Source organism: Condylostylus longicornis, unplaced genomic scaffold, assembly GCF_029603195.1.
Source record: "Condylostylus longicornis isolate FDR11 unplaced genomic scaffold, ASM2960319v2 ptg000004l, whole genome shotgun sequence".
Classification (NCBI taxonomy): domain Eukaryota; kingdom Metazoa; phylum Arthropoda; class Insecta; order Diptera; family Dolichopodidae; genus Condylostylus; species Condylostylus longicornis.
Window position 1 is genome coordinate 7,661,007 of NW_026577973.1, and position 144,179 is coordinate 7,805,185.

General features: G+C 24.4%; 1 protein-coding gene and 1 long non-coding RNA gene across 2 annotated transcripts; both read left to right on the forward strand.

Moving 5' to 3' along the window:
* Positions 1-36,225: 36,225 nt before the first annotated feature.
* On the forward strand, positions 36,226-104,110 carry LOC129612766 (protein timeless homolog). The gene is made up of 12 exons (XM_055526529.1): positions 36,226-36,446; positions 36,533-36,859; positions 52,142-52,399; positions 57,328-57,647; positions 58,932-59,117; positions 59,930-60,053; positions 63,078-63,241; positions 71,873-72,056; positions 80,757-80,899; positions 82,058-82,138; positions 103,916-104,016; positions 104,094-104,110. Exons 1-12 carry the CDS (start codon positions 36,345-36,347, stop codon positions 104,108-104,110), a joined length of 2,007 nt encoding a protein of 668 aa, XP_055382504.1. The 5' UTR covers positions 36,226-36,344.
* LOC129611461 (uncharacterized) lies at positions 88,461-89,518 on the forward strand. The gene is made up of 3 exons (XR_008697165.1): positions 88,461-88,716; positions 89,206-89,334; positions 89,395-89,518. It is a non-coding gene; the product is annotated as an uncharacterized LOC129611461 (long non-coding RNA).
* Positions 104,111-144,179: the final 40,069 nt, after the last annotated feature.

Here is a 144,179-nt window from a genome sequence, read left to right on the forward strand (position 1 = left end):
TTAAAATTCACATAAATTAATTTCAAATGCCTTCTTAAATAATAGTAAACTGTAATACATCAAAACTCTATAAACCGGTTCCAGTATCAATTAATATTTTTGTAGTTATGAAAGTTTAAATTGATCTAAGCATCCTCTATTAATTTTGTATAAAGAAAAATAATTTTGAAAGTGAAATATAATCGAAACTGAAAAATAAATAAAAGTAATAAATAAAAATAATAATCGAAAACTGGCAGAAAATAACCTAACCTCAAAAACCGAATTATTGACTTTTATAACAAAATTTTTTTTTATGTTTTTTCACTAAAAATCCTTTTTGCTATTTTTGATTTATTTTTGCTTCATTACATATTTTTTTTTTTCTTCCAGTTCTGTTACTTGTTTTTTTATATACCGTCAATACACAATCTTATTACAATTTTATAGACTGGATGTCGCATTGATTATTATTATTGTTATTATTCTATTCATTGTGTACTATAAATACTTACATGATGTTGTACAAACACACACATTATCTGAACATATGTATAGGGGAAATACGAGTGTATTAGGCCATTCTTTTTAAAATTAATGAATTAGTATTTTAGGTTGGGCGGTAGACTCGTCACCTGTCTAGTAAAACTGAATGATATACAAGAAATTAGTTCATGGTTGTCTCCTAGGAGCGAAGTAGGATAAAAAAATTTTGAAAATGTTTTCAAAATTTAAGCTTGAACATAAATGCAGCTTTTGCAATATTAGTATGATGTCAGTGATGTAGAACTTAGTAAAAAGATGAATACTCTAACATTTTGGAAGAATTAAATATTTTGGATTTATTTAAAATATATTTTTGGCCGTCAGTGGTTGTAAGCAACAACTGCCTGTAAGTCGAATCCAATAATCTTTGTTTTACCACAGATTGGAATTCTCACAAACACGTTTTTTATATTGTCAAAATTTTGCGGTTCGTTAAACCGAATTTGACAATTTTTTTAAATCGAATTTAATTCAAATTTTTAGAGATTCATCTTTATTTTAAAAAAACTTGATGAAGATCTTCTTCGATTTAAGCAGTTTTTGCCCAATGTATTGAAAACTATATCACGGAAAATAATTTGAAAATTCCACTTTCGTAAAAACAATTCCCTTACATTCAGATTGGAATTTTTTTTTTTTTAAAATATATATATTTATATATATGTATGTACATATATATAAAACATGAAGGTTTATAACAAATTTATTGATATGTGATATTTTCATTCGGTCTCCATTTCGGTTTAAATTTGTATATATTGCCTTATATATAAAATAAATATGTAGGTGAATGTAATTGGTAAAATATTCTATGTCCTGTTTTTTCTAAACAGTTTTCATGTACATCACATACTTGTTAAAATACTTACATATATATATGTATATGCCAAAGTCATAAACACATTATTAGTTTTTGCTTTTGAAGTGGACGGTTTTCGCTATTCACCGCTTATTTTTGTAATATTTTTCTTCCAAAATAAATTCAAAGCAGTATAAAAATCTTTTCAATCCTGCTACATAAGTTTACTTACATTATTAGTTTATTCAACGACTGCATAAAATATGAAAGTATCCGGATTTATTATTTTTTTTTTACATTCGAATGCCTGGAAGTAAAACGAAATTTAGAAAGAAGAAAGAATCAAAAAAACATAGAATTATATAAATAAGGATATAAAAAAAGAAAAAAAAGGATAAATCTGGATCAAGAGTATTTTTATAAAATATAAAACAAGTTGATAAATAAATAAAGTTTTCCGATCACGTAAAAGCATTTATGTAAAATTTATGCTTAAATATGGCATATCTATATCATAAGGGTTGCCATCTGTTAACAATTAGATTTTCGTTCCGGGACCAAAGTTATAGTCACCTTGCCGCCGTTATTAATATCTAGACCGTAAAAATACCATTTTTTTAATGCTGTAAATGCAGAAAAATAGCGATATGCTTCTTCTATATGGTAAACACGTATAGTCAAACATTAAAAAGTGGCTGTTGAAAAAATAACTGTTAACTTAAGCCCGTACTATTAGCTAATTTTTAGAATCTTATTTTCTTAGACGGAAAGTTGTAGATATGTAAAATTTAAATGGTTTGTTTATAAATTAGCAAATTTCAAATTCCATATGGCCAAAAAAAATTCTTTTTTTCTCGGTTTCCGTCTTCTCGTAAATTCTTGCCTTTCAAAAGTATTAAAATTTTAATTGTTGTGAGCTCGTTCAACCGTGGAACCCGACAGTGGGTTTTACCGTGGAACCTGACCACTATGTTATCCACAAAGTATGCAATAAATTTTTTTATGCGTAAATGAAAACTTGTTTTTAAGATATGTAGAGTTAGCTTTCATGGCAGTATAACAGTTACTCGAACCTGTCAGACCATTCCGTAAAAATTTCACAGATATGTCTGAACTATAGGTGAACTATATGACTTCCAAGTTTTCTGAATTTAACTTTATTATTCTTTTAATTACTCGAACCCTATAAAATTTAATGGCAGCTACTCGAACCTTAAAATTTAATGGCAGCTACTCGAACTTGTTCTTGGCAGAAAAGAAACAATTTATGAATATTTAGTGGTGCTTGCTTTATTATTTTTGAGTTATCGGGGAATCGTATTTTGCTTGATGAAATTTTTTTTTTAAAAATGTTCAGAAGTAAGCTCTTTAAACTATTTGTATGTAGTCATTATATAAAAGCGTTGTATCGAACTAAATGCAAACTTATGAGAAAAAAAATGGTGATAGAATATAACCCCTAACAGAAAGTTTGGGAAAAGTTCAATTTCAATTAAAAACCGATAGTATTGAATTTTCTCAATAAAATTAGATATCAAATAAGTCTACGGACACATCAAATACAAATCAAACAAAATCCATAAGCTATGTTTTGATCTGTTAACTCTTTTTTTAAAGAATGTTCTCAGTTTTTTAAATGCGCATTAAAGTGTTGGCTTGTTAAGAAATGTCCATGAATACAGTCAAATCCAATTAAAATCATCTAAAATTAATCAGTTTGGTCATGTGTATAAAAAGGTTTAAAAGTCTTTTATTGCTTATACACGTTAAGAAGAAGGGTTTTATTCTTTTTAAATCTGAATTTTCCAAATTTAATTAAGTTTAAATTGTTTTTTTCGAAACTTTTCATTATAGAATTATTATTGCTGAATTTCTGTACGCAATTTTTTTTTTCTGTGCGGATGCAATGTTTTTTACTCCGCCTAACATAAATTTTATAGGAGTAAACATAAAAATTTACTCACAGTTCCTTTCTTCATGAATGGGGGTTTGAAGACAGGAATACGCGGTGTAATTAATTTTCCAAAAATTAAATTTATTCAAAATATTGTATTCGCACAATTGATAGTTAAACTCAATATGAAATTCCAATATCATTTGTGGTAATTAAGGTCATGGAACACCGTACTTGTACATTTAATGAAGCAAACCTGATAAAAAGCTAATTAAAAATTATTTTTTCATTGTGATTCCATTCAACTTAATATCGAGTTGAAAATGAATTTAACCTAATTTTCTTAGCCCCAAAAAATCATACCTATAATGTACCTGTAATATGTAGAATGATACCTATAAGGTATAATGTGAAAAACTATGAAATTTCAATGAGATTTTTAAAAATACATTTTGGTAAAATTATTTTACATTAATAACTAATTTAATTGGGATTCCAAAAAAAAAACTTTGTTTTTGCTTCTCATTTTTTTTTAATCTGGTATTGTATGGGTAATTTTGATAAAATTTTATACAATTTATTTATAGGCACAATATGGAATATAAAATTTTATATTAAAAAAAAATTTTAATAATTATTTCGAAACTTTTTTTTATAACTTTACACATCGACCGCATCGAATACCATAAGGTAGATTATGTGATGATATCAAATTTTTAATACCAAGTTCTCGGTGAAAACATACCTCTACATGGCAATGTAGTGTTCATATATCATATTCAAAAAGATGCTAGTCCATCGATTTGTGCGTAGACGTGAGTATGTCATAGTCTGTTGACCCGAATTTAATAAAATTTTATAAGTCTATTTTGGTTATTTCTCGGGTTGATCAACTTTTGAGATATATCAGAACATGGAAAATGAACATTTTACTTTTTTCACAATTTTTAAGAAAATATTCCACAGAAATAAAAAGAAATCACTTTTTGGAAGAAATCAGGTCCCAGCAACTGGACTTTTACTACGGTAAAAATTGCGAATATAAAGAGAAATAGCCAACCAATGTATTTGTAATTTAACATTTGAATTCATGGTGTTTAAACCATGTACTTGAAAAAATGATTGGGAATATCAGGGCTAGAAAATCGAACTAGCGCCTGAATTTACATATTTTTATCATATTTGATGAAACAATCAACCAAGCATTCTTGAAATGTAATATTTGAGCTCTGTTTGCTACCTAGCTCGGATGGCATAAAGTAAAATTTTTATTTTTCAAAGATATTTTTATAGTCTTGCGCCACATTTTTGCCAAACTAGACATACACTTTTGGTCGACTATTTGCTGATCGCATCCAATTTTTTTTGGTGCGTTTGATAAAGATATTATTAAAATTTAATATTGAAATTTCCAAAAATTGAATATCTAATCTATAGATACACATATTATAATATATTTAATCTTTGGAATCGATTAAGTTTTTCAAATATGTATAAAATGAATTTAATTTAAATATATTTTAAATTAAAATTATTAAAAGTTGACTAAATTTCTAAATTTAAATATGGTAACCTTATTAAGTACATTTATTTATATATATAAAGACTAGGTGTCCCATGGAAAAATTGTTATTTTTGAAGCACAGTATTAGAAATAATTAAAAAGTCAAGAGGGAAATTTAATGAAATTCGAAATGTAGTCCTTTAAATTAATTCAATATGCTTAATTTATGGAGTATTAAGGGCAAATATAAAAACGAATTTCAGAAATAATTGCTCCGTTTTCTTACCGTTTAATTGATCCGTTTAAAATCATTCAATTGAAGGAATAGTTTCCGAAATACCGCTACACTCTTAGACACCTTATATATAATATAGTTTAGCTGGCTATTCTTTCATTTTACAATGATGGTGTTATTATGTATATGTATATGTTCAATAGATTATTAAAATTGTATATGAGTTCAAAAAATATACGTATATGCAAAAAGTCAAAGGATTTTAAATTTATATATATGATATATATATATATATGTACCTATGTGTTATTAAGTAGTAGTGTGTATGTATGAGATGGTTTAACCGTAATATAAAAAGGTGAATTTCTCTTATAAAACTACATATGCACACGTTTTACCCATAGTATATCCGTATTACAAATTTTTAATAGACATATAAAACTTGTATATTTTGTTATATATGTTTACAAGTAGATATTATAAATTATGTATGTATACTATTTGTTTGTAATTTTTATATACAATATAATCGAACATTTCAAAGAGGATTTTATTTTAACTTAAATGTAAATTTAAGGATGGGATTTTGTGTTAAAGTGCTAACGTTTTTAAAAATAAAATAAATACGTATTTATATATGTATATATAGATATAAACTAATTCCTTGAAAACATTACCAAAAATAGCTTGGAGAAATTACATTTTGCGGATATTTAATTTTTGATTTTTCTTTTGTTTTTGCGTATTTTTTTTTTTTTTATTATTTTTTATATAATGTAAATTTTAATTCTTTTTGATTTTCAATGTCTTTAAATAAACATAATATGTTTATGTAAATTTTACACATATATATATATATATATATATATAAATTTATAGACGAAATATGTACAGGTACATACAATATATTGGGATTATATGACATACGTATTAAGGAAATGAAACCCATCTCATTATTTAAATTTTGGAATCAATTTATTTTATTTAAAGAAAACAAAAAAATAAAAAATATTCTTAAATATTTCAAATATATACAATTAATGTATGATGTACAATACATACTTATATTTATATCCTTGAATATATATGTACATATATTAACCTACATATATATGAAATTTTAGATTATTTAAGTGTATATGTTTTTTGAAAATTAGATTCCTTCCGTTTAAATATTTACTTACCTTTAATTTTTGCTTGTTTTGTTCTCTTATTTAAAAATATATTGTGAATTTGGTTTTTATGGCAACAAATAAAATTCCAATTATAATAATATATACATCACATGTAATAAATAATATTGTGGTAAACTTATATACATATATAAAGATATTTATTGTACTAACATATTTTTAATGTATTTACATAAATTAATTTAAAAAATATTATAAATATTAAACTAATTAGGATTTTTTGTTTTGAAATTTATGTTTGATAAAGTTTCGTCAAACCAATGGTTTAAGTAGTATATTATAGCACTTTTCGGTTTAACAAGTGAAAATACTGCTTGTAAGTATAGTCTATGTATACCTACCACACTATTAAAATTACTTTCATTCATATAGAAATATATTTAAAAAATTGCATATATTTAGGATCAACGATTTATGCAGTCTTTGAAATAAAGCAAAAATAAAATGTTTAAAGAGGTTTTAACATATTGCTTGATTTTAAAGATTAATTGCGTGAGTTAAGAAAAATAATTATATTTTTTAATGAAATGGAGTTTACCGTTACCTTTCTGCGTTTATAGAAATTTTAAAAAGCTTGGGGTTTCGGAAATATAAGGTGCCAAAAATTGAAATTTTACAAATTTTGCGAGGCGATAACTTGAGAGGGGATGGAGGTGTTTTTTTCTAACAAAATGAAGAGCTATTTATTAATGTCTAAAAGCTGTAAAAATTTCAGACTCCAACAAAGTATGATGTAGTACGAAAAAATAGACTTTAGATAACGGTACATTTTAGAAGCCATTTTGTTTTTTTTAAAGTTCACATATGGTATGATGTGGTAGAAGAAGTCACCTACAATATTTTTGCGTTTGTAAAATTTGAAGAATGCTTATGACTTCACTGCAATAAATATTTAAAAAATGGCGGTTTTACTGTTTCAAAGGGTATAACTTTTAGAGGGAGGGAGATAGGTAAAAATTTTCTTTTACAGAAATAAGTTTCTAGTAAAGATCTATGCACACACAAAATTGCAGCTTTCTATCTTCAAGGGTTTAAAAGTTTTGTAAACATGTCCACGGACGGAAAGACAGAGTGAAAATAACAAGCACTTTTTTTAAATGTTTTTTTGGAAAAGTGCTTAAAAATTAATATTAAAGATTAAGATAGTTTTCATATGATTCTGTAGGTACATCTATCATATCACATATGCATATACATATATAATATACATCACATTAAATATGTATCAATAATTTCTTACAAAAAGGCTTAGTATATACTCAATATAATAAAATGGATTAAATCTATTGAGGCATTTGAAATATTATTAAAAATATAAATATAGAAGTTCAGCTTATTATTAATATTGATTATGGTGCAGTTTAAGGAAATTCGTTTGAGCGTACTTTAGTTTTTATGATGCCTTGCTAACGAATTAGCACATATGCAAATACGAGACGAAATATTTATGTAATCGGATGATTTGGCTATTGTTTACTTTGAGAATGATTATAAAAGTATATAACGGTATGTTAACATTGACAATGATATAATTTTAAAAATGATTAGAAAATATAGATTGACAATAAACACAGCGAAGTCAAAATTTATATTAATAAAAGAAACAGATCACATAAACCTAACCCTCAAATTTTATAAGGTTAAGGTTAAATTTTATAAGAAGAGGTTAATAGCTACAAGTATTACTGTCGCCTAAAGGTTTGTGATGAATCACCAATCACAGTAAAACGATCTGTTTACTTTATCATGTTCTATAGCAATATAAAGTGCCGTGCGACTTATATCTTAGCATAAATAAAATATAGCTTCCAAATTGAACAATATTCTTAAATAACTTTATATTAACTTATATATAAGCTCTCAGATACTACCTAGAAAAGTGGAAGAGTGTTCATATGAAAAGTCTCGATAGTACTTTCATGTTTTTTTGTTACCTTTTCTCCCTTAATACCGTATCCATGTAGGAAGCGTGTCGAAAATGTATAATATTTTTTTAGAAACGGAACTTTTATATACTTAGTTTGTTCTTCATTTAAAAAATATTTCGGCAAATTATAAAATCGGAAAATTCCCAATAATAATTTTGTAATTTTTTTTTCTTAAATAGTTAGACTGTAAGGAATATTGTTTTACTCACAAGATTTTCAAACAATCGTTTCCTTATTTTGATAAACAGAATTTAAATTTGATTAAGGTTGAATGAAACTTGAAACGTACGAGTATATATTAGCTGTTCATCCCAATAAATAGTGAAGTAAATATTTTAAACGGTCACACATACTTCAACAAATGGAGTGCAATGTTGAAAAGCAAGGAGCCTCCTGTTTATATTTGATCAACTAAAAATATATTTTAAATTTTATTGTTAAAAATAAATTAAAAAAATTTTAGAGAATTTTCAAATTTTCACATTTTATTTAGATTTATTCTTTTTATAATAAATTTAATATTTTCCCTTGCGACATTGAGTTTTTCATCTTTCCATTATTCATTCTTGTTTTATAGTTGTTATTCCAAATTTTTCTAATACTTTTTAAGGCAATAATTCATAGAAAGAAAAAAAAACTTCAATAAAATTCTTTTTTTTTTATCATAAAAATTTAAAGTGAAGTTAAAGTCATTTATTTATGGGAAAAAGGATGAAAACAAATAAAATTTTTAAAATAGAAAAAAACTTTTATTATTTTCTTATATTTAATAATTATTTTAAAAAAGCACCTTCATAACTACCTTGATATCAACGAGTTCACTAATAATAAGAAAAGTTATGAGAAAGAGTGAAAAAGGAATGAAAATAAGAATTTTTTTTTATATAAAAATTATGTTGTCTGGAATGGAAAAACCCGGAAATGCCTTAGAAATCCAATAAATTTTCTGTCATAATTTTTTCATTTTATTTTTTTTTCTCTTTTTTAAAATTTTCGATGTAATTTTTAAAGCATTAACGAACTTATCTATTTTTGGTTAATTCACAATTTAGTTTTTTGTTCGTCTATCTCCCTAGTTCAGTAAAACGTTGAAATATTTAAATTATAATCTCGGGCCGATGTCATTAATCGAGAGTTATTGTACCATGACAAGCTATTTTGTTTAATTCGTAAGATGTACAAAAGGAAAACAAAAATTTTGAAGCCTTGCTACTTTAAAAGGTTTTTTTTAAGTTCAAAAACTCTTCTGTAATTTTTCTTGTAGTTTATAGTTCCCAGTAGTTACGACTGTAAACTATTCATTAGTTTTCTAATAAATTCTATTTTTTTTTCCTTCTTCACTCTTAGGAGGGGCATAGGGCTAGTGCATGATATAATGTACTAGTTTCATAGCGTCATAGACTTTACTTGGTGACTAGCCTGCCGTGATAAATTCCATTGATACGTTAAAAATATTATTAAAATTATTAAAAAAAATACTATGATTCCTCCAATGATAGAAAATTTGCTTTGATTCTTCCCTTATAAAATGGTTCTTCCATTATACATTACAATATTTTTATTTTATTTTTTTTTTTGGTTTTTTAATTTTCTATACATGAAACATCATCATTGTCGCCATTTTTATTATTATACAATGACGATGATAATCATAATCAATAGTAATATATTTTATATGTATAATTGCATAACCGTATAATAAGACTAATAAAATTATCCATGAGTCAAGCCGGTAATAATAAACGTGTTCAGCTCTAGCAGTAATATAAAAATAAAAATGAAAAAAAAAAGTTATAATGGAAACGTGAATGCTTCCTTTATAAAAATAATAAGTGTTTCAAAAATTAATGGTTTACAAAGAAGCACAAATTCTTTGGAATTGCACAGTAAAATTTTAAATTTTATTGTATTTTAAGAAAGGATATACTTCTTTCAGTAATATATTTAATTTGATGACGCGGAGTTATGACGAAAGTCAAAATACATTGAACAAAAGTCAAAATAAAACGAAAAAAATCGCAACATAGTTCGTAAGGCGTCCGGAACACAGTTTATAAACGCGTCCGTTTATAAATTGACAGACTTGCTCAAATTCATTTGGAGTAGAAAAATTTTATTGAATTTTGATTTTCTGATTTCTGATTTTATTAGTGTGGCTACTTTATTTAACTTTTACATAATTTTGCCTAATTTTAGGGGCTATTATACTTTTGATGAAAGAAATATAGTGAAGAAAATATTTTGAGGTGGCTGTAAATCTATTAGTATTCAAAATTTCAGCTCTCTGTCATTTTAACGAGGGCATATTATACGATTTATTGAAAATTAACGAACGGGCGAATTGAAAATGTTTTCTTGTTGAAATTAATAAGAATATAATACGTTTTTTTTTTCTTTTGATTGTTTGTAGTACAGGGGAAAAACAATAAGGGAAACAAAAAAAATTTTAGCCAAAAGCCTTAAAGCTCTTTAGAATAAATGCCATTATTAACAATAATGGGTTTATATGTTTTGTTGATTTCACCTTTGATACTATATATGTATACAATATGTGTTTGAGTGTAGAATACAGTAGAATACAAAAAGGTGGAAATAAAAATATAAACAAATAATATACGTATATATAGCGAATAAATGAAAACAATAAACTGTTTTCTCATTAGTTCCACATTTTGTGGTGTACAGAAATACATTGATATATGTTGATGTATGTATATACATATATAGATACAGATTAATGCTATTATATAATATTATTAATTTTCATTTATTTCCTTTAGGTGACATATTATACATTTTATGTTTTTAGTTTTTTTTTTTTTTGTTATTTTTAATATATAAGCGATTTTATGCTTGAATTATACTTTCGACCTTTTCATATATGCCATCATATTTGTGTAATAAAAAATTTAATAATATACATTTTATATAATGAAATCTGTTTATTGTTCTTTAATCCTTATTTCATTATTTGTATATTTTTTTTTAAATGATATTATAAATGCGTACATTAATGTACTATATATTTTTCTGGGTGTGGGCATATTTAAGAAAATTTTAATGAAAAACATATATAAAATATTTATTGATTAAAAATAATGCCGGAAGGATTAATTTTCCAAGTATAATTAGTAATGAGTGTATTGAGTATTAGTTAATAATGAAAATGGCATACAATTATATGCCATCTTAATTTCACATATAATGTATAAGTGAATATGTTATGTTACATATGCGCTTTATTACAATTAATAACACATATTAGAATTGTGACTAATATTACCTGTGTTATAAATTTCATTATACTTTATTATTATTATTATTATTATATAATAAAAGTTCTTTGTATAATTTGTAAAATTAGGTTTTTAAAAAGTTTAATGTTTAAAATTAAAATTTAGCAGAAAATATAGAATTGACTTGGTCAGCTCTTGTCGTACACATACGTTAGATAATTGGTATAATGATTGACAAAAAATTTATATTCCCTATAAATGATTCTAGTTTTCTGAAATTTGTTCTTGTAAAATTCAAGTCATATCTGTAAGTTGGAATTGATTTTGGGTTGGTGCTACATCTATAATTTATATACATATAAATATACTACTAATGCAATATAGAAAGGTAATAAATTTTAAAATTTTTTTTAAAATTATAAGGTAGTAGGTATTGTATAAGAACTGAATTGAAAAAACTTGTCACCGCTAAAATTAAACTCGCTTTTAAAAAAATTGAACATACGTTTGAGTTCATACAAGTAGTTTCTAAATATGAAATTATTTTTTTATACTCGTAAGCTTATAACGGCAAGTTCTCACAGAAAACTGAAACTAAATTTGATTTTAATAGTAATGCTATTATACGAGACTTGGTAATATAAAATTTGAGCACTCTATATTTTAATGGTTTCAAAATATTATTAAAAATAGCTTTTAAAATTATTTGGTGAATTGCAGCTACTGTACGAAATCATACCAAATTTAATTGAATAATGGCTCCACTATACCTACAACTTATTCTTGATCTTCTTGCTTAAAACTGTACGTTTCAGAGTTTCTAAGGTATGAGAAAATTACTTTTAGAATTGTATGGTCGATAATTAGTTTCGATCGAACATAATTAAATTACCATAAATATTCGTATACAAAATTTCATTGTTATAATTCTAAGGAAATTTTTACAAATTTGAAGAATTTGAACTTCATAGTTTGTACAGTTTTTTGTCATTGGCGATGAAGGAGTTAAAATTGTAGAATATAATTGAACTTTTGATAGTACAATTAGAGATACAATCCAAGCTCTAAATTTTATCACAAATTATTGCACTAAGATTTCATCTCAAAATTATGCAAAATTATATTGCAATCGCTTTTATTATCCAAAATTAACCAAGCTCAAATTTCAAGTAGTTAAAGGCAAATGTGCCATTTTACAAACCATAGGTTGATTTAATAACATTTTTGTATTTTAAGTCATAATCTTATACGAAAATAAAAGCTTAAGGATAATAATTAAAACAATTGCATTAATTTTCAAAATAAAATTATTTCGTATTAAATGATTAATTAATTTGATTGATCGTTTATTTTCTTAAATGTGAATGGATAAACGAAATGAAGTAATTAATTATGTTAATTATTATAATAAAACTTATATTGTAATCAATTATAAAAAAGTTTAATTCATAATAGAATACGAAAAACAGTATAAGTGCCACATTTGAAGTTTTATGCAAAATAAAATTAAATAAAATTTCTTAAATATTATTCAACATTAATATTTCATATGATTCACATTTACTTTCATAGTTGTCATAATTGGAGTTGGTTTAATCAACTCAATTTGCAAAAATTTTTTTCTATTTCGTCAATCGAAAGTATAAGAAATTTTAAAATTTTATCCATAGCCGTATTGAATGAACTCATACATAAAAATTTTTTATATGCCATTTTGCAAACACTACTCTGTGATCAGTAGACTCTTTTCAATTATTCGATTGTAGGTCGCCTGACTAAGAAATTCGGTTTGCCGGATTCTACGTAAATGCAGTTTTAATAGTGTTGATGGAAACGAAAGCTCATTGTGTTTGGAAATCTCTACATATAACCAACTTATCCCGTTATTTTTTGTTGACCTACAAAAGTGTTTGCTATGTAATTCTTCCGCTGTTGTTTTCACTTAAAGTTAGGGACACTTCCAAAGATCGTAAGTTATCATTGTAGTGATTTGGTGATTAGGCACCTTGAATGTATTAGACAAATCTTTACTACTGGTCCATTCCCATTGTAAGCCCATAAAGAATGTATTGCTTTAGAAACTTTGTTTTCTAAAAGTGTAAAATATTTGTACGTGAACACGTTGTTTAAACGAAAATGAAAAAGGTCTTTCAAAATAATTATGTAAAGATAATTTATGTATATATACATTGATTTCGACCTTCAACAAAAAAAAAAAAAACAAATAAATTATATATAACATTAATTTTTTATAAAATTCAATTGTAAACGATATTTTCGTCCTTCATATTATTCAAGTCAACCATTGAGAAAATAATTACAGAGCATTCATAAATTTTCACATTTAATAATAACCGTAATATTTCATTGTGCATGATTTTAAAAATTATAACAAAAGAAAAGAAACCTTTATGTCTGAGCTTTTTATTTTTCTAAAAGGCATTTATGATCATTTATCCTTCAATATTTTCACTTAAATAAACCAGATGCTCAAATCAAATAAACCTTTAATAAAAATGTAAAATAAAATTGCGAATTTTATAATTTAAAAAACGATTTTTAAATTGAAATTTTTTATTATTTTTTTTTTTTTATTTTTATTGATTATTATTGTGCGTGTTTTATATTCTTTCAATTTTACAACCCTTAAAAAAATGTTAGCGCTCAAAAACATAATAAAAAAAAAAATGTTATGTAAAAATAAAAAAAAGCGGATGAAGAAAAATGTTAAATTTTTTAAAGAATTTATGTTGCATGTAGAAATTAAAAATAAAATTTTATTTGAATGCTTTAAATTTTTTATGAGAATGCCATATACGGTGTAAAAAACAGTGTGTTAAAGATTTTATTTTGTATTTAGAATATTTTGTACAAATAATATGTGTTTGAGGTTTTGGAATAAATTTTTCATTCTTTTATTCATAGATTTTGTCAACTAAATTGTTAGTACTCGTATAGACTTGTTTTAAATAACTATCAGAAAACATGGTTGCAAACTGAGGTTATTTTATCAAATTAATTGGACAGTTGAGTATACTTAGGCAACCTGAACAAGATTACCAAAATGTACCTATATTAATCAATATCCATACAATATACATACATTAAATCGTACACAAATCAAATGTGAATAATAAAAGAGTTAGGTGATTAAATTTACGATGTTTTTACAACATTTGTATATCAGATTAATTTTATACCATGGGGTAAAATCTTTGAGAAGCACATTGTGTATTTGTTTATGACAATATGAAATCCGAAAATAAAAACAAAAAACAACTTACTGATCACTACAAAATTTTTTAAAAAATTTGTTTTGCACTAAATATTCCTAAATCTGATAAAAATTTTGGATAATAATCAGGTAGGTTTCTTATTTTTCCATCAGATTTAATCTGAATCCAGATTTCGATTACATATCAGATTTCCATAAGATTCAGATTTAATCTAGTATCTAATAAAATTTGCAACGCACACTTTAAATTAGAAAGTAAATAGCATATTAGACATTTAAATCACTACTATATGCAGTAAGTCACATATGTAAAGCTCGAACCTTATTATTATTATTCATGGTTGTAAGGGAAGATTCACAATAACAAGAATATTGTTAACAATAGTGTGTTGTTTTAAAGATCCTTTCTTTATTAAGTAATTTTGAATTAAATTATTATTTAGGAATTCTAGGATATTATTTCGAATTTTTTCATTAAATTTTGTTTTACATTATATAAAAGGGTTGCGAAAACATAATATGCATTACCGCAGTCATATGGAAAATAATATGGGAAATTAAAAATTTTTACAAACTGGTATTGGAATTATTTTAAAATTTCTTAAAATAATGCAGTTTCAAAATCTTTTAACCATTATTAATTTAATACTGTTATCGTAAAATAAAAATGTTTTGAAGGCGAAATTTCTTAGATTTAATTGCTTAAATGAACTCTAATTTAATTTTTTAAGCAGTTAGTTTATTTAATTAAGCAAAATACCGTTATAACAATACAGAGTCAGTTTATCTAAGAAATTCTAAAGTTGCTTTTGGTGTTTCAAATCAGTTTTTGATCTTACCAACGTCATTCCTTATTTCTTTTTTATCTGGAAAAAGGCCTTTCTTACTAGTTTAATTACAAAATATTTGAAGTTGGCATAATTGGGATTGACTCATGTACTTACGGAAATTAATATTAAATTTCAATAATATATTTTTATTACCAGCAGATTGATATTAATTGCGTTATTACGTAGGATAAAGAAAAACTAATTATGTAAATTTTGTTACAAAATATTTTAGATATTAGATGAGTTGTAGTAAACAGAATTTAATTTAAAATTTTGATACTTTATCTAGATTCCTTTTCTATAAAAATTTCTTGACCGAGCTTTTTGGTTATAATATTTCTTTAGTTCTGCTTAAATTTCGAATTATTTTTCAGGATTTTACGAGTATTCCTTGAAATCTCCAATTTCCAAACCAGTATAAGTACAGCAGAACCTCAGAATTTATTCTTGTATTAAATTTTTTTATTTCTTGAATACTATCATGAAAATTATTTAAATGGTTCAAATATTACATACATACATACATATGTTTAAATTTAAATTTTCTTTAAAATTCTCTAAAATTATTTTGAATTGAATTATTTTAATTGTAAAAGGTTTACAAATCTTATATGATAACAATTATTGTCTTCTAAAAAAAGAAATTAAATATTTTTTCAAAAAAAATTTTATAATTTCAAAAAATTTACTTAAATTTCATGATATCCTAAAGTTTTCCCGTCTAGTTTAAATGAATTTCCCCCGTTCTATTCATTCTTATATTTTTTTCCCACAAATATTAAATTGAAAACCATCTATATAAACATTTATTTATTTTCCCTGGGTATTTTGAAATTTTTTTATTACCAGTCCTGAATTTTCCTTTTTTTTTTGTTGTTCTTATGTTTTGTTATATTTTAAGAGAAAAAACAAGCTTAATATATACAAGCAATTCAATGTTCTTGGAACAAGTGCAAAACATCAGCGATAAAAAATAAAAACAGAATAAAAATAAATAAAAAGAATGCTCATAAATGAATATCCTTTCAAGCATTTAACTTTAATAAATATTATGCAAATAAAAATAAAACATTCACGTCGTGATAAAAAAGATTTTCACGACTTTGTTTTTCATTTCTAAAAAAAAAACAAATTTTTCCTGAATTTTCAATTTTGTATAGTTTTCTTGTTTTCATTTTTATTTCGCTCGATATTTTTTTTCTTGCCAAAATTCTACGAATTTTTGAAAATTTATACGAAATTCGCCAAAAAAAAGTGATTAAATCAAAAAAGAATTTTAAGTTTATTTTAATAGATAGGGCGGTGAACTTATGTGTGTCCCAATTCAAATTTCATATATGAAAAAAAGCATCGAACTTCTTCCTTATAAATTCACATTATTTTATTAAAGTATGCATTTAAAATAAAATTTTTATAGTGGACAACTTATTTATTAAATTAAACGGAACCTAAAAAAAATGTTATTCGTTAATTTAAGAAAATCAGTAAAATTTTAGATTTCTTCAATACTTATCTAATTTAAATGTTAATTAATTAATTTACAAGTGGTAAATTTAAGACTCCTAAATCAAGAACCTTATTATATTATTAAAAATTTCAAAAAACCAATAACGCAATACAAATTTTTTGCAGTTACTAGATTTAAATAAGCGCATCACAGTAATTTAGCTTCATTGAAATTAAAAATAATAGTTTTTACACCCTCATTAATATTAAGAAAAAATTTAAGAGGTGTACTGAGGGACTCGTGGGTCTCTATACATAATTTAAATCCTCGTTTCCTTTTTCTATCTATTATTATTTAAAATTAAATTTAAATAAAGTGGTGAAATATTATAATGCTGTAATTTACCGTAGTCGTACACATACTTTCAATGTAGAAATGAAAAGATAGTGTATATTCATCCGATTTGAAATGCATGATATTACGTTCTTTATACTAAATTCAACCTAATGCGGGTAATAACAAATCTGTACTTATTAATTTAACTAATTATTGAAATCATTTTAATTAAAGTAAATTATTTAGGAGACAAAAAAGGGTAACATACTGGAAAAAAAATAATGAAATTTATTAATATTTCTGGTCTTCTTGACATACAATTCAATTCGAAAAATCATCCATTTATCAGCTATTATTTTGCTTATACTCCTATATTTAGACGTGTTTATAATTCATGAAAATTCTTAAATATGGTTGTGGAGATTTGATAATTTTTCACATTTGCAAGTAGAAAATTTTTACTCTTTATGAAATACACGAACCTAAGACATTAGGAAAATGTTAAAATTATTTTAGTTGTAATTTCGAATTCCTTTTTTTTTATTAGTTTTAAATGTTAAAAGAAATGACAGAAAATACAAAACATATTAAGGAAGATGTTCTTAACTTGTTTTTCAAGTAACATCATGTGCCAATATTTAAAAAAAATATTATTTTAGTTCGCCATCACGGCATGTTTTATATTAATTGAGTACAAGCTCAATTTGTAAATTGAAATTTAACTAATTTTTGGATTGATTTTTATTGAAAGGAAACAGAAGAGAAGATTTTAGAAATCAACAAAGTGTAAAGAGAAAGTCCGAATTGGTCAGCAAAGTCTCCCAAATTTTTAGATAACGAAATTAAAATATTATTTTATTTTAAATACAATTTGAAATACAAATTAAAGTACTTTGGAAAATGATTCCACTATCGTCCCTGGTATAGTTTTAAAATATGAAGACAATATAAGTAAATCTAAACAGGACGAAATTAAATAGATTAATGGTTTGTGGAGTAGCACATTTCCCATAAGCAATTCTGTATTTTGTATTTTTTTTTGTCAAAGAGAAAAATTGTATAATTTACGAGATTTTCCCTTAATTATATTGTCTTTTGATTGCACAGCTCTGGGTTAATGCATTGAATAATTTGAAAATGCATTGACATAACGACTGTACTTGACTATAATTGTTGAAGGGATTAACAATTTTTTTTTATTATTGTTAGTTTTAAAAAACCTACGTGCATTAATTTTGAGTGAATATTTTTTGGAAGAGGAATGAAGTGTAATAAACTTTTTTCGATATTCTGCAGACTCTTAAAAATTTAAATATGTAAAGTTACTGCCGTGCATTTTAATTTTAGTGGAATTTCAAAATTTTTTGAGGATTATTGGAAATTTGTGTGTGTCGATAAAGTTGCTGCATATAAAAGAATGTAGAAGTTTGCAAACAGATACGTTGAAATAGATGAACCGACAGACGAACGAACAGATTATAAAAATAATGGAATCGTTTTTCAATTTTTGTTAAAAACATGCTAAATAGAAAAAAAAAATATAATCGAACAGCAAATTCAACGAAATGAAACGAATTGAGAAGAACGTATTGCTCAATTCCTGATAGCGCCATCCAAAATAAAAAAAAAAAAAACAAAAATTTATTTTTTTTATGGTGTATGAACTTTGGATACCAACGATACCGTATCATCGTTTGGAGCACCTGGTTTGCATAATTTATATGAATTTTTTGTTTTTTTTCTAAAAAAAAAAAAAACTGGATTATTTTTTATTTAGTCAACGATACTTATGTCGTGAAGAAAAACAAAAAACAAAAAAATTGTTTTCTCTTTGTTGGTTCCGATTACCTACCATTTTTATTTTAACTTACAACAATATACCAACTGCTAAATTTGGCACTGTCAGATAAAAAATATAAAAAATATTTACTAAATGTTTAGTATTTATCTTTTATAGAGATAAAAATATTCGATAGAGCGAAAAATGTAAAAGGTGCAGAGAGAGAGAGAGAGAGAGAGAGATAGAAAAAGAAGTATAATAATGGCGCAAAGGTAAAATGAAAAGCCTGCAAGGGATCGACACGCGAAAAATATCGCGAGTTAAATTTATATTTTTCTTGTGTTTTGTTTTTTTTAATGTTTGTTTTATTATTTGTGTTTTGTTTTAACTTGTAATAATACCATGGTGGAATTTCCAGGATATTTTTCTGAATTTGTTTATATGTGCTTTATTTATTTTTACCGTGTAGTTTTTAGTCGTCTTTTTTCTTTTTTATCTTTTCTCTTATATAATTTTATTGATTTTTGATTTTAAAGGTACTCTTATGATTGTGTGTAATTGTAGTATTATATATCCAAATTATAAATGTATTGTATATAATATTAAGGATTTATGTTACATAATTAATTTCGATAATAATAAATTTTCCAGAAAAAAAAAAAACAAAAAAAATCGAACGTCTTTTTAATTTTATTACCCTTCAAAAGTTTCTTTTCGAATTCTCTGCACGAAAAATATTGAAATCTCTCTTTATTTTGTTTAAGGGACAGATTTTTTTTTTAAGGAGAATGCATTAATCCAAAATGTTTTTAGGCTATAATGGTAACATTTTATAATACTGAAATTCAATTTGTTGTTGTAATATTTTTTATTGTTGAGTTCACTCAGACGGTTTTACAAAATTGCCTTATAACTTTCGATTAAGGTATTGGTTTCGATTTCACTTGCCTTAACATTCTGCAGTAATCATACTTTTCTACTGATCTCATTATAAATCTGGAATTGTCTAACTTTATAAGATTCTCTAAATAAAGAACTGATTATTTTATTTCTTACGAGATAATTTAATTTTTTTGTGGTAATTTCTATTCGATTCTTTTTTATATTGGTACATGTAAATTATCAAGACTCTTACTACTGACTTACTATTTTTAATATATAACCAATAGATTGAATATAAAATAGGTAAGATTACTTTACAATGGCTCAAAAGTCGCTAGAATGGAGATGCTTTGTTAATACTATTACATTTCTCAAGTGTATTTTGAAAAAATGAATGAATACCCTAAAAATATGCAATTTTAAATAAATTCTTGTTTTGCAGTTATTTGTAGGTATTTACAATAATTATATAGCCACTTTAAATCTTCAAAATTTATTTTATAGCCATACTTTAAGTCTTCAAAATATTGTTTTTTATACATTGATATACTTTTCTTTTTAAAGTAACAAAAACCTCCTATCCAATAGTCAAAAAAGAACATTTTATTTACTTTTGTAAAATTCCTGTTTTTGATATTTCAAATCGGGGTCTGGTAAAATAAGAAAAGTATATGTAAAATTAAGTTTTCCCTATTGTTCCATAAAATTTAATATCCAATCATATTATGAGTTGTCATAGTGGTAAGCCATGGGCTATGACATTTTTGATATTTAATAAAATTTTAAATCAATTTTATTTTTAATGAATTTATTTTATATTTTATAGAAATTTGAAATAAATTAGAAATGAAAATTGGCATTTGTTGTAATAATAATTTTTACGATCAAGGATACTTTATTGTTTCAGACACTAAAATTTACTTTTCGAAAGCATAGCTCAATAATGACATCGTAATAAACTATAATAATCTTAGGAAACTGTAGATTTCAGTAGGAATTTTAATAAGATCAAACTCAATATCGTAGAGATATCGCCATTAATGTATATTTTAACAATAACTTAATTTTTTGGCATTTATATAAAAAAAGAGAACGAATAGCTATGGGTTTATTAGAAATTTCAAATTTTCTACCTTTAAAGGGAAATGGCTATATCTTTTAGGTGCTGTAATACCGTATAATAAGCCAAATTGTGATATCGGCGTAAGAAATACGTCACGTCCGTAATTGAACATAATTTTTTCGAAAAATTTTTACCGTGACTAAATTTTCATCTGATTTTAATAAGTTTAATTTGGAAGACTTTTGTTGCGTTTATTAAAAAAATTGGTATTTTTGTATGTTTGACTTTATATTCAATTTTAACCTTATATTAAATCACGTATCTTAAAAACTGGTTTCTGTATATGAGATTTTTGTAACAACAAGTCACCAAATAGGCTTTTCTAAAAAAAAGTTAAATATTCTATAAATTGTTTCAAGTTGTCCAATTACAAAATTTTTTACGTACTTTTGACAGGTTCATTTAATCGTTATGTTCTATATGGTGGAAGGAAAAAATGTGGTAAAATTTATGTGATATTAGTGATAGTGTGGTTTTTTTTTACCTCTATAATTAAAAGTTAAATATTCAGTTGGATGTATTAATCATTTCAAATGAATTACAAAATATCTTGTTGTTTTTGAAATGATCTTCATTGCACACTCCTTATTAATAACATAAAAAATATCTCATTCTAGATTCTACATAAAATGTGAATTAGATTTGTTCAAATTTGGATATTTGCTCATATACATATGTATATGAATATGTATATGTATACATATGTATATACGGTGTATACATACTGTATTTATATAAAATTCTTTTTCTCATCATTCATCAAAAAATAAACACAATGAACAAAAAAGTAACAAAACACAAAAAAAAAAAAATGAAAATAATGGGTAATTGCCTTTCTAGACACACACATCAATCTTCAATACCCAGGACTTATTATTTCAAAATTTGTGACATCCTTCTATATTATTATTAATATTGCTATTATTATTATTATTGTTGTTTTTATTATTATTATTTTCTTTATGATTTCATTCTTTCCTTGTTTTGATTTCTCTGTTTTTTTTCTCGTATGTAATTTTCCAGATCCTCGAGCAATTCGTATATATGAAATCTGTATAAGGGTATATTTGTTTTTATATATTATGTATAACACACGTTTATATGATTGTATATATTGAGGTATTTTGATAGTGGTTAATCGATATTATACTGACGTTTTGTTTATTGCATAAATATAGGCTTTTCTTTTCATTTTTATCAAAACCGCCAACAGGCAATAACATTTTATACTACCATCGTACATAATAATGAAAAAAAAAACAGAAGAAATGGGCACAACAAAATCAAAAAAAAGAAAAAAACGAAAAACAGAAAATTTTTCCTTTTTTCAGTTCTCAATATTTTTTTTTTTCATTTTGATTGGCATTATTTTATTTTCATTGTACATATATCCTTTTTTAATATCTATTCTAAGATATCCTTTTAAAATTTATATATTATTATGATGCGGTTTTGAGTTAAAAAAACTAATAAATTTGTATGTACATTGAAATGTGACTGAGTTTGTGTTACATATATAAATGTCATTAATATTGTCAATATTAAATTTTAAGAGTTTTGAAGATACTTTAGTATTTTAATTTTGATTTACTTTCAAAATATTATTTGAAGTTGGTATTATATATCTTTGTAATATTCAACGTTAATTCTTTAAGTTGTGACTCTAATCGTTTATTATTATGGGTTAGTATTGCACAGTTTCTTGGAATGGTATCATTAAATTTTAAGTAATTTCATTGTTTTCTTGAAAATATTTCAATGATATTATTTATTTAGAGATTCATACCTATTATATGATATTTATCATTGCTAATTCTTAGTATTGGCGTTGTGCATTTTAGTTCCAAAATCTATAGCAATTTTGAACATGTTTAAAGTTTTTCAAAAAAATCAATTTATAATCACATATTAATTACCCAAATCTATTTTTCTATATGCACACACACACATTCGCCTATATTGTAGTGTACAATAATCGTGCGAATCGATTATAATTTTTCTAATATTTTTTTAAATTTTTGACCTTATTTTTAAATTTAAAGATTTTCGAAAATTCAAACCATATTTTTTGTTTTTTTTATTGTTCTCCTAAAATGATTTTTGTTAAAACATATTTTGTCAAATAAATGTTCAAGTACCTATATATTGATGTGTATGTACTATAAACATTTTATTTTATATTACTTGATCCTGTTATAGGGATCCCAACTTTAAATGCCTGAAGAATATAAAAATTTTTGTTTTATTTTTAGTTTTGTTTTTTCTTTTACTTTATTTTTAAAGATGCTTTCTCAATTTATGTACCGGATGAGTGTATTATTAATAGCTACTGGCAATTCTTTTGCCTTTTCCTACTTCTTTCTTTTTTTTTATACATTTGTGCTGTTGTTCCGTTTCTCACTTAAATTCATCTTAAACGTGGAAAGCATAAAAAATAAAAAGAGAAAAGGAGGAAGAAAAATGGACTTGAAAAAATCATATTTAAGGAATATTTTTAGTATTATATTCGAGGACATTTTTTTTTGTAAGAGTCAGAAATATATGAACATTATATTGAGATATTAAGAAATTAATTGAACAATTTTGGGTATACAAAATTGGAAGGGAAAATAATAAATTTTTTGGTAGATTATTTGAAAAGATTTTAACAATGAAAAATACTACAAAAAAATGAAAAAAAAATTAAAAAGATGAGATGAAGAAAAAAATTAAGACATTTTCTTTGTAATTTGGAAATTTCTCCTTCAATGAATTTTAACCGCACATGTACATTATATGTATTTTACATACATATATACATATACATTAACTATGTGAAATATTAAGGTACTTATACGGTTACAAAACTTATGAAATATTGATTCTGATGACTTTAGAAAATTAAAACTTTCAAGTTAGGTCACAATTTATTTTATTATATATATATATAGGTGATTAATCATAAAATATTTATTTTAGAAGAAAGTTATTAAAGTCGCCTATAAATTATAATTAAGTTAATTGAAGTTTGAATTTTTTAAAAATAATTTGAAATCATTAAAAATTTTTTAATTGGAAATTTATGCTTATTTATTTCTTAGATTCAATTTAACTAATTGAATAACGATAACAATAAACCAATTACTTATAAGGGCATTAGTAAAAATGCTAACACACATGGACCAAATTTGAAGTTGATATATGTACGTACATATACATTTATAATATTCATGATGTGTGTTTGTATTTAAGGTGATTTAGTATAATCAGTGACATAACATATACCATCATTTAGGGCATCAAAAATGAGTAAATTCGTCGCGTTTCCAAGTTACAGAGGGATTTTAAAGAATTTTCACGAAATTTCTACGTGAACAAGTTGTTTCGCTTTTAACTACCCTTCCAAAAGAGATTAAAGCTTCAAGCAAACAGTTTCTGAAAATGCTACTAAAGAACTTTAAAGCAACATAGAATACCAAGTATTCGAACTTTTAAAAAAACTCAATTTTTCCTTTTTTGTTATTTTTTTAAGTTTCTTTAACCCGATAATTTTGTACGAAATTTTTTGAAATTTTTGTCCAGTTGCCGTAGCTTTAGCTTTAATTTAAGTCATTGAGCGTATATTATTCTACAGGATATATAACACAAAAACCGTTTCTACGTCAAGATTTTAAAGGCATTAAAAAAATGTAGGAACTCCAAAAATTGTAACTATTTTTAATTTTTATCACTTTTAAGATCTATAAGTGTTAATTAATATTAATTTTAACTTCAAAATTTTGATGTACATATATATATATATATATGCATATATCCTTTCACCATACATATACACATTTATGAATTTCATTATTTATAGCACAGTACAAAGCTTATTTGTAAACTTATAAAAATAAAATGTTTAGATTTTGAATGCAGAGCCTTGTGCATTTACTACCTCTAAGTATTACAATCCGTTATGATTTAATATACATATAGAATTACATGCATATACAAGGTACTTCAGAAAGCTATACAACAACATATACCATTGATTAGAAAATCGAAAATGGGTAAAACTTTTGTTCCGGACCGGGTGCCAAATCTCAAGGGTTTCCGAGTTCCAGGGGCTTTAACGAATTTTCACGAAATTTTTTACTTATTTTAACTTCACTTAAGTTCCCATATACTTCGTATTGATCGTCTTAAGTTGCTTCGTATAGATCATTCAAAATGTAGTCGTGGCTAATATTTTCATAACATTATATTTCAAAAGCAAATACTCGTAACAACAATTAATTTTTTTGGATGAAATAAAAACACGTGATGATATTTGTGTGTTTTTTATTAATTTTAAATTTAAAAGCTTAAAAAACCACCATTTATTTTCATTTCTATATATACCGTCCCATTTTGAAAGTGGCGAAGTAGTCTTGAGCTCCATAATTTTCACATATGCTGATATTAAATTCAATTAAAAAACTTGAACTATTCAAAATTAATTCAACTCCTCGTGTACACTTAAGCTAAATCGGGTTTTAGGATTGTACTTATTACAATATGGAATTATCGTCTACTTTCAATTGTACTTTTTATATAAATTTCTTCATGTACAAAACACAGGCTTCACTGGGCCAATACTTTTTATTTTGTTTTCTATAACTGATTCCGGGTTTAGTTCTTGATTATATTTACAATAATTCAAAAATCCACTGCATTTAACATTTTAATTTTACCCTTTACAAATTACTTTGAAAGTGGCGGGGGGGAGGGGGGGTGCAAAGATTTAAAACAGGGCATTATAGTTAGTTGCCTTGTTACACTTTAATATTTAACAATTTTTTAACAAAATTCTAATGAGTTTTTCATATACCTTATTATAAAATCCTTTTTTTTTGTATAATTTTCAACATTTTTCTTTTTTATTTTATTTATTTTTAATATTCATAATTAATATTAATTATAATTGATATCGTTCAACTATAAATGAAAATTGAAATAATAAAGAACATAAATTTTAATTCTTTTATGGAAAAAAAAACTAAACGAAATAAGAAAAACCCTCCCAAAAATTTTATGGTTTTATGATTTCAATAAAAGATTATGGTAGTGCGTAAACATACAGACGCACACATACACAAGTTTTAATAATAAAATTATGAAAAAAACTATACTATGAAATTTTATTGTGATAAAGAGAAAAAACTTAGTGAAAATTTATTGAAAAAGATAAAAAACAAAATGCCGGAAGAGAATTTTTTTTTTATTTTTTTTTCTTGTTCCTGTAAAATAAAATTAATTTATTTTCATTTCGTCATGATTTTCGTTTTTTTTTTTTTAATTTTTCAATTAATTTTTGTTCGTCTTCTGTTTTGTCTGAAATTCCCACTTTCTTTAATTGTTTTGTTCTTTTCTTTGTTTTTCTTGTCTTTTTTTTTACTCATTTCTTTGATTTTTTTGTTAGCCTGAATCTTGATGATAATTTCTGATATTTAAAATGATAAAATTTTCAAAAAAAAAAAACAAAAAATGATTATTCATTTTTGTCATCTTTAAAAAATTATCCTTTATCCTTTATTATACTCGTATAATATAATTTTTAGCACCTCACACAAAAAAAGAAACATAAAATAAGAAACAGAAAAATTTATCTGTTCTTACAAAAAGTACGTGATTAAAAATAAAATTTCATTTATGTTGAAAAATATAAGAGTTTTTAGAATGAAGAGGTAAGAAGTAATTCACGCGACAACATTGTATACAAACACTACTGTTATTATTGTTATTGGCCCATAAAGAAAAACGAAGGATATTACCAATACATGTTTGTATATATGTATATATTAAAGACAATAGAATTAAACAATAATTCATTAAACTTTCAACTCATACTTTTCGTCATATTTTTTGATTTGCAATTCATTGTGATGTCGTCGTTGTTGTAGTCGTCGTCGTCGCTGTTGTCATCATTATTGTTTTCACTGATAAAGAAACTCTCATATATATACCCTCTTTTTTTGGTGTTATTTTTTTGGTGTTTTTAAAACAGAAGGACAAAAATGAAATGAAAATAAAATTTATGGTTTATCCTGGCGAATTATTAAATCATTTCATACATTTTATTGTTTTCTTTTTCTTGTATTATTCTTTTCACCCCCATACCTCCATATTTTCATATTTTCATACACTACTTGTATATACTGTGTTTTTTTTTGTTAAACGTATTGTTTGTGAAAAAAAAAATTAATTTTTTTTTTTCAATTATAATTCATCATTATAAAGAAGTTATTCTTTTGTTTTTGTGTTTTCAAATAACTATACATTAAAATGTATATATACATAATATATAAAAGGTCATATACACACTGTACTATAGCTATACACCTCAATATGCTGATAAGCGAGTATTTTAGAAGAAATTCGAAAATATCTCAAATTAAAAAAGCAAGAACAGTTTTTAGTTAAAGAACTTAACAATCGTAAGTTCAATTGCCTATAAAAGCAATTTATTAAATTGATGTTTTATGTTCACAGAGTATTACCGAAAGCTATATATTTGTATAAGTAATTTAATCTAAACTGATCTGTAATAGTTCCTCATAAGAATAATCGCCTAATAAGAGATTTTGCAGTACTCATCACGCAAGAAAAGGATATGAGTCCTTGCAAAGTACTTCATTGCAATTAAATTATAAGTGCGGGTTAGAATTTTTTTTTATTTTGTTTTTAAATCGCAATCAGCATATCAGCCTCCACAACTATAAAGTTTTATATAACTAAAATCAATAGAACTTTCAAAATTTATGAGCAATTTTTATGATTAAATTTTCCAAATTAACGCAGCATTAGTAAATTATGTTTCTGGTAAATACAAAAAATTTAACCTATTGTTAAAATTAATAAAGAAGAAAAATGTAAAAACTATTGTAAGGTTAATCATACTCCCGCATTCAATTTGTTTGATCTAATACATAGGAACAAATGCATGAAAACAATAATGATCTTTTGTTACAATTAACTTGATTGAACTGTTTTAAAAACTATGATAATCTTTTTAAATCAATATTTAATAACACACAATTATTTAATATGAAATGAGCCTATTTGCTTAAACCGCAATTTCATTGTAAAAAAAGTGGAGTCTAGTATGTAATTATCCCGAAAATTTCCATGAAACATCTTTTTATACTGTATAAAACGGGTTGTCGTACTGAAGTGACTTAAAAATTAATTGCACAATTCAATTTGAAACTTATATATTTTACCAATATTACTTAGATTAAATAATTTTATAACAACGCGAACATTTTGTGTCAGACATTTAATTATACGAAATTCACACCAAAAACCATTTTTTTCAATAAATCTTGCGCATTATTCAAATTTTTTAACAAAAAACAATGCATTTGGAATGAAAAATGTATGCAAATACTTTTGAAAACTGTGGGTAAACTAAACATAAAACACCAAGGTACACCGTATAACATAATTTAATTAAAATATTCGTTGTTTTCAAAGTGTCTTTATAACAAAATATTGTATAAGGAAATTTACAATTACAAAAGGATAAGAAATTGTATTAAAAGGATTATAAATGTATAAAAAGAAAAAGAAAAACAAAAACTAAAAACAAGGATAAATGAAAAAAGAAAAAGAACTAGATTGTATAAGCATGATAAAAAAATTTTGTACCAGACAAAAAGTTACACAAAAACTGTTATACACGATACCATTATATATATTAAATTGAGAGATATGATGAGAAACGATTCATCAAGGTTCAGGATTTTTAATATAAAAGACAAGAAGAACAAAGATAAAAAATAATTGAATAAAAGAATGACAACACTTTTTTTTTTCACTTTTACTTATAGAAATTTTGGGTTCATTTTTTTACTTTTAGACTAGGCTAGACACTCTTTAGTAAAATTAAAAATTTATTTATAAAATAAAAGGGATAAGATAATTTGGTTGGTAATAAAAAAAAAAGAAGTTAAAATGTGTAACTAAATTTTTGAAATTCTGATAAAGTTTTTTTTTTTAATTATTTTGGATTCTGAGAAAAAAAAGATGATTAAAATATTGGTAGGAATACGAGCTCATTAAGAATTTTTATTTTTTTATTCGGTTCCATAACAAGAAACTTGTTAATTATCTAGTCATTTTTTTTTTATTTTTCTCTAAATTCAAATTAACTGATCAGTCCTGAGGTTACGACCTATATACCACTTAATTAATAAAAATTTTCAACTTACCAGTTTACTTTTAATTTATAGAGTCTTTTAATATAAATTTAATATTAAATTCGTCGCGTTCAAAATCACAAACCACAAAAATTGATTAAAAAAATTAAAATTGATCAACTTAAAATAAATTAATTATTATAATTAGTATGGCTATTTGTCATTTTTTCTTATTTAATTTAATAAGAATACGCCAAATTTTTTAAGGAGTATGGAAAATTTGCGGTCACATAATTAGGACAAAACAAAAGATGAAATTTAATTAATATGGTGGCTTTGACTGGTTAAATTTTTTTTAATATGTATGTATGGTTTAATATGTATATTATGTTGCGTATGTATAAATGAGAAGAGGGAGTACAAAAAGAAAAACGAAATTAAATTAATAATATATTTTCTTATAAAAAAATTTTTATAAAGATTTTCGAATAAAAATAAAATATTGGCAACTCTATATCATTTCTTTATCTGAATTTTATTTGACACAAAATATAACTATAATATTCGTATAGTGGCCTAATAGATTTGAAATATTTTCAAATTCGATTCATTTAATTTAATGAATTTGATATACATGGAGAATCAAAAGTAAAATATTCCACTTTTCGCTAAAGATAAAGAAGCTATAATATAGTAACGTTTAAGAACTTTCAATCATAGTATACATAGACTCTCCACTTTATAGTAAATTATTTTGATTTTTTTTTTTCCATAACAAAACTAATTTAAATTGCAAACAAAAATATCCCCTTAAATATTTTAAAAAGGAAAAGTATTCTAAATGCTGAAATCAAAATGCAGACCAAACTAATTATTAGTAATTTAATTTTTTGTTATACCAGGTTTTCACATATTAGTTTGATTAGTACATTATGAACAGGGTTACCACTGTCAAGAATGGTTTTTATGCTTCTCCGAGATTAAAATATCGCCAAATCAAAAAGAAAAGAACCAAAATAAGAGCTGTAAATTTCCGGTTTGCTAGCTTCAATATACGTTTATTATGTTATACTCCTATAAACGTACATATGTCCAGTGGTTCCAAAAGTTGATCAATCCGTGCCGTGGTCGAAATACTCGTAAACTTACATATAAAATTTCATCAAAAACGGTTCAGCCGAACTTGAGATACACGCGTGCACACACAGACCGACAGACAGACAGACCGACAGATCGACAGACCGACAGACCGACAGGTTGCTAAAAATAGTTCACTTACACTTTCCTACTATGGAAAAGTGAATTCCCACCGAAAACTCGATATGCAAAATTTGTTGCCATCACATAACCTACCTCGATTAGTAATTATTGTATACACAATACGGTCGGTAAAAAACAAAAAGTTGTACTTAAAATAAAACTCTTAAAATACAACTCTTAAAATAATTGATTCGTGTGAGGATCCATCAATTTTCGAACAAAAAAGACAGTAACAAATTTTCGTGCGAAGTCACCAAAAGTGCTAACTTTGGTTATGAGTGCTCTTACTATTTTAATTCTCAATAAAATTTAATTCGCGACTAAAGTAAAATTGCAATCGATTAAAATTAGTAATTATTTACTTGATATACACTTGTTGTTATTTCGAAGTTAATATCTTTCCTGAACAATACTGCATATAATTAACATTTTTTATGTTAAATTTCTTATAAACTAATCTTTGTAAATTATAAAATTTTTAAGAGAACAGAATATGGCACTAAAGAATTCTTCCAAGTCCTGAAATACTAAACCATCTACAATTGAGTGATACAATTACTTATATGTAATTACATCTTTGTAATTGAATCACTCCAATATAAAATAATTCTAAACCTGATTCCATTATATTATGGAATGCATATAATTCATTTAATTTCCTGAACATTACAAGTCGTTCATTAACAGGTGAACAAAATTAGATTTTCTTTATAAAAGTTTCAAAAAAAATTTTATATTAATATAGGTGCTCATAGAAACCCACAAAGAAATATCATCTTCATCTTCATATGTATATAATCTAATTATGGGAAAAAATTCAATTGGATTTAAATTCCAGAGGAGTTAATTTAATTGAATTAAATACTATATTTACATATGTAACTACTGAGAAATTAAAATATTTTATTGTGATGGTCAAAATGTTAAAAAATCAAATTTCAAAAATTCTTTTTTAAATATGTATACAAAGTGTTAAAATTTAGTTACTATGTTTTATAAATTGATTTCAAGAATTTAGTTTTAAATTAATAAAATATAATTTTCAATTAATAATATTGAATTATATAATATGTATATATGTATATGTAGATAGGTAAAATAGAATTCATTTTCTCCTCATATAAAAAATTTTGTAACATTTCTTTTGTTTCGTAAATAGCAATAATATAATATACATAAATTATTCATACACACATATACATATATATATATTAAAATTGATAATGATAATGATGATGACGATGATGATTTTTTAATGATAATGATTATAAGGATGATGAAAGCATTCAATATTCAATTTAAAATAATTAAAATAAATTAAAGTTCAAATATATAAATTTCAATTTAGAATATAAAATGTCAACCCTAAATATATATAGATTATGTATATGTACATATATGTACATATTTTGATATTATCCTTGTTCGTATGTAAACATGTATATGTTACTTTAGAAGCATATTATCACATATATTAGATTACTTTAACATAAATGTAAATAAACCTAATATATACACACATATATTTATAATATGTATCTATATGTACATAAATTAAATTGATATATGTGATAATAATATATATAAAAATGAAAAAGAATCCCTCTATTCTGGTATAAATGAATATCTAAGCTCGTAAATCAATTCAATTCATATAATATGGTAGCAGTTGGTAGTTTTATGGTGTTTTAAACCCAAAGGAATATTTTCCTAATGTATCCTTATAAAATATAAGAAAATACATATATGTATATTCATAATATGTATGTATATACATTTACACATTCATATATACTTACATATTTTGGTTATATAATCTTGCGTATAGGTAGAAAAATAAAAGTAAATTTTTTGTTTTTTGTTTCTTGATATCCTTGAGAATAATATTTTAAAAGTTTCTTATGTATTTTTCCATTTATAATTTAATTGATTTCATCAATTTCTTGAATAATGTATACACATGTATATGTGTTTATATATATAGTATACAAAATTACGTAAACAAATCATGAAAAATATTTGAAACGATTGTAGTAATAATGAATCAATTAAAAGCTATTATTTTCAATTTTAATTCAATTTCTTAATTTATAAAAAATAAATATTTTCAATTTTAATATTTAATAGAAAAAGAAAAATAATTTCATTTTTTAATAATTTCGTTTTTAGTTCATAAAAAAGTAAATAAAGAATAATTTGAATTGAATTTGGCAAATGAAAAAAATTTTTCAGTTATTGTTGTTTTCCATTTATGAATAACATACATATGTAAAAATATATATACACGGAAAGTAAGGACAAAATCTTTTTTAGAGAAATTGATAATCTTTTGTATTTATTTTCTAATTTTTGTTCTTCTTAACTGTTATTTAACAGTTTGCCCAAGAAATTAACTTGGTTCAAGCAGATTTTTAACTTTTTATACCTAAGCCTAAGAGTGTCATTTAAAGTAATTATGTAGGTTCTTGAATTTAAACATTAGACAACATTAGTAATTAAAAACAAGTTTTAAATGTAAATGTTTTATTTGTTACTTCTTACTGCTTCTTATGTTTAAATTAATGAAAATATTGGATATAGATATAATTTGATATTTTGGGCAATTCACAATTTAATGAATGTATGTCCCATGCATGTCCCATTACATATTGTGTATTGCACTAGCATGCTGTTTTATTGCACTAGCTGGGCTATAGTTTAATTAGCTAAAATTTCGGAGTTAATTTTAATCATTATAAATAATTATAATAAATAATAATTTTTCGAATTTTCATTATAAAATATATGAGTTTTTTACAACTCTAACATATTTGCTCTTATATAGGAGGTTCTTTCAATTAGTTGCAAATATATTCATAATCGTTAAGAGGTGCTCCAACTTTTACATTCGTAGGACGCATCAAATCAAACTTAAATTTATAATAAAATAAAATTTAATCAGGTATAGCGTAAAGTTAAAAAAAGATAAGTCACTAGATTACCTGATTATGTATGCTAACTTGTTTTAAAATTGTTTTTCGTTTTCTGCTCCCATTTGTTTGTTTTAAATAAGTTCTTCAATAATTTTCAAATTAAAATTTCATAATTTTTTAAACTAAATACTAAAATTCCCTCTTTATACCATCAAAATACTCATTTGCATTTTGATTATCATAGTGTGTGACACAGTCAAAATGTACATGGAATTTCAGAATAATTTTTTCTTCTACTATGGTACAATTAATGGCATATAATATTAATAACGGTTTTAAACTATTTTTGTTATGTTTAAGGCAATGAAAAAATTGGAGAACTCAATTTTTTTTTCTTATAATGGAAACTGTATAAATTTGCAATTTTATCACTTATTCTTATTTTCATTTCCCAAATTGAATTTGCATGACCGTATCTAGCCATTCTACTTTTTATATCTTTTGAATTTTTTTTTTTTTTGGTTGAAAGAAATATGAATATTAAAATGTTAATAAAAATAAGTAGGAATTTTCCTTAAAATATGCAAGAGATAATGTAGAATATAAAATGAATTATGTTTTTAATTTGGAATTTTTAATTTTATGTACAAGGATGTATTAAACTATGTTAGATTAATACAAACTTTAAAAATTTGGTTTAACGTTTGGCTTAAACACTAATTGTTCCCTTTAATCTTATCTTTAAAAGTTTCTTCCGTAAATGCTGTAATAATTTTTATTTTTATATGTTTAAAAATATTTTTTAAATGAAATTGAATTACCTGTAACTGAAATACCAAAAATTTATAAGAGCTATATTAATTGTATTTAAAATAAGTAATTAGACACACGACTGGCAAGTTTCATGAATCTGACTTTATTATTTTTCCGAATATAAAAAATTTGCCTTTGGAGTTGTATGGCAGTCACCCGAACAGGTGCAGCTATCCCATTAAAATTTTTAGAGAATATGTAGAATATAATTAGACACATGTATACAAAATTTTATATTTATAGCTTTATTAGTTTTTGAAATATTTAAAATAAACTCTTTGAGTTGTCTGGCAGCTACCCGAACCCGTTGTCCGAATTAATCCAATTACAATAAGGTTCGTTCTGGGCACAAAAGAAAAAACTTTTGAAAGTTTGATGCCGATTGTATTATTCGTTTTTGAATTATCGTGCAATCGGACGGACGGACATGTCTAAATCGACGCAGAATTTGACGCTGAGTAAGAATATATATATATGTCCATACTGGAGACGACTCCTTCAAGTAGTTACAAACTCCATACCAAAGTTAATATACCCTTCAAGAAGTACAGGGTGTAATAAAGCATTTACTATTGAAATTCTGTAATATAAGTTGGCAGAAACGTTACAAATATTTATTGATATATTCATATTCAATCCAATAATTTGGCTTATCGAACAGGAGCTATTGATGTTCATCAAACATCTTTATTGCCCAAAAAATTTTGTATTTTAGAAATTTATAAGAATTTATAAGCAACAACGTTATAATGTACATTCACATATGCATATACATATACAATAAATAATCTTTTTACCATGAGTTTAATTATTTTGCATTTGAATCAAAAATTTTTATATATAAATCTAAATTTAAATAAGAAAATAAAAAATTTTTTATTCAATATCATTTTAACAAGGTTAACCTAAATACAAATATCAAGAGTTTCTTTGAATTCTAATTAAAATCCAATTTTATTTTTTAAATTTATTTCCAATATACCTTACATTGTATATATGCATATAATTTTAATAGATCTTAAGTAAAACGATTTGTATAAAAAATTTTACTTTTTTGAAAGGAGTTTTCGATTATTTTATATTATCCTTTTTATCCTTTCTATCTACTTTAAAAGTTAAGATGATGGAAAAAAAAATTGTTGAGTATTATGCAGATATTTCCCTTATAACCTTGATCTAAAGGGAATTGATTTCAAGAAGATGAAAAAGAATCTACGACATGATGCAGTTCCTGTTTCATTTTTCCTATAATCTAAATAGTTTCTTGAAGAGAAGAAAATTTCATAAACAAGGTAAAAACAACAGAAAAATAAAATATTATTTTATTTTAAAATGTATGCATGTTAAACTGAAGACATTATGGAATCATTTTTTTTTATGTAACATTAAGATTGTCCATAATCCTATATTTTTGCTCTTATTATTTTTCCATAAAATTATGCTCAAATAAAATACTTTCTATAAAAATTTTTTAAAAAGCAAATCATAATATTCTTGAATAGATACATGTACATATGTGTGTACATATGGACCATATAGCTCTATTATAAACATACACTAAGCCATATAAGATTATATCAGCTGCACACATTCAAGTACATACATACATATTTTATAGTATCATAGGACGTCAATTAAATATAAATAAAGAAATTCGAATCTTGTTGAAAGAATAATAACATTTACGTAGAATTTATGTATACTTACATACATGAATTAAAAATGCTAGTCAAACTAATTAAACACGTTAATTTTTTGTTGAAATCACTGAATAAATCCTCTACTTTACTATTTTAATTAATCTTCTCGAAATTCTTTTTCCATATTGTTTGATCAATTAACGATAATTTCAATTCATTTCAAAGTTTCACTAAAAAAAAAAGTTTTGAGCGCCATTTTTTCAAACGCGGCAAGTACCAAAACTAAACAAATATTTTTATACAAAATGTCAATAAAATAAAACATTTTCAGCCGGAACATATGCATGTATTAAAAAAATGATCGTTTGAAAATGAAACATTAACATCAATGGCAACTCATTAATTTTTTTTTTGGCGCAAACATACAGCTGTTTAGCAACAGATGATTGAATACATTTTGAATAAAACAAAAACAAATCTCAGTTTTTATTTAGAGATCGAGCGGTTCGTGTTGTTTTTATTCAATTTTTGATATTTTTTAAAATAATTCGTATTGTCATATAAAAAAGTTTTTATAAATTTAATTGAAAATTTGTTTGCTGCACAAAATTATACGTAAAGATATTTGGATATGTCAATTCTTTTGGCTGATATTGATGCAACTTGTGCTGCACTTGGTTATAATGATGGTGAGAAATATCATGCAGAACCTGATGCAATACAAGGATTAAAAGTAAACAGAAAGAAATTTTCTTTTTAATAGATACATACGTATATGTAGGTAAATTTTGTAATTTGTTAATAATTTATTATTTTTAGCATTTAATTTGGATATTGCGCCGTGATTTAGATAATCATGAATATCGTCGGCATTTGGGCCGTGCTAATGTTTTACTAACTGATTTAGTACCAATGTTACCCGATTACATTGATGATGATGAATATGCTGATGTCTTAATTCGTTTATTGGTTATTTTAACAAATCCAACATTATTATTGTATCGAGAAGGTGGTATACCAAAAGATAATCACGGTCGTAAAGTTTATATGGAACTGATAGATATTTTACAAGGATATAAAGAAGGATTTACAAAACATACCGTATGGGCAGCATTAGCTTTAAAATTGCATAAGACTTTAGATGTGGTAAGTTAAAAAGTTTTTATATTGGCTTTCAATGATAAGTTTATTGTGTACGTATATTTTTCTACATTCAATGTTTAATATCGTTTTCAAAACCTTCAATTAATTTATAGCGTCTGTATGTATAAGTTATTTCAGTTGTCTTATAAGTAATTAAACATTCATATTGGAATTAGAAAAACAGTTTAATAGTTACAAAAAACTGAATTAAAGTGAGAATACCTATTGAAAAATAAAATTCAAGTAACACTTAATGCCGCAAATTCGGAAAATTTTACATTATAATTTTCAAATAAATTCATTTACATGTACATATGTATACACATTTTATATTTTTAGCCAAAGCAAATTTGAAGTAAATTTCATTTGATGGGTTTTCAAATAAATATGAACAAGAATAGATATTTAATAATATAAGGGTACACCTGCCTATCTATTCGAGTTTCTTTAACTGGAGCAAAGAATAAATTACAGAATTCTGGTTGTATTTAAAATATTATGAATTACAAATGGACACACAAGTCTAAAAAATTGGTTAGGCCGTCATATGCTTATTCCTGTCTACGCACTAACACCACTTTGTCAAAAATTTATTAATTTTAATTATAATATGAGCACCTACATATATTTATTTAATTTTCTCAGAACAAAATACTAGATCATGTTAGAATGAAAAATCGTTTCCTGTTATAAATGAAAATTATAAATGAAAATACATTTTCAGTTATGAATATGATTTTGAAATAAATATTTTTGGAAATTGCTTGCGTTATATAAAATTGCAAATTATACACAAACTCATAACATTATCTCGACTAAATCTTTCACGACTTCTCATACATATTTTTCTGAATATGTCCTTCCTATAAAGTTTTTATAAAATAAATTTGTTATCTGTTAAGTTTATTACATGTATTTTGTTTATTAAGACACTAATGAATGTTAATTTTTTACTGGAATGGCCTATTTGTGGAATGGGCTATTTGTGACTAAATGTAGATTATCTTATTTCTATATAAATAATAAAATAAGAGATATTAAAAAGTGAATGAAACTTTCGATAAAAATTTTGCTATTATAGAAAAACATTTTTTTCTTGACAAAGTAGGAAATGATAAAAAACTTAAATTCACGCTGTTCAGGTCCCTGGAAATTTGAATAGAGTGGTTAATACACTTTTTTTTTTATTTCTCTTTTAAAATTAATCTATATTAGATCGTTGATATACAATATATCGACAAAGTAATATTAAATTATTTTTATCATTGAAGTTTTAAGAGAATACAAAAGAATGAAAGTTTTATTTCGGTCTACTGATTATTAATTATTATTTCTTTTTATCTAGGAATACAGAAATACTTAGTGTATATGTATACCGCCTGGTATATTAAAATTTTATTTTTTCTTCTATTGAAGTTTACACTAATAGGATTACTTTAATTATTTTAATATTATCAATATTTTACGGAAACTAAAAAATCCTATGGAAAAATGTGAGTTTTAAATTGAAAATACTTACAATTAGAATTTTTTTTTAAATTCAAAACTTTTTATGTGTAAAAGAAAAATTTTGTTTTTAAATAGTTAAATATAGATTTAGAGCAAGAATTAAAACCAATAAAAATAAGAAAATTATTTTTAATGGTTGGCATACCTCCAATTTCCAATATCATTTTGAAATTGAAGGAAACTGATGGTATGCCAAAGTAGTATCGTAAATATGCGTCTTAGATTGTTCATTACTGTAACATCATTCTTGAACGTGTTACATTTTTGTAAGTATGTTATGAAAATATAAAGCTACACGCTTCCATGCTACATTTCTATTCAGTAGTTCATTTCAGTAGATGTGTGAAAATTAATATTATTAAACACTCATATATTTGCATTAAGTAGGTCAAATTGAATCATTCCTTATGCACAATATAGATTAATACTATTAAAATCAGTTTAAAATATTATAAGAAAAAAAAAATGAAATACAATTTTCAATCGAAAATTACAAAATCAGACAAAAATCATGAAATTGAGATTATAAATTGTGATTTGTTGTAATATTTTAAAAGAGTGTTTAAAAGTTTCTCTTAAATTTAAAAGATTTTAACCAAAAATTAAAAATCAGTTGCAATGTTTTCATTATAAGTTTGTAAATTATACAATAACGATATAACGTTTAAGGAAAAGGACATTTGGTCGAAATATGTATGATCTGTTCGGCTAAATAAATTGCATTTTAACACTGGATTTGAATAATAAAACCTTTTACTAAAGTAAATTTTCCTGTAGGCTTAGAAAAAATTAAATGTAGTTGTGAGAATGAATGTATGAAATAAAAACTTTGAACTCTCTTTGAATTCAGATAAATTTTTAACCACTGATTAGCTTTGGATTTTAGGCACATATACATAAATACATACATATATTCCAAAAAAGGTAGTTTTGAAAATAATTTTAATGAATGATATCAGCATTATTTATTTTATAGCCATTAAAATATTCAAGAGTTTCAAATTGTGGCAAAAATATAAAATTTAATTTTTTTTTTTTTACAATTTATTCAAACATTATTGGAATTAAAACTTTAAATTGCGGACGTTACCATTCTATTTTGTGTTATTTTTCGTTTTTGTTGCCCCAAATTGCCTTAGTTATATACACTTAAGAAATCAGAAAATTATCTAGCTTCCGCGTTTAATTATAAGGAATTAAATACTTAACTGGACTTTAACTTATTTTGCTTCTTCCATTTTTTTTTCTTTCAAAGGGGAAAAATAAAAACCAAAATTATCTTTTGAAAACTTTTTCACGCAATTTTCTTTTTAAATTTTCTCAACATATGCAAAGAACATTGTAATGCAAATAAAAGTAAGGAGAGAATGTCATAAAAAAAATAGAGAATTCTTTTATTTTTTTTCAAAAACCATTAGAATTAAAATGAAAGAATTCGTTAATTTTATTTTACTTTAAATAGCACCATTGTTGGTCGCATCCTTGAGGCCTATTAAAGTATTTTGATCGCGTTAATTTTTCTGAATATGAGAAAGAGAAAAGAAAACCCGTTCTTTAAAAATTTAAGTAGACCATCAGGCGTTACATATACTTAGGTCTTTAGTGTTAATTTCTGTTTTTCCTTTGTGCTGATTTTTATTTTTTATCTTTTTGGTTTTGACTTGTTCATGTCCTGCATTAAGAAAGACGAGGGAAATTTTCTTATCAGAAAAGTTGAAAATAGCAATTAGTGGTATTAAAAAAGGATTTTTTACTACCCTTATTGTAAAAACAAAAAATAATGAAAAGAAAATATAAAAATTAAAAGGAAAAAAAAGTTTAAGTGACTATAAAAAAGAGAAAGTTTTTCAATGAGTTTGTATTTTACCTCATTTATAGTGGTTTTTTGTTCTCAAAAAATCCAAAAATAAATAAGGGGAATCTAGAATTTTGCTGTAGTAAAGCTACTGTATTGCTCTTCTTAATTTCACGATAATTGTAAAACTAAATAATAAGATGATTGGTTGAATTGGTTTTTTAAATGAGCACAAAAATTATGTTGTCCAAAATGTTAATAATTTGTTTTGCAATTGATATTTTGAGGTTATAGACTTTAAAATAAAAAGCAAATGATTAAAGTTTTTCAATACATCATTGGTTGTCTATTCAAAGTCCCTATGGAAAATTATAAATATTAGATTAGACTTCTTTATATCGTGTTCATAAAATTTTTGTGAGTCATTGTTCTTGTTTCAAATTTTTTATAATCACAATTAAAAACAAAATATTTTTTAGTAATTTTCACATCAATTGAGGTCAATAATTTTAATTGAGCTTTAACATTCAAGGTAATTACAAATAATTAATTTTTATGTTAATTAAATCGAAGAATTTTCACTTAAAGGCGACTTTCTTTTAAAATTTTGGTCTCAGTTTAACACACTTACAACAGTTAAATAAATTATAACTATAATACCTTACATTGCAACAATTGTAAGTATTACAATTGTAAAATTCTAAAAATTTGTAGTGGAGATTTCGGGTTATTATTCAACTGTTAACTGCGGCAATTCAAATAAAATTAATCAAAGAAAATATGGTACCATTTCGTTACTGATGAGAATATATTCCTATTGATTCGAAATTTTTAAAATCGTTCACAAATTTAAAATAATTTATCGATATATAAAAATGGATATTAGTAAATGAAATATAAATTTAATTGTAATTTAAACCGAAATCAAACAAAATCAGGTGCAACAATCTGAAAGTTTCCAATTAACTTTTTTTTTTCTTTGTGTCCATTTAAATATACAATTATGTTGTGCTTTTGTTCAACACAAAACTATACGTAACTGATGTTAAGGGAAAAGAAAAACGTATCAGTACGTGCTCAAACTTTAAGGTATTTCGGTTAAAATTGTAGAATAAAATTATTTAAGGAAAAATAAGGGTTAGTTAAACATGTTTCATTTATCGTTAAATAACCAATTGAATACGAAAAAAAAAAACAAGAAAAACAAAAAACAAAACAAAAAATTGTTTTATTTCTTCCTCTTTGTAACTTCTTCTTAGAATTTAGGACAAAGTGCTTGAAATTTTTTTCTTAACTTAAATATCAAGGACGATTCATTGTCATTTAAATTTTTATTTCTTTGTAATTTTCTATAAAGAGATGTTCAAAAGAGAAGAATATGAGTTTAAATTAGAATAGAAATTGTGCTTGTTCAACGTAAAGTTGAATGGATCCAAAAATGTATATAACAATAAAAGCATAAAAAAGTAAGGGGGAAAAATCGAAAAAAAAATGAAAAAAAAAAAAATTCAGAACGAATAAAGGAAAAGGATGTGAAAAACAAATGAAAAAGGACATAACTTTTGTTAGTATTCCTAATTTAAATTTCTTTTCATTTAAATTTTTAAGGATCTTTTACGATTAGGAACCAAGGAAATTTTAACTATGTGATGTAACTAGACATGAAATCATGAAATGAATCAATTCCACACCATTATCTTTATAGTTTTGTACGTTTATTTTATTTTGTTTGGCATTTGTATTTTTTTTTTTTTTTTTTTGAAATTGGGCATCTTTAGAAGAACTGAAAGGAAATATAATACAAAATTTTAATATAAAAGGATATTAAAAAGAGCATTTTTACAATTCTGCTGTTTTTGAAATAAAAATTTTAGATTGAAATTTTATGCGAAATTGTAATCTTTTGTTCTATCAAAAGAATTTCGTGAATCAATAAAAATGATACTTATTTTTTTTTTCTGGAATCGAGGAAAAGTGTAAATAAATTCACATTTACAAGTTGAAGTTGTATTGTTGTATATATGTATATAAGATTGAAATAAAAAAGATAATTGCAAATTATTGTGAACCAATAAAGTTTATTTATTCATTTTTATGTTTCTTTTTGTTATAATTACTCACTTTTTGATTGATTTCCTATAAAAATCAGTTTAAAGGTTTTTGGTCCTCTTATTAAACTGTAATATTTTTTAAGAAAAGAGCCTTGTGTTAATATATATGTCCCATTTCGCTTCATTTAAATTAGTATATAACATTGGTTATTTACAGGAATCATTGTTAAAAATTAGTTCATTTTGAATAAATTACAATTTTTTTTAATATAAATTATTAATAAGTGGAAATTTTGTAAAATGACTTATAAAATTAATGTTTTTTTAATAAAAAATAAAAAAATAGGCAGAAGTTTTGCACACAAATTCGCTTAATTCTTTTATTACTTATAAGTTACAAAACGAAAATTAATTTGTTTCGCAAAGCTTGCATGACAACCATTTTTAAGTGTAGGAAGTTTAAAGAAGTCCTTTTAAACAGAAAAAAAATAAAAAAATTTGAAAGAAACTGTTTGAAAAGAATGCTTTAATATTTTTATAAGCATAATGTTAATGAACACTATTTTAATACATGCCCTAATAAACAGTGTTAATAATTATGAAAAAATCCAATCAGTTGCTAGTGTATAGGTACTGAATTTATACCGTTAAAGGATAATAGAAGAATTATAAGCAGAATTTTCACAAGCAATGTTTGAAACCAAGCCCAATATGCGAAATAAAAGTTTTATGATAACAGGTTTTTCATTTAAGACTAAAATGTATTATAAATCAATATATGTATGGGTTAGAGGCGTCATTTTTTCCACGTTTGTTATTATTAATAGAATCAAAAATTTAATTTTGATTCTATTAATAATTCGGATTTCAATTTCTAATTCAAATTCTAATATTAGTTTGGATTAAACAAATTCTGTACTATTTATTAGAATTTTTCTATTCACTACTATTTCTTACTCCATTATTTACAATTATTTTCAACAAATTAAGAAAACAGCAAAATTTTCAGTGGTAATCATATTTTTATAATCAATATAAAAAATCAGAATTTTGGAAAGTAGAGAATAAAAATCAAATTATTTTCTATTTTTAAAATTTTAAGAATCTTAATAGAAATTTGTAGGAAATAGACCTACTTCAAATATTTCTTATAATATTATATTTGTTAATGTTATTTGCGAAAAGACACGACATATTTTTGTTAGATGTTAATTATAAATTTATATAATTTAAAAGATGACAAATTTTAATGAATTTATAGTTCATGTTTTAAGACACATTTGTTATAGAATAATAATAGAATAGAATAGAATAGGGTTAATAGGATAATAAAAATAGACAATCTAGTATTTTATTGCGAAAATTTATGTATTTCAAGAATTTAGTTTTAGAAGTTCAAAAAAAAGCATCTATAAAATATCTAATTAATAAAATTTTGTGTATTCTAGGAATGAATTTTTAAGTTGCAAATTTAGTTTTATTTTATAGCTTTATTTTGTTCATATAATTGCAATATAAAATTGCACTATATGAAGTAATGTTTGTGATATATTAAGATAAAATTTATTTCTACTCTTCGTAAAAATATTACGAGTTATCAAATATTTTATTAACAAAGTAGAAATATGGTCTTCGGAACAACTTATGACCGCTTTAAATATGCGTTTTTTTTCAGTGTATAAACCGAGAGTATATTTGAATTTAATTTAGTACTACTCATTGAAATTACTCATATTGTGATCTTTTCAAAAAAAAAATATAAAATATTTACTGATGGTTTAATTTAAAAAATAATTTTAAGGAAAAATTTCCATTTCTTTTCTTTTTTTTTGTCTAAATTTAAGTTCAGACCGTAAAACCGAGTTTAAATAAGATTTTTAAATAAAAACAAATTTTTTTCTATACTTATTATTTTATTATATACATTTATATATATATGTACATAATATGCATTTATATATTAAATAAAATGTGAATAAAAAGTTTTTGAAACAAAATAATCCGGAAGAATATTAAATAAAAACTGTGTATAGAATAAAAACTATTTAAAAAAAAAGAAGAAAGGACTTTTCTTTTCCATTGTCTAGCTTTTTTTTTCTTTTTTATTTTTACCCTTTATTTTTGTTATTTTCATTATTTTTTTTTTTGTAGAAAACTTAACCAAAGAAATTTTGTTATTTTGTTCCACAAAAAATTATTTAAAATTTTATTTTTCTTTTGTTGTTTTAGTGTATTCTTGGTTTTTTTCTGTTTATTCTGAAAAGTTTCGTCAAAAACGGTGGTCGAATTATAAAGAAGAAGAAATAAAATTGAAAAAAAAGACCATTTCAAAGCGAGTGGTTTTGGTTATTTGTGTTTTGGTTTATGTTTTAATTTAATTTTTTTTTTATTATTATTTTAGAAAATTGACAAAAATTTCATATGATTTAAATAATTTGATAAGTTTTGACAAATAAACCACAATTTCTAAGTACATTAAGAATTAAAAGATTCATTATATAAAATCAGACAACATTTTGCTGTTTCACGATGTTTGTTATAAGTATGAAAGAAAATCGAAAAGGAGAGATGTTAAATTATGGTCGTCGAAAACTTATCGGTTCGTGAGGGCATTATAAAAAAAAATATGTACATATTATGTACTATGAAAATTCATTTAAAAAGGATTAATATATAATATGGCGTACAGTTTTTTTATTGTCGCAATCAGTTCGGTTCTTTCAAATTGAAACTAAGTTAAAATTTAAAATAATCCATCTCATATCGGTCCATCTAAAATTATAAGCTAATAAATCATTTTTCATTCTACTAAGTTCAAGTATTCACACTTAACTTATAAGCAAGTAGTTTAATATTTTAAATTCCATATCGCAATTTTCCAAATGAATATTATAAAGAAAATAACCTCCTTGGATTTTAATATAAAATATTTCTTTAAATTTTTATTAAGTAAAAAATCGAAAAAGAAAACTAGTTTTCATTTCTTATTATTTACCAATTCTCTATAAGTAATATTTAAGAATACACCAAAATATATAAAAAAAAAAGCAAAATACTAATGCAAAGAAAAAGTTGAAGAAAAACCCAATAAAATTGCCCACAAAATTTTCTTTAGCAATTTTCCATCTTAAAAGAACCCAAAAAAACAAAAAAAAAATTAAAAAACTAAGAAAATAAAAAAATAAATGAAAAATAGTTGAAAATTTTTCATTTAAAAAAATAAAATATAAAAAATAAAATAGAGATTTTAAATTCGGATAGTGGGAATGAAAAAAAGTTTAAAATAGAAAAATAAAGATGTGAAGTTTCTTGTATCCTTTTAAAGGACATAGTGGTACTGTTTATACAAGGTGATTTAGCAACAAAAGTTAAAAGCCGTATGCTACCGGATAGGCGGTCAAAAATGAGTAAAATTTCTGTTTAAAATATATTGTCAGATTGGAACTGTTTCGGCAAACTATGCGGATTTTAAGAAAATTTAACGAAATTTTAAAATAAGAACGTAATTTTTTTTTGCTTATAATTTCCGTTACAGAAGTTTTTGAAAGGCCTATTTCAGGTTTTAAAATAAAGAATATCGTATATTTTTGTTTTATAAGTTTTTTTTTTCGGAAATACAAGCGTTTGAATTTTTGTAAAATTCCAATTTCCAAAATGCTCCTTACAGAATTTTTATATTATAATTTAAGTCATTAAACATTAAAAAATCTTTTATGGTATATGAGCAATAGTAAAATGGTTTCCATTTGACACTAAATTTTAAATAAAAATTTTTCTCATTTTCAACCGTCTACCCGATGGTATATGACCACTAACTTTTTGCTAACTTACCCTGTATACTTACTAGGACTCAATATATAAATGAAAAATAAATTTTTATTTTTATTTTTCTCTTATGATACAGAAAAATCTTTTAAATAAATATTTTTTCTTTAAATTATTTGCAACAGTACTATAGAAAATTTTTTTTTTTTAATATAAAATATTTGGTTTATCGAATGAATTTTTGTAAAACTTTAAATTTCTTCAATATATTCTAAAATTTTGTATCTTAATATAAGCACAAGATACATTAAAGATATGCTTACTTATATGTATATAGTTGATCCTAGCAAAAGTAAACATATTCTTGTAGAAAAAATTATTAGATAATCGGGAAAATTTGGATGATTTCAATATACTTGCTTAGGGTGTTCTATTCTATTTTAAAAACTGAAAGCAGACCAAAAGAATAACTCCGATTGATGTAACTATATTAAATACCATTATAACAAAATATTATGTAAACCGATATTTTATTCGAAGTCAATTTTATGGAGGTTCTAAAAAAATTAAACAAAAATCTAATATAAATCAAAACTCTTACTCAAAACAATTATTCCAAAATGCTGTAACATATCACATAGCATGGAATTTTTAATTATTTTTCCGTATGCATTATATTTCGTGTCGAAATTCTCGAGAACTGTTAAGATAGGAAGATAAGAAACTTATTCTACTTTAATAGAACTTTTCCGGGTAAATTTTTTAACAACAACGAACTCAAAATAAAAACAGACTATGACTGAAAAACTTTAACATTATTCATTTATATAAGTTGAATAATAACACTTAATGTTAAATGTTGTGCACCATTTAACTTAAAAACATATAGCTCCGTTAGGTTGATAAATTGACGTAATAATTCTATGAATTTCTCATCCAAGAGTCCTTAATTTAGCATTTAAATTTAATTTTATATAATTTTATTTACAAGAACTGAACTAAAATATTATTAAGTTGTAAATATAAAATTTTTACTTCATGTTACAATATTTTTATATAAGAAGTTTTTATAATAAATTAATAATTATATATATGTACATACATATGCATATATGTAAATGTATATATTCTTGACTTAGTTCAGTAGCATTACTGTGCCATAAAATTGTGTTTATATAGAGTTTTTTCTTTTTGTTAAAGCAACAGATTGGATTTTTATGCACTTCAATTTGTTGTTTCCCGATTTCTTATTTTAAAATTTATTTTTTTTTTTTGTTCGATTCTTATTATATAACAACATCTATAATTTTAAATAGAAAGTTCTATATCCTTGTATTGTAAAGTATATTTTCGGTAGTTTATAGTGTTTTGAAAACTGAGTATATACAATATTATATATAAAAATAAGAAATACAATATCTGATCTAATTTTTTGTTCTATTTTACATTACAACATTGCATTACGTAAGTTATATGCAATTTATAAATATAATTGTGTACATTTTATACATACATGAACTTTATTATAATTTTTGTATAGTTGTGGGATCAATAATTCTATATATGTATATATAAAAAGAAAAAATTTAATAACAAAAATATTGAATTCTTGTATAGCTTGGTATTCGTTTTCTTCCCAGCCTTTTTTCATTATATGAAGAAATGCTTCTCTTTTCTATAAATACACAGACAAAAAAATTATATATGTAGGTGCAATCCGATATACATATGTACATACTATATATTTGTTAAGGACAACATAATATTATTTTCTTTATTAGAGAATTATATGAGATTTTACAAGATAGGAAAAAGAAAATCTAATAAAAAAAAGATGTAATATAGTGCAGCAGTTTTCTTCTTAGTGCAATATTTTTCTCTATTATTGAACACAACATTCTATATATATTAAATTATTAAACCTTTTAATATTATCAATTGAAATCTCTCGGTAATAGGGTAAGTTTACTAATTTGCTTCTTTAATATTATAAACATTTTTATTATGTTGGTATAGGTTGTTTTTTTTAAGTTTCTGTGCTATTAAATTATGGAAAAAAGAGGGTTTTTTTTTTCAAAGTTTAACAACAATTTAAATCAGATTTATAAAAAAACTTAATGGTTAAGGGTTATTTTAGCCGTAATGCAAAACAGTATTTCAAATTCATAATGTTCTTAGCAATTTTCTGATTTATAGAAATTTTTTTAATCGCTAAATTCCTGTTTGAGCACACTCACGCTTCTTTGATCGTCGGTTTCAATAATAATTTAAAGGTTTTACATTCTATTTTTTATTATAAAAATAAAACCATTATTTTATTTGAACCCAGCTGAACCAACGTAATTTTTGTATTTCGAGCGTTTGTACATTAATTTTGTAAGATTCGAGCGGCTAACTTTTAATTTTAACAAAAAGTTCATATTATATATAGTAAGCTATTTAATCATAATCAATTTTTTAATTATTTTTTAAATTTTCAGTAAACGAAAGTAGCAGAATAGTTGTTGATTTTAGCCAAATTATTAGTTTTTATTTTTACCGACCGTATTGTGTAAACAATAGGTAGGTTATGTGATGGCAACAAATTTTGCATATCGAGTTTTCGATGGAAACGTACTTCTCCATAGTAGGGAAGTGTAAATAAACTATTTTTAGCAACCTGTCGGTCTGTGTGTGCACGCGTGTATCTCAAGTTCGGCTGAACCGATTTTAATGAAATTTTATATGTAAGTTTATTTCCACCATGGCACGGATTGATCAGGCCTCGGGAACTTTTGGTATAAATCAGGCCTCGGGAACTGCACTTTTTAGCGGGCCTGTTTTACATTTTTGAACATTTTGAAAAAAAATATTCAACCGATTTACTTGAAATTTTATATATATGTTTTGGAAGAAATCAGGCATCGGCAACTAGACGTTTACTACCGGTCAAATATACATTTTTGTGTATATAAAGAGAAATAATCAACCCATTTCATTTAAATTTAGTATTTGAATTCCTCGTATTAAAACAATAAGATAGATAGTCGTATAATAAACATATGTCACATTCCATTAAGTTATAATTTGTTCTTCACGAGTATCTGAAATATAAAAGAAGAATTTGTAGTGCGATAGCCGAATAAGTAAATTTTTCAAATATATAATTAAAAATTTCTGTTCCTCACGATAAAAAAAAATTGGTTTCCCTATAAAATTTGTTTTCCAGCCTTTTAAAACTTATGTAGAAAAATATTTATAATATGTTGAATTAACAAAATTTTTCAAAAATTTGCAATAAATTTTTTAAATTTAAAAAAAAAATTATGAAATTTCCCAGAACAGACAAAAAAATATTGATAATCGGATAAAATATCCTTTGACATACAAATTAAAAAATTAATAATATAATGAATAAAACCAAACCGTAAAATTTTATAATTAACAAGAGCTTAAAAGTGTTTAAGTTACTGAGGAGATAAAGTCGTTTATTTGCCAATTAATTTAATTTGATTCCTTTTGAGAGAGGCTTTTGAATATTTAACAAATTACATTTGTAAATTTATTAATTCTTAAAATTTATATTTGCAAATAAATAAATAAGAAAGTATATTAATAAGTAAATAATTTAAGAAAAATAAACTTTGTTAACGACTCGTGAGCCTTTGCTTTCTTGAATTTGTGTAGTTGCATATAATGACGCCATAATACTTGGTATTGCTTGCTTATGTAATGTATTGCATACTTTAACAGAAATGTATATTGTAAATTTTAAGATAATTTTAAACTCGAAACATTATGCAACATTGATCAACTTTCAATACTTGTGAGTATGAATATTTCCGGGTCTTTGTTTAGAATCATTTTAACAATTTTTGATATTTAAATTGCATTTTTGCAAGCTTTGCTTGAATAACGAAGTAATAGACCTCTTAAGAAAATTTTTAAGTGAAGTTTCAAATTATAGGTCAGACATATCCGTGTGAAGTTTTTTGGGAAATGTCTGACAGATTCGAGTAACTGACATAAAACCATGATAGTATAATTCTAACTATTTCAAAAACAAATGTTTCTATACTCGGATTGACAAGGAGCATGGTATATATAATTCAGTTGGTTTAAATCGACTGAAACGTTTTTACTTGTTTCATATATAGACTTAGTTGCAAATTTATATATGTCGATGCAAGTACTTGCATAGTTCATCTAGAATACTATACGCTTTCCGTATTAATCATGCTCTTATTTTAAAATGTCGGTAGTAAAGATTATTTTTTTTTGAGCATTCTTTTATCTAAAGATCTTAAGAAGACAAAAGAAAAAAATTTAGAAAAATTAAAAAAAGAAAATGAAAAAAATATTTTGTTCATAATTATTTTATTTTTCTGCTTAAGTATTTAGAAAAAAAATTAAAAGAACAAAAAAAGGATGACAACTTAAAAAATAAAAATTTGGACAAATTTTTCGTTTTAAAGATAATAATGAAAAAAATTTGAAACGAGCAAAATGTACACCTAACTCATTTGCGGAAATTTCTCGATTTTTACAAAAAATGCGTGAGAGGGAAATTTAGTTTTGCATGCAATCTACATGTTTTGAAAACACCAACGTTCTGTTACAAAAATTCTACATTGAAACTGATTTCAATATTTTCGAATGTCCAGAAATTCAGGAATAATATTTTATAACTGTGCTATGTCAGAAAATTTTAAATAAAATAGATTTACATTGGGTTAAAACTTAAAACTTTGACTTTAAAATTAATAATCTGTCATGCCGAACAAAAATGTATTGGAAAATTCATTTACTTTTTACTTCAAACGGGAAAGACAAATTAAGCTGCTCTTCAAGAAGCAAAAAAGAAACAAAAAAAAAGGACGCTCGTTTTTAAGAGATTCTATTTTAAGTGTAATTGCATACATTAGTGAATGCATCAATTATCAAAATAAAAATGAAAAGAAAGCAATAAAGGATTTTTGCTATGAAAAGAATTGTGCTTTAAATATGGGATGACTTAAGTGCTTTTAGAAGAACTAGATTTTAATGAAGTTAAAATTATTGTGAAGCGTTCTACGGGTATGTGAACTTCATGTTGGTATGATTTTTAGAATTTTATTTTAAGAGTCCTTTAAAAAATTTTCTTTTTTAGTTTTTATATTTTTATGTTATTTTTAAAAATAAAGTTGCTTATCTCATTAAAATTTTTTTATATTTTTTTTGTTTTTTAGCTTTGTAAAGCATTTTGTTAAAATTAAAAACATTTTGTTTAGAGTCTTATGTCTTTTAACATTATGAAAATCTTAAGTAAGTTAAAATAAAATAACAATTTTTGATTTGCTCTTTATGTGTGTTGTTTTATGTATTAAGCCTGAGTTTGTAACATTTAGTTGAAGTACATGAATATGAATTTTATAAAATGTTGTTTTTTACAAATAAAGCTCAAACGAAATTGTTAACTCTAACGCTTAATATTTTATAATACTTTGATAGCTGCATATATGATTTCAAAATTATTGTGATATTTGCAATTTTAATGTGATAATCAATGCTAGTATTTTCAACATTAATCCAAATAAACAAGGAAAATAAAATGATCTATGAGACCTAAATTGGCACAATGTATTGCTGGTCAACCAAAAACAGATCCAAAACTTTAACAAGCATTCTTTATTATTGCTTGGTAAATATTAGTGCTTGAACAATGTGGATATCATATAAGAATGTGGTAACATTGTTCAAGCACTAAATTTTCCAATGTCAATAAATAGAACCTCGTGCGAGGTGTGAATGAAAAATTATACAAAACAAAAAAGTTACTTGTTATTTTTATATTTCAGAACACACTGACTGATTGTAATTTTAAGTTTTTTTTTTTTGCAATTACCTTAATATATTAATTAAAATAATTACCTTAATATACTAATTGAATACTACCTCAATATTAATTAAATATAATTGTCAACTTTAAAAATTAAAAAAAAAATCGGTACAAATTTTCTGTATTCTGGCAACTATAACAAATCGTCAAATAGAGAGAAAAACTGTTCGTGAAAATCTGTAATTTTACTTTGAATATTATTTGATATTTACAAAATTTGCTATATATTATAATATATCCTGTATATTATTATTATAAAATACATTAGTAATAAATTATATAATATACTTTCATTTTTATACTTTTAGGATTGGTCTTTACGTAGTGAAGAACAAGGATTACTAATAGAACGTATACTAGTGTTAGTTCGTAATGTATTACAAATTCCAGCAAATCCAGAAATTGAATGTCGTGCTGATAATGATGCAAGTCTACATGATCAAGTTATATGGGCATTACATCAGTCCGGATTACTTGATCTTATATTATATGTATTAAGTTCACCAGATGAAAATCAATATCATTTACATGCATTAGAAATTCTATGTTTACTCTATAGAGAACAGGTAAAGAATATACATATTTAGGTAGAATATAAATATGATATAAATGTAATTATTAATTTCACTGTGAATTTACAAATAAATTTGTATATAATGTAAATTTTCACATAATAATAGGATGTTTAGGTATATAGGTATTATCAAACAGAAAATATATCAATTTTTTCGATATTGTACATGTAAATGGAGTAAAATATTCACCATAATCAAAAAAATTTAAATATGTAATTATGTCAAGAAGGAAATAAAGAAAGTGATTCAAATGAAAAAAAAAAAAGAAAATATATACATATAATATCAAATAAGACGATGTCAATATTTGTAAATAAGTAGATATAAGTGTAAAAATGTATGTTTTCATTTTTATTATGTAATATCCTTTTTATCATTTAAATGAAAGAAATTGAATTACTTATATAATAATAAAAAGGAAAGTTAAATACATTTTTTTGTGCCATTGTATATAATTTTTAACCTTGATATTTGTACGTGATTTTTTTGTATTAATGATATTATTATTACGTCTCTTCTTTTTTGTGTAAAAGTAAACTCAAATTTCGATTTTACATATTCAAAATATATTTTTGGTTTCTAAGAAATTCAATCACATTTACTTAAAAAGTATAATGAATTCGAAGAATTTTTTCTCTCGCAGCTTTTATTTTAAGTCACAAACTCTTATAAGTCCATGATTTTATTTCTATTTACTGTTTTGTTACTTTTCATTTAATTATTACCAAGGATACATATTTTGTTGTATATATTTTTAATAAATATTAAGATTAGAATCTTATATGTATAATTTTTATGAAACATGTACAATTTTTGAAATATTTTAGTAACATAATTTGCATTTTCAACTGATTTATATACTCTATTTTATGTATGTGTAAAAACAAAAAAAAAAATTCAATTTTTTTTTTATTTTATTAGAATTTTAATTAAAATTTATTTTATAAAAAGAATATTAAAATTTTTAGATCGAACTCGAGAGATTATTTTATTGAAAATTGTTTAGTGAACAATGTATTTGAAATTATTCAAGTAAATTTAGGTTAAATGAGATTAGAATATCGTTTTTTTTGTTATAAAGCTTTTAATACAAGATAGTAGGAATAGGTCTAAATGAAAGTATATAATCATACATTAAAATATTAAAATATTATAGCTTTTGAACGATATAGAAATGTTCATACTTATTCATAATGTATAATTTTCTAGGTTGAATATGTAAATAAAATTAGTATTTTATTATATTAAAATATTGCATTGTAAGGCTGTCAGATTCAACATACACAAAAGTTCTCTTTACAATGAAAATTGGCTTAAAAATTTTGGACTATAGAGGTTGAATTGAAATAGTTTAAAAAACAACGATTTTTGATACTATTAATTACTGACGTCATAAAAGCTACTTCCTTTTTTTAATTGTTTGAAATTCGAAGGTTCAAATTGTTAAAATATTGTTCAAAAATTTCTTAAAATATAATCCTTAATTGCATCTCGTAATATTTTGTTTCAAAATAGTAATAAAAATTGAATCGCTTAAAATGCTTGATCAAAGTCCAGAATTTTTTTATGACTCTATATATAAAAAAAACAATATATTTGCATTAATGCTGTTAAAACTATGATAAAATTGAAGTTTGAAGCAAATTCTTAAAAATTATTAATTGCCATGATAAAATGATAAAAATCAATTATAAATGTCTTAAAGTTAAAAAAAATTATAAATATTTCTAATATTAAAATTGAAATACAGGAATCCCTCGATATACGTCGGCCCTATATACGTCGTTTTGATATACGTCGGTGAGATTTTTGTTCCGCGTTCTTAATATACGTTGTTTCAGATTTGATATACGTCGTTGAGAAATTTTTTTTCATAAATTTTGATACATTTTTGCTTAAAATAAAAAATTTTGGTACAATTTTTCTTGAAATAATAAATTTTTAGTACATTTGCACAAAAATAAACAATTTTGGTACATTAATACAATTTTTTTGAATGAGAACTAAATTGAATTACCTGTTCATATTTACACATACAATGTCTATTATAGCTTATGGTTTAGTGTTAATTTTTTTTGTGATAAAAAGTACAAATTTTGTTTAAAATTTTATGCATAATGATGAATTTTGGAATTTTGCATAATATATGTACAAAGTACATAGATATATATTTATATTTTTTTTTGTTAATTTCGTTTTGTTTATGCTTTAGTTTTATGTTTTGTTGCATTTGTTACTATGTTGTATGTATCTAAATAAAAACATACATGTTTACATTTTGCGAACTTAAAGACTTATTATTACATAAAAACGAACATATTATATGTATAATTAATTACGAAGGTATGATGTATTAGATGTACGAATTTTTAAATAAATATGCAAACGTACAACTATGTATTTATCAGTATTTTTCTAGTAAAAAAACATACTTTTTCTATATGGGTTTTCGATATACGTTGTTTTGATATACGTCGTGTTTGGCCGGAACCAAAAACGACGTATATCGAGGGATTCCTGTATATCAATAAAATCCTTAAAGTTTTCGTAATTTAAAACTTGTTGCAAATTTAGGTAATACATATTTACTTTTGTAATATTGGCCTAAAATTTCATTTTCTTTTATAAAATTGATTGAAATATATGTATCAGAACAACTTGTTTATGTTCTCGTATATGAAAAAGATAATCCAAAAAAGCTATTAAATCTATAATTATTACCAGTTTAGAATTTGTATATAACATTTTCTATGTGAAAATAAATGAATTAGGTCAAATATTTCCATAACAAAAATACTTGCATGTAAATTGTGCATATTTATATTAGAGCATCATACGAACTGATGAAAGTTTAAAAATATTTATTCTGAATAAATATTTCGTTCATGTATATGTATAAGTAAGAGAGTAATTTCTCTTTGGATACGGTTTTCAGAATCTAACAGCTTGTAAATATTGACTTTAAATTCTGTTTCACATTCTTTTAGTCACATTTACGAAGAATCTTTTCAATTTGAATAGGTAGTTGCAACTCTTGTGACTATCATTTTATTATGAATTAAAATTACTATTTTGAAACAATAAATTTTTAATTTCTCATATTCCTGATATTGAGTGGAACAAAATATGAAATAAATTTTATAAAGCTATTGAAATTTTTAAATGCTCTTAAAAATTAAGTAATACTTTTCAAATAGTAATTTTTTTAGTAATCTTTTATTCTCTGAAAATTATTACAAGTTGCAGAGAATAAAGGATTAAGAGAATTATAAAATTTTTTGAGGGGGTTTTTCATATTACTACACTTTACAATAGTCCAAACTAAATAGAATTTTTCTCGAATGTTAATTCTAATAGAAAGATCTAAGATTTTAATAATTATCGTTGCATCTAGATTTAGTGTCTAGTCTTTTGCTACTTGTTTAAATAACTATTCCTATACTTATTTATTGATTGTTTTATAATTATGTACCTTTATGTACTTAAAATAAGTTAGTTCAAGGAAATATTATTATATAGGATTTTGATAAAATTCAAATTGCTTTTATGTCTATATGGATATTTTTAGGTTCAACACTTACGACTCAACACTTATTTCTACTACAAATTCATTAATTTTCAAGAGAATTTTTATCATAAACTAAATTAATAATGATTAAAATTTTTTATTTAGATTAGATATTCAGCGATAATTAAAATAAATAAATTTTTTATTTTTATCATGAATTTTATAAATCAAGGATATGATTTTCCATGGAAAAATTTCTATATTGTAAATTTGATTTTTAATCCAGAAAATTAATCAATAAAAAAGATTTTTATTGAACCCTTAAATAACTCATAAATTGTGAATTTCTTTAATTTATTTTTTTGTTGAAATTTTGCATTTGAATTATAATTTTTTTAATGCATTCTAACAATTTTTTATATTAAAACTCATTCGAATGGAAAAAATTCTTTTCTTTCAATAGGAAGTCCAACTGAGAGGCAAATACTTAGGGAAATTGAAAATGGAAGAAAATGATGCTTTTTTATCATATATATTTTTTTTTATTTTTGAAGACAAAAACTAATAGAAAAACTATATTTCAAAATCTTTCGTACATGTATTTTCTTTAATAAAAGTATTTGTGTATATGTTTATTGTATTTTTGGAGGATAAGAAAATTGTTTGGCATATTAAAAATTTATTGTTATACAACCATGTAGAAAACATAATACTTAACATTTGTTTTCATCACAAAATATATGCTTTTTCCTTTATCCTTTTTTTCGAAACTGTCAAATATGTAACTTTAACATAACAAATTCCTTTATACGCTAGTAACACACTTTCTCAATTTGAATCAAGCATTATACAAATTGAAAAATGGTTTCGAAGCCTTTGTCGTAACACAAAACTGTAATATTTCTTGTTCATGTTGTTTCACAAAAATAACTATTAAAAATAGTTCGGTTCCTCAACTAAGGTTTTAGTTCCTAAAAAAAATCTGATTTTACGATGTTACTCTTTGAAAAATAGCACTGTAAATTGCTGCTTTTAAAAAATTTCGATTACCCGAAAGTTGCGTCACTTGAAACTGCTGATTTTATTTTAATTTTTTTACTCTTCTTTCAAAAAAGGAATTTCAATATGTGGATGTATATGTTTGTGACAAAAATTTAATTTAACATATATTTTTCGATATGTATTTCAACAATACTAGTATTTATTTATTATAGTTATATATAAGATGAAGAAAATTATTGCCGTATCCTCCATCGCTATAATATATCTTCGAGATTATATTGAAAGTTTTTGTTTTCTTAGTATATTTTCCTAATATTATATAATACTTTTATATTTGTTTAAATGTTCACATAATTTATAATATGCATTCTTGTTCTTTTTTTAAATATTTTCTTTTTATTACTTTTAGACTGCTGCATCACTTGCAGATGCTTCATTGCAACGTAGTAATGAAGAAAAACAAAAAGATGAACAGGAATTAATCGCAGCTAGAAGACGTGAAAAGCAAAAAATAATTGCACATCCACCACCCGGTCGTCATTCACGTTTCGGTGGAACTTATGTATTGCAGAATATAAAATCTATATCGGATCGAGATATTATATGCCATCAATCTTTAGAACGTGCCTCAGCTATTGACTTAGATCGAGAAAAAAGAAAACAAAAGCGTTCACATCGTATTGTCAATGAAGAAAATGTGTCAGAAAGACGTAGTGCATTTTCAGTTCGGTGGGTTATGTGTTTAAATTTGTATTTAGTTTAAGTAATAGAGTAATGTATATTATTTTCAAGATGGATATATATTGTTACATAATTGATATTTTAGTAATTTATTCTTATGAAATTTTTTTTTTCAATTTTTTTAGTTTCTTATTTTTGTTTTCAATATAAAATTCTGTGAATAAAATATTTTATGTAGCAATCACTAATTTTTGATAGCTAAAACATTTTTAAGATGTAAATAAAATTTACTAAAATTAAGATAAGATAAATTATGATTTACGTACATAGATGATTTTACTTTAAGATATAAAAGTTAATTAATATGTTGTACTCGTATAAGTTAATAATGGTACGCTCAGCAGTTTAAAGTTATACGTAGATGATTGCTTTTTGCTCTGTAATGAAGGCATTTCAACATTGCAATATGATTGCCACTAAATTTTTGGACTTTTTTTTTTTTTTTAAGTTTTCTATATTTTAATCTGTATTTTTTAAGTTTTATTCTTAAAAACTTTTTGTATGTTAACACTTTTTTCAAACAAAAATTATAATTCTATTTTCTAGAGTTTTTCTTTTTGGAAATTTGTCAGTGCTTGCTGTTATTTATGTATAAATTACTTATTCCCAATATGTTTTATTTGATGAGATTTTTATTTATTTGTTCATACATATGTACTTATATTGATTTTACCAAAATTTTTAAAAAGGAGTTTTTAATATTATATAAACTCCTTTCTAACTCTAAATCCTTTCAATATTTGAAGTAATGTCAAATTCTCAATTTTCGTTCTATTTTTCTTTAAAAAAACTACAAGTTTTATGTTTTCTGGTTGAAATTAAAAAAAAACAAAACCAATTTTGAATATTACCTCTTACTATAATATTATAATAGTAGCGTAATGTTTTGATTCAACTGGTATTTCTTTTTATGGTTTCAAAAGTTTCGTTGTCATCATTTTCATTTTTAGTCTTTGATATTATCATATTATCATCCTTACGAATGATATGTTTGGTTAGATGTAGAATGTTGTAATAGTATAAAAATTTTGAAAAAGATCTAGGCTTAAGATTCTTTCCTTTAAGATTTTTTTGACTTGTATTATTGTCAGTGGCTGCTATAAATTAAATTTATTTGAAAACTAAGTTAATATTCAATAATAGTTAATTTCCGCATAGTATTTTAATTTAAAATAAAATTATTTATTTTAATATAAATAATTTATTATTTTGCAAAATATATTTAAGAATCCTATTTAATTTCATTCATATTTCATTTTTTCTTAATTGCAGGCTTTGTCTTCGAGAATTTTGTATTGAAATCCTTCAATCAGCATACAACACATTAGTTCGTCAAGTTAGACGTGTTTTAGAACGTAATGTTGGTTCCAATAACAACGATGATTCATATTTGTTATGGGCAATACGTTTTTTTATGGAATTCAATAGATTAACTGGACTTCAATTACATTTAGTAAGGTAAGAATTTATTATAAATATTTGCGAAGAAATAAGAAATTCATTTAAAATTGCAATACAAGTTTTCTTTTATTTTAAATTTGTAGAGCAGATAGTTTCAATGAATGCGAATTGAAATATGTATTAAAAATTGATACCATAAAAAAAAAAATAGAACAAAGAAATTACAAAATCTGATTTAATAAAAGTTCATTGAATTGTAAAAGTGATTTTCTTTTTTTCTATAAAATGTAAAATTGTATTTGTTGCGGCTTATGTCCTACAATTTAATATCAATTTTGATTTTTTTTTTGTTTGTTCTATCTGAAAAATTGAGAAATACATAACGCATCTATTCGGATTTTCTATAGTTTTTGTTCATCAAAGCGATAAATTGGTTTATTGTTGAAACTATAAATGAAATTTCTAGTCTTTTTATATTGATTTTTCTTTCATCCAGGATATTCATAAATTTATTATTTCCATTTCCATATACATATATGTATATACATATGATTTTATCAAATTTTGTTTTTATTAAATATCATGTTCTCAGATATTTTCTTTTTTCATTCAATCGTTATGTTGTATCAACAAAACTGTAAAAAAATACAAAAAAAAAAAGGTTTGATTTTTATAAATTTTTCAACTCTAATGCAATTTTGTAATAGAATTACATATATAGAATTTCATTTTTACTTCATAAAATTCACAATCATCACAAAATAGTGAAGATATGAATAAGCCTTCGTATTTATTCATCCATGTTATAAAAAAAAGTAGTTTTGTAAAAAAAAAAGTTGTAATGATTGCTTTTTTATTTCATTTTTTAGTGAATCGCTAAGTGTTCAGTGCTTTCATTGGGTTCTTACCAGAATGCAACATGATTTAGATATGATAATATCTGATAAAAAACAAGCCAGATTATGGGCTAGAAGATTACATGTAGCTGTACAGGTAAGATTATAAGAACTTAAACGGAATTAAATTACAGAGAAAACCGGGAAAGGAAATTTCTATTACTCGTATTTGTTGTAATTGAACTTGCTATTTAATTTATACATATGTATAATATTTTTTAAATCATAAAAATTATTTTCTATTATTGAAAAATTATTATATTTGATAAAACTGAAATTCATTATTATAATTAAAAATTTAATTATTTTTAATATTTTAAACGAATTTAAGTTTTAGTAAAGTGCCTTCATATTTGGCATACCTTATAAATATAAAAATATAGATTAGGCATGAGTAAGTCTTAAAATACTTATAAATACAAAATTATTTTTTAATAACATAAAAAACAAAGGTTATTTACAATATAAAACTCAGTTTCACAAAAATTTGAAATTTTGGAAAAAATTTTAGTTTATTTCGTTTTCTTTTTGTTTGTTTTTTTTTACAATGAAAACCTGTAATGGTAGCAACTCAAAGGAAATTAGTTTTTTGGATTAATAAATAAACTATCAGATTATCTGTGAATGGGGTTGTAAATAGGGTAAAAAGAATATTTACAGGGCATATAATTGCTTTCATTTTGTAGACCTTTTTCAAATTTTTATAGTTTTATTTTATAATCCTTTATGAAAAGTCCTTTTTTCTTTAGGGATAAATTAATATTTAAATTTTGTTAAACATACAGAGTTTACTTTTAAAAGATTCTTGTAGAATTAATTACGGTGAGCACGTGTTGGGTTCATTTTATGTGATTTATTTGCTCAAAGAAGATTATGTTTTTTATTTAAATAAACTCAGATCATACCATTTTTTTTGTAGACTTGCTATATTTCTTTTGAGCAAATGAAAATATTTCTTTTTCAAAAATAATACATAAATATTTTTCGTTAATGCACAGAAACCTTGCTAATTAGTAAATAATATTGTTGCTTAACATACTTTCCGGATAGCGTAAAAGTTTCGACAAAATTTTTAGTGGCCATGCTTTCTTAAAAAATCCAGTTGTTTATATAATTTCATCTTTTAATCCTTTCAAGTTCTTTGAGAGAGCAAATGGGTGCTCAGTACTATTATTTGTTACCCAAATAATTGAAGACTTTCCATTTTCTTTTATTCTGTACGGTTTATTCAAAGTAAAATAGTGAAAAATTTTAAATTTAAAGTTAATTATTTTAAAAATATTTTCTTATCAAAAAAAAAAACTTATTTTTCCCATTTTCCCATTTATAAGTTGAAGAAATAAAAACAAAAATTACATTTTCTAATCTTCCCACAAAAATCAGTCTGGTATAACAATAATATAAGCAAATGTACATCCTTTTTTCTTAATCTTTTAATCAAAATTCTCTATTTCAGTTAAAATTATCCTTTAAAACTAACAAGACTTTTCGTTTTAATGTAGGTACACACACACAGACTTCATAAAATATAAAATTTTGTTTTGTACTTAGAATATAATGATGTTTGAACAGTAAAATTAAAAAAAACGTCCATTGTTTAGAGTAAATAAAATAATTAAAAGAAAGAAAGAAAGGAAAACATAAATTAGCATGATGAGATTTTTATCTTAAGGTTCTTAAAGTAATTTTAAAAGTGTTTTTTTTTTTCTTTATTCTCTTTCATTTCTATCCTTTGAAATTTGTTGCATTTGGCACATTGTTTTTGCTTTATGTTTAAGAGTTATGTTTAACGGTCACCAAGTCCATTGACATCTTGCAAAGTGTAAAATTTAAACTGTTTGGCATTGTGACAAATTAAATTGAGAGCAATTGAGGAAAGATTTTAAATTTTATTTAAGTAGTTGCATATAATCACATGCCGATTTTTAATTATGTTACGAGTTCATGTATGCAAGTTGATAACAATTTAAGAAAACTATTTTGTTTTGAAATATATTACTTAAAATTTTTTGAAAGCTTTCATTAATTAAAGAAAGCTAATTGCCAGCTGGTAGTTGTAGTGGAAAATGAAGAGACCAATGAAGTCGATTCATAATTCATATCAGATGACAGCAATGTTGAAAATACATTCATTTCTCGCTTAATGGAAGCTCGATATATAGAATTTCGGGTTTATAGAATTCAAAAATTAAGCCAAAGTATCTTCTTACGGCCAAAAAGGCGATTTACGAAAAATTTTTAAAATGCAATAAAGATTCTTGTTGTCTAATATTGTAATAATAATAAAATCCTACTATATTTTTTGCAAATTAACAAGGAATATATGTATCTATACAAGTTTATGTAAAAAATTATATGGCTGTAACGTAATCTAAGTAAAAACATTCGATCTATGAAATTTCGATTACATAATGTCTCTTCTATTGTAATTTGGAGTAACAGCGCATCCAAAATCATAAGCTCTGCCGTCATTTTAATTTTAATATTTTTGATTAATCTAAATATCTCAAAATTATAAAGGGCACTAAAACTAATTATTGCAAATGCTTGATCACCACTAGATAACGTAATGAGAGTAAGATGTGTGTTTTCTTTTTAATTTGTTGTTTTAAGGAAACTATAAAATTTTTATTCTTTTTTTTTTAATTAAGAATGTAATTTTAATTTTCTATCTTAACCTGAAATGAAGAATGAGAATTTTCATCAGGTGAAATAAAAAGTTTGCTCTTTAGAAAGGACGAAAAAAAAAATAGAGAAAGCAGGACATGCACGCCATTTTTCCATTAAAAATTTTGTCATCTTTCCTCACGTTTTGTAAACACACAAGTTTTGCAGTATTCATTCTTCTCTTTTGTTATCTACTTATCTAAATTATTTTAATAATCTTTATAGATTCTTTACATTGTTTTAACAGGGCTCTTTAAGTACAAGTTGCTTTTTATTTTGTCCTTTTATTCTTATTTTAAATTTTCTTTTTATTCATTTGTTTTTCTTGCAGTTAAGTACCCATTTAATTTTAAATTTTTTTTTCTCTCTTTATTTGTTAAATTTTATTTCTGAACAAATATTATAATTACACATACATTTATACTTAAACATTTTTCTTTTTCTTTAATTAAAGACATTCCGAGAATTACTACTGAGTTTACTTGCACTGCAAAAGTTAAAGGACGATAAGGCATATGCTTTATTCGATATGTTGTTGAACAATGTTTGTTATGTACTAGAATACCGAGAGACAATTTTACATTTACTAATGAACTACAATGAAGCCCACAGCACTAAGTAAGTATTAAAAAAAACTTAAAAAACAAAAAGACCAGAAAATTTAAGAAAAAAAAAATATGTTCAAAAATATGTTAAAAAACTTTTATTTTTTATTTTATATAAAATAGAATAATGTGTTCCATTAAAAATTAATTTTTGCTTCCGTTAATATTTACATTGTATTTAATTCCCTTATCTAATCGGCGGTAAATTTGAAAATATGACTAAATATCATAGTTATCTGATTAACTTTATATTTTTTTTTATTTAATAATTAATTATAGAATTGTTAAAATTGACCAAATAAGTGCTGAGGAGTTAGGAAGTCAACCTCCAAATCGAATTTGTTTTTACGAAGTAACTTAGAATTTGAAATATTTAATCCATTATCTACAAATCAAATGAAAAGAGCAATGGAATTGCAATATTTATTTTATTTTTTGGCATTTTTTTAATTTATAAAAAGACAGCATTCGTTGTTATTCTAAGGATTCGGCATTATTGTTATTTTGGAAGAGCAAGAGAATAAAATAAATTTTTCTTTGGGGACACTTTGTACATTGCTTCCTTGTTTGTTATATTTAAACTATATAAATATACTAAAACAATGTAAATTGTGTCATAGAATGTAGAATGGAAACAAAAACAAAAAAAGAAAGCATATTGTAATAGTGATTTGTAGAGTTATTTAATTTATACAACTACATAAGTATTTTTTCATACAAAGAAGTAAATTATTTATTTAACAAGTTTAACTTGGTTGGAATGTTATTTTGTAAACATTTTTATTTCATGCATCTCTGAATTTAAAATTTTTTTTAGATGTTAGATGAAAATGAAATAGCTTAAAAAGATTTTTGTTAAGTACTTAAAATACAGATCTATTATACTGGAGTAAATTAAAAGATGAAATAACTTTATGGTTTTTTCAACTTTAAATTTTATTATTTGTGACACTTTTTTAATTAGCTCTTTTAGACAATACACTATAATATGTATGTATATTTGCTTTCTTAAATGTTAAAAGCCGCTTGAATTTCACTATGGCTTATATTCGTAAATACATACGTTTGAGTTTGTGCCCTACCAAATCTTATATATATTTTATTTATTAGAAAATGGTGAACGCACAATTCATTGTTGTATTTAAAATTAAAATTCTATTAATAATATCTTATGATTTGATAATTGAAACAATATTGAAAAAATAAATTTCGCGGACAAATTCTGTTTAAATAATTACTAAAATAATTGAATATAAAAAAAGGCAGGGTCCTGAGCCATAACAAGCCATAATCGCTAATTTTTTTTTGAATATTAAAGAAAATTATTTACAGAAAATTAAATGTTAAAATACTACATGATGTACAATTCAAATTTGTTTGGAAATACGAAAATGAAATTCTAAGGCCGAATGCAGTTTTGTATTTTATATTAAATTTGTTCTAGATTTTTTAGTAAGCTAAAGATTTCTTTTCAAAAATTTAAGATAAATTTTTAATTTATATGTATACCTTGTGAAAATATCGTACAGTCGATCTTGTATAAAAATGAATCAACGAAAATAATTTTGCAGTATTTTTGAATGACCCTCTTTGCATTCATTTATAAATTCATTTTTATATCTATTTAAGTTCTCATCTATTAATTTTTTTCAATTATTAATTTATTGCAAAACGAGTTGTCATTTAATTACGGAGTATTTTGGACAAAAAAGGAGTACAGACTCTTAAACAAAAAGAGCTTTTACAGCGTCAGAAAACTGAACAATTGTAAATATTTTTTAAAAAATAAATGAATTTGATTCTTACTTTAAGGACATCTATTTTAAATTGAATTGAGGTTACAGATTGCTTCAAAAATTTTCCAAAGTCTATCAAGAGTACAAAAGATCAATTAGAGTGAAAACATAAATAAAATTTAATTTCTAGACCCATGAAGAGTCCCTCTTATTCACGTTCCACTGTGGTTGATCTTTAAACTCCGAAAATAAATAAATTATTCTTTAATAAAAACTTTCATAAAATTTAAACTTTTATCGAAAATCATATATGTAAGTAAATTTTGAAAAACTTTGTTGTTTTTTATGTAATAACTTTTTTTCATTTAATCCTGAAAATTGGGTTTTACTAATTGAAAATCGATTTTATAATTCAATTTTAAAGTGACATTTCTCTTTTTTAATTGATAACATTTTTCCAAAATATTCACAGAAAATTCTTATATTTTAAAAAGTTTCTCTTTCAAATTTTCCGAAAAAAAAACTCCTTTTAAGTTGCGTTAATGGGAAAACCATTAATAAAATTTTCAATTTTTTCAAATTTTAATGGTAGGATATTGAAAGAAAAAAGAAAACAAAAATTGTTTTATATTTAACTTTTAAAGTTTTGAAATAAAATTAATAAAATTTTCACGCACCCTTCAGCTGAAAAAAAAATAATATTTTATTTGAAAATTGGAAAAATTAATCAAAAATTTTATTAACTCTATTTTAAGAGGAAATTATTTATAGAACAAGGATATTAATAATATCCTTGTTGTATTAATTTCTCCAACATAATATGGTATACATAAATTTTTTGTGTATGTATGTGTATGTTTATTATGTATAAATATTTATTTTTTACAGAGTGTGTACGTTCGATTTTATATAAGTGCAATTTTGATTTAAATACAGTATGTTTGCTATACGTTCCATTGTTGAAAAAATAATTTTGAAGAAATATTTTTTTTTTGCTGTAAGCGTGTTTATGATTTGTGATATCATACGGTGCTAATGTATGCATAAAAACTTCTTTATAGAAAATTGTCGCATTAACTGAAATTTTAAGAATAATTTTGCGAAAATCACGTTCTAAGATTATTTCTTTTTTAATTATAATATTGAACGATCAATAATTAAGTGTAAATAATTACATCAAATAAAATGCCAAGAAGTAAATTAAGGCAACATTTTTAACTATAATTTTTTCGACACTGCTTTTATGTACGAAATCCTTTGTAATTGTTACTAAAAATATTAATTATACTATATAAAAGCTTTTACTAAATATCTATGCTCCAGAACAAAGAAAAAAAAGAGCCAAAATATTAATATTTGCAAATTCTCCCATACTTTTCTAACCTAATTTTGGGTAAAATAAATTTAAATTTTTCTTTAGATGTTTGTCAGTCCTAAATTGTATTTAATTATTTCTCTTCTTTGATATACACTCTAATTTAATTAATTCTGTCTCTTAAGTAAATTGTTAACAAAATATCTTTGTATGTGAATAAATCGACATAATGTGTTCATAAAAATGTGTATATGTACACGTGTACATAAATACGAGTATAGCATCGTGTTAAGTAATATGATAATTAGGTTTACCTATAGTCCTACACACTTAATGTATAATACATCATACTAAATATTTTGAGTTAAAAATAATTTTATATACATACGTAAGCATTTAAATGAACTAAAAGCATTTTGATCTAGATATTTTATTTCAAATAAGATTCTGAGTTGAAGAATTGAGAATTTAAAACAATATTTTTTTTATAATCATGATTTTAATGTATATTATATAGATAAGTTGATATTGGTCTTGCAGTGTTTTATGTATATAGGGTGTTTCGCGTAAGGTGGTAAATAATTTCAATAATAATTTTTTGATCAATTTCCAGTAAAAAATAATATGGGTGGGGTGTAGATATATATATACGTTTTCGAATTACAGTCTGTTGAAAAAAAAAGAGTGAGCAAATTTTGTTGTATGCATATATGTAAGTGTATAAAGGTTTATGACTTCGAAACCATGCGGCATACAGTGCAGTCACAGGTTATCTTCGACCATGTTTTCGGTTAGAATAATTCGAGTTTAAAAAGAAAAACAGAAAAAAATAACAAAAATTTTTATTTTGGCGAGTTTTATCTTAAAAGCTATGCCTTAAATCAAATTGATTGTGAGACGAAATTATTTGCCACTTTATGCGAAACACCCTGCATAAATATGAAAAATTTTCGCAATAATATAAAAATTTATAAAATGCCATACAAGATTTATAAGTAAGCAATTTAAAATTTTAAAAAATAATTATAAGCTTATAAACTAATTTTATTAACTAATTTTCTTTTATTCTGAAGCGGAACCATGTACTTAATTTCCATTTGTTATAAATATTTATTATTCCTTCCAGGATGTTTTTTACTATTCTCCCCAAAATATAATTTTAGATTATTTAAAAAACAAAATAAATTGCGAGTTTTTCGTTTCCAATTCTCACTTTAAATTACTAAGTGAAAAGTCGAGTACAAAAACAGAACAATATATAAATCTATATAAAAATCGCATTTTTGGTTCACATGGAACGTTCTGTTCGATTGTCGTTTCGAATCAAGAATCCTTTTGAATACGAATGCAAAATTCAATAATTCCATTCAGTGTTCCCACTCGGAAAAAACAAAATGTATCCAATTTCGAGAAAAAAATGTATCCAAAATGTATCCAACCACCTAAAATAGCATTATTATAATAAGTCGTCTTATTTTGTACAAATTAACCCATAATTAATATTAATTTGCTTTATTCCACAATATGAGTTTTGTTATTTATACTAAATTCTTTAAGAAATCACATACAACTTCTATTATATTTTAAATGTGAAAGTTAAGGTCAGAAAAAACATATGCATACATGCCTTCTGTAGTTGTTGAACTATGCGGTAAAGACGATTGACCATGAAAACGGACAAATTTTAAAAAATATGTACATCCAATGCATTTTCTATTACATCTAGCTAACACTAGCATATTTTTGGTACGTTCTTGTATGAATTTTCTAAATTTGAAAACAGGAAGAGGCAGTTAATAAAGTATCTTTTTTACTTTCTTGTAAAAAATTCGGAAACCTGCTTAGAATAGCCAGCAAATAACATTTATTGATGATAAAGCAACTTCGCGATTTAATATTAGCAGCATTTTAACTGTTTTGTAATATTTATTTAGTGTTTGAAAAAAAATGTATCCATATTTCAGCAAAATTTTAAAATGTAGCCAATTTCGGCATTTTAGCAGATTTGAGTATCTTTGTATCCAAGCTCAAATTTAAAGCAAAAATGTGTCCAAATGGATACAATTGTATCCAAGTGGGAACGCTGATTCCATTCCGATTTCTTCAACAGTCTTTAACAATTATAAAATTGGAGAATATAGACATGTTAGAATCTAAATGATTTTTGCAAACATCAAGTTGTGAATTAGCTCGACGTATTATTTTACATCAAGAAAGTAATATTATTAGCAAATAATAAATAAGTTTGGATTTAGTTCATTTGATAACGTAAGCATATATATATAGAGCCTGATGAAATATCTATCAGGCATGGCATTTTCCTGCAATTAAAACAATTACGAAACTGCCAAAATCAATTATGGAATTTAAATCAATACAATGGAAAATGCGTGTACTATGTGAAATATTTCCTAAAATTTTTTGTTTTTCATATATTTTATGCTTTGAATGTTTTAATACATATATACATAGTGTGTGTATGTATATCTATAAAAATTTGTTTGAAAATACTTTATTTTATTAAAATTGTAAAAATAATTTGCTACGAAATTTTTAATTGAAATAAAATGTTACTTGTGTATGTATATGTATTTCAAAGTAAATTTTTAAATTAAAATATAAATTTTTTTTCTTGTATAATACACGCAATTCTTTTTATAATTGAGTGTACACTCGAATATCTTTTTTGCATTTTATGAAAGCAAAAAATTTATAAAGGATTTTCAAAAGATTCTTTTATATTGTATTGTTTAAAAACCGTATTTATGTACGTACCTATACATAAATTTTCCTTTTATTTATGTTAGTTTCCTAAATATTCTTTTTATTTTTTCCTTCGTTCCACAAAATAAAAACTGATTTTTACATAGTATATGTGATACACACAGGCAGACACATGCAAATGTAAAAATGCATGTAAAAAGAATATAATATACTTCATATCCTTTTTGTTGTGAAAAATCACACAAATTGCAACCACACATTTATTTACTTTTATTTCCATTTTAAATAATATGAAAATCACTAAATGTCATTCAAATCCTCGTTAGAAATGTAGGTCATAGTTTACTTTAATTTAAAACAAAAAGGAAAAGTAAAGGATAAAAAAAAATTAGCAAAAAAGAAATTTTTGCGTGGTTGCTTCGAAAATAAAAGAGAAAAATAAACCAAAAGTTTAACTATGTGGAATTAAAAAAAAAAAATAAAAAACAAAAAGAAACGAGTATGTCACATGTTAAACCAGACCACTGCATTTTTTTAATGAAATTATCTTCAAACATTAAATAGTTTGTTATAGGTCAAAAATGACTGTACATACGAGTAGACATATTATTATACATGTGGACAAACGAGTATAAAATTTAATGTTCTTTCACTTTCTTTGTATTTCAATACATGAAAAGTTCTTACTACTTAAAAATCTTGTATGTATGTATGGGGTCTTAATGTTAAGTAGAAAATGTATTTTATATAGGACTTTTTTGAAAACTGAATTCGGTATAATTAAAAGCAATAATTGTTTTCAAGACCAAGGATAATATTTTAATTTGGAAAACTTTATTATTATTCGCTTTCTGAAAAAGTAATTATCTTAATTTGCAAATGCATGTATCGGCGAAGTGTTGCAAGCGTATGTACTGTTTATTCCTTTATATAAAAAAAATATTAAAAATTGGAATTTAAACAAAGAGTTTTTTTCATACTACAGATTTTTTTCATTAAATATGTTTTAATTTTGAATTATTTAAACTTATTAACTTTTAAACAAAATTAAGAACAAACAATGAAAATTCGATTAAAGCAAATTTTTAATGCGGAACAATTGAACCAATTTTTTTGCTCTTAAATTTATAATATATGAAAATAAAAATGAAAATAATTTGTTTTTTTTTTTGCGAAATGGTTTCTTTTTACTACATTTCAATTCGTTGTAACCCTTAAAGCTTTTTAAAACGTGTAGATGCTTTCCACTATTTTCATTTGTACGCATGGATTTACTACTTAATTTCAGACGCTTTTTATTATATCATTCCCTACCTTAGTCTTTACCTTTCTCCATGTCTTGTTAACTAGAGTCTTTTAAATATTTCAAAATTTTGAAGTTTATTTTTAACGTCTTCAAGGCTCGATAGGATAGAAAGGAATGGATATATAGCATAAGCATGTTAATGTGTGTGAAATATATTTTCTCAAGAGAGAATTTATTTTATAAATTTTTCATACCAAGACACAAGAAATGCTTAACTTACAGTTGAATCGTGACAACACACTATATATTATGAAAATTTTTTGAAATTTTTTAGAACGAGCCTTAAGTGTTACTTTTATTCGATTTTATGAGTGCAACTGTAATTTTATACAGTGTGTACAAAAAATCTCATACATACTCAAACATGATGTTATAACACCAAAATTAGTTAAGTGAAGTATTTTCATGACTAAAACAAAAATTTTCATTGCTTCAAATTTCTTAGAAAGAAATTTCTTAACACTTAGTATATAAAAATAAAATATTATGGGCATGTACACCAACCGAAACATACTTGTATAATGTATATAGAAAGCCATGTTGATTTTTGCGTTGCAAATCATTTTTGCAGCTTTCCATTTCAATCTAATTGATCTGTGCCTTTGTAGATTTGCGTTATATACATAGATGTACCTAAATGTACGTGACATTCTGTTTTTTAACCTCTCTGCACGTACGTTATATTGTTATTTAATAATTTAATTATTTAAATGTAAATTTTTTTAGATGTTTGGAATGATATACAATTTATTTAATTAAATGCTAAATTATTTTATCATTAAAGTATTAATGTCTCTAATTGACAAAAATTGAATTAAATTTAAATTTTTGTCCTTGAACTAATTAAAAAGAACAAAGGGTAACATCCAAATAAATTTTTTTGTACGTGTATATTCGGTTTTTTATAGTATACTATAACAGTAGAATTTGTATAATATAGAAATCTTGCAGATCTATAGAAATTTGAGTTCCGCAACTTCTCTTAAAGTTTAACTGTCAGAAAATATAATTAGCAAAATGTGATTCTTAATTTATTTGACATTATTTATTAGGAATTTTACGTTACCAATACGAAATTTACGTCTTCAAGTTATTTGAATCAGGTTATTCTATACGTACATATTTCCAAAATAAAATTTAATTAAAGCTTCAGCACACTTGTCTCTTCTTAGATCTCAACATGATCAAATTATCAAAATTTAAATTTAATTTTTTTAATTTAATAATGAAACTTTAATGTTTCCATGTTTTTCCTGAAATGAAATCTGCTTACATTGGGAATTAAAATTGAAAAGAAAAAATTGAAATATCATAATCAATGCCCTTAAAACATTCTCTAATTAAAATAAATTGCAATTTGAAACTTAACCACTCGTACAAATTAATTGTAGTCTATTTTAATAGTATATCTGCATTTAGCCTTTTATTTTGATTTTCTCCTATTTTTTGTTTTTATTTTTTAAAATTAAAATAATACTCTACTGACCTAATAATACATAACTCTTTTATAAAATTCTAAATTAGATTAAATTAAATTTTATTTATTTTATAATTTTATTTTAGGGCATTTCTACGTGATGTTATTGAAACAGCGAATATTTTTATCAAAATGATGGAAAAATTTTGTAAGGACACTGCTGTTATACAAGAGAAAAAACATGGTGGCCGGAGGAAAAAAAATAAAAAAGTATTAAATAAAAAATCAATGAACAAAAATGCGGATAAAAATTTGGACAATCCTGATAATGTAAGCTTTTTCGTAATTTTTTTTTTTTAATATTTTTGTGCTCCTCTTCATTGTGCAAATTGCAATGAAGGATTTTTTTTTCCTGTATGGAAAAGAAATAAAAATAAAAAGGAAGAACAGGGATAATTTAACAAAGAATCAAAAAGTGTTAAAAAAATGTGAAAAAAAAAAGAAAGAGCAGATGCTTAATTTTTGTTATGCAATCAATTTCTTTTCAATTCGTTAATTTGGTGTTCTTTATTGGTTTTCTACAGTTTCTTTTTATTTCCTTTTGAAAATATGACTTTTTAAGAGAAAAAAATTAAATTCTATCTTTAATAGCTTTTAGGGAATTTCTTAAAAGTGTAAATTTTATGAGTTTTCATGTAGTTTGATAAATTGTCAAAAGATGGTATTTATATGGCGCGATAAGGACTTTTAAACAGCGAAAAAGGGTTCATATGTTACAGTTTTTATCACAATTAGCTTAATATATAATATCAAATACATACTAACTTGCAATGAGTTTCAAATAGTTTTCAAAGAAATGGAAATTAAAATTGAAGGGGAAACCTGTTTTCTAATTCTTTGCTGTCATTAATTGAGAAAAATCCTTTTCTGTTTTTTATTGACCGATGATGATTTTTAAGGATTAATATCTAAAATATAGTACATAATTATATCAAAATACAGTAACTAATAAAAATTCAAAATAATATTTTTGAAAACCATATTACGAATTAGTTGGAAAAGTGAACTTACAATACATGGGACTTTTATATTTCTTATAATAACGTATAAAGTTGAATTTATATAGACAAGCTATACTACTTGAAGTTTAGTTGATTTTTATTTTAATTTCGTTACCCTATTATTAATATATTACCCTATAACGTATTTCATTATCCTATTAAATGAATCATTTGGATATAAATATTTTAAAAGAATGTAAAAGATTCACAATTATTTTGAAGAAAAGTTTTTTCAGTTTTCTCTTTCCAAAAGTATTTTAAAAATATTTTTTTCTCGTTTTATCTGAAATAATGTACTCGTATGTATATATATAGTATATTCTATCCCCAATTAATGTTCAATTTCCCCATTTCTATTTCATTTCTAATAATCGCATTAAATACGATAAGACTGGCATAATTTTTGTAATAAATTTCATATATGTCATAATTTCACAAATTATATTTATTTTCTAAAATGGGAGTTTGAGGTTCATTTATCTTTCTTAAATCGATTTATTATCGCCTTAAGTATTTATTTGTTTGTTTGTGAGTTAATGATTCGAAAGGCTTGGTTCGATGTGTTCCAACTGTACTCCTGTATAAAAAAACGGATTATCTCTGATATTAAAATCACAACAAGTTAGAAATGAGAATTGCAAAATTTTTACGGAATTCCTGTAGAATTTTAAAAATTTGAAATAAACTAATGTTCTGATATTTTTTTCCAAATTTAATTTATTAAAAAAAATATACTGATATGTTTCTAACTAAGTGCAAATGTATCATACTTAAAGAATATTTGTTCAGAAGTATTTAGGATTTTTAATTATTTTTAATCTTACAAAACTTATTTGAACTTTATAAGTACAATCATATAAATTTCTGTTAACGTTGTTGATTCAACTTGAATTTTTTGTAAATATTTTTCATTAGTTGTGCATTGATGTAATTGATTTTGCTTGTGCGAGATAACTTTAATAAATTTTTTAATGCCAAGCTGTAAAACCATCAGTTGTGTATACTGGTCACATCATATTTTTTATGTTTGTCGTACTTTAAAACAAAATTTATACTTCAATAAAATTCAATTGAGTGAAAAATATAGGCTTATTTTTTCCAAGTTTAACATTTGTTCTTGTTATTTTATTGTAACAGTAGATTTGTCGATGATTTTTACATAATGTATAGCAATTGTTGTAACTGTCATGATATTTATAGTATGTATTTATTATTTGTGATATTTATGTATATGTGAGAAAACCCATGTGTATTAGACTTTCAATTCAATTTAATATTATGTATTTCATTATACCCTGTACCTTCGTGAGCTTTGACACGGAGTTTGTAACTAGTAAAAAGAGTCATTTGTGACAAAGAGATTTATAATGAATATATATTATTGCTCAGCGTAAAATTCTGCGTTGACTTATACACGCCAGTCTTCCCGTCCATTCGATTACACGATAACTCAAAAAGAAATAAAGCAAATACCACCAAACTTTCACAAGTAGTTTCTTTTATGACGAGGACGGGTAACGGGTTCCGGTAGCTGCGATACATCTCGAATAGCTTATTTGAGTTATTTCAAAAACTAATAAAGGTAATATGAAATCTTGTATACGTGTGTCCAATTACATTCTACATACGCTCTAATTTTTATGAAATTTATGAAATGGTTTCACGGATTTGGGTAGCTGATATACAACTCCAACAGGTAATTTTAAATATTCAGAAAAATAATAAAGCTAGATTCATGAAATTTGGCAATCATGTGTCCAATTATAGGTCACACATGTTCTTGAAGTTTTTGCGAATAGTTTGACAGGCTCGAGTCGAGCTATACTTCATAGCTAATTCCAAATATTTGAAAAACAAATTTTTATACTCAGATTGTTAAGGTGCAGGGTATAATTAAGTCGGTTTAGATCGACTAAAATATTTTTACTTGTTTTATTTTTTTAATTTTTTATGCTTACATTTTTATACTTGTGTTTCTTTAGAATGAATTTGGAATCTATATGAATCGATTTCCGATTTAAAATGAAGAATATTGAAGATATGTTTGCCAAAATGTTGTAATGCACTTACATAAAGATACCAAAATTTTAAAAATAAAATTCAAGAACTGTAAATAAAAATAAGAAAAAAATATCTTAGGTCTTTAGGATTAGGTTTTATGAACATTTTTTTTTTGGTCTTGCAAATTAAATATTATATTTTTATTTAGAAGCATAATGTTAGCAAAAACTAAAGAATTTTTATGAAATAATATTCAAATTATATTTTATATTAAAAGTCTGTCCAATTATTATTTAAATAAAAGAATTATATTTTAGAAAAATCTACTTCTCATAGATATTTATGCATTTATTCAATAAAAATAAAATATATAAATTAAATTCGAATTTACATTGCTCCACGTGTTGAAGCGTTTACACTTCATTTCAAAGGCTCTATGGTTTTTGTACTATTAACATGTTATAAAAAACGATTGTAAAAGTTTCAATTACTTGAACAGTGTCCAATATATACGTAATAAATATGTCTTTCAAATTGAATATGTATACTAAAGGTCAAGTAAGAAAAGCGACAGCTTACCAAGCAATTATTCCTATTTATACACTCTGTCCGTCCGTCCGTCCGTGGACACTTTTTTGTTTACAAAACTTCTACATCCTTGAAGATAGAAATCTAAAATTTAATAAGTACGTAGATCTTTACTAGAAACTTATTTCCGTAGAACAAAATTTTTACCTATCTCTCCTCCTCTAAAAGTTATACCCCCCCAAAAGCTTAAAAACGGCCTTTTTTAGCTGTTTGTTGCAATGAAACCATAAGCATTTTTCAAAACCCAAAAAGGCAGTGGCTTGCTTTTCCTATCGGGGCATACTACAGTTAAACTTAAAAAAAACAAAATGGCCGTTCAAATTTACCGTTATCTAAAATCCATTTTTTTTTTTTCAAATTTTTGATGTCGTTTTTCTTCTAGACCCCAGGAGCCTGAAATTTTAGCAGCTTTTAGATGCTAATAAATAGTTTATTTCGTTAGAAGAACATTTTTTTCCATCTCCATCCCCTCTCAACTTATCGACTCTTGAAATTTGTAAAATTTGAATTCTTGATACTTTATATTTCCGAAACCGCAAGCTTTTTAATAATTCTATGAACGTAAAAAGCTAACGGTAAATTCCATAATATTAAAAAATATAATTATTTTTCTTAACTCACGCAATTAACCCTTAAATTCGAGCATTATGTTAAGCAATCTTTAAATTAATTTTTGCTTGCATAAGGCAAAAAGACTGCATAAATCGTTCATCCTAAATATATGCAATCCTAGAAATAGTTTCGTATATGAATGAAAATATTTTTAATAGTGTGGTAGGTACACATAGACTGTGCTTAAAAGCAGTATTTTCACTTGTTTAAGGGAGTTAAGTGCTACAATACAAACCATTGGTTTGACCCAACTTTATTTGTTTCTGTTTCTGTATACTTATGGATGAAATCTTGAATCTTTAGATATTAAAGAACTATCAAAATTTGTGTAACAAATTTCTCTTTTACTTATAGATTTATAGAGTGGATTTCTAACTTTTTTTATTAATTATGCACTAAAAATAGTAGTGACTAATATTAAAAAAATTAAGCGTATATGTTTTTGACATAAAAACAAGGTATAGAAAATAAAATCATAGTTTTAGCAAGTAAAAGTACTAAAGTACTATTATCGTAGTTATTATTATATTGTTGTGCCTCATAGTACTTGTTTTCACTGATGAAAAGTATTACAATATTTAATTAATTAAACAAATGTACTGCCCAAACATAATTTGTTTTTTTCACAAACTTCAATTTTTTATATGTATATATTTGTGTTTAATTTTGTAATATGTATATTACAGCTATGTATATGAAAAACAAATAGAACAAAGTATGTAATAATATGAGTTACAAAGAAGTGGCTATAACTTCTTAAAAAATATCAAAAATTATTATCGTATATAAAATATAATATTCTGATCGTAAAAAAATTTTCCTTATTTTGTTTAGAGAAAAAATTATTTTGTTCAAATAATATTTCTATGAAAATCGAATTAAAAAATCATAAAAGAAAATTTTATTACAAAAAGGATATAAAACGGATTTATTTAAGAAATATTATTTACAAAATTTATTTTATATTTGGAAAACAAGTTTTTTATATTTTTTGTAAGAAAATTGATTAAACTAATGTGGCGAAATACGCAAATACGATAGCAGAATTTTTTTTTCATTTAAAAATAAGTAGTCATTAAATTTAAATTTTTTTACATTTGTTTATAGGGCTATTTGCTTATACTCTACAATTATTTTTTGAAAGTGAATTGTTATTATTAAAGATTTGTCAAATAGCTTTAGTAACGTGAGTTTGTTGAAGATTTTATATTAAAAACATTGTAAATATGAATTTATTTATAGTTAAAAATTTTAAAATTTTTAATCGGAACTATTTGTAATAAATATTTTTTATTATAAATTTAAACATCCCTCAACTTATCAGGTATTTCGCACGATTTATTGCATAACATTTTTTTTCCGAAAATTGTTTTAATTATTTTTCTGCTCAATATAAATACATACATACCTACATAAGTTTTTGCATTTGTGCTCTATTGTACATATTGAATAATAATTTCGCTCTATAATAATTTATTTATAAAGGAATGTAATTGTATATCAAATTGAGGAAAAATTAAATAAAAACTGGAAAATATAACTGTGAAATCATTTAATTTAAATTCACTATATACAAAAGCAAAAAAAAAATGTATTTATTTGCATTTGCCAACTATTAAAGAATTTTAAACGCTTCAATTTTATTGAATTTTTATGATTACTTGGGTTTATTCTATTCACTTCACTTCCGATTCGAAATATTTTATGTTTAATTAAATGATTTTAAAAGGTGTACATGAAAAAATTTTAACGTCCGAAAAATTGTGTACAGACGTTTTTGTAGAATTTATGCAATTGTGTATGCATATATGTACATAATATGTATGTATACGGGAAAATTGATATATGCGTAAACTTCATCGATCTGTTCAGAAAATTAATTTATAATAAAAATTTCTGAAATATACTTGCAAGATATACACGGGATATTTTATATATTCATTAATAGCACTATGCAACTTTAATTTTAACAATAAAAAATAAGGACGAATTTATGTATGTTCATGCAAAGTTTTTGAAATTATTATTAATGTAAATTTCTCATTTTAAAGAAAAGTTTTAATACAAAATAATATTACTTACATAATAATACTCGTATGCTGAATTTTCTATAAAGTCATAAAATTTCAAATGAAAATCCCATAAAATGAATTTAATGGGAATTGACATCAAAGTAAATATGTATGTATTTCGTTACTACGAGTATTCTTTTTTATGTTAACGATCTATGTATTTTAAGCGCAAGCTCTTGCAATTTATTAGGATTAATCACTTAACAACTGTTTTTGCTAAAACAGTCATAAAGTATTAATAACAGTCATAATATAATGAAAAAAAGTGACGTGGTCATCCCATAACCAAACGGAGTGTGTTTTGTTAGCTAGCTTAGTATTATAGAACATTATAAAAATTTCTTTTAAAGATTTCTTTTCAATTTTAAGGAAGTTAACAAGCTTTTAGTTCACATACCTAAAAAATTGTAAATTTGGTTCTTAGTAGAATTTTACTCTATGCAACCCTAATTCCCTGAAAACTTCATGCGTTAGTTCCGGTAACAATCACAATTTAAATTTTAAATTTCATGAATCCATTTCGTAGATATGTTGAAAAAATGTAAAATCAGCGCCCAGTTAGGTTTCCGAGTTTTGATCTTTGCAAAAAAAATTATAGATTCATTATTTTAACGCACCAAAATTAAATATTAAATTTCAAGGAAATTGGTCAATAATATTTCTCTTTATATAAGCAAAAATGGCTCGCAAAAACGTCCAGTTTTCGAAGTGTGATGTATACCAAAAGTTTATTAATCCGTGCCATAGCCAAAACAAACTCATATATAAAATTTCATCAAAATTGGTTCAGTCGAACTTGAGATACATACACGTGTGCACATGCAGACTGACACACAGACAGACAGACCGGCAGGCCGAAATCTCTCTAAAAATATAGTTATTTACGCTTCCCAACTATGAAGAAGTGCGTTCCACCGAAACTCGACATCTGAAATTTTGTGCCATATTCTCCCTTATTGTATGCAATGCGTTCGGTAATTGAAAAATTATCGCAGAATTAATCAAATATAAACTATACTTTTGCCATTACACTGTTACAAGAGTGTTAAAGTATTTATTACATGACGACAATTCAGATAAGCTTGGGTTAAACGATAATGATTTAAAAAAAAAAAACAAATTTAATTTTAAATATCTAAGTTTTCTGCCTATATTTTTAAGAATGTGTTTAAAAAATTGATACGAGTATGCAAGCGAAATTTTTTTTGAAAATTTGAATTTATGTTCCTGATGTGTGTTCATCGGGTATGTCCACAATAATGGATTCAGTTAAATTTGGATACTATAGGAAATAAATTTATATAGAAAAAACAAATTTTATGGTGAATAACGAATAACTTTTCCAAAATGTTTAATTAGACAGAATATCAAACACAAAATAATCGGTTTTTTTTCGGGATTTAAAATTGGATTTTTATATTTACCTTTATATATCTATTTTTTAACCAGAAAGGTGAGTGTTTTTTATGAATAAAATTTTATCTAGGAATTTAAACTTTGCGTAAAAGTTATTTTATCTCGAATGCTTTTCATTAATGTTTCATATAGACTTTTATGTAATTCTATAGAAAATTTTAATATTATATAGAAATATATAATATATTTATAAACATGACTATTAATATATTTAATACTTTATTGGTGGAGGACAAATATTTGGATTCAAAAGAAGAAAAAAGCAATAAAATGGCTACAAATCGGAAAAGTTGCAAACCTATATCTACAATTTTTTTCATTTTCATAGTCATGGTGTATTTAAAGTGGATATAGAGAATTGAAGAATTTACTATACTATTTATAATATATTGAGAAATAATGATTTAAATCTGGGATGTAGATAAATATTGAAATATTGCTGCTACTAACTCTGTTACAAATTCTTATATCTATTTACTATCAACCTTAAGTTGAAAACAGAACAAGAGTGATTTGAAGAGCATATTAAGTAAATACACCGGTTGCGTTAAAGTACCCACTATTGATAGGTCTGACAACGGTTTGTGTCCGCCTATCTTTGTCTCCCGATGATTTTTAACATCTGTAAAGAAAAAAAATCTGTTTCCATGTGTGTGTGTGACATTCTGCTGTTGTTCTGGATTAACAACGGTAATCGTCCGTTTTTGCCGTTCGCTGCTTTGGCTCTGTTTTTACAACACTAATTACAATTTGCACATGTCGTCTTTCTTATGTGTAATATTATGTCATTAAATTCAACGTTTGAGTGAAAGTGATTAGCGTACCCCTTTTATGTTTTAGTCACGACTTTTATGTTTTAGTTAAACTTTTAATTGTTTTCAATACTTTGTAAAGTATAAATAATTTAAATTTGCGATATAGTAGCAATTCAAGATAGAGTTGAGGTATGACTATTTTCTAATTCAGTTGGAATTACAATGGACTTTCTTGCTAAAGGGGTGGAGGCTTATTCTAGTCTTAAAAAAATCTTGTACATTTATCATAGTTTATTAAATTTAAATTTATTTTTTGTAATCTTATGCGTCTAAACTCTATATGTTTTTAATCTTGCTAGAAATTTTAGAGTTTTCATATTTTATATTGAAATATACAATTTTGTTTCTATTTTGTGTTAATTTAATAATTACATAACTTATCATGGACGTTATCAGTTGCTTTTAATTTTATTTTATTTTTAACTAATTGATATTCTAATTTAATTTTTTTTTGTTAATTTTTAGCAAGAAGAATTGGAAAATAAATGGGTTGAATTGTCAAATGAAATTGTCGCAATTTTAGCTGATAGCGAAATGATAAAATTACCAGAAGAGAATCAACCAATACCATTTGATGCAACATTAGAAAAAAGTATAGATGATCAAAAGTAGGTTAAATTAATTAATTTATACATCAAGGATTATTCATTAATCCTTGAAATTGATTTATTTATTTATGTATTTTATTTTTTTTCCAATGTGTATGTACATATAAATTTTTTCTAGGTTCTTTATAAATTTTAACATTCATTAACGTGTATAAATTCATCATAAAAGTGCATGTGTATGACATTTTGTTAAAATGGTTGCTATTTGTGAATAGCAATAAACCATATAAACGAGTGCTTGTGTACAAATATAATAATGTATATACAAACTGACATATATATATATATACATTTTTTACCAAGATTTTTTTTCAAATAATTTTTATTTAGATTGTGAACATGATAACGTAATACGGTAATTAGAAAATGAAATTTAACTATTTAAAAAAAAAAAAACAAAATGTCAAAAATTAATTGAATTTCAAAATTTTTGTGTTACTTTGAAAATAAAAATTATTTATGAAATTGGCAAATGAAAAATATAAAAATCAAACTCTTTTTTTAACATGACAATTTAGATTAAAAGATATTAAAAATTTATTTTATTGAATCGTTTAAAATTTTGATTAATTTTTTTAGACAATATTTTCAAACATGGTTAAATCTCAATTAGATTTCGATTTGCCGGAAGCAGTCTGCATAGTACATCTATATAAGTGAAAATAATGAAAAATTCATATATGTAAGCATTTAAATTTCTGAATTCAATTGGGATCGAATGGGATATTGCCGAATTTATAAAAATATAGAACTAGATTGTTACTAAGTTCTTACTAAACACGTTTCCTTTTATCATTAATATTTTGTATTGAAATTTGTAATTATATACAGCACCATATTATAATTGAAATATAATTATAAAAATTTTTTTGTATAGCGTTAAAATAACTCATAAACGCAATTACCGTAAAAAAATTAGTAAACATATTTGTTAGCAATGATCTTATTTTATTATTCTGACTTTTTGCCAAATTTTGTAAAAATTTCGCTATCCCATTAAGGATGAGATGTAATAGATGTTGCAAATTTTTATGGAATATGATTGATGTGTGCATACACATTTGTTTATTTTATTCGAAAAAAAAATCTTTTAATATTATGTGCAGATTTTTCTGCAAAATAGTTAATTTATTATTTATAAATAATTTTTAATTTCAGGGAGGATTGCATGAAAAGAATTCATAAATATCTTCGGGAGAATAAACTTGAACATGCAATATGTTTACTAAGAGCAGCTAGGTAAGCTTTCTTATATTGAGAAACTAGATTAATAATAAGTATTTTAAATTTCATTATATTTAAATTTATAAACTTCTATTTAAAAATTATTAAGCGTTATATTTGATTGTAATGTGCAGATCAGCTGTTAAAGCTTTGTGAAAACAGAACAATTGTTATTATGTGTAAATAGAAAAGTTCTTATGAATATAGAATTCCTTTCTGTATATAAGTCCATGTAATTGTGTACAGAAAGTTTGTGTAATTTATATGATTAGCTACTTTCGTCTTTCAATTTTGACTACAATCGAAAGAGATTATCTTTAATGAAATCTTAAAAATCCGGTACAATTTTTGTTTTTGCTTTGAGTCTTTATTTTATTTAACCCAACTCAATTGTTAACATTACTGGTGGAGTGTATAATAATGTTGTAGTTCAATTTCGTACATCTTTTCTATATAATGTAAAAATCTTTCCAGCTATGTGTATTTTATGCTCGATCTAAATATCCTTTTTTTATTTTGCTTTAAATTTTGTTTATGTATTAATATTGTGTATAACAAATTGTATATACACAAACTATTTTAGAATAAACGTTTGTATATTTAAGATAAAGCCTTCTACAAAGGATATTCTAAAGGATCCGTGAACAAAAGGAAAGTGCATCTGTGGGATATAGAAAAAAGCATTTATTTTAGTTTTTATTTTTTTTTTAGTTTTTATTCTTGCCTTTTACTACATTAGTTTGTGCTTAAGTCATGAATATTCATTATTTGTAACAAAAAATGGAATCATAGTGCGGGACTAATTTAAATCTAATTTTAATTATTATTTCTTACATAATTTTGCTTTTCCTGGGTAGAAAATTGTCTGCACAAATAAGATTCTGTGCGTTTTGTAAATGTTCATGTTTAATAACTTGATAATGGAATTTAATAAAAGTTGCTTTAAATAATTATGAACTACTAAGATAATAGAGCTTTAATAAAGAATATTTACAAAATAAAATATCATTATGCAGGGAGGGATATTTTTATATTTTAAACATTAAACTGTTATGATAAAGCTGTAAATATTTTCGTATGTATAATATAAATTAACATTGAAAATATAATATTCTATTGGCAGTGCTTTACAGGTTATGTTTTTAGAAATTATAGAAGGTTGTTTCATACCTTTTTGCATTTACTAACAAAATTGTATGCAGCTTCAATATTTCTACTGTACCTGCAATAATAAAAACATGTAAGTTTAATTAATACCAATAACTGTTTAAATTGTACGCCTAAATGTTATTCCTTATAAAAGTCAAACAAGAATATCTGTAATTGCTAAATGTATGAGAGTAAGTAATATTCAAAATATTCTTAGGTATAAAAACTATTACAGAAATTTTTCGTGTAAAAAGATTTTATACAACAAATTCTTTTTTCAGTCAAAGCTCATAGTGCAGATGTTCCTGTACCAAATATGTAACAAAAGTTAAAGAATAATATTCTTTTTTAAATACATTTGCTAATCAGAAAACTTTTAAATAAATTTGAAACCATTATTAGATTTCACTAGCACATCACATACAAGATTTCTGTGACAATGCTGTTCTCCGAAATGCTTACTAAAAATAAATTATTTTAAATAAATGTTGGTCTGCTATTTTAAGTGAGTACTGTATCTCTATTTCAGTTTTACAAATTTGTATGAAAATTTATATTTGAGTCTAATTAAAGAATTAATTAAGGGATTGTTTTGACATTTCTTAGTTAAGTAGCATTTGAAAGATATTCAATGACTTTTTTGTTGTTTAAAGGTTTGAATTCAAATACAATTATCAAATTTAAAAGGATAGTTTTATAAATTAATTTTCTAATCAAGTGTTCCTAATTTTAAGTGCAAAAATGTTGAAGAGTTCGTAATGTTTCTCTTGTTTCTTTCCCAAAAAAATAATACGAAAACTTTTTCATAAGTTTAGAAACAATACAATAATTGAAGGTTATAATTAATTTACGTCCCAAATTTCAAACAAATTAGCATCGGACGCTAAACTTTATTTGTTACAATAAATTTAGGACAACGTTTAATAAAATGTGACATTTTCGAAATTTTCATTTTTTTAATCTCCCACCCTTTTTTTTTTTTAAATTTATGACACATCATGTTTTTTTTTCATACTAAAAAATTTTTATCTTCACCTTTAGCGGAGCTTAAGTATATGACATTTATAATGTAACAGGAAAATCATAAGAAAAAAAAGCGCTCGTTAAACTGGTTCTTTTCACCTTTAAGGCTGCTATAAGGTTTTATCAAGTTTACTGTTCATAGTTTTACTTATTCACTGAGATTTACTAAAATGAAAGTGTAATATTTTTTTTTAATTCGCGTCAAAAAGTAATAAAAAAGCAAGAATCACTTTTTTAGACCTCAAGATGTAAAAAAAAAGTATTTGTTAGAAATATTCTCTTGTTCCTTTTTATAATCTATACTTAATTATAGATTCAGCCAAAGAAACAAACACATAGTAAGAGAAAAGTATTAGAGGAGGGGCAAAGAGAGAAAGAGAAATAAATATGAAGTAAAAATTTCGGGTATATTCAAAAAATTCTCTTTGAATGCTTACTAGGAACGTTATAGTGATTTTAAGTTGTCAACGTCAGCTTTACCATGCCAGATACCACTATATGCATTTAGTAAAATTAAAATAGATTTCTAAAAAAAAATAATAGTTGACTCATCATAATAAAAAATCGAAAAATCTGTTTATGTTTTTGAATAAACTTTTAAGATTCCGCAGCAATTTTTGGTTTAGTTTTTTAACTGATAATTGTTTTTTAATCTGAATTTCATTTTAATTTAGTGATTGAATTTAGCATATTTTTTAATTAGATGTTTTAATTAGATGTGATGTGTTAAAGAAAAAAAACTATTCAAAGAAAGTTTCGTTAGCAGTTGACACAATCAATCATTTTGAATGGTTAGTAAATGGTTCTAGGATTAAATACAATATGTGGGTAGCACTTTTACATGCACCTTCTGCTTTTAGCATGAAACTTTAAAAACCTAAAACATCACAGAAAAAAAAAGTTTAGCTTTTTCAACTATTTTGAATTAGTTAATTTGTCTTTAGGTATGTTAATTAAAGAGTTTGTTAATTTTTACATTTTTTTAGTTAAAATGAATTTTTCTGTTTAGGTAATTCAACTAAACCAAATTAGTTAATAATTTTGGAAAAAATCAACTATTTATTTAGTAATTGTAACTACTGAAATATTTGAAAATTTTTAAAATTAAACAAAAATAGAAAACTCCTCATTTTACTAAAACTTTAGTTAAATTTTCCTTTTTAAAAAAAAGTTATACCAAATTTCAACTAAAGTGTTAGTTAAATAACCTAACTGTTATAGTTAATAATTTTGAATCGTTTGTTGGGCCAGAATATTATATTAATTGATGAAATACATAATTGGAATTATTATTTAAATATAAAGAAATAAAGCTTCATGGGTTGTGATTTATTTAAAGAAAAATCGGAAACGAATCAATAAATTTTAAGCTGTTGTAAAATTTCAACTTGAGTTGAAATAATTTAGGTGCAATATCAAAATTAGAAACAATTTTGCATGAAACTTCAAGTAAATATAAAAGTTAAGATGACTTGCACAGTCTACGTAGCAATAGAAATATAGTAAAATTGAAAAAAAAGTTATGTTTTTTTACATTGCAAAATGCTCCCAAAAATTTGTTTTACACTTATCATTGATTTGCTTTAATTTTAAAGTAGTAAAATTAACTAAAACTTTAGGTGATTTTTCCATTCTTAAAAAAATCTAGAAAAGTAGTAAAATTAACTAAAATTTTAGGTGATTTTGACATTTCATAAAAAAAAACTCTTGAAATATTAAATTAACTAAAGCAGTAGTCACTTTTCCCACTACAATACATACTAAGGTTATTTACGTATTTAAATTTGCTTGCTAAGTTCAATGTTATACATACATATGTATGTATGTTATACATACATATGTATGTATGTATTAACTACCATGTATAAAAGACTTAAAAAAGAGCACAGCTCCGAAAAGGCGACGCAATGAAATTTCCATACATATATATGTGTGTGTAAGTATGTAAGGAAGTTCGTTTTCTAGCAATTTCTTATGGATATATATACGTATGTATATATACATGTTTGTGTATACTGCAGACATGTATTTACATGTAAAGATTACTGCACGTGTTAAATAAAAAACTAAAACTTCTTAATCTTTAGTAAAATTGACTAAAGTTTTAGTAAAATTTCTTAAACTTTTAGTAAAATTTATTAACTCACAAAAATAAAAAGAACATAAAATGACTACTGTTGGTGAAATCCCGTTTGTTTTCTATTTTAAAACTATTTATTTTCAAACGTCGATTCGCGTATTGCTATTTTTTTTAATTTTTCAGTTTGTATGTAGTTTCATACGCATGCATTCATAGAAATACATCTTGCCGTTTGCAGATTAACATAACACTTATTGACTTTATATATTTTTGATTAGATGATCATAACATTAAAAATTTTACCTAGCTTGATGTGTAAGAAAAATTAGGGGCCTAAAACTAGTTTGTGGTGAACTGATTTCAAAACTGAAATTTTATTCATTTGTATTAAAGTGCAAAATATAAGTTACTTCTCTGCCTTAAAATAATTCAAACAAACAAAAGTAATAGCTTTTCACTTTTATTACTAAAAAGTATTAAAACTCCTAAGTAGCTTCAATTATTCGCCTAAGAACAAAATTTATCAATTTATAAAAAGGTGCACAATTTCTAGCGAGTTACCAAAACTTTCTTTTATTAAAATAATTATTCTGAAGATTTAGTAAAAATATCTAAGTAATACTAAATTTACAATAAAAGGTTCCTTTTGTTTTCAATATCTTAATTTTACACTTTTGCACATAAAATTTAATCATATCCAAATTCTAGTTCGCACAATGCCGATTCTTATTTGTACATCAAAATGTTCATGTCAATTTGTGGATTTACATAATATATAAAAATTAATAATCTTCGTAAGTATTGTGTAAGCTACATTTACCTCATAGCTAAAACAGAAAGATAGCTTTTTGAATTTTTTAAAATCACTTTTTAAGATTTCCTATTGGAAATGATATGTCTCTTTACTCCTTTAATTTTAAGCTAAAGACTTCAAATTGGACACTTTTTAACACGAAAATAAAATCAAGTACTGGAAAAGTAGTTAATTTTACTAAAGTTTTAGGAAATTTTACAAAAACTTTGGTAAATTTTGCTATTTAATGCAGTAAACTTAACTATTTTACTATCATTTATAGAATTGACGAAAATTCAGCTAAAATCCATAGTAAAAGTGCTAATAAATTCGAGACTGTAAAAATGAGCGAAAATTCGGTTTTTATAATGTCTTTTCGATTCATACTTGAGTCGCATTTAAAATTTGAAGCAGTTAAGCTTCATAAAATACTTTCTTTAGTTTTTAAATATATACTTAAATCATTAAAGACAATTTTGGCAGAAGTTTTGTTTCAAGCTTTTGGATCGAAAAATTGCCGAAATTATTTTATAGCAATTTTTCATTTTGTAAATTATTTTATTTACTTTAGCGTTATTGCAAATTAAGTTACCTAGTTTAATTTAGTAAGTTATAATACAAATTTCTTTGTATAAACAGTTGCAAACTTTCTGGTTCCTTAATAATATCGCCTTTATTCTTTAAAATATTTTCACAAATAATAATTATTTTAATATTTTACATGTATTTGCTTTTTTTCTGTAAAAGTTTTAAATAAATTTTAAGCTTTTTTGGTTAATTTAACTTTAGCAGCTATAATCAAACATTTTACATCTATGGTAATGATCAATAGCAAAATAATAGACGAAATAAGTTTGGCAACAATTTTTATTGACATGTGCTAAACAAATAAAAAAAAACAAAATTTATAACTGTAAAAACATACGACGCGATCAGTCTAAGTAAAATTCTTTTAAAATATTGACGCGCATTTTTAAAGTGTAAGAGTGCTTTTATTTTTCGTTAAATAATTAAATAAATAATTTAAACTGTTTTTAAGTTAAATGTGTAATAAATAAATGTTGATAATTATATAAAAGTAAAAGTTATAAGGTATCTGAATAAAGCGAAATACATAACTTAAACAAAATAAAGTGTGTTTACTGAATGCTTTATGTGCATACATTATATAATTTGCTTTCTTATATAAATATACTCCTTTGTTAAAAATAATATGTAAGTAAAAAGTGGATTTGTAGCCTCAATATAATGTAATCACTGCTTTTTTATATAAATAGTAATTTCAACATCAAGTTGAAGCTTCCGTCAAACATCCATCCATAAGTATCATATATTACACATACATACATATACATAATTTTAAAGAAGAAAATTTTCCTGATACATACACATGTACTTAAAAAACAAATTATTCCGTAAAAATGAGTAAAATATTGGAAGAATGCACTTTGAATGCAATACCCTTTGAAATAGTTCCAGAACTTTGCAAAACAACAGAATCCACGTTATTAAGTTGGGGCTTGGAGGATTTGGCGCTTGATTTTGCAAGTATGTATGTATAGATTTAAAAATACATATTATTATATAATAAAATAAGTATATATCCTGCATTCCCTGCTGTAGTTTTATATAAAAATGTGTACATACACAACTATTTACATAATATCTATTACATATATCAGCATATGTATTTTTAGTACAAATGGAACTTTTAAAATACTATTATTTTTCTAAAACAAGTTTATTAATAATATTTAATATTTAAAACTATAAATTGAAATCATATATGTATGTACATATAAGATATCAGTTAAAAATACTTGCCTTCAAGAAGTTGTTTTGAATTCAATCTAATATCTCGTAATATACAATATAATAATTTTGTATGTAACACCCACATTTTTACACGAGCAACTAACTTAAATTATAATGTTTTTTAAACTTTACCTGAGAAAATATTTACATTTTGAAATGTAAATATTTTCTCAGGTAAAGTTTGCTTACAATATTTAAACTTAACAAAACAGTTTTTTTTAGGAAAAAAAAATCAATATAGAGGTTCTGAAAAATCTGACGACTGAGGATATAAACTTACTTATACCTGCAGAGAAATTTGCTCAAAGAATTATATTTAGGACTCGACTTTTTGAATGGAAAAGCAAAAATGTAATGGAAACTTTTTGTTCTTAATAATTTTATATTTCATAAAAAAATTTTATATTTCAGAAAATCATAGCAACAGCCGATACAGTGAGTGGAATAACTAAAGTTTCAAGTTGGATTAATACTATATCAGCACCTTCGAGTCCTTCTATGGCTGATTCTACTACACTGGTATACATTTTATGGCTTATTAAAATTTATATGTATTAATGCTAAACTTTGTATTGATCATTCTCATTCAGTATTGTACGTAAATTAATTTTTTTTTTCTTAATTACTAATATCGCTATAAATTATTACGATCACTTATAAGATACAATAGTTTTCATATACTTACTTACGAAAACAGTAGAATGGTAGATATACATATTATTCTTTTTTATTTAATTTATTTTATTGAAATTTTTATAACCACAGATTAGCGTAATACGTATATAATTTGATAAAAAATAAAACAAACATAAGGTACATATAATTAACTTTAAACTTAAAAATTTTTATTTGATTTAAACTTTTAATAAACTTTAAGTAATAAGCTTAAAAATAACTGCAAATGTCTATGTATTAGTTTAAATATGTATAAGTCAAGAATTATTACAAGCATAATTAAATTAAATTCGAAAATTAGAAAACGATGTTAAATGTAAAAAATGTGTAATTACTTAATTTAAATAATTAATAAAGATTGCTTTTCTGCCAAAATAGTTTTTTGTTTAATAATTAAATGATTTTATTTAGATATTTTACTATTTCTTTATTAAATAGTTAATTTATCGTTCACATAATTAGGTTAAATAAGATTTGAAAATTAGCTAAAGGATAAGAATATCTGAAACCAACTAGCAAAGCAGGATCTATTATAATAAAAATAATCAGTAAACTTAAATTTATAGAAGACATAAAACTAACTACCAGCGTAGTTAATTTTCACACTTCTGAATGTATTTTTACCGAATCCTTTAGTTGAGATAACTAAATAATCAGACAAAAGACCTTTCAAAATTAACTAAAAAAGTAGTTCATACTACTATAAATAACTAAAATATTAGTAAATTTAACAACAGTGAATACATAAAATTAACTACCATCGTAGTTAATTTTCACATTTCCAAGGGTAATTTTACCAAATCCCTTAGTTGATTTAACTATAGAGACCTTTCAAATTTAACTAAAAAAGTAGTACATATTACTATAAATAACGAAATAATAAGTTAATTTAACTACTTTTAAATAGGGAAATTAACTATTTAAATAGTTACATTTCTAATTTTTTTTGTGATAATTTTACGAATTTTTTAGTTGATTTAACTAAACCATTAGGTAAAAACTTTTTCCAAATTTACTAAAACTTTAGTAAAATTTACTAATTTTTGTTAAAAATTAGTAAACTTCTCTATTCTGAGCAGTGGCAAATTCAACTACTGAATTGGTTAAATTTATGAAAACTTTAGGTAATTAGTGAAAAAGTTAAACAACTAATTCACTTTAGGTAAAATAACTAAACGTGTTTAGTAAGTTGAAAATCAATCATTTTTTTTAGTTAAATGTACTATTTTTTTAGGTAGATTTGCTATTCTTTTTTTTCTGTGATATTTTAAGGTTACTCATGTGTTTGATTTACATAATTTTTCTAAGTAGATTTTCGAACCCTAAAACGTTTGAGATTCTAAAACAAGCTCTACGTCGAATTTGGGTTTAAACTAAAATTTTTAATCAATAAAAAACAATTTAGTTTATTAATTATAATATTTGTAGTAATTAAATAAAATTTGACTACACATTAAATCACTTAAAGTCTTATGAAAATCCCTAAAGATCGAATTCAAAAAAATTATTTTGCATTTGAATTTTTATGTGTTGCACGTTTTTTAAAATAAACGTTTAATATAGAACAGAACTTTTAGGATACAAATTTAGTTTGGGATCGGAACTTGGATCAGGTACAATGTTTCTAATTGTGAGCCGAATAAAAAAATTTTTAACTTTTTAAATTCACAATATTTAATGCAATTATTATGCTATTACTAGATAAATTTTTTTAATCTAGTCGCGGCGCTTTCTATTGTCTATGAGGGTTTATATACTAATATATATTATACATATACAAGTTTCAATGAACGGAATCCAATGGCAAAAAGTTTTTCTAATATTTTTCCAATTATTCTGTTATAATTTCTATAATTTAATTTGATGTTATGGTTTTATACTTTGAGAAAAATTTGAGAGCTATAATATAACTACTAATAATCCTTTTATATACATGAGCGCCGGGGAAAAAATATCGCAATTTTCATATTTTTTTCTTTGAACTCTTAGTACGTATTATATAGAAAACAAGAAATTGTGTTTTTTTATTAGAAAACTAAAATCTTTTTGCTTAATTTTAAAAAAAAATTAGTTTCCTCTACATAATTTATAAACGTCTAAATAGAGTTTGTTCTAATAAAAGATCTTTTTTTCCAATATTTTAATCAAGTGTTAGAGTACTTTGTTTATGAAAGTATTATAACAGTTTTTCTTGCTTTACGCTTCAGGATAAAAAAATAATGATAATTTTTTTTACCACTTTTTGGTTTTTATACCGTTTTTTTTATTTAATGTTTTAAATAAATTGTTATACTGTGATATAGGATTTTTATTGAAAAATATAAATAAAAAAAAGGAGTAGAAAATTTTCATTTTGAAGGAAATAAAGATTATTATATCTTTTGGAAAGAGAACTAAACTTAAAGGATATATGTTTATTAATTATGATTTAAAAAATGGCAGAGATTTGTTTGGATAATTTTGTTTTTAGTTAATTGTTTTTTTTTGTTGTTAAATATTAGTTAATAAAATCGGAAGTTGGAAAACGAAAAGCAAAATTTTTGGTCATATGTATGCATGAAGAGAAAATTATTTAAACAAAATAATGCTGAATTTTGTTTTTAGACATATTTATATGTACATTTTGAATTTTCTATATATAATTAGAAAATTTCAGATATCAACAGAAGAAAATTAGTTTAATTCCGCCTGTACATCAGAGCGTTCGTTTGCATCTTTAACGTTCAAAATAGAAGACTGAAAGTTTGGCAAACGAACTAATCTTAGTGAAAACAGTATTTCACTGTGGAGCAAAAATGTTTGCAAATCCTTTAATGTCTTTTAAAAGTAATAAAATTTACAGTTATTTGTAAGTTATTGTATCCTAAACCAAATTCAAATCTTAAATTTTAAAAGATTTTAACCAATTGTATAATATTTGAGTATGCAATTAAAATTAAGAGTGCTTTAAAACACACTTTTCCCTAATTTTTGGATTATAATATTTCTTCCATATGAAAGATCGGATTAGGTACTACGAGATTTTTACAATATTATGTAGATATCGAAAAATATTTCAATCAGAACTAAATTCCTTTATACCCCACGCCCGAGTTGTTTCTGAAATTTGCAAAATGTAAATTTTCTATTTCCCATTTTTTCAATATTGTAAAAATCTATAAACTTTGAAAATTCGCATAATCCGATTTTTCTAAATGTTTTAGCTTTTTTCCAAAAATAATTTGAAAAAAAGTGTCTCTCAGACGGACGGACAGAAATTTTGTAAACAGATGCACGAACGGACCGAGTCTGTTCAGGCTGTACGAGTCTGAAATTTTTGCAGCTTTTAGAAACTAGTAAATAGTTAATTTCGTTTGAAGAAAATTGTTTTCCACCATCACCCACTCTCAGGTTATTGTCTCTCGAAATTTGTAAAATTTGAATTTTTGGCATTTTATACTTTCGAAACTGCAAGCTTCCCCGAAATTCTAGAAATGCAGAAAGTTAACGGTAAATGTCATGCCATTAACAAATTTCATTTACAATTTCTTCAATTGAATTGTTTTGAAATCTTCTTTCATATGAAACTTAGTTTTACGTTTACGTTATTTTACACATTTTTAATTGTTTTCGTTGCAGAAAAAAAATAAAATTTGTGTTTATCCGATATGCTTCATTGTTCCAAAAGCAAGATGCCATGACATGCAAATTTTTTTTTTTTTATTTTTGGAAAAAAATCTTTAAACATCATATTTCAAGTTGTAAATTGTGACAGGAAATAATAGTAAATCTTTTTGTAAATTGTCTTAATTAGGATTTGTTAAATTTAAAAATAATAAGAATAATAGGAACAGCTGAGCAAACATTTTTTTGCAACACAAGAAAAAAAAAAGAAAATAAAATCAGACAACAATATGACAATGACGACAAATGAAATTTTCGTTATAATTACATTGCATAAAAATATTTTTTTTTTTTATTTAATTTAATTCACTAAGTTTTATAACAAGATTCAGCAACTTTTTCAGAAATTGAAAATTAAAATCTTCATATGCTTCCTTTCAATCCTCTTTAAAGAACTTGGTCTATTTTCCGTTTTGTGATAAAGAAAAAAAATTTTGTTTTTTTTTTTTTTTTTTGTAAGAATAATTTATGATAATTTAAATAACCTACTTATATAAAAGTTTGTGCAGAAGTTTGTGTATTGTATGTACACACAAAATGCATAAGATGCTCAAAAACTAATGATAGAATAAATACATACACACATATTTGCATATATAGCCACAACAATATTATTTATCTTCTGCATAATAAGTTTTATAAATTATAAGGAGTAAGCAAAAAATTTATAAAGTTTGACTAGCATAAATACTAAATACATATATACATATGTACATTATATATTATAATATATAGTTGTGCAATGTAAAGAGAATGACAAACTGTTTATTTATGATTTTAATCTTAAAAAAAATTTTCCAACCACACCAAAATCATAACTATCATAGATAACTTTTTTTTTTTTTTTTAATTTAATAGGAAAAATTAAAGTCTGTAATAAATTATTCATTTTCGAGATGTAGAAAATATTAATGACTAAGATTTTTTTTTTTCTTTTTTTCAATTTTTTTTTGAGTAGAACAAATTTATAGTTATCAAAATTTATTTCCGAATTATTGAAAATATAATTTTATTTCAAATAATTTTCATATAGAGAATAATTTTGTTATGATCAATGCATATATACACATATACAGATTGTTAAGTAAATGTATTTGGTGAACATTTCAATAATGTTTATTTAATACTAACCTAACATATTCAGTAATTAAAATTTCGTAGCTCAGTCGACAAATAGGCTTAATGAATATTTTAATGTTGGGACAAATGTATAAGGCACAAAAAATTTTTATTTGGAACATAGTTGAAATTTACAATATTTTACTAACTGAGAACAGTTAAAATTTCATTTAGCAAGTTATAGATATAATAAGCAAACAAAAATGGTTATTCTTTCAGTCATTTTGTTCCTATACATAAAACTTTCTCTATTTGTATACTCTTCACTTACTCCAGTCTAGCCTCTCTTGCAAATCGAACTAAATTTAATTTTTTTTAACGTGTTTAAACACATAATTTGATTGTGCTCTTCATATTATAAATATTGCATACACTACAAAACGTTATGTCATAGGCATAGTGAACCCCATAGTGATATGTGAGCTTAAAAAAGTGAGCACGTACAAGAAGTGAGCTCCCGATTAAAATCAAGTAATAAGGGAACTGAAACAGCAATTTTAAAGTAAAATTTTTTTTAATTAAATGCAATTTTATAAGTATGCGTAGCGGTCAAACAATGATTAAATAAATTAAAAAAAAAATATTTTACTTCCCGAATTGGAGTAAAATTTTAATGAATTTTTATAATCATTTATAATGCTTGATAAAGTTCTAACAATATTGCATTTGACACAAAACTATTGAATTAAAATTAGATCAAGTTTTCTTTTTATACATACCAGTATGTATACATATGTAGGTGTACATATAGAATTAAATCCCTTGAAAATGAAAACCTTAATTTGGAAAATGAGGAAAATTCTTACATTATTGGGGATTAATAGAAAACAAAATTTAAACAAAAAAAATTACTCAAAAATTGTCTTGTATGTATTTTAAAAAGGAAGATGAAAACTAGTTTATAATGTACCTTTGCACAGGAAGTATATAGAAAAAACCTATAGAAAAAGTAAAACCGAAATAAAAAATTATTGAAAGGATAAATTAAGAGGTTGAAACTTGGCAATAGATCCAAAATTTATATAAAAATTAATAGAGGGTGTAAGAATTTTCAAAATTCAATGAACTTGTATATTTTGATTTGTAAAATATAGAAATACTTACTTATTCCATGTGTAATCATGTTTCCTTTATGCCATACCGAAAAAAAAAAAAAAAAAATTCGAGCCTAGATTGTAGAGATCTGCGCCAATAATCCAGTAGTCTAAGATGTAAGTTAGCTAATCAATCTAAATTAGATAAATGATGTAATTTAGATCGATTGTTGTCTTTTCTTTTCTTTATTATTATTCAATAACATTTTGATTTTGGAATTTTTCTTTAGTTATGGTTCTCTATTACCATTTCATACATTTGTAACTTTATCAATCTAATAAAATTTTTTATTCGGCCTTAGAATTTCGATTACTTTTAATAATTTATATTCATAAAATAGTAGTCAAAATAGTCATCTAGTTCAATTCTGAATTTGTATACTACATATACATATGCATACATTCATATTTTATTATTGTAATTCTACTATTTCGTGTTATACCATCAATTGATCAAAGATATTTAACTTATTCTTATTTCATTCTACATCTAATTTAATAGATAATTTTCATTATAAGCAAATCAATTCAAAAAATATTTACGAATTCAGCTTATTCTTTATATTCATCTTATAATTTGCGTATTTAATAATTCTTAACAAAATGTCAAACGCAGCCCGTGTAGTTCTTTATTAAATTTAAAAGACAAATAATATGCAATTAAAATTAATTTAGCGCGTAATATATTATGTGTATTTGTGTTATTAAAATAAATGCTCATCATTTTAAACTTAAAGTTTCCTTTTAAAATACTTAAAAATTTTGTTTTTCTTTTTGTATACATCCTGTACTTATATGCTACAGTAGATATTATAGAAAATTTCAAATGAATTTAAATGGTTGGTGTAGTGGTCAGTCTGATGGTTATATGAAAAAAACAAAAAAACAACACAGATGAAAGTGAAAGATTCTCATTGGATTTCAATATTCTGAACATGAAATGAAAGACTTTTATTTCTTATTTTTGTTCTTTCATACTAAAATTATTTTCTATGCATTCATGTTTGCCTTAGTAGGTTAAGTAAGGATTTATAGTTATTCATAATACGAAATAAATTTCCTCTTTTTTTTTTGTCTATTTTTGTATATTTTATTTCTATTTCTATATGGTCATCTTTTTGCTATAAATCAGGACAAGAGGATTTTAAAGGAAATACGAGTACATTATATATATAACAAAAAAATAAAATGAGAAAAAATAAATTGAAATTGAAAATGTATGGATGCAGGCAATTAGTAGAGTAATATTTTATGGGAAAAAGATTAAAATTTAAGGATGTATTAAAATAAAAACATTTGCACTTGTATGTCTAATAAATTTATAATAAAATATGTACCTATATCTTATGTATATATTTACAGTCACTTAAAAAAGTTATAATTAGTATATGAAAAGATAAGATTTGCTTTTAAAGGGAAGAAGTCATTTTAAAATCCTACCATTGAATTCATTTTTTTTAGAAAGAAATGATTTCAATGGATTCTTTCTTCTTCATAAGAAGTTTAAAGAATTAAGAATTATTAAGAATTTGAACTTTTTAAAGCTTTAAAATAATAATTTTATCTCTAAATTTAATATTTTTTTTTGAAATGTATAATTATAATTTACTTTAACAAAATATTTTATTTAAATAAATTACATTAATTAGATTTAATAATTATGATTACAAAATTAAAACCAGATTTATAAAATGTATTGATAATTTTCAATATTAATTACTTTATAATAATATACGACTAATATTCATTTTGTTCATAGATAGCATATGGACCTAAAAAATTTCCGGTTTAGAAATCTTAGAAATTTTACATAAATTTTAAAAGTTACTGTCTCGTTAAATCACCATATATAACATTAAACAAAAAGTATGAAATTTTCAATCTTCCTTTCAAAAATATTTGAATGTTAACCTATAGTATGCAGATAAAATTTCTATGTATAATATAAAAACTTTGCATTCCAATTCGAAATAGATCAGAGGATTATTGCAAACATATAAAGAATGGGATAAGGGAGAAAACAAAAAATGGTCATTTCAAATAAAAACAAAATTTTATCAAACCAATGTTTTATAATGCAGCACATTTTCGTTCAACAAGTAAAAAGACTGCTTTCAAAAATAATGTACTATGTTATTAAAATTAATTTCATTCTTACAATAAAATATTTCAAAGATTGCATACATTTAGGATGACGCTAGAATTTAGGGTTAATTGCATGAGTTAAGAAAAATGATTATATATTTTAATGGCATGGTATTTACCGTTAGCATTTATAGAAATTTGGAAAAGCTTGTAGTTTTGGAAATGTAACACGCCAAAAATTCGAATGTTATAAATTTTGAGAGGCGATAACTTTTGGTGTAAAAAATTTTTTTTCCGACAAGATAGACTATTTGTTAATGTCTAAAAGCTGTTAAAATTTCAGACTCCTACAACCTGTGGTCTAGAAGAAAAGTGATATCAAAAATATGGAAAAAACAGATTGTGGATAACAGTAAATTTTAACGGCTATGTTGTTTTTTTAAAATTCAAATAATATGGTATGCCGCAGTAGAAGAAACCAGCCAATATTTTTTTGCGTTTGCAAAATTTGCAAATGCTTACGTTATTTGCAATAAATAGTTAAAAAACCTCATTTATAGGGTTTTGTAGCGAGCTTTAAGAGGGGGGAAGGGACATAAGTAAAAATTTTGTTCTGCGGAAGTAAGTTTCTAGATGCACATGTGACGGGCGGAGAGACGGACATAGAGAAACTAATAAGCACTTTTTATTAATTGTTTTTGGAACAGTGCTAAAGGAAAAGAAAATTTGGATAGATTTTGAGGTTGGATAGCTTTTCCATATGTCCTGTGTGTACCATTTAATTCTACATATATGGATAAGTAATATTTATGTACACATGTATGTATATGCAAATATAAATTTTGTATGTACAATAAAGTTATTTTTTCAACTTTTGAGAAATATTTTGATTAAAATAAAATCATAGATTATAAGTAAAATTTAAATTTTTATTTTATTTTTTGAAATTCAGTGAAATGAAGTTTTTATCATTTTTAATTAAAAAATTTTTGTCTTAAATTTTTTTACATAAAATGAATTTTTTTTTTTTATTTTAAATTAGCAACAATAAAATTTTGAGAATTATTTTTTTTTTATTCAAAAATAAAATTAATTAAAATTAAATTTTATCACTTTAAATTTCAATTATATTCTTTAAAATGTTTTAATTAAATTTATAAAAATTTTGTATTATTGCTTTTGTAATAAATATAAGGGTTGCTAATAAATAACGCCATAGACAATTGTTGATTTTTAGGTTAATATTTTTTGAGATTATTACTAAAATAATTAGGTTAGCACCTTAGGGATATATTAGGCCTTGGAAAATTTAAACTTGTAACAGTGTTTTGGTGTAGCTAAGAAATTTATTGTAAATATATTTTAAGTGACCTTTTAAAAAAAATAATAAGGAAGTAAAATGCGATATTGCACATTCATATTATTTTTTCCATAAAAATTCAGATTTAATGGTATAATAATTTAAAACTACTATAAGACGACCTATACAAGTTATAAGTTTGAAGAGTTAAACATTATTCATGTTGATTGCTATAGAATATTGAAGAAATTTATTTATTTTTCAAAAACTGTATGTTGTTGATTTTTCAGTGTATGGTTAAATTTTTATTAAATAGAAAATATTTAATCAGATAAAAATCAGATTTTAACTTGCAATTTGCTAATAAATACTAAAATTTTAGGGGTGGTAATACTCGTATTATTGAAAGTATATACATTTTATGCCTATTAAAGAAAGCTCCTATATAGGATCGATGAACGTTATTTTGTTTATTTTACTTTTATATATAAACTGAAATTATTTAAGTGGTCGACAAACAATAAGAGTACTAGAGTTGCAGAAATATTTCAGCTCCAAATTTTGAGTGTATTTTAGAATCATTCGAAAATTTTGAATTATTTATTTAATTTACAAATTAACTAAATGCTTGTTAAAATTCTTGAAATAAGATAGACACCGTATTTATATAGTTGAGAAAATTTTCATTTCTTCCCAAATGATCTTTTATTTTTAAATGAGGTCATCCAAACTCTTTTAGCTATAATATTATAAAGTTTCATTATTTCAGTATCTAAGGTTAACCAAGATTACTCTAATTTTCTTTTTTCTTTTTTTTATTAAAATCCATTACTCATTTTACTTACAACAATTGGTATAATTATTTTTATGTCTTGTATCTGACATTTTAGAATTGTTTTTCCTATTTGAAAAAAAAATTCAGAAAGAATTATTGCAGCATTTAAAAAACAATTCTTTATTTACTAAATAAAGACTTATTTTTTTTTTTAAAGTGAAACATCTGGAAAAATATTTTAATTTTTTATATTTTTTGCATTTTCGAAAATTTTTTAGAATTCATTAGTTTTTTGTATATAAATAATTGGTTATAATAAATTTGGAAATCTTTTTTCAAATTATAATTTTGCACATCAAAATTATAATTAAATTTTATTTTAATACCATTTGGCTATTATCATTCTTTACAATTTACATACTGCTTTACTACAGATAGCTTTTAGATTAAATGTCTTTACATAAATTTATATTAAAAATTTCAAATGAATTATTTTATTATTATTTTATTATTCAAATGTATTCGAAGCGCAGAGATTTTAAAGGTGTTTTTAGATTGTTATGATAGTGATATGTTTAGCAAAATAGTCCCATATTAAAAATATTTTACTGGGATAATTTAAAAGTTTTCAAATATAATGGTGTTGCGATCAATTATGAGGCGTAATAGTTTAATATTATTATACTATTAGTTTAATTGTTTTTCTTATTTTATTTAATTAAAATTTTCACAACAATTTTCTCATTTAATTTTAGAAATTTACAATTCAATAATGCATAATATATGTATGTACGTAATTGAATTTTAATTAATTTTGAAAAATGAAATAGTGTCAAGAAAATTGCCAAAATATTTTTTAATTATTAATTTATTTTTATATTAAAAAAATAATTAAAAATTTCAGAAACTTAATTGATTTCGAGCAAAATAAAATCACCATAACTATAAGAAAATTTTCTTTACTATCGAATAAGAACCCAAAATGAGAAAGAATATTAAATTTTTATGAAAAATTAATTTGTTGATGATATTGAACAATCCATTAATATTCGTTTCAAGTAATAATTAAATATTTATGTTAATTTTTTACTTTCTTAATAATAATTAATTTTGATTATTTCTGTTATTATTAAGGATAAAGTAAGAGAATTGATTTAAAATTTCAATGAAACTATGTTTAACGTTTTATTTATTCAAAAAAAAAACAATTTAATTAAAAAAATTAACAATTAATAAAAACAATTATAAATTTTCTCTAATACTTTTTAAGCAAATAGCATTTTCTCTAACTTAATTTTCTTACTTTTCTGACTCTTAATTTTCTGACTTAATTTTGTCCGTATAGATTTTTTTTTGACTCGGATTTATTACTAACTTAGCATACTAAAACATAAGTATATAAAAAGTTTTATAATTGCGAATATCTACTAACAATCGAAAATGCTTATTTTAATGCAGAACAAGATTCCAAAGAAATGTATCTTAATTAAATAGACCTTAATTAAAATGAAGCTCAATGAGTAACAATTCTCGTATACAAATCCGTGTATGAATTTCTATTAAAATCCGTCATCAGAAATTAGAGCAAATTATTACTTGTATTAAGTATGCTAAACATTTCTGTGACACCGTAAGAATTTGTTTATACCTCGTAAACTTAAAAACAAAAAGAGAATATTGTTTTTACTTCCCTTAAGTAAAACATTTTCATTTCAGTTTTGTTCAAATTTCAACAAACTTACAAACATATTGTAGTGAAGGTATAAACAAAATGTAAGTGAGAATTGAAAATTAAATATAAAAAAAAAATTAAAGATTTTAGCGTGGTGGCTTAATGTGTAACTAACTACATGTACACGTTCTTGCTAATGAAGAGAAATGAAATGTTAAAATGAGATTTGAGTTTTTCTTTTTTCATTAAATTTTTCTTCGTTTTAAAATGACCTTTTAATTAAATTGCTTGGAAAATGAAATCATTTGTAAACCAAATTGCAGAGAGGACGTAATATTTTGTTAATGCTTTGTTTTTTAACTGTACGAGTATATGTATATAAAATTACATCATTACATATAAAGCAGAATTTTTGTAAAGTTATTATGAACTTCACATTTGATACCTGATAAAGAACACTTCACAATTTTTAATATATGGTGTTTTACAATAGAATCGCTTTAAAGATTTTCAGCAAATTTGCACATACAAATTCTGTACGTTAGTAGTAAATTAGTAGTATGTGTAGTTAGTGTAATTAGTAGTAATGTTCTGTAAATTAGTAGTATTTGAACATACTACAAATTTTATTTAAACTATATTTATCTACCTAGTGTCTTAAAAAGTAACTATAATTTCTTAAATGAGCTGCTAAAAATTCAATTATGTACATGATTGAAGGGGATTTAAACAAAAGAAAAGAATAATTGGCAATGACAAAATGAAAAAATTTCATGCAAACTTGTTATTTTCTTCTTAAGTTATTCAGTTGACGGGCTTTCACTGTTCCACTTGTTGAAATCAACACACTTAATTTGAATCCTTTCTTGTATAGATATAGTTTTTGTGTCTTTTTGAGTTTTTGGGAAGGATTTTAAATGAAATGGTTTATATTTGCATGTACCGTGCCTTAAACGAGATTTACAAGTTAACTTGTTTTAAATAACATTTGTACTTTATCATATGGTTATTCATCGACGCCGACTGACATTCTGAGCAAAGCTTTGCTCGTTACCGTTTAACTTTTATATTTGATAACTGTGAAAATATTCTTTTTATATTGAATTCCTATCTTTATTCAAACAAAAATTTCTAAGAGTTTGCTTTCTATTCTTTTACTAAAGGCTATGCATAGATTTCAGTTTTTGCACACATTACTTAAAGTATAACTTGATCATACCTTCCAGTATTGACCAATTCTAAGAATAAGTACTGGACAAAAACGTTTTTCATTCCTCTTTTAAAAAAAAAAAGCATTTTTTTTGTGCTTATTTATTTATTCGAATTACTCCTCGTGTTCGTTTTTTATACCCTGCACTTCGTGAAGGGTATATTAACTTTGGTATGGAGTTTGTAACTATTTGAAGGAGTCATCTGCGGTATGGACATATATATATATTCTTGCTCAGCGTAAAATTCTGCGTCGATTTAGACATGTCTCAAAAACGAATAATGCAATCGACACCAAACTTTCACAAGTTGTTTCTTTTGTGCCAAGAACGAACCCTATTGTTATTGGACTAATTCGGACAACGGGTTCGGGTAGCTGCCATACAACTCAAAGAGTTTATTTTAAATATTTCAAAAACTGATAAAGGTACAAATATAAAATTTTGTATACATGTGTCCAATTATATTCTACATATGTTCTAATTTTAATGGGATAGCTGCACCGGTTCGGGTGGCTGCCATACAACTCCAAACGCAAATTTTTTATATTCGGCAAAATAATAAAGTCAGATTCATGAAACTTGACAGTCATGTGTCCAATTAAAGGTCACATATATTTCTGAAGTTTTAGTGGAATTGCTTGACAGGTTATTTAAAATATTTGAAAAAAAAATAAAGTCAGATTTATGAAACTTGGCAGTTGTGTGTCTGTTATAGGTCAAACATATCCGTAAAGTTTCTATAGAATGGTTTCACAGGTTTGAGTAATTGCTATATAACAACGAAAGGTGCAGGGTATAATTCAATTGGTTTATACCGACTGAAACGTTTTTACTTGTTTCTTCTTTTCGTTAAAAATTGAAAATATTTGCAAAATTTGTTTATAATTAATTTATTTATGTACATAATTTTTTTGAGTCTTCCATTCACCATCGAAATTAAAACAACAAAAATTACAAAAACAGAAAGCCCTGTGTTTTTTCTTCATTTAACTTCTTATTATTTTTTAACTAAAAATGAAAAAATAAAATCGTAGCAAAACAAAAAAAGTAGCAATAAAATTGCAAGAAATGGGGAAAATTAATTACGGAATTGTATGGAAAAATTGCAAACAAATTTTTAATTTCATAAAAAAAATCATAGTGAGTAAAGGAAATTTTTTAATTTTTTGTTTTCTGAAATTTTTAACCGATACCATGGTAAATTGCCTTATTTAAAATTATAATTAAGTTAATTTGAAAATAGTTTTTAAGTAGCTACCAAACATTTATGAAAGTTAAGCAAAAATTTTTTATAATTTTTATTTATTATTTTTTTTTCTTGTCTTTCAAAAATAACAGGGAAGTTTGGCCCGAAAATGATAATTTCGGTGCACTTATTTGTTCTCCAGAAGATGAACTGATAATTTTGCGAGAAATATTTTTAGCAAATTTAGGACAAGGTAAGTTTTTTCTTTCTTATGCTATAATTAATTATTATTGTTTAACATAAGTTTGAAGCATTAAAGTTGATTTGTAGAAGAAACGTGGGCTTAATTAGTATAACGTGTAGAATCAAATCATAAACCGCTTAAAGATATGGTTTTACTTCTAAACTATTGATGTTTTTTTTGTTTTTCTGACTTATGAAATAGTATATTCTATAGTTTCTGAAGTTATGAAATGGTGTATAGGATATAAAATTTGACTAATTCAAAAGGAGATTGCTTATCTCTCTCTACTTCTCTGATTTAGAATTTTTCTTCAATCCTACTAAATACATATATCTAAGATCAAGATGATTTATGAGGAAATCATAAGAATTACTGGAAATTATTGTTATAAAGGAAATTGAAGAATTGAAAATTATGGGTACGCAACCAAATTCATTTGCTGAAATTTTAGTTTTGTAGCTTCAGTTACAGCCTATGAAGTTGTGTGACAGTTACCACAACTAGTAGTTATCAAACATAATTGCCCTAATAATATATTTACTTGTGGAAGTTTTTAAAACTATGAGCTTAATAATTTCTGAGGTACGGCCAAATAACTTTTGGAGTTGTATGGTAGCTATCACAAGCGCTCATAAGATCTAATTTTCTTTTCAACTTTTTTCACCGAAAGTTTTGGCCATGTCATTTGTTTATGTAAAATTTTACATTTGTTTATGTAAAATTTCAGTACTGTACCTTAAGTACAATTAATAGTAATAATAATTTGTAGTAGCTGTCACAAGGACTCGAGGATTTTCAGTGATTTTAATCAAGTACAATAGTCTTAATAATATAATTCATATATAGGCAATTTCAATACCATAGTTTCTATAATTTCTGAATTATATAGCCAAACAAATTTTGAAGTTGTATGGCAGCGACCCGAACCAGTACTTCGATTTATTTAATTTAAATAGCGTTTTGGTATTTACTATAATAAATCATTAAATAATTTATTATCACAAATTTTGTGAAATTATGGAAAACTTAGCTTAATCAGTTTCTGAGTTGTCGTTGGAACGGACGGACGCAAAGATAGACAAGCAGACATGGTTAAATCGTCTCAGAATTCGACGCTGATCAAAAATGTACGGTTATGTCTATATCTTAGCCCATTATTTTGCAAAGGGTAATGTAACTATATTTAACTATCGAGTTACAGAAACCGTTCTATTTTAAAATAGTTAAAAATGTGATTAGTATTCAAGGGTTAAATTAAAATCACTTGCAAATTTTTAAAATAATTTATGTTAAATAGTTTAATGTGTACGAGTGTATGTTATTTTTATTCTCTTGCAATTTTAGATATAAAATTTTTTTTGTTATACATAAAATGTCGAACAAAATATTGAACATTTTTCAGGCAAAATAATAACTTTCAAACTTTGATAAAATCAAATTAGTTAAAACTTAACATAACTTTTTTTTTACAAAATTTTCGAAGTAACCCACTCAAAATATAAAAATATGAAAACCTTCTTCTTATTGACTTAATTATTGTAAAATATAAAAAAATAAAATAAAAAAATGAAATATGAAAAGAAAAACTTAAGAAAAAATCCTTAATAAAATTATAAATTCTAAAGAGGATCCTTGTATACATATATAAAATTCCTTAAATGAAATCTAACCATGTTAAAAAACCCAACTAAAATTGAATCTTCATCGTTTGGAAGAAATCGAATTTTCTTTAGCAAGTTAGTATAGTATCGATCTAATATTAAAAATATACATTATATATGTATGTATTTGTATACATATATAGAACAGTGTACTTATACAGATTTTGTGTACATACTACAGTAGTCCTATTAAAAAATCTTTTGAATCCTTTTTATAGAATAGATTTTGTGTTAAATATATACTTTTCTGCAAGACTTGAAGTTAAATTATCCAGGTCATTGATCTTGAAAACTCAAAACCGAGAAAAAAATACTATTCAGTTATATGTTGTTGTATGCATATGTATTTGTGTGAAAATATATATACATACATACAAACACAAAAATATAACACAAAAAAAAAAGTATTTTGCCTCAAATTTAATTTTTTTTTTTAAATTCTTTTTTTTCTAAACATTTTTGGCAAAGATGTGGTAAATTTTTACGGAACTTCAACAGATCTGTATGCCTCTCTTTCTAATTTTTTTCCTGTCTTAAATTATTTCAGACGATATATATGTAAGAAATTTATTTATGTGTACGAAATTTAAGAAAAGATCCCAAGAAAAGAAAAAATAATAAATTACAAAAAAAAAAAAAACAAATAAAATGCGTTTTGTTTGAATCCTTGAAAATAATCGCATTAAGTTTTCACTCAAGTGATTTTTTCATAATTATTATTAAAGTGATTGAATGATTTCTTTTTCTTATTTTAACAACTTGAATACTTACTATAAACATTTTGATATTTTTTTTTTTGGAAAGTGAAAGTAACAAAGTATAAAATATTTGGAAAGGTAAAAAAAATTTATTTCTTTTATTACTATTAAAAATACATTCAATAATAAAATCAAAGAAAATCTTTTATCGACTATCTTAAATAAGGTACACGTACACACGTATAGGAAAAAGGATATGTGAAACATTTTGAAAATCTATAATTAAACGGAATCAATAAGAGATACGAAATAAAAGTTATTCAATATTTATAACAAAAAAAAAAATGATCTCCTGCGGTGGTCTGGGAACAAGTGCAAGCTGTTTCGATTAAATGTTTGTTTAAATTAATAGTAAGAGATTAAAAAATTTGCAGTAGAAATGAGATTTTTCATTTTTATAATTATTTTACTTTCCCTTTTGACATTATTGTACAAAAATATTCCATAATTCAAACTCACATAGGAGTAAAAAAATAAACCTACTATTTGAATTGATTATTAATGTTAAGCTTTAAAAGCGCTGTTATTTCCAGATGAGTCTCGTTCGAAAACTGTTTCAAAATATAAGAACATATATACAGGGCGTTTCGGAATCATTCAGGAATGTATTCTTTGATCAATTTCCAGCAAAAAATTGTATGGGTCCTGGAAGAATCATTCCTGAGATTATTTGCCACCTTATGAGTAGGGATTGCAATTTACCGTCGAAAATCATTTACCGGTAATCCGATAAATTTCTTCTCAATTATCGGTTTACCGATAATTTACCGATAAAAATTTAATTTTTGTTTTGTACATATAAATGCTTTATTAATTCAAATTAGTTCTACTTTACATTATTATTTTGGATTATTTTTATTCATAAAATAGGTTCGCAAGAAACAAAGGCAATTTAATGTATAATCGCTTAATCTAGATCTAATTTTAGTACAAAATAAACCGGCCGATGAAAAAGCTCTTTCGGCTTCTACACTGGTCGGTTTAATTGTTTCTAAATATTTATATACCATTTCCAGATATACTCCACGTACCCCAATATCTTCATAATGAACCATTACCCTCTTAATAATTTTCATAAGTTCTTTACCATTTGTTTCTTTTGAACTTTCAGAACAAAAGAGATAGTTTTTAGAAAGAGATTGAAGAAAACAGTACAAATATAATAACTGAAAAACAGTTCTTTGTCGCATACTATTTGCTTTTGTCTTTCACATAAGGACAGTATGTCCTTAATAATGCGTTTCTCAATTTGAATCTTCAAAATTCCAAAGCAACCAAGATTTGATTGATTTTCGTCATTTTATCAGTTGATGTTGTTGTATAATATTTAATGTTGTATAAAACTTAATTTATCGGAATTATCGGTAAATTTAAAAAAAATTATCGATAATATTTATCGTCAATTTTTCGACGATTTATCGGTTAATCGGTTAATCGTTAACCGATAATGCAATCCCTACTTATGAGAAACAAACTGTTTAATTAATTGGAGATTGTTTAGAAAAATTTAAGTGTTCATATTTAGTTCTATTTTCTTATAATATATTTTTTATACCCTGCACTTTGTGAAGGGTATATTAACTTTGGTATGGAGTTTGTAACTACTTGAAGGAGTCATCTGCGGTATGGACATATATATATATTCTTGCTCAGCGTAAAATTCTGCGTTGATTTAGACATGTCCGTCCGTCCGTCCGATCGCACGATAACTCAAAAACGAATAATGCAATCGACACCAAACTTTCACAAGTTGTTTCTATTGTGCCAAGGACGAACCCTATTGTTATTGGACCAATTCGGATAACGGGTTCGGGGAGCTGCCATACAACTCAAAGAGTTTATTTTAATTATTTCAAAAACTAATAAAGGTACAAATATAGAATTTTGTATACATGTGTCCAATTATATTCTACATATACTCTAAAAATTTTAATGAGATAGCTGTACCGGTTCGGGTGGCTGCCATACAACTCCAAAAGCAAATTTTTTATATTCGGCAAAATAATAAAGTCAGATTCATTGAACTTGGCAGTCGTGTGTCCAATTATAGGTCAAAGATATTTCTGAAGTTTTGGTGGAATTGCTTGACAGGTTCGAGCAGCTCCCATACAAGTCCAAAAGCTTATTTTAAATATTTAGAAAAGTAATAAAGTTAGATTCTTGAAACTTGGCAGTTGCGTGTCCAATTATAGATCAGATATATTAGCGAAGTTTTAGTGGAATTGCTTGGCAGGTTCGGGTACCTGCCATACAACTCCAAAAGCTAATTTTAAATATTTGGAAGAATAATAAAGTCAAATTCATGAAACTTGGCAGTTGTGTGTCCAATTATAGGTCAAAGATATTTCTGAAGTTTTGGTGGAATTGCTTGACAGGTTCGAGTGGCTTCCATACAAGTCCAAAAGCTTATTTTAAATATTTGGAAAAGTAATAAAGTTAGATTCATGAAACTTGGCAGTTGTGTGTCCAATTATAGATCAGATATATTAGTGAAGTTTTAGTGGAATTGCTTGGCAGGTTCGGGTACCTGCCATACAACTTCAAAAACTAATTTTAAATATTTGGAAAATTAATAAAGTCAGATTCACGAAACTTGTGTGTTCAGTTATAGATCAGACATATCCGTGAAGTTTCTATAGAATGGTTTCACAGGTTTAAGTAATTGCTATACAACAATGAAAGGTGCAGGGTATAATTCAATCGGTTCATACCGACTGAAACGTTTTTACTTGTTATATTATTACTTATTTTTATTTTAGATAAACTGTTACGGTTTGACACCAACAATAGACATTTGCAATGTTCAACATTTCTTTGAACACTCCTTGGTTAATAGAACTGATTAATTTACATATCGCCTCCTGGAGTATTTCCTTCTCTATTTTATTAATTATATGATATTATTATTATTATAGTGGAAATCATTAACTAAAGTCCCGAGTTTAAAATAAATTGAGTTTAAGTGTTTGGAAAGACGTGAAACTTTTATAATTTGAAGAAAACACTCATACATTCTTAGACAAATTGATTTATTTTCAAGAACGAAAATCATAATTTTTTTTTTTTAAATTTACAGACTTATGTTCCAATACACACATATAAATTTAGAAACTAGTTAAATCAAATTCCAAAACAAAAATATTTTATATTGTTACTTGTATTATATTATTATAATATTATACACTGTGTTGAAATTCCATATTACACTTCCCCATATTGCAACATTTCAAATTAAATTCTTAAATTTTTACTTTAAAATTTTTGTGACAATTTTTCATATTTCACTTGAAATAATAAATAGTTGAACATTAAATATTTTTTGATGTCTCAAACAAAATTTGTTTTTTGCTTAAGGACAAAATATACTTTATAAAAATAATAATAATAATAAGAAAAAAAAAATAAAGTACAAGACGATGTACACTTATTTACTTTGAGCTAATTTTTATGTTTTTCATAAACAATTACGATTATATCCTCGGAGAGTTTTGTTGTACCTAATAACTTGAAAACTTTTCCTTTTATATTTTGTTAAAACCATTATGTCGTGCAACTTAAAAATTAAAAAGTTTTTCAAGAGCTCGAAAGAATATAATAAGAAAATATTGTAAAGTATTCCATTTTTTTATCCTTCACATTATATTTTACCTTAACTGTATATTTTCAAGAAGCAAAACAATGACGGAAATTATGAAATGTTGGTATTTTGAATTAAGATTAAAAAAAATGATGGAAGAAAATAGAAGAGATTTGTAAGGAAGGACGTTTTTTTTTTACCCAATGTTTGAAGAGGTTATATAGTAAAATTTAAATTGCATAGAAATTTTAATTTTAACTAGAAGAATAAATAGTTGATGCAAGAAAGGGAAACTGAATTACAAAAAAAAAAAAAAAATTTAATTATGTTGGCAGGGAAGGAAGAAAGTTTAAAAGTGAAAATAATTTTTTTAATAAAGAATTTTTTTTATGAAAATTTACTGAAAGTCTAAGGACATGACATTAAAACTTTAAAACGTGCAGTTATAAGATTTGATTATATGATTGTCATATTTGTAAAATATTAGTAACAATTTAAGTATAGAGATGAGTCTTTGTTAAACTTAAATTTAAAATTTAATTTTATTATTTAAACCAAATAATTTGGAGTATGTCATTTTAAAGTATGTCATCTTAGTATTCATGAAAAAAATTGGCTTGAAAAGGTTGTCCTCACACTCGAAACAAATTATTAATGTAATTTAACAAAGTTAACAGTGTAATTCTAAATCAAGAATTACGGAAACTGGGAACTAGCTGTAAAAGGCGTACCAAGATTTGATTTTATGATTTTACCATAACTTCTTTTATGTTTTATTATGAGATATAGCTAAATTATTGTAGTAATTCATCCTACGACAATAGATCGCAAAGTTCGCAAATATTTCAAGAGAAATTAACGTTAACGGCCAAAGGAAAAAAGTTTCATTATAATTTGGAATTGCCTGATTCCATTTCATAATTTTGCTTCAGAACATGAGGTGGAAGCAATTTAGCTTGTTTTTTTTTTGCATAATAAGAAATATCCTCGTTTTTCATACATCAAGTAACTGAGTGTGTGCAGTTCACCTCAGCGACAAGCTTTTTCTAAAATAGAGAATATAAAGGCTACGAGAGTCGTATTTACATTTTTTTCTACTATATAATAAAATCCTATTTTTTTAATGCATTCAGTTTTCAGTAAATGTATAACAGAATTGAAATTATTTTGAATTAAAAAAATTGTGCTTCCTCTTTTTTTCAAAAATTAATTTAAAATGTTCTTTATTCAGATTTTGAATAAGGGAAAAAAATAAACTTAACCGAATTTTCATTAGTTTTACGCTTGAATTTTTCTTAAATGAAAAATTACAGATTTTATTCAAAAATATTTGAATTAAAATCAATTGACTTTCCTTTTATGTATATGGGGCTTCATTAAATATTTATTACATTTGAACAGAATAAAAAAAGAGATATTGAAAGAAAAGTTTTCCATCAAAGTAATTTCCCATTTTCTTGTCCTTTCAGTAAAAATCTTTCCATTACATTATTATGTTGGATGAGAATAAATGTTAAAACGAAAAGTACATTATATACGTTACGTTCTGCGTATCAACTGATTTAAATGCGTCTTAATAAAAATCATTATAATTATGCTTACATATTCAAATAGAGAAATGAAAAGAGGAAATTTTATGAAATTCTGTTTCAGGAAGGATGCTACTAAAAGGAATTTTTGTTACATTAAAATGTATTCATTAAATATGATTTTATTTTTGTCTATGAAATGATTTTCAAAAGTCTTCTTTTATGCTACGTTTATTGATATACCATTGGAAAAATTGTCCCATTGTAAAATTTGTGATGAATATCCTTTTTAACTTGAGCAAAGTTTTCATCTTTCATTTTATATTTTTATATTGTTTTGGAAAATGCACAATCTAGAATTTCTTTAACGAGTAGCTATTATAATTTTTTTTAACAAAAGTTTGTTATTTAATTTGATTTTCCAAAAACAAATAGAAAATTAAATTATTGAATGAAAAATTGAATTTATTTAGAGAAAAAATATTCCATACTAGAATATTGTAATATGCTTTATGTTAATTAATTAATTTAAAATAATACATAAGAATTCTTGAATGCAAAAATATTCACTTTGCAAATTCTTGTTCTTTATGTACGTACCAAATAAACCAAAGAGGACAAATGCGTAGAGACGACGTTGTCGAGAAAATTAAACACAGTTTCTTTGTTAAAAATTACAAATGTCTAAAAATATCTTGGAAAGACCAAATAATCTATAATGTTATCTATTCAAAATGGTTTTGAAGAAATTTAGCATATTGTTTTTAAAGAAAAGAATTCTATATAGTGATGAGTTTATCATTCAAAATTACTACAATTATTTGGAAAATTTGTGAATAAATTTGGAAAGAATCAATTATACAAGTAAAATTATATTAAATACATTTATATAAAACTATATGGTACATTCATATATATATAGATATGCATAATGTATCTGTAATACAATATATTTGGCCATATAATTGAGTTTTACGTACTTCTCATACTGAAATTGTTGGAAAATACATAAGAGAATTAAGGGTGAGTAATTCCCATGGAAAATTGCTTAATTTAAACTTTTATTGTTTTGAATTCTAAATTTAAACCATTTTTTTTAGACTTTATGTTTTCGTACAATTTTATACAACCAACTAAAAATATAAATTGAAATCGTTTTATTTAATTTGTAATATTCAAAGAGGGGAAAAATTAAAATATTTAAATTTTTATTTATACTTCCGGCGTACGTTTATAATTTTTTCTATACTCCATTTTCTAGAAAAAAAGAGTTGGGTCTTAAAAAAATCAACAAAAGCCTTAACTAGCTCTAATTAAATTTTTCTCTTTCACTTAGATAAACCAATATAAAAAAGAAAGTTTTGTTAAAAATGATAAAAGAAATTTGCATACAAAACTACAGCAATAAGTTTTTTTTTTTTCAAAATCTCAGCTACTTTTATAACTCAGCTACTTGATTTACTAAATTTATCAACGGTGTTTTACGAAATTTAAATTTTAAAGAAGTTAAAAATGATTTTAACTTAATTTAGCTATATGATTCCATGTTATTATAAAAATGTCACCCCTTGTTGTATAGTTTACCCTAATATCCTTAAATAATAGTAATTTACTTTTTTTTCAAATTTCTTCAATCTTTAATACTCGTATTACCAAGGTCGAAGTACGAATTAGATTTTTACTTTTGTTTGCAGGTTTGGTTAGATTGACACGGCTACCATAAGGTAGACTTTGGTATCGCTGACATTATGTAAATCGGCCTTAATTCTTTATAAACTGATTGAGGTTCCCGGTTTTCTCTTTCAAATAATTGCGCAAAATTTGAGCTTGGCCTCTCGTGTTTGCTTATAAGTTCTTTCCAATAATTTTTGTTTGAAGCTTGTTTTGAAATTTGGTTGTTAATTTGCATTTCTGCAATTTCCTTATTGCGTTGTAAAACATTATAAATGTAAAAATCACTACATTGTAAATGTAAAAATCAAGATTTTAAATTAGAGTATCCCATAGTTGTTTTCTCAAGTGTTTGTAATTTATCAGGATTTTTTCATATTTTTTTCATTTTCTGTTAAATATTACTGTAAATTAATTTGATGACTTGTTTCACTTTATTAATATGACAGATGAGCTGAAATTGTGGATTTCATTTTTCCCTGAATTTTCCCTGTTTTTTTTTTATATTTTAACTCTTATTTTGTTGTTCAGTTTTTCACTCGCTTAAAAATAATAAAAGAGCATGAAAGCGAACACTTTTAAAAGGAGGATATTTTATTATGTCTAAAGTAAATAAATCTATGAACATGAGAATATACTTATGTATGTAAATGTGTTTTCATATTTCATATTAACACTACATACAAAATAATATACTTATTTCATTATGAAAAGAATAATGGCCATTAATAATAGTGACATGTTTGCAATGTTATTTAATGTCAGAGATATCCGATCATATGACGCACAGTAAATTTAAAGGTTCTCTTTTCATAAATAATTGTGGTAGGTGACTTCGCATATGTTGCTGTATATGTAAATATATTTATGAGCATTGAGTATGTGTGAATATGTAATTTTAAGGATTCTGTAACCGTTATTATTTACTTTTGTTTCATACCTATCTCCTTTTATATAAAGTACGCATGTATGCGATATGGATACGATATACGATATGTATAATATATATACATATATATATTTTAATGTTATCTGTGTTAAAGTGTTGTCTAAAAACAAGTACATAACGTATATTGAGTGTAAAGTGCATGTAATTAGTCCCCTCATTATTATTATTGCCGTTATAATATTGTTTTCCCTGTTATATTATGCGGTTATATAATTTTAATATTTTTTAACAATAAAAAAATAAATTTATACTTAATTAGGCGTCGTATACGCACGCATATATAGCAATAAAAATATTCATATATATTTTAAAATAGTCATAGAAATTTAAAAAAAAAAAAAGTTATTTTTTGTATTTTTAAAGTGTTAGAGGATAACAAAATTTTTTATGTAAAAATATAGAACCTACATATGTGATTTTAAATAATTTAGTCCTTTTTAAGGATAAATGATAAAAATAGTATGGTAAATCAGAAATAATTCTTCAATTATTCAATCGTATCAATTCTGTTAGAATTGATACGATTAATAAATAAAGTTGGGTCAAACCAATGGTTTGTATTGATGCACTTTTCCCTTCAACAAGTGAAAATACTGCTTTAAATACAATCTATGCATATCTACCACACTATTAAAATTATTTTCATTCATAAATGAAACTATTTCTAGGATTGCATATATTTAGGATGAACGATTTATGCAGTCATTTAAATAAAGCGAAAATTAATATAAAGTGGGGTTAATATAATGCTCGATTTTAAGGGTTAATTGTGTGAGTTAAGAAAAATAATTATATTTTTAATTTCATCGAATTTACCGTTAATTTTTTGTGCTTATAGAAATTTTAAAAATCTTGCGATTTCGGAAATGTAAGGTGTCAAAAATTCAAATTTTACAAATTTCAAGAGGCGATAACTTGAGAGGGGGTGGACATGGAAAAAAATTTTCTTCTAACGAAATGAAGCATTTATTAGTGTCTAAAAGTCCCTAAAATTTCAACCTTCTACAGGCTGGGGTCTAGAAGGAAAACAATATCAAAAATTTGGAAAAAAGGGACTTTAGATAACGGTAAATTTGAACGGCCATTTTGTTTTTCTAAAGTTTAACAGTAGTATACCGCGCTAGAGGAAGCAAGCCCCTGCCTTTCTGCGTTTGCAAAATTTCAAAAATGCTTATGGTTTCACTGCACTAAATAGTTAAAAAATTGCATTTTTAGGGTTTTGGGGGGGTATAACTTCTAGAGGGGGCTAGATAGGTAAAAATTTTGTTCTACGAAAATAAGTTTCTAGTAAAGGTCTATGTACGTATTAAATTTCAGCTTTCTATCTTCAAGAGTGTAGAAGTTTTGTAAACAAAAAAAGTGTCCACGGACGGACGGACGGACGGACAGAGTGAAAATAATAAGCACTTTTTTTCAAAAAATTTTTGGAAAAGTGCTAAAAATACCTATTTTAACCATTCGCACTACGTACAATAAGGTATGTAGGTAATCTGATGACACCAAATTTGGGATGTCGAGTTTTCGGTGGGAATGCACGTCTCGATAATATGGAAGCCTAAATAAACTATTTGAGAGAGATGATGAAATTTTATATGGGAGTTCATTTTGGCTATGGCTCAGATTGATCAACCTCTGTGATACATATACATATATCAGACTACAAAAACAGGACGTTTTGCGGGCTGATTTCACATTTTTACGTATATAAAGACAAATTGTCAACCAATTTCCTTGAAATTTAATATTTAAATTCGGGATGTTAAAACAATGAATCTACAAATTTTTTTTGGAAAATCAGTGCTCGAAAACTGGGAGCCGATTTTACACTTATCATATATCTAGAAAACAGGTTTATGGAATCTGTTTAAATTTTATATTTGAATTCTGGCTGTTACCGAAACTTGGTGAACTTAACAGGAGATTCGGGTGCACAGAGCGAAACTCTACTAAGCGCTAAACTTAAACTTTTCTAGGCATGTTTACTAAAAGCTTACTAACTTTCTTAAAATTGAAAGGAAGTGTTTATAAGGCATTTTCCTAATCTTCTGTAACTCTTTCACTAAGTTAAACGATAAACACTGCGGTCGGTTATGTACTGACCACATCAGATTTTTTACAATTAAATTTTGAATTTAATAGAAAATAGAGTCTTAAAGTAACAGTGTCTGAAGCTAGAATCATCCTCAGTCATGACATTTAGGATAAACTTTTTCTTAAAAAAGTGGTTTATTTCAAAAACTTGTTCACAAAATTTGTAAAACTTGTTGGAATTTTGCAAATCAACTTGTTGGGTTTTCTGCAAATTGCGGATTAATTTAAATTACACAATCCATTCTTCTTCAAAGGAGCGCTTTCTCAAAATTGTTCAATTGAGTTTAATAAATTATTTTTTAAAAAAAAAGTTATTTTTTATTCTTCGATTTTGGTAATCTTATGAGTATGGTGAATATATTTCAACATCTCTTTAGTCTTCATAATTATTTCATAGTTGTGTTGACGCTCTGTTGGAAGGTCTTAAAACTAGAACTTTTTGCTTAATTTTATTATGTTTTGCAATTATTGGGAAAAAGAAATATATTGATCTAGTATTTCTTAAATAAGGCAGAGGAAAGGTTGTCGATAATCTTTAATATTATAAAACTCATAACTTTTATATCCATTTGCTTTTTTGCCTTTATTAAATTTATTGTTATAAAGTCAAAATATTATGTGACCAGATTTACAATGAATGGAAAACAAAAAAAATTTACTTAGTGAATGCTTGTTTTTTACTTTACTGTTCTTATTTTTAATATATTTTTATATAAACATATTATTTTGACTCTAATCCTTTTTTAATAACTTCTATAATCCTTGGTCAACATTATTTTGTATTTTATATTTTCTTCTTTTTATTTAAACATAATGTTTATAAAAAAAATATTTTTATCGAAAAAGTTATTGAATTGTTATACATATATTTTTATTTTGTATAGCAAATTTTATACATACCGAAATTGAGTCCTAAACAAACATAATTCATCAGAGCAGGAATAAAAATAAAAAAATTAAAAAAAAAATTAATAAATGGGTTCATTTAAAAATATAAGATAAATATTCAAAAACATAATAAAATTTGATGTGAATTACAAAATTTCTACTGTGGACGAACACTAAATATTTCTGAAATTTTTTTATTCTATAAATATCATTTTCTAAATTTGAATTTTGCAGCTTCGATTTTGTTTAAAAAGCCGAATTTTTCATTATAAGAATATAAAATCATAAAAGTTTAAAAAAATGCGTACTTAAAGGAATTGTGGTCAGCACATAACCGACTTCAATGTTAGCCTAGTTTAGAAAATGTTGCAGGTTATGAAAACGTCTTTTGAACACTTCTTTTCAATTTTAAGGGAGTTAGGAAACTTTTGGTTAGAATACCTTGAAAAGTATAAAATGGGTTCTTAGTAGAGTTTCGCTTTGTGCCATCCGAATTTCCTTTAAAGTTCACCAGTTAGTTTTGTTAAGAATCAGAACTCAAATATCAAATTTTAAATTCCATGAATCCATTTTCTAGTTATCCTGAAAAACGTAAAATCGGCCGTCAATTCGGTTTCCAAGGCCTGATCTTTTTAAAAAATTTACATGTTGATTGCTTTAAAATTCCGAAATATTAAATTTCAAGGAGATTGGTTGATTATTTATCTTTATATACGTAAAAATGTGAAATCGGCCCACAAAAAGATTCAGTTTCGAGATCTTATGTACCTCAAAAGTTGATCAATTCGTGCCATAGCCAAAATAAACTCACATTTAAAATTTCATCAAAATTTGTTTAGTCGAACTTGAGATACACACCTGCATACATAGACCGATAGACCGACATCTCTCTAAAAATAGTTTATTTACGCTTCCTTACTATGGAGAAGTACGTTCCCATCGAAAACCCGATACGAAAAATTTGATGTCATCACGTAATCTCCCTTATTATATGCAATGGAGTCGCTAAAAAATTACAGAATAAAGAATAAGAAAATTACAAAATATATATACAGAATAAAATATTTATCAATATCGAAGGCTGCTAAAATTTCAGACTTATATAATTCACCATCTAGAAGAAAAACGGTTGTTAATTTCAACGTTCATTTTGTGATTATAATGTTGGCTATACTAAACCACGCTAGAGAAATCAAGTGAGTACTTGTATACGATTGCAAAATTTCAAAAATATATGTGATTCCGACACAATTTTAGAATTTTTGAGGGCTGCAATTGCTACAGAAATAATTTGCAAGTGTTATTTTTTTTTGAAAATTCAGAGATGCTTTGAAAACCGAATTTCTTTTCACACCAATTAAAAAAAACCGAATTTGAATTCTATTTGTAGAATTTATTGTGTACGTTCATGCATATACATGATGTGTGTATGTAAGTAATAATATTTTATTGTGTTGATTAAAAGCAATATTTGACACTACAGTATTTTTTTTATAATTGCATTTGCATATTAAGTAAGCTTTTTTCAAAACTTTGCTTTAAAATTGTTTAATGAAAATGGTTTGAAAAGAATTCCCAAAACTTAAAAACTGATCTGAATTGAAAAGCAAGCTCTATAAATCAGTTGCATAAGCAATTCAAACTTAATTATGATAGTAATAAAGTACACATTTAACCTTCTGCACGTTGATTAAGTGATGCCAAATTCTTTGGTTTAATCGAAGACAGAATTACTTATACACTTTGTTTAACTAGAAATCTTCTATTTTTTTGAAACTATAAATTTTTTTTCTAAATTCACGAATTTTTGGTTTAAAAATGTTCGAATAACAATTCATTTAATCTATGTATAATTTTATTACATGCTTTTCTGAATATTCCAAAAATAAATTTCAGTTGTCAGGTTAAATACGGCTCAACGAATGAAAAATAAAAATATTTTAATTTAATATTTTTTTTATTTTTTTTCGAAACAACCATATCACTGCTATTTTATATCAGTGACTATTTATCAATTCTGTTAAAAATAAACTTTCAAAATAAATCCTTATATTTATCACGGTTTGTTTTAAATATAATGAAATTTAGAAATTTGTTGAAATAAATGTAATTTTCATATAAATTGCATGTCATAAATGTAAAAATAAAATGGCAAAATTAAACAGGAAAAAAGAAACAAAAACGGAAATATTGTTGAAACGCACGAATAGACAAATTGACCCTCGTATGCATGTGTCACCAGAATATACTAAAAACAAATTAAATTTGTACAGAATAGCAAAAAATAAAAAGGACTCTGCTTGCTTGTTTTTTATACTGTACGAAAAAAAAGGACTTTTTCTACTTTCAGTAAAGCATTTTGTTGTGAGTTTTTTGTTTTTCTTTTTGTTTTCCTTACATTTTGGCTTATTTTTTTCAACCTTTTCAAAAACTCTAATTGGAAATATGAATGGATTTTCATTCTATTCTTTTTTTGTTTTTTGTTGGGAATAGAAAAAACGTGACTCAATTTAGATACTTTGGGAACCAGGTATGTTATTACATAAAAAGCTATTTTTTTTCCGACTAAATCACAGGTGTTATGGTTTTTGAATAATTTTTAAATATAAATTATTGTACAAAAAAATTGTACGTATGTATATACACACATACAATCAAGAAATATATTTAAATTTTTACATATACAGAAATAAAATATTTTATGAACACACGTTTTGCGTGTGTACGTTTGTACACATTTTTACATTTATTTATTTTTTTATATTCAAAAAAATTTAATATAACCAGTGATGAATTTATTATGTTAGCTTTTAAATAATTTATTCTTATTAAATTTTTTAAAAATAAAAATATTTAAAATGCAAAATTATTATAAAATAAATATAAAAATATTTTAGACAAAAAGGTATAAAAAAACAAACAAATGTGTTAAATTTGTTGATATTTCAACTCAAATTATTTAAAATGGAAATAATTTATATTATTATTTTTACATGAGAATAATATTTATATAACTATATATATATATGAAAATAACAAAGAAAAAATATTTTCTATTATTTATCATGAAAATCGAATAAAATATAGAATATTTTTTTCTATTACTTAATGGGTCTATTTTGTTAAGTATTTATAAAATTTATTTCTAAATAAATAAAATATTACGAAAAATTATGTGTTATATTGTATAATTGTTTTATATTTAAAACAATGGTTTTTGTAATTCAATATTTCACAAAGTCAAATAAAATTTTCATTTTAAAAATTTGAGTTTTTTTGCGATTTCTTAAATAATTGCAAGCATCTCTAACAAAGTCGAATTTAATATCCTGTTAAAAGAAATCAGAATCTTAAAATTATTTGAAGTATTTTATTGAAAACTTATTTTTTTATTATACAAATGTAGATTTGTAACAACAAACTTTTTTTTTTCATCGAAGGAAGGGGGAAAACATTAATGCTACTAACGTGCCATTCCCTGAAAACCCATAGTTAGTCATGTGTTTTACCACCAAAACCTCTTCCATATATTCTGATACTTCTGACGTCCTATTAGACCAATCATTCTTTAATATAGATTGAAAGCGTTTTAATGCTCCCCGATTTGGTGAAGAGCACTTTGCGCTAAATCAGAAGGCAAAGTCCTCTTTAGCCTTATGGGAGAATTCCGGATAAGAAGCACCCGAGAGGCCTCTACATTGACATGTTGCTCCAGACGACCTCTATGTCTCACCAATACCCTTCTTTATATTTTAATTCTAATTCTGTTTTTTTCTTCCTAACATGTTCTTTCCATTTGAGCTTGACATCCAGTGCCATTTCTAGATATTTTGCCGCATTTTCCTACGCTACATTTATTCCATTTGAATTAACACGTGGGGGGTCTACAAGAACTTTATTTGTAAAATTTACTTGTGCAGACTTAGTTACATTTAATTTTATTTTCCATATCATGGGGCAAGCTTTCTTGTGGCGTCGTCAATATTTGATACTACTGCCACAATTGCAGTATCGTCAGCATATGTAGCCACAATTGTGTTTTCCATTTGAGGCACATCTCTTGTAAAGAGTAGATATAGTAGTGGACTCAAAGTACTGTCCTGAGGCACTCCTGCTCTTATTTCTCTAAGTGTGGAATAGTCCCCCTCCTGTTTGACTCTAAATAGTTCCAAACAAACTTCAAGTTGTCGAATTGAATCTTGATTTTCAAATTAATTGTTATTTTATACTATAAAACATCATACTGTTACATAACTAAATTTTCGCTAATTTTTAAAGTAATCTATATCCTACTCAGGAACTAGGACGAATATCAAATTTAAAAAATTTATAGTATGTATCTAAAAAATATTTTATTTTATTACAATAAAAATTTAATATCCAATTCTGATCCAATTATTATCCATTAAATTCAATTTTTGATCTAATATTTTTTCGACTCTACAAGGCTCCTGAACGTATGCAAAATTATATGAAATAAGAATTATTTAACTAGAACATAGCGCTTTTATTATTGAGCCACATTAATATGAGTTCTCTTCTTCATAATTGATTCCAAAATAAATGGAATAGACAAGTATCTCTTAAAACTACATTTTCATTCGGTACGCTTAACAGAAAGTTGTCGAATATATGCACAATTATCTGTTTCTACTTTCGCATTGTAGTCAAGGAAGGAGAGTGTTCATTTATTTTAAAATATCAACTTTTCATACTTCATACTCGTATAACGTTAATCACAATTTTTGTTTTTTTTTTATTCTATTTTTGAGAAATCATATACAGGACAAAAATAAAAGCACATTAAGCACATTATTTTATGACGCATTTTAAAATCTCTTGTGAATGAACTGGTAACTGTGTTCTATAAAAAATTTTATATGATTGTATATGTGCTACAAAAAAACCCCGAATCATATGAAGAATGACAGAATTGGAGCAGAAAATTTTTTAACAAACAAAAAAAAAAACGTATTTTTTAAATATTACAAAAAATTGAATTAAAATCAAAGCATAAAATAAGAAATTTTTTTGCTATACAATATTTAATATATAATTTAAAAATTTTATTGTAAATTTGTTTTAATTAGTAAGTGATTATTTCTCTAGTTGTATTACAAGTTTTTGAAACAGAGAAAATCCATTTTAACCAAAATATGCGAAGATTCAGGTGAAAACAAACTTTTATTTTATCGGAAATATTATTTTTTAAAGAGAAACTCTCGATTATCTGCGACATAATCTATTTTTTCGCTTTCGGAAAAATAGATTACGGTGCTTCTCATTAATTTCTAAAAAGTTTTGGAAACTAAATGATATGGTTTTTTAAATTCAATGAAATCTGTTTAAATTTGTAGTAGAGATTTGAATAATATTGAAATTAAATACAGAATTGACATAGAGATGACCAAATTTTCCTGGTAGAATTCAATTTACATATATTTTAATATAGAAAGACATTTATTTAAAATTTCGTTTACAAGTTTCCTGCGATCGGGAAAATTCACTATAAATTTTATAAGAGTTTCAATTTCCCTATTATTTTTTAAATCAACAGCATTTAGTTTTATTTTAGAAAATTTTCATGAAATTTTTTCATTCAACTGTTAACTCGATTGCATCAAATATTTAAATTTAATTTATAAAATTAAAAATCGATTCATATGAATAAAAAAAAAATTTTTTTTTTCCGTAATTGCATTGCCTTTTTATTGAGTTACCATAATTATGAATATAGCTAATGTAAAAAGATTAAAAATATAATTAATGTTTATAGTATGAATATTTATTTTTATTAACTGATAATAAAAATATTTTTATCATTTGTTAGATTTGCATAATTTTTGCCTTAATTATATTCATTGTGATTATATTGTGCAATTTATTCTTAAAACTGCATAATATGTACCCAATCTGTGATTTCCATGCATATGTAATTACGTGGCTATAATGAAAAAGTAATTTTTCATGAAAATTAGTTTTTATATTAATCACATTGAATAATTTGTATACATACATTTTGTATGGTTTGGGTTTTTTTTTTTCTTTATACATTAAATCATATGCAAATTTAGTAAGTCTATAATACTCATTTAAAAATAATTTGTAAATAGTAATTTACAACTTGTTTACAAAAGCAAAACAAAAAAAAAAGTAAAAATATAAAAGTTGCATTTTATGCATATTTAGTGCAAAAGTTGAAAATTTTGTTTAGGAATATTAAATCCTTTTATACTAGAATTATGCAATATATAATTACAAAAATTTTTGAATTACATATTTGGAAAAGTATTAAAATAGAGAATAAATTGGAAAAAAAAGTTATTGGTATTAAAATAAATTTTCATTTATATTTTTTCTGCATAGCTAATTATAAAAACTATAAAATTGTTATAAAGTTTTTAGGAAAATATCAAATTTTTCAATATACCTTTGAAAATACACTATATTACGTTCCGAATTTGTTGGTAACAAAAATTTTTCTATAAATTTTTCGTATAATTGTTTTTACATAAAATTGCAAAACTAAATTAACTAAAATAAAATTTTGAAATTTCATATTTCTAATAATTAATTTTCTATATTTTAGTTTAGTTTCTATTTTGGGAATAGCTGTTAATATATTTTCAATATGCTGTATACTTCTTATAATGTTACGTAAATGCTGTCGTAAAATTAATTTAAAATTGTAGAAGCATTTGACATACAGTCGATTTTGTTTTAAAAATTTATTTATACACTATTTTTTAAAATTGAATACCTGTTTACAAATAAGATTTGTTCAATGATTATTATTAGTGAAATCCTCTCGCTCGTCACCGATAAGTGAGAAATATAGTATGACATTACCAAAAAAAGAAAAATTTTTTGTCAATAAATATGCAGCACCATTAACCGATAATTTTATAAATTTTACTAAGTCGAAAAAAGCGAAAAACTTTAGTTTGCTACTTCTTGTGTTATTTTGCTATGCTAATTCTTGTGGATCACTTCTTGTGTTATTAAAAATTATTTGTAAAATTCTGTGATTTTTGCAAACTTGATTTATTTAAATTATTCTTACCGCAACTTTCTTTGTTAGGAAAAAATTAGGGTGAAAAGGTAAACTTGCGTTTTTATGGTAAAAAATCAAATGTCATATTTAAAATTTTAATTTATTCTATATATTTTACAAAAATAATTAATATGCATATCATATTAAGTGAAGCTCACGTACATATGTGTATATTATAGTGAAAAATTTTGAAAACTATTTAACCGTGTAGAAAAATTTAAATCGCCATTATTTATGTATGCTAATATTTATTTTTGGAGTGAATGTTAAACTGCATATTAATTTGAATGAAATTTATCAACATGGGTTTTAAAATAAAATATAATTTTATTCTTGAACAGTTTTTATTTTCAAAGCTGTTTAATTTGCTATTTTTTGTATGCAACATGTACAAACAGAAATCAATTATGTGTAAAGAATAGCGTATGTATATGTAGTTAGAACCAAAAATATTTATACTTTTAGGAAGGAAAATCTGCTGAAACTCAAATTAATATTTTCTTACATTTGTACTCAAGTATTTTACTTAGTATGCTTAAATACACAATATATACGGGAATAGATGCGTCAACTGACTCTTACAAATAAATGATTTTAAATGCCGAAGATAATTAACATACACTTTCACACAACCTTTTGATTTTTATGTTATTATTCTCTTATTGCTATTTATATCCGTACGAACGTATGTTCGAACGGTGTACTAAATTTGCCTTACCGTTTCTAAAGCTAAGAAATAACGGTTTTAGATATAGACTCAAGTGTATGTTTTTGATCAGCGTCAAATTCTGAGTTGATTTAGCTTTGTCTGTCCGTCTGCCCGTCCCAGCAATAACTCAAAAACTAATTGAGCTAAGTTCATCAAATTTTCACAAATGATTTATTGTAGTAAGTGCCAGAACCCTATTTAAATTGAACATGATCGGAGTGCTGGTTCGGGTAGCTGCCATACTACTTCAAAATTTATTTGGCTATATCTGAGAAACTATAAAAGCTGTGGTATTGAAATTTCACGCAAACAAATATATTAGTAGGACAAATGTGTCTTATAAAATTCGTTGAAATTACTTGGCTCCTTCTGGTACCTGCCATACAACTTCAAAAGTTATTTGGCTATATCTCAAAAACTGTAAAAGCTGTTATATTGACATTTCACACAAGCAAATATATTAATAGGACCGATGTGTTTGATAAAATTTGTTAAAATTTCTTGGCTCTTTCTGGTAGCTGCTATACAACTTGAATAGTAGTTTGTCACACAGTATTTTGAAAAACGCAGTACTGAAATCTTGTATAAATTAATATGGTAATACGGCAACGTAAAGTCATAGTCTGTCCCATAGTCAGTTATGACAGAGTTGACAAGTTCAACTCTATTTTTCTCGCTTATACATATATAGTAGTTACCATATAAACCCATACATTTTAAAAGAGTTTTACTGAAATGATGGTCACATCATAAAATTCTTTTGTTCAACATTTCAACTTTGTGCCCTTAATAAATTTTAGATTATGGACAAACAGCTTATGAAGTTATATGGTAGCTATCAGAAGCAGTCGAGAAATTTCGATGACTTTTGTCAAACATAACCGTCATGACAATATGTTTGCTTGTACAAATTTTCAGTACTATAAATTCCATAATATCTGAGATATAGCGATATGAATTTTGGAGTTGCATTGCAGCCACCTGAACCAGTACTTCGATCATATCCAATTTAAATAGGGTTTCGCCATGCCATTTACTACTATAAATCATTTGTGAAAATTTTGTGAGCTTAGCTCAATTAATTTTTACGTTATCACTGAGACGGACGAACAGACGGAGAGATATAGTCAAACCGACTCAGAGTTCGACGCTGATCAAAAACATACACTTATTTATTTTAGGTCATTATTTATTAGCGTTACAAACGGTAAGACAAATTTAGTATATCCTTCGAACATACATTCGTACAGGTATAATTGCGTGAAAATTAGTGAACGAATTATAATTTTTGAAGTAATTTAATGGACACATATTTTCCTGCATATAAATGAGGAGTTATAAGCATTTAACTTCAAAACATGCGACATAGATTAAGCATTGGGGGTTTCAAAGACGATTTAGTGCTCTTGATTTTCGGTCATACAATCAATTTGATTTAAGGCACAGCTTTTGAGATAAAGCATGTTCGAAATCAGATTTTTTGTTTTTTTTTAATTTTTAATTTTTTTACCACTATCCCTAGTAAAATTATTCAAAATGAAAGGCTGTCGTTGCTCAAATATTACATAAAATTTATTTTATAACAAGTTAAGTAATAATATTTTTTATCTTTTATTTTCAGGTGAGTTTTTAATCTTTATAAGATAAACGGCTAGAAATATTCAGGAATATTATGTATGTACTTAAAAAATTATTACAAAACCATTTAACTAAATTCTTACTTGCAATTATCTGAATTATGTTGATATAATTAGTGAAATAACTAATTTTAGTCGAAAAAAATTAGATACATCTCCGGACTTTTCAATTTATATACACTAAAAATTCATTGTTCAATTACATGTAACAAATTTATATTGTGCATATTTCTGATCAAATTATCAAACAGAGATTCATTTGAATGAGTTTTCTTTATTTTTGACAAAATGGAAGGCAGGCTCATGAAAACCCTATTCAATAGAATAATTCTTCAAATTCAAATAGCATGACATTATTACTATTTTTTAGTGAATTAACTTTAAGGTTTAACAATATTATACAGGTATGTATACGTAAATGCATATGTACTTGTTATATATTTACTTCCTATTTTTATTTTTATTTATACAAGTTGAAATATTTACAAAAGCTTGTATTTTGTCAACAGTAAATTAACTTTGAAGGTAAAATTCATCTATAAAAATATACAATTATTTGCCAACATACATATAAACAATAATTATACCCTACACTTTGATAATTTGACTATATAAAAACTAATTTTTACTGTTAGAAATTAGTTCTTTCAAGCCATTCTGCAAGATCAAGGATATATCTGAGCTATAATTGGTCATATAACTCCAATATTTCATGCAACTAGCTTTATTATTTTCTCAAATATTTACAATTAATTTTTCGGGTTATATGACAGATAACTTATTTAGTGCAGTCATTTCATTAAAATTTTTACAATATTATATAACATGTGATTGGACACACGTCTACAAAATTTTATATTCACACCTTTATTATTTTTTGAAATATTTCAAAATAATCTCTTTGAGTAGTATGGTAGCTTCCCAAGGCCATTGCTCGAATTGTCTCAATTACAATAGCAGCCGTCCTTAACAGGAAAAAAACTGTTGGGTGTTGTTTATTCGTTCTTGAGGAGAAGTGGACGTATCTAATTACCAAAGTGTTTTACGTTGCGCAAGTAAATATTTATACAAATTTATAGCGCAGATAAATCCTTCAAGTAACTGCAAGCTCCTTATGAAAACTAATATATTCTTTACTTATGATCAGGGTATAAAGTTTTCATTATGCAAAATCTATTTTTTTGGTTCGTGTACATATTTTAATACATGCGTACATACATTACATATTTTTCCATTTTATTCCCTTGCAATTTTTACAGAAAAAAAAAATATCCATAAATGCACATAAATTTTGAATATTATTTTCTGTTAAACGAAAAATAACAACAATAGAAGAATTCATGTGGTGCTACTAAACAAGATCAAAGAGTATAACATCGGGTGTATAAAACCATTCATGAAAACTTTGTAAATATGCAATCAACTAATTTTATTTAAAATTTGGAAATAGCCTTAATTGATCTAGACTTGTTTTTAATTTATTTTTTTTTCCAAAATTAGCCTTATTGCAAAGGATGGAATGATAATAAACCATTCATCCTAAACTATTCAACTATTCCTAAATTAAATAAAATTAAAATGAAGACCTTTTGTTTAAACAGAATTAACACAAACAGAACTTTTTTTGGAAAACAATTGTGAATTTCACATAGAAGAGCCTCTTTTCATACTTTTCATATCATAAAATTATTTTAAATGTCGTAAGGAACACTTTCACATGTATAAAATAAATTTTAATACGATAGTGAGCTGACTGTGAATATTGTACTTTTCTCTATGGTAGAGATTTTTTTTACCCTTCATTCAAAAATCCATTATATTAAAATCCTCGTACAGAAAAATATTTATTTTATTTTGATTTAAAATAGAAATACTTTATTTCCCAACTTTAATAATAATTTTGGAAATTTTTGACGTAAAAAGTATAAGTTACATAACATAGTACTAAACCGTTGTATACAAATTCGTATATAAAATAATGTAATTGATCGATAAAAAGTTTTGTGTGTATGTATATACAATGTACATAATATCCTCTTCGAATTTAGGTTAAAGTAAAAAATGAAATAAAAAAATCAAGAGCATCATCTTAACATTAATTGGTTTGGCGAAAAAATAGGTTAAAAATTAAAGCATTTTTTAGTGAAATAATAGAAGAAAATCTTAAATTAGAGAAGAACAAAAATCCACTTAAACGATTCGTAAATAAAATGGAATGTTGAAAGTTAAAAAGAAGAAGCAATAATTGCTGCCGTTTAGGATATTTCTTTTCTTATATATGAAACATAAGACTTTTTTTTAAATTTTTTGAAATTTAAACAAAATTTGTGTCGAACATATCTATTGTAACAGAATTTTCCAGATTTCACCCTGACAAAAGTCGAATATCCAAAATTTCAAAAGTCAGACATAACAAAACTTAAAAATTTCATAAAACATTAATTTAGCAATCGGTGTAAAGAAAACATTTACAAAAAAATTGTGAAAATTTAAGGACGCTAAAAAGCTTTGAATTCTCGATTAGAGAAAGTTCGATTTCCGAGCTCTTACATTCTCAAAAACTATATATTCATTGTTTTATTCAATGCTTTTAATTTAAGTATCAAATTTCAACGAATTTTGGTTAATTTTTGCTCTTTATATGCATAAAAAGGTAAATTTTACCCGCAATGAAAGTCAATTTGTTGACGCCTGATTTCTTTGAAAAGTTAAGTGGCTACTATTAGATGAAGTTTGTGCATAAAATTTCAAGTTAATTTTTTGAATATTCTCTTAAAAACGTTCAATTTCTTACGGATACATGATTTTCCATCGAAAACTCAACATTTAAAATTTGATGCCATCACATAACCAGCCTTATTGTTATATGATATTTTATTTGTTGCCGGGAAATAGAGGTTCTGAACGTTTGCCGCATATTTTTGAAATTCTGACTGATAACTATAAATATTAACACATTACAAATAAGTTTCATTAGGTGTCCTTTTTAGCACTTTTCCAAAAATTTTTTGAAAAAAAGTGCTTATTAGTTTCACTCTGTCCGTCCGTCCATCCGTTCGTCCGTCCGTCCGTCCGTCCATCCGTCTGTCCGTTTGTCTGTTTACAAAACTTCTACACCCTTGAAGATAGAAAGCTGAAATTTTGTATGTACATAGATCTTTGCTAGAAACTTATTTCCGTAGAACAAAATTTTTAACTATCTCCCCCCCTCTAGAAGTTATACCCTCTCAAAACCCTAAAAATGGCCTTTTTTAACTATTTGTTGCAATGAAACCATAAGCATTTTTGAAATTTTGCAAACGCAGAAAGGCAGCGGCTTGCTTCCCCTAGCGCGATATACTATAGTTAAACTTTAGAAAAACAAAATGGCCGTTCAAATTTACCGTTATCTAAAGTCTTTTTTTTTCCAAATTTTTGATGTCGTTTTTCTTCTAGACCCCAGTTTGTAGAAGCTTGAAATTTTAGAGGCTTTTAGACATTAACAAATACTTTATTTCATTAGAAGAATCTCTACCCCCTCTCAAGTTATCGCCTCTTAAAATTTGTAAAATTTGAATTTTTGACACCTTATATTTCCGAAACCGCAAGCTTTTTCAAATTTCGATAAACGCAAAAAGCTAAATTCCATGACATTAAAAAATATAATTATTTTTCTTAACTCACACAATTAACTCTTAAAATCGAGCATTATGTTAACCCCACTTTATATTAATTTTTGCTTTATTTCAAAGACTGCATGTATTCGCCATCCTAAATATATGCAATCCTAGAAATAGATTCATATATGAATGAAAACAATTTTAACACTGTGGTAGGTATACATAGACTGTATTTAAAAGCAGAATTTTCACTTGTTGAAGGAAAAAGTCCTATAATACAAACCATTGGTTTGACCCAACTTTATTTGTTTATCATTTTCACATTTAAAAAATTTAGACTATGTTGGATATTTGCTTACACAAAATTATAAATAAAATTTACAGCAATTAGTGCAAACTATTTCAAATTTAGATTGGAAAAACAAAATTTTTTGAAAGAGTCACATTCAGAAGAAAGGAACAGCCGCGATGTGGTTACCCTGTTTTTTTACAATGCTCAATTTTTATTTAGAATTTTTAATAGTTTTCTTAAAACTTTCAGTACGATTAAAGTTATTTGCCTCATAAAGTTTTTCGTAAACTTAATTTGTAATTTTTTGAATTTCATGTTTTACTGCGAATCTTTGTTATATTTAAAAAATTCTTTTCTTTAATCAGCCTATCTTTTTGTATTTCATAAATTCCTAAGAATATACAAAATTTTATTTCTGACGCATATTTCAATTTTGATTAAGAATCAATTCTGAAAACCACAACAAAATCTTCGATTAATTCGGTGAGTTTTTTATATTTTGCCATTGACGTTCTTATTAAATTGACTTTCTCATATTTTAGCTATGTTAGATAAATTTCATCTTAAGCTTACTAGGTGTGTTTTGATTATGGTAAAATCAAAGTTATTAAAACCAAAAGAGAAAAGAAAATTACTTATTTTTAAATTATTGAAGTTTATTTAACAATTTTCAAAAAGTTTATTCAAAAAATTTTTTTGAAATTTTATTTTTGCTAGTCAAGAGATGGTGCTTGAAAATTTCAACAAAACTTCTTAAAATAATAAAATTAATTTAAAATAACCTCTAGTTTTTTAACCCACTTATGAATGTGAATGGATTCCGTAACATTTTCTTTTATGTATATTTCTAAAAAATATTATTTTTGAATAATATTTTCCATTTTTTGAATTTTAATGGATTGATTTGCGTTAATTTTAATTTTCGATTTTTATCTTTTACTGACATTTTTTTCTTTAATATTATTATTCATATCGTGTTTTTCTAAGAAATTTGTCTGAAACTGGTGCAATATTATTTATTGAAATGACCTTGAATACTCGTATAATATAACCAAAGAGACAGAAACAGAAAATATCTATTTACATATATATATATATATATATATATATATATATATATATATATATATATATATGTATATATATGTGAGGGTAAGTGTACATATATATATACACATGTACGTATTCATAAAATTAAAGAAAACAGAAAAGCAATTGAAAATCCTTGATTTTTTTTTTCAGTCTATAGATTTTTTTATTTGTATTCCACTACCACCACAAACAGCACTACCTATATTAGAACAATATTACAAAACCAATGTTGTGAATAATAAAAATCGAAAAAATGCAAAATTATTGGAAGAAGAAGAAGAAAAAAAATACAATCATCGATTGTAAAAAAAAAACAAAATATGGTAAAATGAATAACAAATAAGGATCCAGACAATTTATATTTAAATGGGATCCAGAAGGATGACTAAAAAATTAAATATGAAAAAGTTATTATGGAAAAAAATAAAAGTTGAAATTCGTATTTTTCTTTTTAATGGAAAAAAATATTTGAAGAGAATTTTGATTGTTACACGTTGAATATTTAATTTTAAACTCTTCTAATATCGCTGACTCCAAAGAAAAAAAAAAAATGTTTTTCTTAAAAAAATAGGAGAAGATAAAAATTTGAATTTTAAAGGTACAATCTAGGTTCATATATCTACCTATACCTACATACATACATGTACTTAAAGAAAATTGTCTTTTTTTTATCTATAAATTTGTTTAAAATTTTTAAGACGATGTACTTGTAAACGTTCTGTTTTATATTATAAATGAAGAGCTGAAATAACACGCTTTGATTGTATAATATTTATGAGATTTATTATGAAATAGCATATTAATGGTGGTATAGACTTTTATTATGGCAATATTGTTATTGTCAGTTTAAACCTTGTGTTTGACATTTTCACCTTTAAAATATTTTGTAAGGGAATTATAAAATTTTAATATTTTTGGTGAAGGTGACCTTTTTGATATTTTATAAATAATTATTACCGACCGTAGTATTGTGTATACAATTGGTAGGTTATGAGATGGCAACAAATTTTGCATATCGAGTTTTCGGTGGGAACGCACTACTCCATGGAAGTGTAAATAAACTATTTTTAGCAACCTGAACGCGTGTATCTAAAGTTCGACTGAACCGATTTTGATGAAATTTTATATGTAAGTTTATTTCCACCATGGCACGGATTGATCAACTTTTGGGATATATCAGGCCTCGGGAACTGCACTTTTTAGCGGGCCTGTTTTACATTTTTGAACATTTTGAAGAAAATATTCAACCGATTTACTTGGAATTTTATATATAAGCTTCACTAGACCGACTTTTGGAAGAAATCAGACTTCAGCAACTGGACGTTTACTACGGGCCAAATATACATTTTTGCGTATATAAAGAGAAATAATCAACCGATTTCATTGAAATTTAATATTTAAATTCCTCGTATTAAAACAATGAACATAAATTTTTTAGAAAGATCAGGGCTCGAAAACAGATTTGCGGGCCGATTTTACATTTTTCACCATATCTACGGGGATTGATGAAATTTCTTGAAATTTGATATTTGAGTTCTGGTTGTTACCGAAACTAACTGGCGAGCATTTCAGGGAATTCGGGTGGCACAAAGCGAAACTCTACTAAGAGCCAAATTTACATTTTTCTAGGTATGTTAACTACGAGTATAAGCTTACTAATGTCCTAAAAATTGGAAAGAAGTATTTAAAAGACATTTTTATAATATTCTGTAACATTTTCACTTAACTAGGCAATACACATTGCGGTCGGTTATATGCTGACCACATCAGATTTTTTTTTTATAATTGAAATTTTTTATATTTTTAGATACAAAGAAGCTTAAATAAATAAACAGAAATAATTGATTATTTTTTTTAGAAAAGGCGTTAAATTATTTTTGTATAATATTAGAAATAATTATGTGTTTTGCACGAATATGTGTGCGGTGTGCAAATTAAAATTATAAAAAAAAAATCTTTTATGAATTTAGCTATTTTTCTGAAATTAGTCCGGGAATAAAGTGTGGAAAGCTTGATAAATTAATACTTCATTTGATATACTTGTTTTTGATAAATTATTTACTTAATTTATTTAGATATTTAACAGTTTTAAGGAAGACTATCCTTTATTTTACTAAAATTACAAATGGATCTGAAAACCTTAAGAAACTCAGATTAAAAATAGTTGGAAATATGTATTTTATTTTTTTCAATATGAGATTTATATTAGAGTCCTTAAAAATTTTAAATCTAGTTCCTAGAAAATTTTTATGAAACGCTAATAACAGAGGGTTCCTAATGACAAATGTAAAATTAGAAACGAAATTTACATTTCTTATTAGTACACAATTTAAATATTAATATAGTTTGTAAAACAAGCGACATTTTTTAACTATCTTTGTAATCGCAAAATTTAGAAACTTTGAAGAACAGAATTAGGAATCTTTTGGACATTGGAGACATTGTAGGCAGCAGAAAACTAGAATTTTGTTGAGTTTATGATACAAGAACACAGAAATTCGTTCATATTTTTCATCAGAAAATTCATCTTGTCGTTGAAAATGACGTTGATTTTGAGTGATTTTTCAAAAAAATTTTTTAAACGTTCTTTATATTTTTTGAATGATAGATTTAAAGTTGCCTTTTTTAACTTTAAAACTAAAATATTAAAGTTTGATGAAGAATTCCTAAAATCTTTGACGTGATAAATATATTCACGAATTTCTAACTTTTCATATATAAATTCCATTTACATAATAATATCCTGGAAAAAAAAAAATGGAAAAAATCCTAAAATTTATTTATTTTTTTGTATTTTTATTTTTCTAACCAAGGATAATAACTATAAATACCTTTAGTGTTTACTATTCCTATAAAAAAAAATCTAATGCATATATGGATTATTACTGGTATTTGCATACCATCACATTAAATAATCCCCCATACTTTTAATACTAGAATTTTATCCCGACTAAAACCAGAAATTTTATCACTTAAAGAGAAGGAATTTCTTTATGAGGAGAAAAACAAAAATAAAAAAATTTGGACAGGTTTTTTCCGGTGAAAAATATTTTCCTTTTTATTTTGTTTCCCTTTTTTGTTTCGGTATTTTTTTTTTTTTAAGACTTTATATACCGTTGTTTTTCTATATATTTTTCCAATGTTAAATATTTATCATCCGGTTATAGTTGAATGTATATATATGTGTATACTTATATGTATTTAGTTTTGTCCTTTTATTTTTTCTTTTTCATATACCATAAGAATAACACATTATGATACTTTTATCGTAAATGTTCTAGCAAAATATTTATATGATAATGGATATTAAAAGGAAGACCAAAAAAAAATTTCTACTTAAAATGAATATCCTATACATTTTTAGTGCATTTCTAGGGTTAAGATGGGAAAATGGTAAAAATTTTGTAATGAGAAAAATCAAATAAAATGTAAAATATTAACTAATATCCTTATAAACAATACATCGCTAACAGTTAGTCGCGAAAAATAATTTCATCGCGAAATATCGTTAAAAAAAATACTTCTTTGCTTGCGATAGTTAACAACTTTCTCAACCAGAATTACTCTAAATAACAAAAATACGTTCAAAGTGTAGAGAAATTTCAATATAAGCAATACATAACCAAATATAAGAATATATTAAGTGAGTGAAAGTAGGTTTGATTTAAAGACAACTTCAACTTTTAATTAGATTTAATAAAAGAAGTTTGACTCAAGCATTAAATACAAAATTTAAACATGAAATGATTATTTAAAATCACTTAAACAAATTTAAAGAAAATTTTGGAAAGTTGTATCGAGACTTGAAACATTAATTGAATTCATTACAAAGGTGATTGGTGCAAATAGGCCTTAAATCCTCATTAATTTTTGTTAAACCGACTCGCACCAAAATTTTTAACGATAAACGAAAAATTTATTTAGCCACATTGTCTTATATAAAAAATTTAATATAATTTTTACGATTTTATCAAACATATTTTTACATTAGCAAAGGAGAATGATGTCCCTTGGAACGACATAACTCATTGTGTATGACGTTTTTAAAAATTAATCCAATATTTTATGCTAATTTACGGCAGGCTAGTCACCTACCTAGTTAAACCCTATGACGCTATGAAACTAGTGCATGAGAAATCATGCACTAGCCCTATGCTCCTTCTAGGAGTGAACAAAGGAACAAAAAAAAAAAAAATTTTATGTTAATTAATTTTAATGGAGTTGTATAATAAGATTTTTAACTAAGGTCTAACAGAAAAGTTGTAATATTTATTCTATAGAGTTGCTATTATGCATTATCATTGACATTCGGGTGCACCGGAATATAGTGTCTCTGACCCGGTAATATGCAAAAATACAATAAAAAAATTGTATAACACTTTCTATCCCGGTTTACTATTTCTACCTAGCTATTAGAATAAGTTCAAATTTAACACGTAATTCAAACTTCTCTTTTCTGTTTTTAAGACATAATTATATGTTTATATGAGTTTTTAGAAAATAATTTCATTTATAGCATCCTAGGTATAAAACCTGCACCAAAATACGGTGTATTAAATGCTGAATTATTACTGAATTGTTACTAACATTGCATGTTGCTGAATGCATAAGGACATTCATTATAACTTGTAGATTTACTTAATATTTTCTGTTTTTTTCCGATATTAGAAACATACAAGTTTTTAAGGTCGTTGCTCTAGAAGTTAGAGTTAAATTAGAATAGAATTATGCTTTACTTTTTATTTTTTTGAATATATTAGTCAATCAGACCGTATAAAATAAATAATCATTATAAAATCTTTTATACTGGCTTTTTTTATATTTACTTTCTGTTTATTTGTCTAAATTTTTTTTTTGTAATTCTTTATATTCCGGTGGAGAATTCCTTGATGACACCTTAAAAAAAATTTTAACTGAAAATAAGAAAACAACTGAAAGTCACTGTTCTTTTGATTTTATCCTTTTGGTCTCTTTTTGTTTTTGTTGTGTTCTAAACTCCTGTCTATAGATTTGTTATTGTTGTTATATTGTTTTGGTTAAAAGAAAGAAAAGAACGGAATAAACAAGATTTTTTTTTTTTGTATAACTCATGTGGATACCTTTTTTCCCTATATTTTTTAATTTTATTATTTTTGTTTTGAGTGTTTTGCCTTTCTTTTATTTTTTCTGTTTGCTCTTCTAAATGTTCTATTAAAAGAAATTCTGTTTTGATGTTTTTGTTTTTCAGGTTTTTTTTTTTTTTTGCATGGATCCTTTTGAGAATTGGACGGTATTTATAAAAAATGTATTTGAAAAATTTTTTTTCTTCTTTTTTATATTTTTATTTTCGTTTTTGTCTCCTGTTCCTATTTGATTTTTTTATGTTATAAAGAAAAATTGTTTTATTTTTTTTAGCCCTTTTAATCTGTATATACCTAACTGTACATAAATGTATGTGTGTGTATGTGTATGCACACATCTATTTTTTTCTATAAATGTGTATATGTTGTGTATACGTACACATTTATTGTGTATGCAATGTGTAATTGAAAAAAAGCAGGCCTAATACCCATATAGCCTTTTAGAATGTAATTTCTGATTTTGAAGTAAAGTATGATGGGAATTGTGTACAATTACATGAAATTTTACATAATACTTGTACACAAAATTGTTAAAAGACATTAAAATGATTCTATAGTCTATGACTATCAGACAAAATTTATTATTCGGGGTGAATGAATTCCCTATAAGAAAATTTTTGATATGCCTTAGAAAAGAAAAAAAGACTTTGTTCTATCATTTTTATTGAATCTTGTTTTTTGTTGTTTGTATTAACCTGCCTTCAAGGACGTAAAAATGGCAAAGATTACAAATGTCCATTTGTCTCCTTTTTAACAATTTTCTAAAATATTTATACTTCTTTGTTATTCTTGTTCTTTTTTTATTTTTTTATTTTTTTGTTAAATCTCAAAGGACACGTGAAAATTAAATTGATTTTTAGCCTGTACACTTATGTATGTATGTGAGTGTATCGTATATTTTCTTTATTTGATATTTTTAATGTATTTACATATTATATGTAGATATATAAGTTTTTTTTTTCTATAAAATGTATTTTGGTATCGATAAACCTTCTTTCGTAAACAAACTAATGTGTTAATGTAATTTTATCTATATACAGTCAAGTCTTGGTCTAAGAACCTGAAAAACAACTTATATATGAGTTTTTTGGCTACTGTTTTTTTTTTTTTATTATTCAATGATTAAATATAAAAATGAGTTCATTGACCGGATATTTTTGTTTATTTATTTGACATATTGTCAGACATTTAAAAAAGGAACAATAAAATAATGGAGGTATTTTGAATTTTTTCATTTTCTTATTTGTTATTTGCCGTTTTTGTTTTCGTTTTGTAAATGTTTTAAAAGATAAATGATGAGATTTTCTGGAAATTTTGAACAAAAAGAGAGAGGAAAACCAAAGTATATTCATTTGAAAATTTAAAGGACTTTTTCTTCTAATAAGTTTTCAATAGTAAATAATTTATTAATGTAGATTATTTGAAGAATTTTTATTTAGTTTGGTTTTTTTAACCAACCACTTTATACAGAATATTGGAGGTATTGACTATGACGGCACCAAATTTGAATATCGAGTTTTCAATGGGAAATTGGTTGTTTTAGGGCTTAAATTAACAATAATTTAAACAAGTTAATTGTTAATCAAATTATTGTAATATTGAGGATCGGAAACGAAAATAATTAAAAAAAATTTTTCAGTATAATTTAATTTTAGAAATAGAGTCTAATTTACATTTTTTGAGGCTATTTTGCTTAGAAGGTTACTCATATAAATTTTTCAAAATTTGGAATAAGTTTTTAAAAAACAGTCTGATAATATTAAATAGAAAAATCAGATCTATTGCAATTTGAAAAAAATGATTGTTACCGGTTGTGTGGTTTTTTGATATATCAAGTCACTTAAAAAATTCATTATAAATTTCTTTATTATCTAGAAATGAATTTTGTTTTAAAGTGGTATGGCGCTTTGCTTTAATTTTAAATTTGGTATGATTAAATCTTATATATATATGGAAAGAACGTCTAGTATCTTATAGTATTTAGTAATAATTTCCCGTATTCTATAATTATCTTCAATAGTTCACACATATCTACTTGCTATTAGCACTTTTCTAAATAAAAATATGAAAAAAATTGCTGACACACAGTCCGTGTATATTTGAAACTTGATAACTACACCCTTGAAAATAGAAAGGTGAAATTTCATACGTAGGAGTACACAGATCTTTACTAGAAATTTATTTCCGTAAAAAAAATTTTTTACCTATCTCCCCAGCACCTGTAAGAGTTATAGCCCCCCAAAACCCTAAAAATGCCATTTTTTAACGATTTATTGCAGCGAAACCATAAACACCTTTAAATTTTATAAAGAAATATAGTGGCTGACTTCTTCTACCGCTGCATACCCTATTGGAACTACAAACAACAAAATGGCCATTAAAATTTACCGTTATCTGAAAACAGTTTTTTCCAAATTTTTTCTAGACTTTTTCTAAAGTTTAAGAGACATAAGGTTGTAGGAGGATTTTAGCAGCTTTTGGACACTAATAAAATCCTTTATTCCATTAGAAAAATGAAAGCTCCTGCTTTTCTCAAATTATCGCCTCTCGAAATTTGTTAAATTTGAATTTTCGGCATTATTTATATTACTCATAATATATTTGAATTTGAATAAGACGAAAACTCCAAAAATTCATTTAATTAAATTAGATTCCAATTATATAATAAAAAAAAAAAGGCCAAAGCCAATTTTTATAATAACTTGTGTAGGCGAGCTACGTCAAGTAACTTTAAATATCTGCGACACTGACTAAGGCGGGATTGAAAAAGTTACATCGAACTAATAATGCTTTTAATTGTTTTCTACTACATCTATGGTACAATTTTTATTGGTACCTTAGTTTTATTACTTTTGTAGAAGCATTAGAATTTTAATTTAATTTTTTTAAAATATTTATTTAGGAATGTGAAGCAAAATATTCTGGAAACTTCCTAATTATAATTAATTTTATTCAAACATTTGTAGCGCTTTACGTTTGCATTTTTCCTATACATATAATTAAAAATTTTAACACGATTATTTTATCTTAATATTGTGCACATTCAAAAAGTAATTTTAATTGAAAAGAGGTGCTTTTCATTTGAGCAAAAAGAATTAACCAATTTTATTACTTCATGTTCATATGCGGTTTTTTATGAAAATTTTACCATAATATTTATTTACTAAATAAATATTGTGTTACAAAAGATACAAAACAATAATAGGATAAAAATATCATGAATCATAAAATAAATAAAAAATTAAAACATTTATATTCAAAAAGCACCACTAATGAAAAATAAATATCTCAAAAATAATATTTAATACTCATATATTTTGAACCACCGTCACCTTTCCTAAAATAATTTTTTATTGCAGCTAAAAACAGTAATAAAATTTAAGGTATGTAGGAAGGTAAATATATTGTAGGTTTTATTTAGTTGTTATAAATATGATAATGTGTAGGTGCTGTGGCATTTTTATTTTTTTTTTTCTTTTATACAAAATTTCAGATATTTTTATATTTTTGCTGACAAGGTCATTAATACTATTTAACGAAAATAAAATGAAAAATATTTTTGCAAATAAAGAGAAAATTATTTTTTTAAGGACATAATTTTATTTTGTATGTCCTAGTTTGAGTGTAAAATTTGATGGCTAATTAACCTTGTGTGTTTTATGGCTTTGCGTTCGAGAAAATAAAATAATTAATATATAGAGTGGGATGGTTTTAAAAAGTGTTCACTAAGAAATTTTCCATATTGAACGTATTCTTTTTACAAGCTGTGACCTTATAAATTTTGTCTTTATACAATTTTCGGTGTTCTAATGCAGACAGTTTTTATGTCATATTGGTTCCAAATATTCAATAAAATGAAGAATTAAATTCGATTTGAATGTGACAGACACATTTTTTGATTTAATGAAATTTTGTATGTTTTGTCTATCGTAAAAATTTTTGAAAGAATGATTTTTTTCGAACAAAGTTTGAAACTTAAAAATTTGAGAAGTAAAATAAGACGATAAATAAGAAATTTTCTATATTAGAGTTGAATTTTGAAAGTTATAAAAAGAAGAGGTTGAAATTAAATTCATTAAAATTTTAAATATTGTTAATTTAATGTAGTATTTTTAGGTTTTTGTAAAAAAAGCAAAAGTAACCACAAGTACACAAATTACTCCTTGTATATTTTCATTTAAATTTAATTTTATAAGTATTTGTACAAGAACCAATGTACAAGAACAAGAACCAATTTTATTTAAAATTTTATTAGACAAAGAAATGTTTTAAATATTTTCATTACTGAAATGTGAAAGACTCAGATTCTAAATTATGCATATTAATTACTTGGGAAATAATTCATTCATTATTGATAATATTCATTGTGTATAAACTGGAAATAAATTACATCTAAATATGAATAAGTGATAATTATATAAATTTTTTTTAATAAATATGACACTACATGAATAATGTACACTAAAGCAACATTTCAAAATTGATATCCCGACTAATCTATGTGCAAAAATACATATGTATATACGAAGCTTTGTTTATGTATTATTCAATAAAATTTGTAATAAGCAATTTTTTTTACCTTTATTCTACCACATTGTGTTAATCATTCCATCGTTTCTCATATTTTTTGTTTTTTTTTTTTGGATATTTTTGGTCTGAACTCTAAAGTATTTTTTTAATCAGATTTCAACTTATGCATTTTTAATAAAAGAGTCACTCGGATGATGCTAATAAAATATTCTCTATATACAACACATTTTTAATTGAATGGAATGTAACCAAGTCTAGCAATAACGCATGGCGTTGTGGCATTTTTTACATTAACGTACACATATATATGTGAGACCAGGGTTCAGTAACCGATAATTTATGTTGAAAAATTCAACTAAAATTTTGTGAAATATTTGAGATTTTTATATTTTTATTGTGATTGCGGCCTTTTTAGATAATTTTAAATTTTAAAAACGTTTTAGGAAACCAAAAACGTGTAAATATTATATAAAAAACGAGAATAAGTATAGACAGTCTGAACTCTGTGAACCCATACGAATAAATAATTTTAAGAGTTTTTATGGAGAATAGAGAGAATTATTTTAAGAGAATAGTTTATTATATTACCAGCATTGCTTCAGGCTGTTTTGTTTGTAGAACTGCTTTTATATTTCTGTTGAATTATTATCAGTTACCTCAGTAACTTATAATCCATACTCGTACCCTCAGTTTGAATATTTTCCTAATATTATGGCATAATTTTTGAAAACGAATTTCACCTACTGCATAATCTTATAAAATCTCAACAAATTTATTTTGCAGCGAAAATAATAGCCACATTTTATATAACTACATATTTGTTTGTCTAAATTTTCAATGATATAAGTCTCGAAACACCGTAAAAGAAAATCTTTTGTTAAAATATTATTAAAATAATCAAACTATATAATATTTGATGAATTATAATTAAAAACTGCTCATCTATATTTAACTATATTGTATAATATTTAAAATCATAACAAACTACTAGAAATATCTCACACAAGAGAATACTGGAATTTATACATATATATTTAAATAATAGAAATGTTAGATATGTATGGAACAAGTCCCTTGTTTTGAATCTTAATCATAGTGCTCTGTTATTAGAATGATATTTAGCAATTAACGCGCATGTAAAACAAATTATATACTGTGCAAGAATTACACTAAAATTAATGTATTCATTCGTAAATTAAATTACAGAAAGTGACTATTTTACATACCTGCGGATTTTTCAAGTTTTAAAATTTTTGATTGGAGAATCTCATTGTTTTTTAGAGTTCTTGTTCTTTTGGTTAATGAAATGACATCAAAAACTATGTATCCCATTCTATTTTCTTTACACTAGCATTTTATATTTTTTGGCAGACTTTGATATTTTTGTAAAATTAGATTTTCTTCATTAAATATGGGCTCTGAAATAGTTTCTCCTTTTGTTGTATTTAAATACTTTTCTGTTCCTTTATTTTCCAAAATCCTTCACATTTACCTAAAATAATTCAAAGAAATTTTGTGTATGTACATACATATGTACGTTCTATTTTATAATTAAAATGACTCATAAAATAGTTTGAAATTCTGCTATAATTTTAACTGCTTCCATTAGCTTTGTAAATTCGCTAATAACTATTTCCATAGTTCCTGAAAGAGCTACCATAGAACTTGGTCGTTATTAAATTCATAAATTTCCTTCAAAAAACTTTCTCATATTCAATAATTCATTGCCATCCATTTTTTTATATTAATTTTTATAATTTAAATTTAATTCTTCTAGATTTTTCTATTCAAAATGTTGCTCTGATTGAATTTCAAAAATTTTTTGACTTGAAATATTTTGATTTTGAATTTTGACAGATTTTTTTATGAAATATGAAAAAAAAAATTTACCCTCTTGAATATTTAAAAATTAAAATATTTTTGAAAAATACATGTATACTATAATTTGGTGGTTTTTTTTTAAGAATTTATCCATATTAATTTTGGAATGAGTGTTGTAGAGAAAGTTGTGTGAAGCATATGAACTGGATATTATAAATTAGGTTAAGACTTAAAAAACATTTTCCAAACTTAGATTTTTAGAATTGGAGTACGACTGGAAGGTTCTGGCTAGTCACTGGTCAATTCTAGGAGCAGCTACTCGAACCAGTACCCAGATCATGTTGAATTTAAATAGGGTTCTGGCACTTACTACATGAAATCATTTGTGAAAATTTGGCGAAATGAGCTCAATTAGTTTTTGAGTTATGGTTGGGGCGGACGAACTGACGGACAGACAAAGCTAAATCGATTCAGAATTCGACGCTAATCAAAAACATACACTTGAGCCTATTTCTCGGACCATTACTTGTTAACGTTATAAACGGAGGCGAATTTAGTATACCCTTTGAACGTTTGTTCGTACGTTTAAGAGAAATTGTTTGTAAAAAAGAGAAATTAAAAATACTTAAAAATTCTAAAAATTTAAAAAGTTTTTTTAACCTTCGTTTTCAAAGACCATGTTGCCGCCTTTTTGACATTTTCTTTTTTCTTTATTTTTAAGAGCACTCTAGAGAAATTTTTGCAACTAAGTACAATACAATGCTTTTAAATGTTTATATAAGTGGATTACAGTAAAATAAAAGTCACATGGTGAAGGTTCTTTTGCTTAACAAAACACCAATAGTTTTATTCCTTTTATTTTCTATTTTGCATTTTTATGGTTTACTTTTTCTATTAGTTTTCAAACTGGACTCTTATGAGTTTTTATTTTACAATTTTATTTTCTCTAAAATAATTTTTGTCACTGTTTTGGGGAAACAAAATAAAATTGAAATTATATTCAGACTTTCTTAAACAGTTATAAATTAAATTAATAACGTTAGGTCACGTCAATGGTTTGTAAAGTGACACTTCTCCCTTTCACAACTGAAAATACTGCTTTTAAAAACAATCTTCTACATTATTAAAATTTCATGCATATACTGAAATATTTCAAAGATTGCATACATTTAGGGTGCAGCAAAAAAAAAAAGG

Coding starts and splice junctions, on each gene's coding strand:
- LOC129612766 (XM_055526529.1), top strand. CDS start 36,345: ATGTCAATTCTTTTGGCTGATATTGATGCAACTTGTGCTGCACTTGGT. Junction 60,054..63,077: donor GATTACATGTAGCTGTACAG/GTAAGATTATAA, acceptor CTTTAATTAAAG/ACATTCCGAGAATTACTACT. Junction 72,057..80,756: donor ATTTGGACAATCCTGATAAT/GTAAGCTTTTTC, acceptor GTTAATTTTTAG/CAAGAAGAATTGGAAAATAA.